The sequence below is a fragment of the Peromyscus eremicus genome, chromosome X, assembly GCF_949786415.1.
Source record: "Peromyscus eremicus chromosome X, PerEre_H2_v1, whole genome shotgun sequence".
NCBI lineage: Eukaryota > Metazoa > Chordata > Mammalia > Rodentia > Cricetidae > Peromyscus > Peromyscus eremicus.
In genome coordinates, this window is record NC_081439.1 from 92,920,355 (window position 1) to 93,064,533 (window position 144,179).

Sequence of the window (144,179 nt, forward strand, 5' to 3'; positions counted from 1 at the left end):
TTTCCAGAATTTTCTCAGCTTGTGGTTTCTTTATTGCCTCTATTTCAATTTCTAAGTCTTGAACTGTTTCCTTCACCTGTTTGTTTTTTCTTGGCTTCTTTGCTTTCTTTGAGGGATTTATTGATTTCTTCCAAATTTTTGTTTGTCTTTTCCTTCATTTTTAAGGGAAATTTTTATTTCCTCTTTAAGGGCCTCTATCATTCGTAAAGTTATATGTAAGGTCATTTTCTTCTATTTCATCTGCTTTGGGATGTTCAGGTCTTGCTGTTGTAGAACCACTAGTTTCTGGTGGTGCCATATTGCTCTTTGTGTTGTTGAATGCATTCTTATATTACCTTCTACCCATGTGGGTTTGGGGTAATTATAGGTACAGGTGTTGATTCTTCCTCCATGTGCAGGTGGCACATGTGCCTCTGGGGACTGCTTTTCCTCCAGTCAGTGCAGGTCCTACAGTCTGTTACTCTGGGGGCCTCTGATGTAGCAGGGGATGGTTTGAGGGGAAGCTGATGGATTCTGTGTGTTTAGGGGGCAGAGTGGAACTTGTGGGTTACAGGGTCCAATGGGTGGCTGGGGTGGTAGAGTGCATTCCTTTAATTTCAGGACTTGGGAGGCAGAGGCAGGTGGATCTCTGAGTTCAAGGCCAGCCTGATCTACAGTGTGAGTTCCAAGACAGACATGTCTGCACAGAGAAAGTCTGTTTCAAAAACTGAAAAAATTCTAAGTGAATCTAGGAATTATGAATATATAGTGGTCCTAGAGCCCTAATCTAGACACCTTTCCCAACAAGCAGAATATCTATGTTTCAGGTGTGTGGAATGCACTTTGCTGGATTAATTATTAATTCTTTTATCTAAACAGTTCTTATGAAGCACTTATTTTACATCAGCTATTATTCAAACAATAATTGGCAGCCTTTGCCATATGAGAAATGTTGCATAAGTTGGCCTTTTCCCCTTCCATTCCTGGAAATTATATAAGAGCAACATGAAAGATGAAAATGAAAGCTTCACAAACCATACATCTCTGCAGTGACAAGTCCGTGTTTCTATGTTAGTTACTATTCTTATTGCTGAGACAAAATACATGACCAGATGCAACTTAATAGAGGAAGAGTTCAGCTTAAAGTTTAAGGAGATACATTCCAGCAGATAGGGAAGACATTGAGGCAGAAGCAGGAGACTGAGTATTATATTGCATCCACTGGAAGGAGGCAAAATGTATATAGGAAGTGAGGTTGGGCTATACAACATCAAGACACACACCTGAGTGACCTAGCAAGACTCCACCTTCCCAACATTCCCAAATAGTGCAACCAGCTGGGGACCATGTGTTCAAACATAGGAACCTGTGGGTAACATTTCACATTCAAACCATAGCAATTTCCATTAGGAGTCTATAGAACTTTTTTTCTAGTTATGTTAAATAATATTTGTAGAAGGCCATTGATTTGAATTGAGCTTTTACACTGGTTCTCAGTGGACCAAAGCAAGATGGGATTGCTAAAGTCTTATAGCAGGAGACCAAAAGTGAGTCATTCATGTGAGCTTCTGACTAATCAGAAGAGATAATGACTAAATTATCTTAAGCAGACCAGGTTTAGCCAGCATAAGAACTCGCCTCTGCTTTACCCTTTACAAAGAAAGTAACTTTGCAAATAATCAGTCCACTTTCAATTCTGTGTTTCAGCTTTCTTCTGTTCTATTCTATCTCAGTACCTGCTGCCCACACTGCAGAGTGGGGTTCATTAATAAATTCTGACTCTGAAGGATACCTAATCTGGGGATTGTTCTTTGCTCAATCTGTCAAATTTATTTTGTGTAAAGTGCTTTAAATAAGATTATTAAGCAAGGAAGACTCTTGTCACAAATTTTCACTGGTGCTGCCTTTAAGTGGATATAGATTATGATACTCCAAACTGTCCAAAGATGGATAATTAAAATGGAACTGGCACAACACTGGATAAACATGTATTCTTTTTTATACATGAAACTGTGTGATAAAAACTCAAACAGTGCAAAGAATTTTGCCCCAGAATAAATAAATATTTTGTCCAAATATGCTTCCATAAAATTAGAAACAGGCAGAAGTAATCAGTTCTTTAAATCAAGAACACAAAGCAGAGATTAGTGCACTGTGTAAACAAATGATGGTTCAACAGTAAAGAGTGGATTTGAGCATTCACAACTCAAAAGAAATACACTGATTCTGGGTGTATTTGAAGATTATATTAATGAGATTTGCTGATACATTGAATATGAAGTATGTGGCTTCACTAAAATCCTGTATGGGTCCATAGTAATGAGTTCACATGGCTATGTATTTCTATAAAAATTTAAAAAAATAGCAAATCTTAGTCTACTGGCTTAAATGGTTGTGATTATTGACTTTATCCAATAACTGAGCTAAATCATTTCTTTTTCTCAATACAAGTCTTGGTGTGGTTACACAAATATTTCATAATGGAAGTGGGCTCCAGCTAATCACTTAAATGACTTAATACCAAAGACTTAGGCTTCCTAAGTTAGAGAAAATTCAGCTCTAAGATTGCAACATTCACTCTTACCTTAATTTCTGGACTGTCAGACTATTAGTCTACTCTACAGAGATACTAGATTTATCAGCCACAAATCATGAAAGTCAATTCCTTATGAAAGTCTCTTCTATACTATTGGTGAAATTATTAAGGCCACTCCACATAGTTAAAAGGGAGGTTTATTTTGTGGGGTAACTTACAAGTGAATGGATAGTTTAGAGTCTGGGAAAGGCGTGGCACAGTCCGGCAATGTTCTCTGGAGAACTCTGCTCAGTCTACCTCCAGCGTCCAGGGTCCAGGCACTAAGAGAGCCCACACATCTGGAACCGGTCTTCAGTGTCCTCTCTCAGCCCCGCCTTGTAGGCGTGACCATTACCGAAGCCTCAATGGGGATTGAAGCTTCCAGGTCAAAGCTGGAATGGCTACCCACTACACTATACCTTTTTCTTTCATGTCTGTTACCCAGAAGAGGGAAGTTGGATGGGACATATAATAAGTGGTATTTAATCAGTTTTATCTTTGTGATTTATGTAGTTTCTTGTCAGCCTTATGTATGTTATATAGATAAAGGAATTGATTCCCAACTTACCTCTGTTGCTGACTGCCCATAATACTCTGGTCAATGGCATAACCAGAGTTCTTATCACTATAGAAATGTATCTTATGGTACACAGCACTGAAAGCATATGGTACTAGAGGAATAAAAGTGGAATTATGTCCATGAAGAGAACAGATTGTGGATCAGTGAGCTGGTTCGGGAGAAACGGTACTTGTGTCGCAAGCCTGGAGATTTGAGTATAGCAGGGGTCTTAAAAGTTCTTATTAATAAAAATCAAACCTGAGGCCAATTATTGGGGTGAACTCTGGAAGATCAGAGAGACAGAACAAGCCACAGCTAACCTCACCTGGCCAACTTCTCAGCTGATCTTGTTTCCTCAGACTGGAAGCCTCTGTGTCCTCATATCTGAATGGCTCTCAGCTGAACTGTGCTGCTCAAAACCTAAAAGCTTAACCAGCCAAATGCTTAACCAGGCCAAATGCTTTGAGTTTCTGGTCTCCACGCCTTATATATCTTTCTGTTTTTGCCATCACTCCCTGGGATTAAAGGCTCACTTCTAGGGATTAAAGGCGTGTGTCACCATGCCTGGCTGTTTCCAATGTGGCCTTGAACTCACAGAGATCCAGAGAGATTTCTACCTCTGGAATGCTAGGATTAAAGGTGTGAGTGCCACCATTTTCTAGCCTTTGCATCTAGTGGCGGTTCTGTCTCTGATCCCAGATAAGTTTATTAGGGTGCACAATATTTTTGGGAACACAATACCACCACATGTGAGTTCTATCCCCTAAACTCACATGAGAGCAGAACAGAACTAACTCCTCAAATTTTCCTCTAACATGCACATGCATGCTTTAGAATACATGCTCATCCACACACCTCATGTACACACACACACACACACACACACACACACACACACACACTCACACACACACACACACACACACAATAACAATAAATTAAAATGTTAAAGAGGCTAGTTTTTAGAAACTTGTTTCAGTTACCCAGTGTGTAAAATTTAAATACAGGGAAGGGGTGTTAATGTATTGTTCCCAAAGAATTTCTTTGGTTACAAACATACTCAATAACACAATATATATAAGTATGAATTGTACTTATATTTATTTTTCATAGAAATAACATAAAATAGAAGTTATCAAGTTCCTTACATTGTTAAAATCCCAAATCTAAATTACTTTTACAAGCATGGAGAACATCTTTACATGAGTTTACAACATGCTTTTGTGTCTCAGCTATCAATAGGAATAATATATTTTAATCAATCATGCTAATAGAAAGACAAATTGTTGAGTCTCTCAATAGAAAGTGATTCCCTGGTATTGTCATACCACAGCAATATAAAGTAGCAAAAAAAATAGGATTAAATTCTGTGCTGGCTAATCTTGGTTTTCAACTTGACACACATAGGAAGAAAGAGCCTCAATTGAAGAAAATCCTTCATCCAATTGGCCTATGGGTGTGTCTATGTGGCATTGATGTAAGATGGCCCAGTCCACTGTGACCCATGTCATCCCTGGGCAGGTAGGCCTGGGCTGTACAAAAAAATGTATCCTAGCAAGTCAAGGGGAAAAAATCCAGTAAACAGTATACCCTCATGGTTTCTGCTTCAAGCTCCTGCTTTTTATTTCCTTGATGACAGATGGGAGAAACAGTGCTGTGTGGACAGAACTAGTAGAAAGAAATTGAAATTTAAAGGGTACATCTGCAGGTGTATGGAACACTTATAGTATATTCAGATTTGAGGATGTTTTTATGTGTGCCTCATAGTCAATTTTGGATCTGTGTGAAAGAATGTATGACCTCAGAATCAGTATTTAGTCTCATGGAATCATGTAGTGGAAGAGCCAGAAAGGACATTAGAGATCATAATCCAGTGACTTCATATTACAAAATGGTCACTGGCACTAAATGAGCTGGGCAAAATCACAAATGTGGTTGCAGTTGCCTCAAGGACTATAATCCATGTAAACTAATAACTAAAGTAACCAACAACATGCTCTGTTTGATAGTAGCAGTAAATCCAACTACTTAGAGTCATTGCTGTTGAGAAGTATGGGCAGCCATTTCCAAGGATAAATGAAGAAAATAAAATATCCACTTAAATAGCAAAGTATATTGTAGTTAACACTCAAATTGTATTTACTATTTAGTCATGTGAAATTAGGGGTCTATTGCATTGTGGGAGAACTTAAGAGAAGGGACTTAAGTAAAGTAAATAAAGTAAAATAAAGAACTTAAGTAAAATAAAATGCCAGGAAATCATTATGTTTCAAACTATGTGATGTCAGGAGTTACATCACTATTTTCTAGGGAGCTGCATAAAAATGAAAATTACAAAGTTTTACTTTAGAACTATAAGATCAGCATGTCTACGTGCAAAGCAAGGTAGTGGACACTCAATAAATGTCTGAGATGGTGTTTAAAATGCAGCTTTTGATTTCAGTCAATATTAATATTAATATTAATAAAAATGATGTGGGTGACTGTAGACAAGAATGGTGTGCTATGAAGCTAGATGAAAGGACATCATATAGATTATTGAGGGGACAGACATTTTTGCTCTAATTGCAACATTTCAATATATGTATATATATTTATGCCTATCAACTTACTTGTATAATTTTTATGTGTTTATGTATCAGTTAAAATTCAAACCAAAGAATTATATACTCTAAGTCAGCTTGGCTACAAACAAAGTCTGGTTGTAAGGCAAGATCCTGTGTCAAAACAAACAAACTACAACACTGTTTAAAAATCATATCAGAAAAATAAAATGATAATATAAAGAATATCATACAATTAATGGATTTGAACACAAGAAAAAGAATATACAATGTGTGAGAATGACTCTGATGGAATAAGAACCCAAAATTTCTTTATCCTTGTTCTAAATACACCTATTTTGAAACTTTGGGTAAATGCTTATGCTTTGGGAGGCCCTATTTATTTTTATTTATATTACAATGATAAGCTGCTATAAGATTTTTAAGCAAGAAATGGTATTATAAAAACTTTGTTGCTGAACAGTAACTAGAAAAGTGAAACAAGTCTGGGTGTGGCAGATCAGTAAATAGGTTATTGTAGTAGTCCAAAGAAAAAGGTTCTTAGAAGAATGGGAACTAAATTGATTTATTTTGAGCTTTACTTTGAATAGGATCAGTAACAGATTGGATACAGGTGATGAGGGAGAGAAGTTTGTCAAGGATGACTTGAGTATCTGATATGTGGTGGATAGTTGAAATTTTAGTGCGTATGAATATATTGACAGTTCAGGCAATTGAACCTGAAGTCCAGATCAGGTAGGTAATGGCTGGGAACTTGGAAATAAATGTAGGAAACTGGGGCCTTGAGGTCTCTCCAAAGTCAATGGACACATAGAAGAAGTATTCTCAACTAGAAAATGTGTGGTTGCCTAGAAGGTGTATGCTGGAAGACATGGTGTCCAGAGTGGAACAATGGTGATAGCCAGCTCTTGTTTGGCCATAAGCAGAGTGTGCTGAAGTGGAATTGATATGGAAGACTGCTGTGGGATGGTTTTTCTGTGCTCTGTGAATATATGTTGCTACCATTGGTTAATAAAGAAGTTGCTTTGACCTATGGCAAGACAGGAGACAACCAGGTGGGAAATCCAAGAGAGATACAGGAAGAAGAAAGGCAGGGTCAGAGGAGATGCTGCAAGCTGCTGCCTGGGAAGCAAGATGTAATGGAACTCAGGTAAAGCCACAAGACATGTGGTGATACATGGATAAATAGAAATGGGTTAATTTAAGATGAGTATGCTAGTTAGTAATAAGTCTGGGCCATGGACCAAACAGCTTGTAATTAATGTAAGCTGTGTGTTTATTTGGGACTGAATGGCTACAGGACACAGAAAAACTTTTGTCTACAGAAGTTAGTAGAGATGAAGAGGCCAAGGAGCTGACAGAATGCTGCTTAAATCATTTAGGAATGGAGATGTAATTGTCACCCAGGAACCAAGATCACCAGTCCACTTGTGATACTAACCAAATCAGTAGATAACAAACAAAAAATGCTCAACTGGATGACAGGAACATTATGATTGAAAGATAGCTTGATATCTGTATTAGGGAGCCTTTGAATAAAATATCCTGTATTTTGAAATATGGGTCATCAGAGAATGAACACCCATGTCTTTAAAATAATGTAAAGATTTACTTTTTTGTTTGTTTGCTTTTTTCAAGACAAGGTTTCTCTGTGTTGTTTTGGTACCTATCCTGGATCTCGCTCTGTAGACCAGGCTGGCCTCAAACTCACAGAGATCTGCCTGGCTCTGCCTCCCTAGTGCTGGGATTAAAGGCATGCACCACTGATGCCCAGCGAACATTGTCATTTTTATTCAGTGGTTTGTAAATTTTTGTTTCATGTATAAGGCATTAATTTTTTCATTGGTAAAAGTTTCTTTATGAGTATTATTTATGGGATAGTACTATGGTGTGTGGAATATGCTTCACAAGTAATACAAAGTGGATGAATAAGGGCCATTAGTGAAGTAAGCCTAGCCATGTGTTGGTAATTATCGATGCCCGGTAATGCATCCACAGAAGTGCCCTGACTATTCTATTTTTGCATTGGATTTTTTTTTTAGTTTTTTTAAAACAGGGTTTCTCTGTGTAGTTTTGGTGCTTGTCCTGGATCTCACTCTGTAGACCAGGCTGGCCTCGAACTCATAGGCGTGTGCACCACCGCCTGGCTGCACTGGATTTTTCTTAGTTAAAAAGTCAAAGAAGCTACTTCTTTATATATTTACTGCCACATCCATTATAGCTCCAGGGACAGACTCAAGTGGTGTGGAAATGGAATGAGGAAAAAACAAACACATCTGTCAGCAGCTGGGATCTCTGCTGGAGAAAGCTCAGTGAGTTCGAAGCTCAGCCTGTTCATTAAATAGAGTCAAACAGAGAAGAGGAATTATTGTATCTAGTACAGAAAAACAAGGAGGCAGGGTTTATGACATACAGCTTGATCAAGGAGACAAAATTACCTAACCTCACTAGGAGCAATCTATGTAGAGGGAGCAGTCTTTGGGCCATAGTCATCTGGGGGTGGCTATGGTGGACATTGTCTGCACACACTATCAACATCCACTCATGGACCAGAAAGGAAGGTTTTGCATTTCCCTGTGGATCTGAGGTTAGGGCCCTTGGCATGGCCATACCCATGCCAACAATACACATTAACTCAAGGCCTCATGCTCAGAACTCCCTCTGCCCCCCACATTTTAGTCTATTGCTTTGACTGTTATCTTTAATATTCTCTCTTGGCATGGCCCTCATACCATTTTCTCATAAGGTACACAGGAACTAATTATTTAATCCATGTATTTGGCAGAGACAGTACTTAAACACAGTACTACACTGTCTACCATATAATTGGGATTTTAAGTTTTTTTGCTCAGGGGATATTCAATTGTCATAACAATTTTCTAGGACCTTTATGTTTGGAAACAGTCATTTGACATACTTTGCTCATACTGATCCTTTCTCCTGGAATGTTTTCTTGGCCCCTGGTCTGTCTGGTTAATGCTTAGTTTCCCTCAAGTCATCCCAACAACCATTCCTTCCTTTCCACTAGGAATTTTATCACAATGAATTTCAACTATGTGTGCCCATGTTTGCATATGTGTGTAATTTCCCCTAATTTCCTAACATCATGGACTTAAAATTGTATGTTCTAGTTTTTTTTCCAAAATGCCAACATCAAATAAGTATGCACTCAGAAATTTACATATTCTTAACTCAGAGGTAACTGGTAAATGACAATATATGGGTAGCAAAATAGATGTTCTTTGTCATTTGGTGCATCTAAGAGCACTTGTGATATGCTATGCAATGTTGATGTTGAAAGGAACATTTTTTTTGGAGGTGATGAGGAGTAGGCCCTACCAATGAGGACTCTCCTCTCAAATATCAGGTGCTTACTAGTCAACGCAGAAAACATTCTAAGATTGAAGCATTTACATTATTTTTTTTTTCAAAGCAATCGAGCAAGCATATGAGCAAACAATCCAAACTTCTTGTAGGGGAAGATGGCAGAGGGAGTGGTGGGCAAAGGGATTTCTGATCTCAGTAGGCAATGCCTACCCCAAGGGGTGTGAGGACCTGGCAGACATCATATTGAGTAATCATACTATCTAGAAATGCTCCAACATATGTGATGTCATATGTTTTGAATGGGGCCTTGAATCACAACCTTTTACAAACCAGGAACAAGGTATTTCTGAAAGCTCTGGTTGGCAAAGCTTTGTAAGATGTGGTTCATTTATTACCACCTTTTTTGTGCTGAAAAAGACGGGTTTGTTTTCATCCATACAGTTTTCCAATAACTCACCATAAATATGGAGGGAATAAAGTCCCAACTCATATTTATAGGTGTATAAATTATGTCCCTGATCAATCTCATTTGTATCATCAATCAAAAGGAGGTCACTTCAAAGTACTTGTGGACCCTTTCTTCCTCAGTTAGGTTTCGAACTCACTAGTAAACATGAAGCACTGAGAAGACAGTGTAAAGGCAGCCTTATAATTTTTAGTGAGGACCCAACTCATGTGGTTTTTGCCCTTCTTGATTTATTTTTATTTATTATTTACATTCATATGTGACTATATGTTGTGATTAATCCACCTCCACTCCCTCCCTTCAACTCCTCCCATACCTTGCCACCACTTTTCCCTCCCTGTTTCATATGCTCCTGTTTAAACCCACTGACTCCTCTTGTGTTGGCAGTATGTGCATGGGTGTGACTTGCCTTTATAACAAGCACCCTCAACTAAAACTGATGAATTGGCACAACGAACAGTTACAAAAGGAATCCCAAAGTGCTTGTGTGGGATGCTTCTAAAATGTTAACCCCCAAATTAATTACCTGCTTTGCGTGATCATCATTCTATCCCTCAGAACCAGGAAACAAAAGGGTGTAAAGCTTTTTACTGTATATTGTACTTGTAAATGAAAAGACTGACTAGAGAATGCTGCCTGTTATGTTGTCTGAAGATTTTTTAATCACTTCCCATACTTTGAGCAAATGCAAATTCTGTTGCTGGTGCAAGACAGTTTCACTGTGTACTGAATTAAAAGTAATTACTAATATCACACAGAGCCTATATCCAGGAAACACATTTTCCACACAGTGCTGCATTTTCAAACAGCTAACTTTATTGTCAGTGAAAAGATAGGCACAAAGTGGATTTAACCTGCTTAACTTTATTTGATCTAGCTCTCTTGATTACAGAATAAGATCACAATCAGTAAGAGATCACATATATTAAACCAAAAGTAATTCTTCTCGAACCATCTGCCAACCCCATCTAGCCATTTTATTAAATGCATGCCATTGATAACAAAGGCAGTCAGAAGGAGATTTGAAAGTTTCTCGGAACCCACCCTTGCTACCAGAAGAAAATGTATATGCTTCCAATCCTTCCTGCTGTCAATGGTGGCACTTGGAAGAAGAATTTCTAAAGATTGTGGCAGGCAGCAATTGGTAACAATGAACCCATAGCCAATACCTTCCATTGAGAACATTTTCTGGAAGAAGGAAACACATTTTAAGTAACACACTCCATGTATGAATTAAGATAACAGATTGTACGGCTAACAGACATCAGCATTTATTAAGTTAGCACATACATCTATACTTTAAGCTGCCACGTTATTTAGATTCTTCATAAAAAGTAGCTTGGGAATCAGTTTGTTAGACCCACTCAACAGTGCAAAAGTAAGAAGACAACACAACAGGGATCTTGCTAGATTTCCTGTCACAGATTATGGCAGATGTTTCAAGTTTCTTCTGCCCCATCACGCTGCCGCTCAAAAGCAACACTGACATTCAAACCTTCATTAAGACAACAGTCACAGTATGTGACTTTCAAAGGAAGTTTAAGCTGATTATACTTCCCCAACTATGTTAACAGTTTCCTATCAAGTATAGTTCAATCAAATGAAATTTTGGTGGACATGGGACATTGCAGGTAACAAATGAATTTTAAGATCCTCATAGACCACCAGACAGTAACAGTCAAGACAACAAGTGCTCCCTCCTCTTCTGGGGTGCCAGGAAAATGCATACATTTTACTGTAGATAGGAGGAAGTCCAGGAAGAGGCTCCAAATGTTACATCCACACAGCTGTGAAGAGGGGGAGGGACTAATTTGAGTTTTATCCCATATAACCGAATTTTTAAACTGATAGCTAGTAGAAATTTTCTCAAAAGGTGGAATCTGTATGGTCCATAAACAGACTATATCAACATAGACTCCCTCCATCTCTTAGACATACAATGTTCTTCTAGCAAATTGCCTGCGACTAAAAACTGAACAGGACTGCCTCTAGTGTGGCAGGCCAGAGAGGTTCTGGAAAGTTCAAAATAGTACTTCAGCAAGGACTTCCTTCTTTCCCCAAACACATGATTCTACAGTAATGGTTGCCACACAGTGAGGAACATATCATATCTGTCACTTTCCAGAATGTGATTAGAATCATGGCTCCCAGAGTCAGCCCTAATCCTAGCAATGTGCTGTCGTCAGGAGAGGACAGGAAAGGTTTCTTTCATTTTCATTCATTTGCTTGGACAGAAAGTAGCTTTCCTGGTGCTTGCTGCTTGATTCTTCTACTGTCTGAAGGATTTTTCCTTGCAATAAAAATTGCTGTGAATGAGCATTATTAATGCTTTTAAATTTCTATTTGGCATTCACTGTTTAACTGAGGACCAATGTACTGGATAATCATTTTGTTATTAATAATGTGGAAAACTAGTTAAAAGTTGTAGTATTGCCTTCCCTCATTTACACACACACACACACACACACACACACACACACACACACACACACACAAATAAATCTGTTGGAAGGTAATTAGGAACTACACAAGAATACAGGTAAATATAGCACTCTTATACTCACAGAGGAATACATCAAATGACCCTAGACACCTGACTTTATAGTGAAAAACAGTTGAGTTGATTTCTTAGGGGTTCATTTCATGTAGCTCAGTGATTAAATGGGATGAGGAAGGGAACAGCTCCATACAAGGCACTCCAGCAGAGACAAGAATTCAGAAACTCAAACAATCTAGTCAAACCAAGAAGATTTTCATAAAGTAGGCATACCCTAGACTAGAAAAGATGCCTTTTCTTCAAAACAGGCTCTTCTTTTTATATATATAGATAATCATTTCCCAAAATGGGTATGTAATTTGCAGAGCAGATAGGTGTGCTGTGTGATCTTGAAAAAGTCACTGAACTTTTCCAAGTCTCAGATTCCTCATCACTAAAATGAGAAGGTAGAGCTACATTGCTAGATAAAGTTCCTTCCCATCACTGAAGCCCATGGCATAATATACAGGCTTCCATCTATCAATCTGATTTCTAACTTAACCTATCACTAAACCTCTACCCCCTTTTACCTAATAACCCCCCACCCCCCACGCCCCTTACCCTCCCTAGACCCCAGAAAACTGATCTTAATGATACTAGCTGCAGTTCTATCACCTTAATGAAGGGCAGAGACTAAGGACAAGGACCTGTGACAATGGACACCCTCTGTGTCCTTAGAGGCAGCCCTATGGCAAGGCTCCCTGTTTGGTCCCGCCCATGTATACATTCCCAGCTGCTTCCCAAAGGGATTCCAAGATGGAGTCACTGGCAGTGAGAAGAGGTAGTTGAGGAGACTGCTGCAATCAACCTCTCTCCTGACTGCAGCCTGGTACTTTGGACTTCTTATGTTATTTCCATGGAGGTGATGGTTGCATATGCCTTTAAAGACACATGCTAAGAATTTGCGAAAGCAAAAATGAAATATTTCAAAGTACTACCCAGAAATTCAACACATTCAACCTGTCAAAAAGATGTTTCCTCATTTTGCAAATTGTTGGCAAACAAAGACTGGTGAACCAGCCACTGAATCTGCATTGGGGAAGACTAAGTCAGTCAACTGGTCTAATGTAAGGTGACTGAGCCATGTTCTTGACTATACCCAGATGACTAAAGTCCACATGCAGCATCTCATGAAGCCCTCCATCAAGGCTTCTAACATCTAACCCCCAGGAGATGAGGAATTCATGCATCACTGTTCATTTACTCTCCTACCATCTGAAAGCAATATATTAATTATCCAAATGCATAAATTATTCCAGAGTATATATATGAATGTATGAACCTCCAGGAGGGAACCAGAAGAATCCACTTCCAAAGCACCATTGAAATGGAGATAAAGACCATCAATATGAGGGAGCAGGTAACTGGCAACTAGGAGAGAGAACTGGTGCCAGTACCCTTCTTAACTCCAATACTCTTCCTTTTCTCCAGCTTCCAAAGCTCCTAAAACATTTTCTTTTCTCAGCTCAAAGTAAGAACTCTCTGTGGCTGTTGTCTAGGCAGCTGCTAGACAAAGCAGCAAGTCTTCAAATTCTCTCTGGATTTCCACTTTTGACATACTTGTTACAAACTGCCTTCCACACATACTGTATTCTTCAATGAAAAAAAATGACCTCAAATTGGGAAATTTTAAAACAAATCAAATCAACAGACATTACTACCTATTAATAGTCCATGATTTGTATCAATCCCAACAATAAGCTTTAGAGCCCATCCTGCTTAACCTATCCTTTCGAGGTACTCCCTATGTATTTCAAAATAGACTGGAATTCTCATGGTATTAATTAAGCACTACAATAGTCCAATAAGAAGTCCCTTTAAAAAATCATCCCCACCTCCCAACCCCGTCATCACCCCAGATTAAACAAACAAAAGGAAAAAATGATTAAAAGAACTCTTGCTGATAACTTCAGCTCTTGATTATGCTGTTTAGATGAGATATTCCACCATCTCTGCATCAGGCTCTTGACCCAGGATCTGAATGGGTGCTTTTCTTTCCAGAGTACTGGAGTGGAAAAGAGGACCATCTAAAAGGAAATGGAAGGTTAGAAAAGACTTAGAGACAAAGTAAAAAAAAAAAGAACTTTTACCAAACAATGTTAAGAACCATCACAAAACTAATTTCTAAGTGTGACTTGCAACTAGGTATATCCTCATAATTTACTTTACTGGGAAAATGGCCACTCATGATCATTTCCATTTTAGTGAATGAGCATTTCCAGAAGCTCTTCTTTTTGCTCCTCTGACCAATCCCTATTAGATCATGAAACATTCAACTCTGTCAAAATGGCAGGCATCAACTAATTGATCTACACCTCAGAACCAAACCAGAAGATACCTGCTACAGAAAATTGGGATTACCTGGCTTGTCTGGGTTGCACATCAGATTTGGTGTGGACAAACGGCGTGGTCCAGAACTGGTACCTGGACTTGCAGAACCCTCAGCCTGAACCAAAGCAGGAGTTGGAGTCGGAGATGGAGTAGGAACTGCATTCGGAGCTGGAGCTGATGCTTGAGTCGGAGTCGGAGCAGAAGCCTGAGCCATTGCTGGAGCCGGAATCGGGGCTGGAGCTGGAACCGGAGCCGAAGCAGCTGGAGCAACCTGAACAGCAGTAGCGGCAGCAGCAGCAGCAGCAGTAGCAGTAGCAGTAGCAGCAGCAGCAGCAGCAGTAGCAGCAGGAGTAGCAGAAACAGTAGCAGAAGTAAGAGATGAAGCAGCTGGAATCTGGACAGCCGCAGCTGGAGAGACAGCAGCAGCTGGAGAGACAGCCGCAGCTGGAGAGACAGCCGCAGCTGGAGAGACAGCCGCAGCTGGAGAGACAGCCACAGCTGGAGAGACAGCAGCAGCTGGAGAGACAGCAGCAGCAAGAGCAGCAGCATTTGCTGGAGATGGGGCAGTGGCGGCAGCAGCAGCAGTTGGAGCAGCAGCAGCAGCAACAGCAACTGGAGCAGCAGCTACCATGATAGTGGTGTTGTTGGCAGCTGGGGCAGTGTTGGTGGCAGCAGTTGCAGTGATGGCAGCAGCAGTGGCAGCAGCAGCAACTGGAACAGCCACTGGAACAGAGACAGGAGTGACAGCTGCGGTTTTGGCTGGTTCCGATCCACGTTCGGTTTGGGTGCTGCAGTCTCGACTGCCTGTCTTCGAGTGAGCTGAGAGAAGGGGAGTAGATGGAGGCACAGGTGAAGGTGTGGATGGGACAGACTCAGCACGGTAGTCTCCACCCAGAAGAATGCCTACAGATGAAGCAAGGGATAAGAGAAAAGTAGGTGATTCCTATCTAGATACTGATTAACTATTCACCATTGTCAGCGTTCAGGAAAAGAAAACATTTGACATTTTTCTTTGAAAAGTATTTCTTTTGGCCTCTAGTGAACCTCTGGGATCCGACATCTCCCACCACAGCTAAAGGTTGATTTTGGACTTAGAGGATCCCTTCTCATCTTCATTATCCAATTCTCAACACAACATATTAAACCTGTAAGTGTCCTTGGGACCTGGTAGATTTTTTTCCCTATTAGTGATTATGGCAGACAAACTTGTCAGAGTTCTTTTCTGTTCCAGTAATATTAATACCCCACATTACCAGAGAGCTGAAAAGAAGCCCTGGCTATGGGAAACCTGTAGATGGGTATCCATGAGGGTGCTTTTAGTTGTACACCCTACAGTGCCAAACATGACAATGGCCCCCAGAATGTTTACTCTAACTAAAGGATACTGCAAGAGCCAGAGGACCAAGGAAGGCATGACGAACAACAAAATACTTGAAATATATATTTGTTTGCTTCCTCAGGATCAAAAATGTGTCTCAGTATCTATGGGACTCTGAGGCTTTAATTAGAGAGGATGAAATGGACAGGAATTGAGCAAAAAAGCACATTCTGTTCTCAGATCAGAACATTCTGGTAACAAAAGCTGCCACCTGACCCCATTAGCTTAAAGAGAACTTTGGGTCCTCTTTCTGTAGGGGAGGAAATAACACAGGAGTGCTATAACTTTGAGTTTTGCCTGAGATGAAGTCCATTTGGGTTTTGAACAAAATTCCCATGTAGCAAAAGCCAAATCAGAATTTTTTTTACATAAAATTCAAGTTATCTTCCTTCCCATCCCCAAAGACTTCAGGATTCTTATTTTTTTCAGGCTTTGGCCTCAGTTAACATTATCATCATGAAACTTCAGAGCTCTTGGGCATGCAGCTAGTTCTATCGGGGAGTGGGGGGTTGGGGTGGGGAGTAACCCCCAATTCTCCTTTCTAGAACCTGGACCATTGTCTCTTTTTCTTGCTATGTGTAACACGCCAAGACACGGTCTAAGCATGTCACCGTGCATGTCCCTTGTTGGCTTTTATTTTCCTTACCTAGGCTCCCCTTCCAGCTTTTGTCATCTCGCTTCTCCTCCATGATGGGGGTACCAGTCAGGGTAGACGAGTGGGCAAGCAAGCCTGAGCCAGCATTGGAAATGGACATCAGAGACTTGGCTGGCCTCATGGATGACAGCTGCTCTGTCTTGCTTGGCTCCTTTCTGGAGCGCTGCTGCAGCACTTTGATCATGGCATCCTTTTCAATAATCTGGGCATGGAGGGTCTTAATCCTAAAAGGCAACGAGAAAGCACACACAGAAACTTGGTTGTTACCTCTATATTCTCATCTCATTGCCTAAATGGATTTGCACTCCCATTATGTTTTCAATGAAGTGTTGGTCTAGTTAATTCTGAGTCAGAGGGAAGGGTCAATATGTTAGAGCTTTAAAGAAAAAAAATAATGCATCCTCTGGACTGCCAAGTAGATGCAAGAGAGCATCTAAGAACTTCTGCGGACACATCAGAAAATCAAAGTCAAATATAGGCAAACAGAAAGGCTATATATGAAAGAAGTCATTCTTTGCTGAAGGAACTCTTCCATAGTAACAGTAAGTTCAGTGAGAAGATGGAATCTTCTACTAATAAGACATGACCTCCAGGTAATAAGTAAATGACGCTGAGTCTAAAAAAGATATTGGGTGCTGTATTTCCCAGTGTGAACAGATGTTTTGTTGAGAAGTCGACTGTATTATAGAATTGAACTGTAGTGCTATGAAGAATGCCTCAGAGTACGAATATCAAAAACTCAGGTCTAGCAGAATGCAAATGGAAAACAATTACAAAATCCAGGAGAAAGCAATCCTACTTGGAGTTGTGTAGTTAGTAAGAATGTTCATTATAAAGGCCATCACATTGAACCTTAGATAACCTTAGACACATCCCATCAAACCTTAGGTAAACTTAGGCACATCACATCAAACCTGAAAAGTGGGGCGGGGGGGGCAGGCTACAAAATCAAGTTTATCACTTATGAATAAACTTTCTTGTCCTTCTCTATTGATCGAGATGGTCTCAATATCAACTTCTCAACCCATCTGGGTCCACATCCAGATTTTACCTTCCCTCCATGTCCAAGCAACGCTTGTTGGCCATCAGGATTTCTTCCTCTTCCTTCTGGATGCGGGCCTCTAAGGCTGTGTCATAGCTGGTGTTAGGAGAGTGGCTAATGACTGTTGTGTCTCTGAGGAGGAAAATGGGTAGTGATGATGATGAGCAGGCATCGAAATCAATAGATGTTATTCTCTATCCTAAGTCAATGGAGATTTTGCTGAAAGGTTTTAAACTAAAATTAATCTCAAGAAGAATGCTTGGTTTCTGAGTGATTTACTGGAAAGAGCTTTCAGCAAGTAAGATATCAGGATAGAAGATGCACTGGCATGGACGTGGCTGCCAAAGTCAGCAGGGATTTGGTAAGACGTGTATACACTGACTTCGCAGAATTGGTTAAGCATGTCTCCCCAAACCTTCTAACAGCTAGTCCCATTCAACATTTTAGGTCACTAAACAGCAAGAGCAATATGTACACTTTCCACTTTATTCTCCTAACAGTCACAAAGTGGAAAGATTAAAATTTGAAGGAAATCAGAGGATTGCGGACAGTTGAGTATCATTTACATATGAGGGCTAGAAACAAACAACAGACACAGAAACAGCTAAAAATCAGTTTGGGCACATGAACTAACAAAAAAGGCCTTTGATTCAGTGCTATTTGGTTCTTTATCTAATCTACATCGGAACCATTCTATCACTGAATGCATGAGCTTATACCAACTAAATGACTGTTCTCTTGCCAGAATCCCAGCTGTGCAAGGAGTCATCATGTTCCACCTGAAATTGTCTCAGGCCTTAACTCAACAAGGAGAAATGTGTGTATCGGAGAGAATGGCAGAGGCATGCGGGGGGGGGGGGGGGGGGGGAGACAAAAGACAGGGAAACAGAGATGAGGACTGAGGGAAAGAGATAGGTATTACGATTAAGGGAAGACACATAGAATTGCAAAGGTTACACAGGAAATCAGGACAACAGACTGGAGAAGGATGAACTGGCCCTGCTTCACTGTACTTCTTCCAGATCCTAGGCATATTATCTGCTGGAAGCTAGACAGCTATGTTCTCTTAGCACTGAGATTATGATGAGTACATGTTGGATGTAATATAACAGGGGGATGAACAGGTGGTAAGTTAACGTTAAGACTGGGGAAGTTTGGTAGGCCTCCACAAAAACCACTGCTGTTCCGATACCTATAGCTCATTTGCAAAGTTGACACCATTTACTGGAATTGGCAAGAGGTGGGAGGGATACAGTTGCTCTCATCATTTGCCAAATTCAAACTATTTTAGCATCCCAAAATTATGTATTCCTCCCGTGCAATAATCCACTTGTTCACAATCCTGCTGGGCTGTCTGAGAGGAAACAGCATTGGATAGTACTTGATATCAAGGCCTTTACTCCAGACAGCCCCAGGATCAAGTCTCAGCTTCCACAAACACTCCGCCACTTACAACCTTTCTGATCTCCAAAAGTCAGTTACCTGCTTTATGCTTACTCTTCCTCACAAGCAAAATGACAGGTGAAGTGGCAGTTCCTTCCACTTTATGTAAAATAAAATTATCCACATAAAAACATATACCACCAGGCACAGTAAAGGCGTTCAACAATGCTCTTTAACACTGAGAAGTGCATAGGTAGAAAGAGAATAACAAAAAGCGGGTATGACTTTAAGACATTCTACCCCTTGGTGTAATCCTGGAGGCCATTCCTGCCCTAACAGAGTGCCAAGGGAAACTGAAGGCTAGCCCTTGAGAGCCAAGCCTCTTGAAAAGTGCATGGTGTCTACAGACACTGGGGGCTTGAACGTACAGTTTGTCATTGGGGGAACTAGTGCTGGCCTACTGCCACTTTCATTGCATAAAAGACCAGTTTGGGTACACAGAGCCCTGCCAGCTAATTGATATGGACACTGTGAACTCCTCAGGAACGGAGCCTGAAAATGTGGGGCACTTTGTGAATTCCTCCAGGGCTGCCAGGACAGCCCTCAGCATCAATCTTCCTTGTAGAAGACCAGGGCTACGAAGCCCATGGCTTTGCAAATACAAGCTAGCACAGCATTTGCAGGAACAAGTTCCAGTGCTCTGACACTGCCCTCAAGAATATCGGGAGATCCTGGTTGCAGTCAGAAAACAGTGTGCAAAGCCCAAGACACATGCCCTGAACCTGATATACCATCATATCAAATTCTTAAATAAACACGTTTGTCAATATCCCCCAAATGATCTCTTCTTCTTTTCTCTGATAGTCCAAACTATAGTACTCTTGAGATTGTCACTCACAACTTCCTAATTAAAACGCCTTTTTTTTTTCCAGGACAGGGTTTCTCTGTATGTAGCCCTGGTTGTCCTGGAACTCGCTCTGTAGACCAGAGTGATCCACCTGCCTCTGCCTTCTGAGTACTGGGATTAAAAGTGTGGGCCACCACAGCCTAGCCCTATTTAAAATACCTAGTGGCCTTTTAAACTTCACCTTGACTAGTGTGGTGATTCATGCCTGTAATCCTAGCAGTCAGGAGGCTGAGACAGGACACTACAAGCTCAAGACCAGCTCTATACTGCAAGTTTTAGGCAAGGCAAGATCACATAGTAAGACTGTGTCTCAAAGGATCAAAAATAGTTTTTAAAAATCAATCAATCAATATGCTTCATCTTTTCCTATGGGTAGCACTCTGCTGCTTATTTAATACAAGAACTTCACCATAAATAAGTAGAACGTTGTGGGAGGCCAGAGAGGAGAAACACGTGGAAGTGATTAGTCGCTGGCTGCAGGAAACTTGCAAGGGAAGACAAAAGATAAATAATTAACCACTACAGGAATGAGTTTGGACTTTAGTCTAATAGGCACTGAAAATTACTAGAGCTTTTTGTGGGGCATGGAAGGACCTGTGCCAAGCTTTAGGACAAGAGCACTATCTGTTGCTGAAATGTGATGGATGGACCAGAAGAGAGAGGCACTTGAATCAAGAAGACCAGTTAGGAAGGTGATTGCCATAATCCCATGAGGTGATAATGAAAACACAAACCAGTAATGAAGGAAGGGAAATGGGAACCGGCTGTAGGGGGGAGATGTGATTGAACTTGGAGACCATGTGAAAGATAGCATTAGGGAGATGAAACAATAAATGAGAACTGTGTTTGTAATTCAAATCCTGGAATACTGTTTGCGGTCATAGGGAACCAAGGAGAGAATTTTTGGAAAGTGCTGATGCCTTTACATGTCAGAGCTATGGGAGTGAAGTTGTCTTGAGAACAGCCGTAAGACAAGATGCCATAAGTTGCTGGAGATTTTCAGTTTAACCCCAGAGATGTCAGAACTACTATTGCAGCATTTTTCTTATTTCAGAGAAGTCATGGTAGAAAACAAGGTAACCATAAGAGAATACAGACTAAGAGGCAGAGTATGGAAGCTGAGAGAGGCCATTAGGGGAAGAACAAAGAGCCATGTGTGGTATGTGTCTTCTTCCTGCCCTCTCTTACTTTACTTCCCCCTTTTCTGAATTCACATTTCCCAAAACAAAACTGAAACATTCCAAGTACAGTTAACAATCCAATTCAGTAAATCCAACCTAACAGACTACATGGTTGATGGGTTGTTATCATATTATCTTTTTGCTGCCCTTCAGGCATAAATTCACCGTTTATGAGCTCAAACTCAAAATCTCTATTGCCAAATCTGGTCTTCTGAGAATGAATAAGAACTTCTTGGTAGGGATTTCCATTCATCATATTAAGTACCTAGATTCTCTAGAGAAGCAGTAACTCAGAGCCTGAAGGCAGGAAATGATGGTGCAATTATTTATAATGCTTCCAGGTGCCTAAGTAATAAGCCTCAACTAATAATGCTTTATTGAACAGCTAATGATATCAAGTTCACCATCATTGAGCCACACCACATCTAGGGGACAGTTAAGGTGATAAAATGTTGATTTAAATTCTGGCTCTTGTGCCCTTCAGTATGGATTTATAGATGATATAATTCCTCTGTGCCTGAGAGTAGATGACAACACCTACTGGATAAGCAGTAAGTCCAAAGTTCTCAGAGGAGCACTGCCTGTTTTTGACGAACAAAGTAGATTTTCTAGTACCCTTTGGATAAAAATATTAAATGTCAAATACTATTTTATTTTATATAGGGTCTTGTATAGCCTAGGCTGGCTTTGAACTCACAGCCTTCCTCCCTGTCCCTCTTATGTACTGAGATAACAGGTCTGTGCCACTACCACCTCAAGTACTTATTTTAAATAAGAAAAAATTTAAGTAACTTTCTAGAGAAGCCAAAAGCCTTCACTATATTCTTTCTTTCCCCCCCTTTCCTTCCTTTTCACTGAACACAACTTACCTATGTGTACTACTGATCAGTATCACTGTCTACTCCCGGACACTTCTAGTCCCCTATTCCTGAAATCATTGTGTCAACAGCTTTCTCTTAAAAAATGATTGTCAGAATCAAAGTACTGCACAGGGTATAAATGGACTACCCTAGCATGCCTTCTAACGCAAGAAAATACATTTTTTACTCTTATGTTAAAATTTGTATTTTATTTTATCTAAAGGGCCCAAACTGGAAATAATCCAAATAGCCATCATCAGGTGGTTTGATAAATAATCTATGATACATCCATTGCATGGCACATTACACAGGAAGAAAAGGGGCTATTAATGCATACATTGACTGGAAAGGCTCAAAATAATTATGCTGAGCACCGAAGGAAAACAAGAAGTGTGAACACAATTCAACTCCTTTTATATTGACACTCTAGGAAAGAAGTTAGTCCTTTTATGACAAGAACTAGATGAGTCATTGTCTAGGGAGAAAGCATCAAGTTTAAGGGACTCAAGGTCACGTAAGGGCGTGTCTTCTATTTTTGTTTGGGTAGTAGCTCCACTGTTGTCTTCGTTTCCCCAAATTCATCAAATTGTACACTGGAAGAGGTTAATTTTTCCTGTGTTGCCTCATATTTTAACTGAAACAGTACTCTGTCATCGGTAACTACTGCTGATATCACTCAAACAAGCTGACTTAATTGTGACACATGGTGCTTACCTATGAGCTACCTGTCATAGACCTGTGAGGTTTAGAATATTTTAAATTGAGATGCTAATAGGAGACACGGATACCAGGCAGAGTGTTAAAATGTAGTGCTAATTAAATTTGGGGATGTAAGTTACACATTCAGAAACAAAATCTTTCCCTCCCTGCCTCCTTTCCTTCCTTGCTTCCTTCCTTCTTTACTCCCTCATTTTTCTTCTGTCCTTCCTTAATCCAATTCTGAGCACTCTCCATCTGCAGCCAGTATTCCAGGCATTTAAAAATTGCGTTGGATGAAAAAACATATATAGCTTTCCACCACGGAAAGGGGTCATGGGGCAGACTCTTCCTGTCTACCTTTAGGTTGGCTGGTGGGAGATTAACAAATGAAGAAGGAATGTGAAGAGATTTTGGAAGAGTAGACAGAAAAGCCTGTAAGTGAAGAAATAATATTTTCTGGCTGTTACTCCCCAAATTTGTCATCTAATGAAGAATGAAGAAAAGGAAACTACTCTCCATAGCAAAGGGTAATGATACTATTATCTTTGAAAATACAGCACCAAACCTTTAATAGAAGGAGCTGGAGGAATCATCTAGTCTAACTCACTTATGTTACAGGAGTTCCAGTATAATCTCTCTCTCATTCTCTCCTGTCGTCTGGATCAGTTTACAAACAGTCCAGATTTGGAATGTTTGCCTCTGGTAGAAGGTGTTCCTACTAGCTAGAAACACTGGGAACAGGCTGTGTTTTATCATACTAAATGATAATCGTACATATTTTGCCGAAAACAGTAATTACGTGAACACTTATTACTTGGTGATATAAAGCAATTCAATTTAAATCAAATGTAATTTATAGAAGTCAGCATATTTTGGACATAGATCTGTAAGGGAATTCTCTCACTACGTAGTGCTTTCTAGAGAGGAGAGGAGGAATGGGTGTTCTGTCTTTATATAAGGTGCCCTCATGCCAAGCACCTTTCTAGCTTTCCTGTACTTTGCCCTGGAGTCCACTCTGTGGTCAGCCTCAAGATACTGCCTTCAAACATTGTCTCATACCCCGCACCATCACGTGTTATATCATTCAAGGCATCTGCATAAAGCTGACAGTTACCCTGCATCTCTCTGGCTCACCATTACTAGATTTTCAGCATCAGTCTTTCACAAATGACTCTGAACAAATGCTGCACTTCTTTGGGAGCCTGGAGGTAATCTGACATGACATTCTGCTTCAGATCTGCCCCCAAGCCTTGTGACCATCTTCTGGCACAGCTGGAGTTTCCTTGGACACCATTATGACATTGGCTTTTACTGAGCATGCTTTTCTCAGGAAACAAAGCCAGGGAAGCTGTGAAGACCTCAGTCCATTAAGGATATAAGGTTATCTGGAGACAGGATGGTCACATGGAGGATGGAAAAAGTACTCCTGGAGAATCATGAGCAGGTTGAAAATGTGCCAGTCCATCTCTTACACTGATCCATTCCACAAACCTATCACTGCCCAATGTCTAGCAAGTGTGGGACTCTACTGATGTACCACATTTGGAAGAATGTAAAAAACACTGCTGTTTCTATTAACTTTCTGGATAGAAGCCTGTTTGGGGGCAGTATACTCTATACCACCTTCAATACTCAAGTCTATGTTCAGGTTCTGTCCATTATCACAACCTAAGTCATCACCTGACTATAACTGGGTTGTTTCTTTCCCAGCTAATAGTTATGAACAGCAGCAACATAGAAAAACTAGTGAAGAGTAATTGTTTCCTCTAAAAGCTAATAATTATTTTTTTTATAATATACAAAGAAGGTGCCCAAGAAACCAGAAATAACACTCTTCTTGCCTTTTCTTCTCTCTGGTACCAGGTAGAATGATACTACTTATATGTGATGAGCTCAGGAATACAGAGAATGTGGCCTTCAAATATAGACCTTCTCAAAGGGCAGTGATGGACTCATGTTCGGCACATACCCAGGAAGAGCCAGAACTATCAAATGGCAGCAGCTACTCCTGAGTGACATTTACTTTCTGGGTGGAATTTCTCTGCAGGGGATTTCACTTTGGTGCTGAGACTACACAGCATGCACATGTGGCTAATAGGGGGCAAGGTGTCCGAATATTTAGCTAAGCCCACCTGCAATGCCCCAGCTCACTCCTACGGCAAATTCAATTATGATTCCAAAAAGTCCACAGAGCAGAATTTTTGAAGTCCTTAAACCTCTGTCCCCAAAGCCATCTAGTCCATGTATAATCAGAAGAAAGAAATATATTTGAGGAGAACCTGGAGGCGGGGGCGGGGGAGTGCTAAAGGAGACTAAACACTGGGAAGTCTCTGAATGAACTACCGTACCTGGTTTTCTCAATCTCATCTATCAACTAGCAGCCCTCCTATCAACAACTTACCTCTGCGCAGCCACAGTTGCAGCGGCATCCAGAGCAAAATGTCTCATCACATTCTCTTCTAAATACTTCTGCTCCCACTTTGTCATATCTGCTTCCAGGGCCAGAATTCTCTCCTCCTTTTCCCGAAGGAGCTCCATCAGGGTAGCGGCACTGTATTCTGAAGCATTGGCGGGCTGAGAGTTGCCCTGGCGCTGTGGAGGGAGACACCAGGACCCTTCAAGTTAGTGAAAGAACAACTACAGTGCCCGAAGTCCACTTGAAGATCATTGATTATTTATTTATATCTATTTATTTAATATTGATGATTTTCTAAGACAGGATCTCACTCTGTAGCTTTGGCTGGTCTTGAACTCAGGAATCCCCTGACACAGTTCCCCTACCAAATCCAATTTGAGCTTTCATTTTATATGGAAGAGATTGCCCAAGGTATTCTGTTCATCTGTCTGTCTGCATAGTGGTAGAGGTTGAATCTAGATTCAGGCATGCTAGGCAAACACTCTACCACTGAGCCATATAGCTCCCGGTCTCAGGCTACTTGAGGTTCCTTTCTGAGTACTGTGAGGACTAGTAAAGGGTTCCATCACTGAGCTAATCCCAACCACAGCTCTTAGTTTGAATACTGATTCAAAACAAGGAAGACCTTAGATTTCCACAGGACTTGGGCTTGCAATATGAACCGCCCTTAACCACAAAAAGAATCTACCTTATCAAATTGCTATGTTGTTAAGAAATTAATGAAATAAAAACTGCAATCTTTGTTTGACAGTAAAGTCTATGCAAGAAATGGAAATTTTTTAAATCTATGATTTGCTTCCAAAACTATTCCTAATTTATGAGATTTTTGGTGAGTTATACAACATTTTGTGGGGGAGGGTCTTGATTTTTTTCCTCCTCTAAACCCAATAAATAGTATGACCAGAAGATTTCTAAAGACCACTTCCAGATGGATGTGGTGGTGTATACCTGCACAGACTGAGCTGGAGGACAGCCTGGAGGACTACATGAGACCTGGTCTCAAAATAAACAAAACAGAAAATCTGCCCAAGATCTCCAAACGTCTAAGAATCTCGGTTTGTAGCTGTTTCACTTCATATAGGGCCTTTTGTTCTCATTCCCGTGAAAAATCAAAGGTATAAGATACTATGATGATTCTGCTGGAATACAAAGCTAAGGCAATAGGTAGTCTTGGTGTTTAAACTGGCAAAGCCTTCTGCAGCAACATGGGGGAGACGGTGAAAATGTAAAAATGAGAAAGCATTTAAATGCCTTTAGTGTTTTTGCTAAACATCAACTAAAAAAATAAATAAATAAACACCCAGGAATAATGGTATTTCTTTTATTCCTTTCCTTCATTCCATACCTGGTAAGACTCAGGAAATAGATGAAACTCACGAGCCTCAAGAAGGAAGCAAACAGTATTTCCAAGGTTAAGGTACCTAACACAAGATTCCTAAGTTCCCTCCCTGAGGTTATATAAGCAGTAACAATTGCCGGGGAGGAAAAAAAAAAATCTGATTAATGGAGAAGCCTGCAAGTTGGGCAGGGACCTTTAGCAATTCAGCTGCAGTGAGTCATCACCAATGCTGGGGCAAGCTTTACAGCTGCATTTGAGTCACCTATACTTCTATAAGGAGCCCCTCGCCAGTATTTCTATAAGTAACCCTAATAGACAGAATGGTTCATCAAGATCCACTCGGGCAGAATCATTTCACTGCTCTATCATCTCTGCTCATCCCCAGGAAGCCAACACAGTACCTGCTGGATTCTTAGGGATTCCAGTTCCCTCTCCAAACGTGTCCGGAGTCGGTGCTCCAGCTGCTCGCGTTTCTCACAGGCTGCCTGGAGCTGCACTAGGGCCTGCTGCATCTTCTCCACCTTATCGACATACACTTGCTTCTTTTTCAGCTGGAAATCCAGGTTGGCAGATTTGCAAATGGAAAGAAAAAAATGGCAACAGGATCAGTTATGAAACCCCCAAATCCAGCCTTGTACTGAGATTTTCCTCCTGTTTCAAAAAGAATGAAACGTGAGATGGACCTTTGGGATGAGCAGCTGGTTGCCATGTATATCTCATACAAATAATGTCAACAACAACAACAAAGATAGGAGCCTCTCTTGAATCCTTCCTCCTTCCTAAAATCTATGTCTTCCCCAAGGCCACTCCCCTCAAAACAATACCTTGGAATGCAAGATTGTCAGTTTCCCTCTTATGATTGTCCTCACCTCTCTGTTCTTTACTCTAAATGAGAATGTCTAGGGGGGAAAGTATGCTTCATTTTAGTTCTCACAGTTGATGAATGATAAAAGGGTGGGAGTAGAAGAAAGAGAAAGGTTTCATTTGGTAAAGAAGCCTACCTCTTTAACTGTTTTTACATTGATTGTGTGTGTGTGTGTGTGTGTGTGTGTGTGTGTGTGTGTGTGTGTGTGACAGAGGGGGGGGGAGACACATGCTCATGCACACATATATGGTCACATGCTGCAATGGGCACATAGAAGTCAGAAGACAACTTGTGAGACTTGGTTCTCTCCTTCTGCCATTTGCTTTCCAGGAATCAAACTGAGGTTGTCAGGTTTGGTGGCAAGCCCTTTAGCTACTGAGCCATTTCACCAGCGCATGTCCCTTTAAAGAAGTACTGTCTCTTTTCCCAGGCTGGGGCTGGAGAAAGCAGCTACTAACAATATAAAGAGGCTAGAAATGTCTTTCTGAAAATTGTCCCTGGTTATGATCCAAAACAACCTACATTGGTTCACTTGGAAAACTTCTTCTGCTTCTCCAATTAGAGAACCATCATCCAAGTGATGGTTGAAATGCCTTTTGGTCTCCTCAGGACCATCAGTGTCTCACTTATTTATTTTTATTAAAAAACAACAAATTATTTGTGATTTTTATTTCCAAAGTTGGGGGTTGATGACTGTGGATTGTACACCCCTTACCTTTATTCTGGAGCCAAGGACCCCTAAATATTCAAATGAATCAATCTATAGCTCAGTGAATGATTGGTCAAACATGATTCTCCACATTCGCAAGTCTATAAGCCATATATCCAAGCAAAAGTTGAGGTAACTGGGAATAAGAATGTGAGTTCTGTGTATCCTTTTAACTTGCAAGCCAAATCCTGGCTCAGTAGCAATGAGTGAGGAAGTGACTGGAGAGCCTTAAATAATCTATTCATACTTCGACATCCAAGAAGATTGGAAAATAGGCAGGCAGCCTTACCATCTTGCTTGCAAAAGAATAGACTCTGCTTCTCACAATACTTGTACAGCATCAGCCAATGCTAGGAGATCAACTTGTACCCTCTTTCTAAAATAGAACTCCTCCCAAGTGAGGTACACCTGCCATTATCATTCCCCTCGAGGATAATCTTTACCACTAGGATTAAGAGTTAAAATATTATTGCTAACTTGTATTAAAAACTAAACTGAGGCATTTGACTGTGGGTAATTCCTAAGCCCTGAGTGACTTCAGTAGGTAGCTGCAATATAAGAAGTTGCTCATAGTACCAACATTGTCCACATAGCTTTGATGAAGCCAACAGGACCCATCAGAACTTCTCAGGACAGAAACCAGTTGTCTTCTTCATGGTAGTGAGTCAAAATCCCAATGCTGTTGGATTTTCATTTCAACAGCACTGCCGCTTACTAGTAGGGGAAACAATATTTGTTTCGAATCCTCCTCTATCCACATTAGACTTCCTGAGCTTTCTCCATGTGGTAGGAAACCTATCTTACACTTTCCTACCTCCAGACCGATGGCAACTCTTTTGGCCATGAGAAGGCAAACCTGTGAAACGGTTTCAATGTTTTGTTGACACTTCCTTTCAAGACAGACTTCATTCACTCTAGCACTGTAACCCAACAGTGGTAGCTTTAAGTCTAGATGTTTTGCTAGTTAAGAGCATTTCCTAGGGCATACAATAAACAAATAAATCATGATATTCTGCCTCTCATGAAGATTAAGCCTTTCTTTTCTGATTAGGACAAGCAAGACATTTGTTTCTGACTAGGACAAGTAAGACATTTAGGGCAGGGAAGTCCCTGCCTTGCTATTTGCTAAGATTTCGGTACTGGGAGAGAAGGAATCATTCTTTATCCTTCACCTTTGGGGTTCTATAATGTTCTAGAGCTATTTAGAGCTGAATGCATTTATTTGTGAATCACTCTGAAAACCCTAAGGGAGCAGTTCCATGTTAATGTAGAGAATGTGAACTATAATTACGAAGGCTTACAGCAGTTATACTTAAAGGCAATTAAACATAGACAGCATGCAGTTCTTGCCTTGATAGTGTAGTACAGCAGTGTAAGCTCTGAAACTGAAAAGCAAGCAATCCAATGTCATGCCAATCTTTCTACGTCCTGCCTTTCTCAAAAAGGAAAACTAAATATCCTATGACAAGCACTCCCAGAAAGAGGAGTCACTTAGCCAGCCCCCTGAATGAGAAAAACAACACGGGATGGGGACGTTCTCTGAGTTTGCTGAAAACAGGCACAGAGTTTAGACAAATTCTGCAGAACAAGTTAAGAAAATAATGACCATTATTGCTGTCATACCTGGCCTCTTTAAACGAAAGCTTATAGCTCACCCACAATCACAAGCACCTGGGAGGCACTTAACCCCAGGTATGTGACAATGGAAAGTGACAATTCTTGAATGCTGCCCATGCAGGGTTTTATGAGTGTAATTTGCAAACTCAGCCATCTTCTAAGCTACATACTCCATATTTTGTTGATCACCTCTAAGCACCACAATCCGTGTGCTTTAACTTCATTACTATCCTAGATTTTATATGCTTGACTTTTCCCGTCATCATGGTGAACTCCCTTATCTTCTTGGTCTCTCCTTTACAGTTATCTATGCTGTTAAGCTCCTCCAATTTTAGATTACTGATTGCAACAGTAGATCCCCAATTTTACCTCTCAAAGCCATTGGAAATAGTTCCGATTCTTTCTTATGTACACAACATATAGACAATAAAAATCTAATGTCCTAAGTTCTCATACTGCCTGAGTCCCTATCCTGGTGTTCTCACTTAAGAGCTATGCAACTTGCTTAAATCTCTAGGAACTTCAGTTTTGATTTCTCCCCTGAGCCTTTATTACTCATTACTCAATAACATAGACATGACAATAATGTGGTGTACCTCTGTAAGGGTCAAATGAGATACCACAGGAAGTGCTTAAAAGAGCATCCACTCTAAAATGTCCTTGGCAGTTTGTTTTGTTTTGTTTTTCTTCGTCTTTAGGAGAAAAAGTCATTGCCAAGTTAGACAGGTTCCAATGCTCTCACTCGTGAATGTTCTTTACAAATAATCTTAATGTGCTTCTCACTGTATTAGTGACCCTCAGGAAAATAACATCATTTCATAAAACATAACCAGGTAAACACTAGGCCTCAAATAGTCTATGCAAAGAAGGAGCTAAGTATAAATGTATAGAGCAAAGCTGCGTGTTGAAGATACAGTTAGAAGGAACCACTGAGTATCTACAATGACAATATTTTCTTGAAAATGCTATAGTTTGGGGGTGAGTGTGTCTACGTTATGACAACGAAATATTTTGCCTCTCAAAAAGGTCTTTAAATGAAGAAACAAAACACATTCTCACCTCTCTCTCCCCATCCCACTTACCTTCATAAATACACATGAAAATGTATATTTGACAGTGTATTGAAAGGTAAGGGAACAGAGCGGCAATGAAGAGACTTTTAGTTCTAGTCCTTGGTTGGCTATGAACGACAACTTCCCCATTCTCTGCCTCCAAGTCTCCTTTCGTTAGCAAACAAATGCGGGGCAATAAGAGGGGACATTCAGGAATTAGCAAAGCGAAATGGCCAATACTATGGCAAGCCCACAGAGAGGTGACAGCTGCTTTCCAGCCATTTATGACTGAGTACAGCAGTTGCAACCAACATTACATTGGGCTCAAAACTCAAAACCATTTACTATTTACTGTCAGCATGGTATTTTAGGAAAAACCAACAAACAGCAACAACAAAAACAAAACTCATCAATCTCTGAAGATTTTCAAAACTTCAAACTGCATTCCAGAGTTCTAATGTTTTGTAGAGACACTTAGAGAGCCACTCCCATGGACTGGTTGACTCACCTATCTCCTCCGTTGTATATGAATGTATTAGGACTCTACATAAAACAGAGCTTTGTCTGTCTGTGTACTCACAGCCCTTCTTGTTTCTGATGTTGTTTTTCCTAGAGAACTGGCTGTCTACCTTATACCACTCAATCATCTTGTTTGTTTGAGACGGAGTTTTTCTAAACTGCCCAAGCTAACCTCAAACTTCAGATCCTCCTGCCAGAATACTGGGATTACAGGGATACTCTACGCCACCTAACTTGACTTCTATCTTTTCATAAAACTGATACATCATTGTTATATAATAATATTTAGGGTTCTCATATACCCTTCAATGTTTCACCCCTCACTGCTTAGGAACTCCTTCTCCACAAGGACTTAAGAAGTTAAAAAAATCCACTGAACTAGACGGATAATTTATGATGACTTCTACAGGTCTTTAAACTCCCATAGTTCACAAACCCAGGAGTTCCCAAAATATTCAACAATGAGCAATATCTAAAAGTGCTAAATAAAATAAGATCTTAAATAGGGTCCTAGAATATTGTATAGTCGTAATCATGGAGGTTAAGAACTAAGTAAATGCTCTGTGTGTGTGTTTATGACAGATCACAAAAAAATGTGTACTTTTCATAGAATCCTAGATGATTTATTTTTTGATGTCTTTAGTGTTCAAGGAAATGATGAGTTTCCAAATCCACAAGAGTGGCTCAGGTCTTCATGTGGAAAATGAGTTTTCAAAACCACAGATTAGTCATTCTGAGTTTCTAGTCAAGCCCTGTACCCATGAGTTCCTAGAAGAAGCCAAGTAAATCCATCATTCCAACCTAAATCCCTCTGGTTTTCCAGTGAAAAGAAGAAATAATTCCATCCATTTAAGTTTTCTTAGCAAACACTAGTTCTCAAAACTTGTCGAAGATATTTCCCTTCCCTTCCCTTCCTCTAGCCCATATTCTCTCAATTTGTCTCCTTAACCCATTATTTCCCTTTGCATCATCTTTGATGAACCTTATTCTCACCCCATCCATGAACTACTGTATCCCAAAGGTTCAGTCTATGACATCTTCCATTTTTGTCTCTCTACCAATGTTTCTTAACTATTTGTTTGCTTGGCCAAGTCAGTATAAGGGTTTCAGATCATTCCTATTCAGGACAGATTTTCAAAGGAGAATCTTATCTAAGCATCATGATGCAGGTCTGTCAAGACTGAGGGTGGAGGACCAGGTGTTCAAGACCTACCTCGACTATATGAGTCTGTCACTCTCTCACTCTCTCTCAAAATACACACACACACACACACACAGATTCACAGACCCATAAAGGGAATCATTAAAAATCATAAGAAATTGGAGAAAGAACAGCAGGAAAGTAATCTGATAAGGAACAGGGCAAATCCTCTTGAGCTAAAGCAATCATCTTTTCCACTGCTCTTCTGTAAGAATTTGAACCCATTCCCAAGAATTTGGCAGATACCATAACCTCTTCTGACTCAGGAAAATCTGATCCCCACAAATGAATACCACGTGATGGCATCTCTTCCCTCCTTCCAACAACTGTGGGTGTCTTTCAAACTGATTTTTTTGGAAGAGAGCTATACACAAAATTAGTTTTAGAGCACCTCAAGCTATCCACTTGTCTCAGGCCTTCACAGGGAAGTTTCTTAATCCACCACTTTCCCCTTTCTTTACAGGGAGAGAAGAAGCAGGGCTAGCAGTATTGGCATTTTCTCTAGGTTTCTCTCTGACTTTCCTGCCTAATCAGTGCTTTAATAGTCTCATCTGAGGTTCCTAGAGGATAGAAAACATGTCTGTTGTTTTATTTATTTTCTTTGTCTTTTGTTACTTGGGTTCAAACCCAGGCCTTGCACATACCAGGCAAGTGCTCTTCCATTGAGTTACATCAACAGTTCTCTGTAAATATTTTCAAAGATTAAAAACACAAATGTGTAGGTAGAGGGAACAAATTATTTAATACTAGCTGAATGAACACTGACATATACAGGCACCCATTTTCTCAAAGACACTGAGGCTGATGCAGAACTAAATTCAGTGCCTTTTTTTATATCTGACTTGTCTCTTGCCTTCTATTGCCTACAAATAGTATTTTGTAAACATCAGATCCACAGTATATTTTCTCTGTACTTACCCTTCACACGTGACTTTTTATGTTGCTCTATGAGCTTTCGGTAGATTTAGTTGGATCTGATTTAGTTTTACCCAGTGACCCTGCTCTAAGTCAGGGTTCACACTGAAGCAATTTGGTAACACTAGCCTGGGATTAGCAAGCTGCCTCTGTCCTTTGCCAAAAAGTCTGTGGTCTGCTGGTAGATATTAAAAGACTGAAAGAGTAAAACACCACCTCTGGAAACTTGCTGCCTTGGGAATAAAGAAACCTACAAGGCTTCTACCTTGGGAATTTAAAAAACCATAGACATAAAGGAATGAGTAAAAGAAGTAAACTGTGAGGTCACCCATTTCCATTTGGTGTGTGGACAACATTTCATATTTTTTAAAGAAGACTAAAACAACCAACACTTACTACAAAGAAACTGCACTGTCATAGGCATAAGAAATTTCATCCTTTGATGAAGTGCCTTTCAAATAAATCGATAGTTCATCAGCAGAATACCCTGGGAAATGCCTGGGTGCATGTGTATCTTATCCTATTAACCCCCTAAGTGTATACATAATTCACACTCTTAGACTTCCACTCAAATGTGTAATGCATTTTAACTATTATATAAGCTTAAACTTCACCAATGGAGTCCAACTGGTTAAAACTTATTGGAGAGTATTAAACATATTAATGTTTATATATAAGACATCTTCCTCTACTACTGGGAAGGAGGAATCTGGTGTATTACTTGGTGGAGAGGTGATGTAGCAGAAATTATCTTTAGAACAAAACAAAACAAAAAGCCAAATACATTTAGTAGTGAGGGACATAAAGACTGACAAATGCGAGCTCTTAAGAATGCTGGTGGCAGGGGCATACAACCAGGTATAAGTACATTTGAGAAGTGGATGAGGGGGCAACGGGACTTTGAGAACTACATCTTGACAAGAGTGACAAGTCTAAATCATCACCAGCCACTTGAATGCCGAACGGGTTAACGCTCTGGCCCCTTCTTCCTCAAGCTGTATAGTATTCATTCTAGCCCCAATACATTCCGCTGGCTCGCTCTGCCAGTCCTCTCACCTGCTTCTTTATACACTCCTGTACACAGTGCTCACTACGCTCACCCTCAGCATCCTCCCGCTCTGATTTTGCCAAGTCCGTTTTTCCCACCATCCCTGAAACAATTACCCAAGCCACTGCTTCAACTCTGTATTCTCCTAATGTAGCAGCCGGCCAGAAGCCCAGGCTGCCTTGAGTCTTGTGAGAAGATATGCCAGACATCCATGGAAACTCCCCAGTGAGGTTAATTTAGAAAGGATGGGGAAGCTCTCCGTGAATGTGAGACTATTGCACTTGCTTTAGGACACAGAGCTCTTTTGACACATTTAATTAGTGTCCACGTCAATAGGACCCATGTGTCTCAAAAGATAAGGGTAAGGAGGTCAGGAATGCATCATTTACCTCATCTGGCTGTCTGCTACTCAGGCTGTAGACTGACTTTAAGGTCTGTATCACAGTGACTTGTCAGGGAAACAGATCTATTCATCCCTGCCCTAGCAAAATAGCTCTGTGGATGTCATGAGAGCATGGTTTAGAGAGGAATAAGCATTGAACTAGTAAGCAATTGAAAGTTATGGCTTTAGGAAAACAGGTCTTGCCTGAGGTGGCCCTTTTGTGGAATGCTTAGAAGGGTGACTGCAGAGACCTACAGGCAGGAGGCACAGTGGATTAGAAAAATGAAATGAATGTCAAGGAATGTACCTACACGAGGGCTTTCAAGAGGTGAAGGTGAAAAAGAACCCAAGAATCCTTGAGTCAATATACTTCTAATTTTCCCTGCCATCTTGACGCAATGAAAACTAATTACCCAAGTGACCCTGAACTTCAAAAGCTGAGAAAATCCTCCCCTCCCAAAACGCCTATTTTGAGAATGCTCTCGTAAATCTGATTTGCAAAATAGGCAAGAGAACTTTTCCCTGGAAAAAACTCCACATTTCATAAAAGCAGACATGAGCCATACAATGTACGTTTACACAGGGCCCAGGCAGGTCTTTTGGTGTATCTCTCTGCTTTCCAACATGGCCTTCCTTAAGCCATGTCCACCAAGCATAAGAAAACCTTATCTACGTCTCCCTCCCTCTCACTTTATGTTTTAAGACAAGGTCTCACTGTGTATGTCTGCCTGTCCTGGAACTCACTGTGTAGACTAAGCTGGCATTGGACTCACCAAAATCCACCTTCCTCTGCCTCCTAACTGCTGGGATCACAGGCATGTACTACCACACCCAGCACAAAAATCATGCATAAGACAGAAACAGTCACTGATTTTGTGAAGGGACTATACTAAAGACCCCATATCAAACAGTTACAGAGTTAGTGACTCCTAATATTCCATATTGAACAGGTTAATCCTGAATAACCAAGGCCTCCTAGGGAATCAGTCACATCAGGATGATGTGGCGAGGCTTCGAGGCTCTGTTGTTTTCCATGAAGTAACATTATGTTTCTAAGCTACTTCCTGAAGAAGTAACACATTATGTTGATTTTCTACAACTTGAAGTTAACACTTTCGCAGTCAGGCTAAAGGTTATCATGGATTACATGGTATTATCTCCTAGTAAAGTGAACCCATAACCTAACTTCAACCAGTTTTTAATGCCCAGAAAGAACAACAGAGGAAATCTGTAAGTCTGAAGATCTCCAGCAACTAGGGCCATTCTTAGTGAGAGGCAGAAAGCAGGCAATTGATGGAGGCAGGGAAGACATTTCATATACAACAGCCACAATGTCATTTCATTGCTAAAACTACAATTTTATTTTGTTTCGGTTCATAAGGCTTTCAACTTGTAAGATAATGAAGGTATTACTATTGTTTTCAGAAAGGGTTTCACTGTATAACTTAGGCTGGCCTTACATTTGCTATGTAGCCCAAGTGGCTTCCTACTAGAGATTGATGACAGTTATTATTTCTCTTAAAATAATTCAAATTTCAAAATAGAATTGAACAAGATTTGAATTTCTTAGTCAATTTACACTTCACATCTTTGTTGGAATATACTCATTCCCAAAAGTTCAAAACATTTAAGAGTTAATTTTACTCTAGTATAATCACAACCAACATCCAGGACTAATTAATTAATGACAGTACAGCAGCAAAGTTCTCTCTTTTTCAAAGGAACACAGTTCAGTGTTGCAATAGAGCAACTTCTACATGGATACTAATCAAATGCATATTTAAATCATATTTTTATAGTTCAGGGGCCCTTGTATTTGTCAAGGGATGGCTCCATCCACTCACACAAAGAGCTGACAAATTCAGCCACACCACATAATAACATTCTTTAAAACTAGTCTCTAAGCCACAACAAAGATCTTTAGCAATGCATTCTCCTGACATAAACTATAAACTCTCCCTGGGTCTTATTTTGTGTTAGACCTCTGAAGACTGCTTCCATCTCCAAACCAAATTGTCAAATTCAATAGCAAAATATGTGGCCATAAAGATGCATTTCTGATTTAAGACAAGGGACACGCTTGTCTTCCCATCAAGTATGGGAACAATAGGACCATTCCAATTTCAGTATCATCGGAGTACTTTAAAATATCTGGAATCATTCTATGATTCTTCAAAAATGAAGCTTTAAAGCTGGGTAAGAAGAGACTTAAGGCAGGGCTAGGTATTAGGGAGAACTTAGGGTACGAAAAACATGTATTAAATGAATGAGAGAATGGAAATTGCCTCCTTTGAGTGTAATGATTTCATATTATGGAGCAAAAGAAAGGAACATGCAGAGAAGGAAAACGAAATCAAAATCAACACACTCGTCAGCACACTTGTAACCAGAAGCAAAAGATGGCCCTCTCTGGTAGAAGCTTGTGGAAGCTGACTATTCAAAAGGATGAGAAGCCCATGAGTCCCCCAGCTCTCCTATTCTCAGGCTCGTGCTTCCTGAGGACACCTACCTCTTCTTCCAGCTTTACCACCTTTGCCTGGGCATTGCTCAATGCCTGGTCTCGGATTTCAATGTGTCGCCTTTGGTCTTCATTGGTAGAACGAGCAGTAGCCAGCTCTGCTTCTAGCTTCTCCTTTTCCCGCTGGCTTTCTTTATCTGTGAGGACATGGAATAACAATACTGTCATCCTGAAGCTGGGTCAAAGCCTTAAGTGAGCAAAACTAATAAGTCATATATATTACATGACAGCATACATGCTTCTAGCACATGGCTGAAAGAATAAAAATTTACAACATTTAGATTTTACCACTGGATCAACTACTAACTTGTTGGGTAAATAAGAAGTAATGGATAAGTACATATAAAATGTCATAAAAAAGAATTAAGTGCCAGGCAGTGGTGGCGCAAGCCTTTAATCCCAGCACTCGGGAGGCAGAGGCAGGCAGATCTCTGTGAGTTCGAGGCCAACTTGGGCTACAGAGTGAGTTCCAGGAAAGGTGCAATGCTACATAGAGAAACCCTTCCTCGGAAAACAAAAACAAAAAAATTAAGCACTACACAACAATAAACATACATGTATGCATACATCCACATACAGCACAGAGTAAGTTCATTTCCTCCGTTTTCTTTTTATAAAATGTTCTTATATTGGCAAAAGAGTAACTAAGCTGAGATCTAGGGAAAGCTCTCACAGAAGTGAAGTCCACAGGGCAAGCTTCTGTCCTCAAAGTGGGTGGACAGAGAATCACAATTTACCAAATTAGAATTTCGTGAGCAAAGACCATGGAAACCTGAAGCTGGTTAGGAAACCCTGCACGAGGATTGATTAATTGCTCGCAGCTCAGTATGTACAAATGTGAGTGCTAATTCCCGGGAGAGGTGCTCATACTGGAACACCCACATTTTTGGAAGTTTTGCCACCAGGTGTTCATCCAGGGTCTCCCTGGAGATCAGAAAAAGGAATCTCCTTGCGTTATCAGCAGCAGGAGGGGAAAGAAAGCATTTTGAAATGTACCAGAGCATTTTGTTCTTCTCAACACAGCATGCCCTGAGGAGAAACTGTTTAACCAGAACCTAACTTGCTGAAATATTTTGGATAATAACCAGTCTGGACGAAGGATGATAACGTCCATTTTAACATGTTCCAGGCTGGAAAACAAGAAATACCTGACTCTAGGCCCCTCTGATCACATTGCAGTAAACAGAGGTGGGGACTGAGTCACCTTTGTAAGGTTTATAGTCCAAAAGCCCAGACTCAATAAAACAAAAAAACCTAATCTTAGGGCTAGATACCCTAGATACCATTTCACTTGCCACACACCTTATGCTACATCAGAAAGGAGTATTATGCTCAGAACAATACAGGGCAAGTATTATTCAAAGGCTTGTCTACTGCAGTTCTTCTTAGCCACTATATAAATCCTGCTATTCAACAACAATAATCAAAATAGCAGAACTGTTTTTAAACTAAAAGACAAAATGCACAGTTTTGTAAAAGACACAGCCTGCATCAGAACCTGACCCAGGTAAGTTAAGGACGTTGGAATGGTCAGATATCTTTGAAATGCCTTTGATTGATATGCTTAAGTTTTTACTAAGAAAAAGTAGACAGCATGCAAAGACAGGAAAGGTATGTAAGTAGAAAGATGGACATTCTAAGAAAGGATAAAAACACTCCATCAATAAAAAGCACAGGTAACACTGACGTTTTCTTTAATCCATACTTGTTAAGAATTCAATGAGATAATTGTGATGTATTTAAATGAAAGAAACATAAAAAAGCACCAACAAAACTTAGTAAAGAGAATGACAATAACCATCACCAGGATTCAATGATGGAAAAGAATCATATCACTTCAAAATGTCTTTTATTAAGATGTGACTGATTCTTTTATATTAGTTTTTAAAATGTGAAGGCTAAGTCTCACCTGTAAGAGTAGCAATTTTGTTAAAGTACAGCTACAAGGGACCCTGACATATAAGTTATGTCTCATGTTTTTCCAGGTACTTCTGTTATCTAGGACAAACCTCATACCAGAAACTCAAAGAAATAGTTTAGATTTGGACCTTATCTTCATGATGCCACCTTGGCCTCATTTCTCACTGTGACATTACATACATCGATCTGAATAGATGTCCCTTGAAAAGCAGTGAACATTTGCTGAACACTCACTACTATCAGGCATTGTGCTGGCTGAATCCTTAGAACAAGGATATGAGCTATTACTCTTCACTGCTCTATTTGCATATGAGGAAACAGGACTTGGAGGGCAAGCATGACTAACTTGCACTAGCTCCCACAACTGGAAAATGAGGGGTGAATTCCATACTGAGGCTCAGCCCACGGCAGCCCCTTCTACTGTACCCAACTGCCTTCTGGGTGGAATTGTTTCTGTCTCTCTGGGGTTGCTGGAGTACACTTCCAGAGAAGGCTTTTCAAAAGCGCTTTCTTTTTTCCTGCTACAGTTCCCACCTCGCAGGCCCCTTTGGATGCCCAGAGGCAAAAGAAAGAAAGGGGTCATAAGGCATGCTCTCTTCCCCACGTAGTTTTAGAAGCACTGAGAGTGTTTCACTCTGCTGTTAGTGTCGTTTGGTTTAGTACATAAGTCCACTTTATAAACCCACGGCAGAGCTCTGCGAGCACCTGAAATAGCATTTCTTCACAGAGAGGAGTGCAAACAAGCAGAATCCATATGTTTTGTTTTACTCTGGGAGGCTGCCACCATCTTCCTGCCACTGAACTAGCTTCCAGGGTAACAGTGACACCATAAAAGCAACTTCACCATTTACCCCAGGTTCTGATGACACCGGAAAAACAACATTCCTTGCTCTTAGACGACTGACAAAGGACTGGGAGGCTCTGGGCAAAGAGGAAGAAAAACTGTTTGGAAGCCAGAGCACGACAGAGCAACCCAGGCAGGGAAGGGAATATTGTAAAGGGAGATCAAACAGACTTGTAAAAAGCTAACTGGAAACTGCACAGAATGACATGAAAGCGTCATTGGGAGGCCCAGCAAAAATAGAAGAGACTGACAAGTCCCCACCAAGCAGGACGGCAGTGGGAGCTGCACTGAGGGAGGCTGGGGCAGGGCGAAGCCAAGCTTAAGCGGCTGTATGAACAAGGATGCTTCATCTGTTCTCAACCCAATTTCTTCTCCCAGTGGACTCAATCTACTATGAAGTTTTTATTGCTGCTTTTATTATAGCAATTGGAAAGAATTAGGCATTGTCTAGCTGGGTGGAGTCCATTAGGGGCCGATAAAGAAGGGGATTAATTCATTGTTACAGTCCTAGGAGTATTTCCAGACAAAGGAAACACTATGAGGAAAGCATAACTCTGCTCAGCCCTGTACCCTCTAACTCTGCGAGCAGAACCATGAATTCAGGTCATAGCAGAGGCCCTTCCTTCTCTGGCTATCTTCACAATCTGTCAGTGTGGAATGATAAGTGTTGAATAGGGGAGTGCTGGTACAGGCTGGGGATTCCAAACATGAATCACTGGCCTGCATGTTCATCCCATCTACCAGAGCCAGTATATGGACTCACCTACAATAATCCTTTCATCGTTATTAAGGACAATATTCCCTACCAATGACAGGGCTCCTACTGGGCTTTTCTGACTTCGTACAGAGAACAGTCCTTTGCTGTGACTAGAGGTGGTGGCAGCAGCCTTCCTGGTATTGCACACAGTAACAGGAAAAAGATATTCCTTCTCTCCTGGTTCTTCTCAAAGGCTAGAGAGTCAGGCACCATTTTCATAAACGTTCCTTCCACCCGTAGCAACAGCATTTTCAGACCTGTTACTGCCCATGCATACATTCCCACCTGCCTGTGGACTTTCCAGACTTACTTTTGGCAAAGAGCTGAGAGATGGTTTTCCTGGTGTCCTCTGACCCCTCGTACTCCTTTTCTGCCAGCTGCTTGTTGGCAGACTCTAGACGTTCTGTGGAATATGAAGACACTCAAATCAACCGGGCCGTCCATACACACTTGTAAGCACATGCTGGCAAACGTCAGCATCTTTTTTGACAAACAGGACGGATGACATAGACCTGAGTTTGCAAATGTGAATCTCAAAACAATACAAGACCTTCTAAAGCAAGAGCCAGATGTAGGGACCCATGCTTTCATCCCCACTACTTGGGAGGGTAAAGCATGGGAATTCTGGAGTACGAGGCTAGCCTGAACTATGTAGAGAGACGGTGTTTCGAAAAACAAGCAAGCAAACAAACAAACTACCAAGTTTGGTCCACTTGTCCCTCACCTCTCAGATCTCTGTTGAAGTCATGCATCCTTCGAATCTCGCCCTCCAGCTTGTTCCTCATGGCTTTCTCCAGAGCCTCTCTTTTGGAAGATGACTTCACCAGATTCTCATACGCCTCTGAGACTCGCTGGATTTCTGTCTCCACCTTAACATTAAAAAGAAAGATGGTGTTGCCGCTAGGAGTTTAAGGGGACAGACAGTTTAGAACCATATATGTATGCCACACTTCAGTGGCATCTTTTTTCAGAGCTTACATATGGCCAGGAGGCAAGGGTAATACAGTTAAGAACTGGGTTTTTAAGAAAGACTCTCCAAGATCAACTGCAAGCTCAGAAAATGATTCAACTGCTTCATGGGATTTCCTTAGGACAAAAGCAAAGTGTGTATGTGTGTGTGTGTGTGTGTGTGTGTGTGTGTGCGCGCGCGCGCGTATGTGTGTGAGTCTGCATGTATTTCTGTTGGGGTGGAGTGGGGGTTGGGCAGTGTGATTTCTGCCTTCATGGAAAGGCAGTAAGATAAAACAGACTTCACAGGATTTTAATTTCTGAATTTTTTTCTGATTTTGAAAATATTAATAATACCGTATATTATATAGCAATAACTTTATTTTGAAGCCCTCAAAGGACTTCTGTGTGGTTCTCTCATTTTGTCCTGACATCTGCCCAGGTGATATAACTTGCCCCACGTTAGCAGAGAGAATAGTTAAATTTCCTTTCCCAAGTACAAATCAGCACCATATACAAATTAGCAGCAGGTATAACCCCTAACAACCCAAATGGTCAGCAGCATAATTCAATTCACATTCACCACTATTCAGTCAAGAGTCAGCTAGTTAACTGTGATGTGTGCAAACCTGAATGAGAACATCCACATTATCCTTGCCTTCAATATAATCAAGTCAGAGAATTTAGGGCAAGACACAGCTGTAAGGGAACAAGGAGCAAAAAGAAGTTATCCCTGGTTGGGGGAGGGGAGGAAAATCATTTCAGGGAGAGATGGCATTTAGAGTCAGATCCTGAAAGCTGGATTAGATTTCAATGGGCAGAGGTGAGGGGAAGGGTATTCTATTCTGAGTAAGCAAATGCATTCCCAGAATGACCAGGAGTCTAATTTGGCTGGACACTGTGTGGTAGCCACAGGAAAGCTAGAGGGATATGGCTGCGAAGATAACTGAAGTCAGGTCATAAAATGGCTTTAAATGCCAGGCATTTGGACTTTATCCTCTAATGACCAGCATCAGTGGGAAACTAGTACCGATTCTGAACTGAAATTCATGATTTGTGTTGTTTTATGACACTTCTCTGCAAATCTTGTAAAATGAGAAGAAAAGCCAAAGATTCTTGTCCAGAATTAGCCAGAATCAGGAAGAAAACAAGAAATTAGACTCCAGAGTTTTTCTGCGACCAGTACAGCTCCCATGCACGTGTACTAACCACAAAGATTATTTGCATATAATTTGTATAAGACAAATAAAGCCCATGGCCTATTAAGCAATTTTCAAATTAAGGCTGACTCCTGTAAGCCACTCTGCAATTTCTTCTCAGTTTTCCACTCTTCCTGAACAAAGCTCAGGGTGCTTTAGGGGGTGAAATAAACAGGCGCCCCAATTGAGGATGGGGGAGGAGCGGTGGGGTTACAATCAACTCCGAATCCAGCTGCCCCCATCTTCAGACTCCTGCTGGAGACAGGACGGCCTGCAAACAAATGAGGCTTACGCCACTGAAAAGAGCAGACTTGAAAGTGTTTTTCTCCTTGCAGATGGCACCAAGATAGCAGCACAGAAGGTGAAAACTGGTGAATGGCATTTAGAGACAAGATCTGCAGGGCCTGCGCCTGGTGAAGCTTTTGCATGAAATTCAAGTGCTGGAGAGGAGAAAATAAACATTTCCATTTGAAAGAGCAGGCTTGGTGTTGGTCTGCAAGAGGCAGCCAAGAGAAAGGGAGTGAGGCTTCCTACTTACCACCCAGAAGGGCGCACCTAGAAAGACAGTCCCTTTCTCCATGTGCACAGCCTGCTCCTGAAGGATCTGGTGCTAATCCTTCCCCTTCCCCCTTGGAGATACCGTCCTCTTGCACAAAGCAGTGCAATGGGGCCTTCTCAGAAAGGCCAGAGCCACTGACTTGGTGTGGGTGATGGATGGGGTGGAGCAGAGGGAGAGGGGCTGTGGGTTTCAGGGCTTGCTCATTCTACTTTCTGTCCTCAGGAGTCCCCAGTGTGTGCTTGCTCCAGTGCCCAGTGCGTGCTCATGGGCTCGCTCTCTCTCTCTCTCTCTCTCTCTCTCTCTCTCTCTCTCTCTCTCTCTCTCTCTCTCCCCTTCCTCTCTCTCTCCCTCCCTCCCTTCTTTCCGGTGCTACCGTCTGGTGTGTATGGTCTTTTCCCTACTTTCATTTTCTTCTTCTCCCCTTCCTGTTACCTTTTCTCTACCTCAGCACTGTCTTGAACTCTGCTTCTCCAGACACTCAAGCTGTGATGATCGTGATTTTTCTGACAGGCGTCTACACAAGGGCCAAACAATAAGCGAAATTCCTATTTTGTTCCCTGCACTAGTCACACAAGCCCGCTCGCAGTGTCACCAGGGATCCTTGACAAAGAAGATTTGAACTCAGTAACCAGCGATTATGTCAAAGATGAGGCCAGGGCGAGTGAAATTAAAAGTTAGAGGAGCTCCACTCAGCTAAACAGGGTTTCTAGTCAATGGACAAAATTCATGTGCAGCATTAATGCAATGTTAGAGAGGGGTGTTGCAAACTGGGAGGAAAGACAATATAAAATCAAGACAAAGCAATGAATAGCTCTCAATTCACCCTGATAGCCCTCAATTGGATTTGAAGACATTGAAAAAGGAGGCATCTTTTTCACTATATAACAAACACTTAACTATGGAAAAATAAGCTCTCTCCTCCTTTAGGTAAAAGATCTGGTGTTGGCAAATCCTTAGCTTCAGGCAGGCCCCTGAAATTCCCATTCTGCTTGTCTGCTAGAGACAGAGTCGCTGAACAACATAAGGCAAATGTCCTTCCCTCCCCACCTTCAGCCTCAACTTCTTGAACAGTTTGCAAGGAGATCATGCCACATGAGCTCCTCACGGTTAAAACCTACAAAGAAGCTGCCAAAGGCATAACTCTTGTCACTAATAGCCACTAAGGCAAGAGCTGAGCTTTGGGCCTCCAGGCACTAAAAGCTAAAGTCCCAGCTGCGGCAAACAGTGCCGGTGGGGGGAACAGGGAAGAATGGGAAATGGGGACACATACTTCTTTTTCTATTTCCTCTGCCTAGGGCTGTCACCTGTCACCCAGCTGTGGCGCTAAGCCTCTTTTGTGTGTCCCCCTCAACGCGCGCACGCGCACACGCGCAGACACACACACACACACACACACACACACACACACACACACACACACCCGCACCACAGAAAGAGAGCAGATGTTGAAGTGGATCTGTAGAGAAAGACCAAAGCAGTGTCAAAGCGCTGGTGTCAAAGAAGAATTAGGGAGAGAACTCCCACAAGGAAGAGAGCCCTGTCAGCCTTTTCCTGAACCGTACAAAATCTCAGCTGCTGGGATCTTTCGAGAAACTATGAACTATGGCTTCATATTTCTGATTCAAAATCATATGGGGAAAATACAAGCAAGACAAAAAGCCTTTAAATGCTGGCAGGTTTTCTATGAGCACAGGCCTTACTAATATTCTTTATGAAGAAGTATATCTGCTAACTTTTAGACTAGAACAATGAACCAAGTTTTCTTAAGGGTTATAGCGTCTGGGACATCTATAGTATTTTTCTATTAGTATAAATGTAAAATGGTACTTCTATTAAAGAAAAAGGGGGACAAAAGACAGTAGTGAGTGTGAATATGATGAAAGTACATGATATGCATGTGTGAAAATGTCATCATAAAGTCCACTGTTTTGTATCATTATGATAATAAAAAGAGAAAAAAGTTAGTTATCCTAGACCGACACAGCTTTTCTAAAGTTTGACCAACACCAGAAGAAGAATCTCAAAGATCTACCCATGCAAGATGGTAAACACGCACAGATGAAAGCTTTATATGGGTATTCAACAAGTCCCACTAGCAAGATCCAAAGAAATCTTTATGGACCCTCAAGGGAGCCCTACCTTCTGTAGTCTTGCCACTTTTTCATAACATCCATCCAACTCATGCCGCAGGTTCCGATTCTCGTCAGTGAGGATCTCAACCATCTGCTGGGCTCTAGAGACGATAGCAAAAGGGTCAGCTGGCATGGGCTGATAAGAAGCAGACTGCTGAGCCCGAGGCATAGCTGAGTAGGCTTCTCCTGGCTGCTGTGCCGGAGGAGGCAAGGCAGGCTGGGAGAGCCGGTGACTCTGATTAGGATGAAAATGCTGCTGCTGCCTTGGCAGGTGAGGAGCGTGGTCCCCTTGGTTTGAGACCAAGGCGTGTTGAGCAGAAGACAATCTAGTAGATTGTGGAGACTGCAGCAGGGCACCCCCGGATGTCAAGGAAGATGTTGGGCTGTGAGGCTGAGCATTCCTTGCTGACAAAGACAGCGAGATGTCCTGTGTTGTCCTGAAAAACACATAAAGCAAGCTCTGGTTCAGTTCACTCCCAAGGCACAAGTAAAACGACACAAGGAGATCCCCCCAAAACACAGGTAAAATGAGAAGCAAGCAGAATTAAATCCCCGTCAAAGAACTCTCGAGTTCACTCTTACCGAGACATTTTGTGACTGTCCAAGAGCTACTGCTCACTAGCTATGAATCCCCTTGGAGATGAAACCAGATAACCTCTGAGGTAAGTATGGAAATCTTAAGATGGCTATCTCCACATTCATTGCTCAGTCGTTTAAAATTCCTCTTGTACAATGTAATGCTCACGTCCTGACTGAAAACTGAACCTGTCTGAAAAACACTTTATGTATGCAAAGACTTCAGTTTAGGAAATATGTTTACTTGGTTACTTAAAACAGACGTTCAGTTGCCTTCCATCTTCCTATCTGTGACTACCTTTGATAATTCATACACTTAAGAATTACTCAGAGATATGAAGACATTTATTAAACTTAAACACCAAATAATTATTGTTCATTTCAGTTATCAATTTAATAATACATATTAAGGAGCAATATGGAGGCTTGGAGAAGTTATAGACAACCCTATTGTACTATTTATAATACACTAAATCACAAAATTTAGGAATTAGAAAAGCTTTAAAGAATTCTTTTCTTGGACAGGGTAAAACTAGAATCCAGATAAGGAAAGAGGGCTTGGGATGCAGTGCAGGGCTGAAACACAAGCCAAGTCCCATCCTGAGTGAAACAAACAGAAAGAGAGAGAAAGAGAAAGAGAGAGATTTGGGGAGAAGGAATTATGGTGTTAGTGGGAGTGTCCCACTCCCATCTTCTGGCTCCATTAATTTCTAAGCAGTGCTGTACAAATCCCCAACCTATTGCTTATAAAATGTTTCAGAAAGAAAATCTTGGTATATTGTTTAATGTGGCTTTCTGATTTTTGGTACCTAATTATTAGATACAAAATATTAATACCAAAGTACAAATGATTTATGCTTAACTATTAACTAAAACAACCCAAGTATATGGATGTGTCACACCCCACCATCACCACTAACAGGAAGTGTATATGTCTGTGTATACTGAAGGCAAAAAGGTAATTTACCATCCCCTAGCCCAGGCTGAACTCTGTCTGTTCCTGAATTTCTCCACTCAGGGAAGACAGATGGCTAAGAGCATGATTTAGATCCCAACAATGGGACTCCAGAGACTTTTGTTACTACTTACTAGCTCTGTGCAACCTTGTTCAAATTACTTAGTATAGAAGTTGGAGAGTTGGCTCAGTGGTTAAGAACACTGGCTGCTCTTTCAGAGGACCCAGGTTTGATGGTTTGATTCTGAGAACCCACATAACAGCCATGCTCCAAGAGATCTGATGCTGTCTTCTGGAGGGCATTAGGTATGCATGTAGAGCACAGACATACACGCAAGCAAATCATCCACACATATAAAATAAGTCCTTCTTAAAAAAATTATCTTACTGGGCATAATTGCATATGCCTTCAGTCCCAGCACTCACAAAGCAGAGGCAGGCAGATCTCTGTGAGTTCAAGAGAAGCCTGGTCTACATAGTGAGTTCCAAGATAGCAAGGGCCGCAAATGGACTGTAAAAATACTGGGATTGCCACATATTTTGACTCAATACAAAATATAGCTTTTTATCTACCAGTGAGATATGTTGGCCTTGTTAGTATCTTCCCAATGGAATACCCTGTTAATCTTTGTGCTAATTTGCATAAAATTCTTGATAGAAATTGGGCAAATGGCCAGAAGCAACTAACTTTTCACTAACAATTCAGACACTTTAACACATTTCTCTCTCACACACTCCAGTTACCAGCATCCCCAAGAGCTCCTCCCTGTATAGGCTGTTTACAACTACCAAATCATTCCAAATATTTGCTCATGGACACATCCAATGACCTTGATACTTACAAAAGTATTCTAACCTTTTCATACCCTGGGGTCTGACCTACCATCCCATACACGCCTCTAGCATACACACATTCTTCCAATTTTATGCACGTCACTGGAAATAATTGTTAAATATTCGAAATAATTGTCAAATATTCAAGAAATCAGGTAAACTACTTGGGCATAAAAGAGATGACACACTATTCAAGACTACAACTGGAAAACTGATGCCATATATATAACCTTTCTTTCCAAGAGCTCAAAACACTCAGTTGTTCTAAAGCCTGGGGTAGTTTATGAACTGGTTTCCATTCTGTGGACCTTCACTTTCTATACATGTAAAAACAATTATGCGTTCCCTTTCTAAGAGCTGTCTCAATTAATGTGTAATACAGAGGTAGAATGCTCTGTGATTTGGGAGGAGGGGGCCTTTGAATATCTTGAAGAGAAAGAGGGTCTTAAATTTCATATTCTCCAATCCTACTTCTAAAGTTCAAGGGAAAAACATCACAACACTATCTTTTGCCCTCATTCTCAGGATTTTGAAGTCCACTGCCTGGGAGGTATTCGCTCTAAAAGACTGAACACAGAGTTTCAAACTGGGTTTCCTCTCCACAGCTCCCCTGGGAGCTTATCAAGCAAAGGGGGCCTTTTGCTCAAACAAACTTAGGCATCTGCCTCCCTCCCTCCCTAAAGGGTAAATGGCCTGTCAAAGGCCCTGGACAGTGCACAGCTTCTCGGGGGTCTAGAAAAGGATCCTGCAAGGTTTCCGGAAGGTCTCTGGGGTCAGATAAGCCCAGGATGAAGATAAGCGAAAACAAAGCAGCTGCCCCTTGACTCCCCAGGCTACAAAAGGAAGCAGAGGGTTGGAAAAACCAAGGCAGTCCCCTTCACTGGCAGATCTACAAACAAGTAAAGGCTTGGGTCGTCGAAAAAGTAGAGAAACGCTCCAGGCAAAGGAATTCCATCTGAGTTTCAACATCTGCCTGCCACCAAAAGGCAGGGCGACATTAACACTGGAATAAGGTTCCCTCTGAGAACAGGGGGCTCAGGGAAGAAGACACAGGTTGAAGAGAACTCTGGCATATGTCAGAGGAAACCAAAAACACACTGAAGATTAAATAATAAAAGAAAGAGTAATGATAGCAATAAAGTGGCAGACGTGAAGGCAGTGCACTCTCCAGGTCCTTCTACCCCACAGCAGCTGGAAACACTCCCCACTGACATAACTGACTTCGAACAACAGGCCACCAGAGACAATAGAATCACATGATCCCATGGACACACATGATCCCATGGACAATCGGATCGGCCTCTCTGCCTCTTCTCCCCAATACTCTGCTCCTTCCTGAGACTCATGGGCTACTAGGTGCTCTGCAGAAGAGAGGACCTGGCTGTCTATGCAGGAGACCACTCACCAAAATTAGGCTCCTTCCCAAAGCTGCTTTGAGAGAGAGGATATATTCTCAAAGAGAACTTGTAAAGACAAAAAGGAAAAGTAAAATACACACACACACACACACACACACACACACACACACACTTAACAAACACAGACCTTTCCACCCTGCTACCTCCATGACTAGGGTCCCCATTCTCTTTGGTCACGTTCACATGCCCACACAGAGTACAAGTACTCCCCCCACCTTTCTCTCATCAGAGCAGATGTCACTAACAGCCTATAGTCAGCTTCTCACCAGTGAAATGGTGCCTCTCCCAGGCTCTGTCACAGTGAATGTGAGTCGTGGCGTAGCTTGTGAATAATTCCAGGCTGTTCCAATTGCACAAGTAGCTCTGTTCTGAACTACAGATTTAGGTCACCCTGAGATTCTGTTCAACAAGCATTTCAAGAAACCTCAGATCTGGGCATGATTTCAATAATTGAAAGGGGGTGGCTGCTATATAAACAGAAATGATTTCATTTTTTAAAAGCACTTGATCAGTGTGTAAACTCAAGATGCAAAACGGGGTTCAGTACTCAGAAAGACCAAGATTTAGACATTTAAAAATCCTTCCCATGGCTTGGCCTTCTTTCCCATCTGGAGTTCTGAACATTCAAGCTATTTATTTTTTTAAGTAGGGAGGAGGGCATGGCGATGATGAAGTAATCAAAGGATTGTTTATAACATTTTGTTCGTTTTAACAGCAAATCTCCAACATTTCACTGAATCTCTGAAGGCAAATGAAAGTGGTGTTTTCTTTTTAACAGCAGTTTGTTAAAAAAAAAAAAAACCCTTACGTTTTATCCTGATCTGTCATTTGTGGTTTCAGAATTAAGAACATAGGCTTTCTATTTTTTTTAAGTTTTTTTTTTCCTGTGAGCTGCAGCTACTTGGGAAGATATTCACAAGCCATACAGGAAATAAAGGAGGAAAACGTGTCAGCACTTAAAAGCAGTAGACTTCTGGAAGGTTGTTGGACTGCCTCTCTTTGCCAAGGATCTGTCGATAGGTGCCCGTCCTCCACACAGGGCATGCAAAAATGCTTTGAGACAGAATTTATCTGATGTATACCCAAACCTCCAATGGAATACCTCTAGCTTAGGCAACTTCGTTATTTGTCCAGCATATCAAGCACACTGTTCCTGTCCCATAGAGAAGCAACTGTTAGAGCATACCTGTGTGTTAAAGTACTGCTCAGGGGCTGGGGGTGGAGCTCAGTGGAAGGGCGCTTGCTTAGCATGCTGGAGGCCCTGGATTAGATGCCCAGCACGGCCAAAAACAAACAAACAAACAAAAAACAAAAACAAACGTAGGTCAGCATGGGCTTTGTTGTTTCAAGGGACATAAATAGAGTGAGATCCATAGATAATTTAGAAGGAAGGAGAAAAGATACATATCTTCCTATAAGATATATGCAGCTTAATTTCTCTGGTTGTTTAATCAGTATGGGAAGGAAAAACCCCTCTTTGTCTCATTATTTATTTAGGCAGATCAAAGAGCTTTTCCATCTAGCTTCAAACACTGTGGGAGTCATTTCAGATCACAAACAATACTGGTGACTGAGTTCTGAAAATAGCTTTCCTGGGAAGGCGGGCCATGTGCTGAGCTGGGGCTCCGGCTTCAGCTCCACACCCTAGCCAACACACTCTTCCACGAGGCAACTGATCAGACGTCCACCCATCCACAGGCCAGAAGGGAGGCAGTGCCTCAGATGCTTCCATACTGATGGGAAATCCAAAACAAAAGCCCTAGGCGTCCTTGACATTTTTCCTAGCTTGAATGGATTTCCACTAAGCTGTGCAATACAAGGGTGCAGGCCCTCCCTGGGTCTTCCATTTCACTGGGCAGTTGGGAACTGGCTTCTTGCAGTAGGTGAAAGCTGAATGGCCCTGTTCTGATCCCATTTCCTGTTCTGAGATGATTATCAAAAGTTAGGCTCCTGTCCTCTGAAAACTGCAGAGGAACTTGCAAAGGGTTAAGAAGTCACCCTGGGTTAAGGAGAAAAAAATCCTAAACCGGTAAGACAAGGGGAGGAGCCTAAAATGAATTGCCTCTGGATAAAAAAAAAAAAAATCAGGACCTGGAGGGGAGAAAAGAAATACCAGGAAATGCTAGGTAACTTCTCTTACCCCCACCCTACTCCACCCCAAGTGCCTTACCTCCTGAGTCACCAACTTCAAGCCAGGAGGTTCTTTCCCAAATGAATGAATGGATAAGAGGCAAAGAGGAAGATACCAATGAAATCACAGTCTTGGACTGTGAGCCACCTAGGGCTTCAATGCTTATGGACACCCATCATTACCTAACACTGGAAAGAGGCCAGGACGCCACGCATAACTGTTCCCATTGCTGTCATAGTTTAACCCTTCCCCTGCGCCATGGTCCTGAAAGTCTACCAAACAGTAATCATACAAATAATAAAAAAGAATTGTAGGATTGGGTAAATAATCCAAATGACAATGGGTGCTGAATGATTAAGAAATAGACTTAGGAAGAAGGAAACATACAACACAAGTGACAGAGTAGTTTTCCACCTGCATTTTAGCATCTGGAAGAACTTCTACAGAGATAATGTGAATTTAACCTAGATGCTTATAAACATGAAAGGCAGCTGCCTAACAAACTCTCTCCAGAAGAACCAAGAAGCGGCTTAGGCATTTCCTGAAGCAGGACCTGAAGTTCAAGGCAAGAAACGTTCTGAATAGGTACATGTATATAATTCTTCTTCCACCAACAATCATATCTCCCTGGCTGTTTAGTATTGAAAAGTATCACAATAATTGTCTGAGAAAGTGTATCTAGCAGGAAACAGATAGATTGGTTCACATATAAGAGTGATTTGTGAATTATGGAAGTGATAAGATTTTGCAGACTTATAAAAGTCCAAGATAATTTGCTTCTGCTTTTTAAGAAAGGCCTTAAGAACTCTGAAGATTAGAAACATTGACCCTTCTTCCAGAATCCTAGGAGGCAAGAGCAAATCAACACTAAAATAAAGCATTTCCCTTCTTTTCAGCCACTGGGCAGCTTGTTATTATTAAACACCTGCCCATTCCTTCCCTTTCCCAACAGGCAGCAGAAGAGGCTGGTTGGGGATGAGGCCAGGAAATGACAGAAAGGGAACTCTTACCTGGCTGCCCCGTACTCAGGGGGGTGCTGATACCTCATCAGTTGCCCCTCTGTTCTCCCTGGCTGGTTCAGGCGATGCTCACTATAGAAGTGCCCTGGCTCTTGGGACTTGCACACTACAGACTGAGATGGCATGCCCTTGAAAGGATATTCTGGCGGGGGGCCTCGGTGTTCCATGCCCTTCAGACTATGTTGGCTGGGAGGTGGCCCTTGAGCTTTGTAGAATTCACTGGAACTGGTGGGATTCTTGTAGAGGTCACTGGGTTGTGGTGGAGAGAGGGGAGCACTGGTAACAGGTGGATGGGCTTTAACTCCACTGGTGGCCAGTGACATCTGCATCAGTCTCTCACTCAGGGATCGGACATGCCCTTGCTTAAGATCTCTAAGTCCTTCATCTTGGTGCATCTTCCCAGGATTGAGTCGCTGAACTGATGGGCGTCCCTCGGTTCTCATCTTCTGGTTAGTAACTCCTGTGACATAGAAAGCAGCCCCAACACTAGCATGCTGTTGGCCCCTGAAGTATTGGGATTGGACCTTGGCTTCTTCATAGGTTGGGAGTTCCTCATTATTCTGCATTCGAGGGGACAGCTGCTTCTCCATGCTGATGTTTTCTGACTGGATTTCCTGGCCCTGGGGTTCTTGCCGAGCAGGGTGTGCCACGAGCTGCTGGTGGTGATCCTGGGGACTCAACACGTCACTCTGAGGGCCTGGGTTCCCACTGACAGTGGAGAATGGAGAGCTATTCCCTGTGGCTTGCTGGTGTATGGCAAGCAGATTACGATTCTCACTAGGATTGCCATAGCGAAGCTGCTCTTGAAGCAGACGTTGCAATACCGTAGTTCCTCCACTTGGTTGCTCTTCAGAATTTCTCATCTCTAGAGCTGGCGGTGCTTTGTGAAGAGAGAGAGAAATGGGGCACTTGGGCTGCCCTTGACCTGAGAAGGGGAAACAGGAAGCTTAACATCCAGCTGATGTATTAATCAGTCCTCTAAAGGGGAAGAAAATGTGTTTTTGAAGGGGAGGAATCCATTACAGAAACAAAACAGAGAATTGTATTCATAAATCATAGATTAATTCCATGCTTATTGTCTTTAGCAATGATATGTTGAGGAACATTTAGGCCAAAAAGTTGTTTCCTCTTTTACCATGATCTTAATTTCTAAAAGGAGTGGGCAAACAAGGGGCAGCCAAGCAGGGTGATCAGAGTGGGCAACTTTCGAAGACCTTACAAGGTTCATCTCTCTGTACTCCATTTAAGTTAAAAAATACAAGTCTTATGCTATGGAGGTGAAGACAGAGAAGTGGGCAAAGTTACCCCCTAAACAGGATTTATGAATCAGTTCAGCATGTGATAGAAGAAATAAAATGCAAAATAATAACTTAAACAAATAATGGGTAAAGAGAGCTTAGCTGGCACCAGGCATAAATGAACCCTGCCTCAATGTTATTTTTTCTCACATTGCCTATAACTCTGAAACATAATCTTAAAAAAAATCTTTTCAGTATCTATTTTGGTTCTTCCATGATTTAATAAGAAAATGGCTTTGAACAAGTATTACTGACACGTTTCTCTTTAGGCCATCCAAAGATAGACACAAAGATAGTTTGCTGTTAGGTAGGACAAGCAGGTAGGGGGAAGTACCTCTTCAATTTGAAATCTTCCTCTGGCAGCATTTAGAAACTGAAAAATCAAAGTCCATCCTTCTGAAACAAGTCTGATGACCATGTCCCTGACTACCTCCTTCAATTCTTCGAAAGAACTAATATGGATCTTGCAAAATAGATAGCAGCAGCACAAATTACAATTCACATCATAATCATACTACTGTATACAGGGTAACCTAACACAGTACTCTTTTTTTCATGACGTCTATTTTCTCATCTGAAAAATTGAATGGCAAGTCACATGCACCACCCCTTCTCTCCTGACACTCTATTGCACGTATCAATTTATCAGACACTCAAAGACTCTTTGGAAAGAATCTGTCATGCTAAATACTACAAGTAAACGACAATGCTAAACAATGAAATTTTCACTGCATAGATCTGAAAGAACTTGGTGTGAATGGACATATCACACACCAAGTCACTGTAAGGGTCTACCTACTGAGTGTTGGGTTTCCGAATGAAAATTCTACAGGCTACCTACCAGGTCTCTATCTCTATGATATTAAGTCACCTCCAAGCTCTCTGTAAATCCCTTTCCTTAGTGCTGCAGGACATCCAGACTGTGTACAGCAGATGGACATGCTCAGCCTCTGGCTTTTTTTATTTCTTGATGGTTATCACTACTTGCCTTCCAATTGTTCTAAGGAATAATCTGACCCAACAGTTTCTCTTCCAAAAGCATGTTTTATTATTTTTTATTTAGATAAGTAATTATCTTATTGATTTGTTTTGTAATATTAGAAATGAAACCCAGGGTCATAGGCATGCTAGGCAAGCATTCTACCTCTGAGCTACATTCCTAGGTCAAGAAGCTCTTTTTCTATCACATCCATATTTTGGGGGGAAGTGTAAGCTAACCACCAAAAGGCTAACTAACTTAGCCTTTTCTCTCCACTCCAGTGACATGCTTCGCTTCTTAGATTTGGACTCAAGACTCAAATGTAAAAACCTCTTCTGTTGCCTGAAATTGGACAGATGACTACCAAATTCTTTTCTTCTAGCAAAAAAAAAAGGGTGGAAACAAGAATGTTCGTAGTTAAAACAAATATCACTTCCAACCCTCTCCCGCAAGGCAGGAGAATGTGGACATTGAGCTGTCCCAGACCCCATACCTTCAAAGGTATGCCACCCCCTCCCATGCCACACCCGTCCATCCAGCACGCACACAGACATGCGCTCATGTGGGTCAGCACACAGAAATGCAGGTCCCACGTGCTGAAGCTCAAGCACAGGCACACACACGCACATATACGCATACCAATGGTTCATACCTATTTCTGCTTTCTTTTAGGCTTAAAGCCTTGATCAGGATAGGGAACTCTTGCTTATGAGCAGCTCCAGAAACCGCAGCAGCAGATTCCCTCTCCCCTAACACTCAGGTTCAGGGTAAGCGCCGGCAAGAGTCCAACCACTGGTCACTCTGAAATGTTCAGGAAGGGTAGGGAGGGAGAAATAAAAATGTCGTTTCTAAGTTGCCACCAAGAGCCGGCAGTTAACCAAACTACTCCTTCCAAGGGAAAGTCTTGTACCATGTTGCTTGGCTTTTAAATGAGGGGCAGAGTCTATCTCCACTAAGGCAGAAAGCAAACCCCACTGGCCAGCAGGTGTGTGCAAAAGGTCATTCCAGTCTCCAAGAGACAGAAAGGCTAAGATGTAACCCTGGAAAGGGCTGCCGTGTTCAAGTCTCACAGCCTTGGAAAGCCATGCCTATTGGAACCCTAGGCGGTGGTAAATAACCACAACCATTGTTACCTTGGGGACCAACATTCAGTTGATGTCAGTAGCAGGATAGATTCATAAGTTTAACTGACTTACAACCAAAAGGGAAGGCAGAAATCGTAAGTTATATCCGGGGTCAAAAAAAGACCACTAAATATCAAACTCCTGATTCTACTGCCTCAGTCTTGGATGGGCAGAAGAAAAACAAAACTTCAGCCAAGTCATTTAATATTTATTGAATATTGACCATTCCAGACATTTGCCAGCCTCGTGCTAGACACAATGAGTCATACAGAGATACACAAAACATAGATCCTGCTCTCGTGGAGCTTACAGTCTGATCAACAGCCCATCACCCTTGCAAAAATAGGAAAGCTGAACATCCTACCCAGTTCAAAACAGCAGCCCTTCTCCACGCAGCAGAATATGCCTCAGTTTGCCTTCTTAGCACTTCCTCTGACCCTGTATCTCAGCATGGATTCTATTCCATTTCAATTGGAGATGAGATACAAATATCCCACAGATATGGATTTGAGATCATCTTCATTCACAATTTCTGCTTTGAATCCCTCTAAAAAATCCCTCTGTGTCCAACCAATGCCATTGTAAAATGTAAGAGTTTGTGTTTAGGTAAGGTTGCACATGGACCACATCCTGGCTTAGCCATGACTCATTCATATCACTTTAAAGGAAAAAAAAAAAAAACCTTTAATCCACACCAGAGGCTCTGTGAGAAGCACGGCAATGCAGAAGAAACACATGAGCATCGTTGTATTTTGGGAGCTTTTCCAAAATTTTCAAGTTTAAAAAAATCCACAAAACCACACAGTGATTAATTTAACATTATTTCCTTGCAAGGTTGCCAAAAATAAACTGAGCAGATATAGAGTGAACAAACCCGGAAATTTGTCTTTCCATCTTGTTTTGGTCCAAAGTATAATCATGATCAAAAGGAAAACTGCCTCCAATCTGCAAGGTAATTATTTTAGGGTGTCTCCCCTCATTTCAAAGCAGAGAAACAAGTTTTAATTGGAATCAAAGTTAGACTGTGAATAGAACTATGGTAAATAACTACCATGCTTCTATTGTCCTATTCTGAAGAAAACAATTGTCTGTTTTTCAACCGAAACACTAGAAAAGGGCCCTAGGCTTTCAAATAGAAGCCCCTGGAGAGAAAGTGCCACAGGCTTCTCCAGAACTACTTAAATTCTTATGCTGACTGAGACTGGCTTTCTTCTGACACCCTGGTCTTCACTGGAGAAAACCTTACTTAGCCAAAATCTCTTTTCCCCTCAATTTTGTTCAAGTTTTTCCACATCTTTTTCAAAACCCAAATCACTTTAAAATACCAACTGGACACTGTGTTCACACACTTCCATGCCATGTCTTTTGGGTTTCCATTTAACAGGAAAGCAAATCAGCTCAGGAAAAAAACCAACCAACCAGCCAACAAAAAAACTATACAGAGTTCTCCCCAGCTTATGGCTCTTTTTTATAGACCTCCTGTCCATTGGCACGCTAAGGAAAAACATGACACTATTATTAAAGAGAAGATCCTTTGCCTCATGCACAAGAACTGAAATAGGATGAACTCTGCAACCTTTCATTTGCCCACACTTTTAATCATGCCACTGCCAGGGATCTGACATCATCTTCAATCAATAAAATAACCTTGTTGCTCTTGGACACACAGAGAACCTTTGACATTAGTGGACCAGAGAAGAAAGGAAAGACCTAGCTCTGTCTTTACAAGTGCAGTATCAATCTATGTATCCACCTCTTCTGTAACAAGGCAGCAAGGTGAAGCTAAATTCTTGCTCCATTTGCAGCCATTAACCTCTCCCCATATACCTGGAAGTTGAGCCAAACACATTAGTGAGAGCTCAAATGTTTTCCAAGCCAAGACCCAGCAAAATCAACATGACGAGGTGGCCAGAACAAACCATATTTTTGCCCTTCAAATAAATTTTGCAATAAGCCTGTGAGGTCTTCTTTCTTACCCTTCTACTTCCTCCTTCCATTCTGCCCTTTACTACACAAACAAGGATGGAAAACCTAGTCTAGAAAACCGGTTTCTCTGTTAAATTCGGATGAATCTGCTTCATACTTTATTTCCAGATAAGTGGAAAGCATCCAGGTCAAAATTTCTGTGACTATGTCTTTGTAACTAAAATATCACACACACACACACACACACACACACACACACACACACACACACACACCTTCATTAAAAGCAAGAAGCCTGGACTAGAGAGATGGCTCAGTGGTTAATAGCACTGAATGCTTTTCCAAAGGACCAGGGTTCAATTTCCAGCACCCACAGGGCAACTCACAACTGTAACTCCAGTTCCATGGTATTATACAACATCTCCTGGCCACCACAGGCACTGCATGCACATAATGCACAAATACATACAGGCTAAACACCCCTTCAAATAAATAAATCTAACAACAAAGCCAGGAAGCCCCAGGAGATTCACATATGATCTCAAGTTGGGCCACTTAATGGCCTGATCTCTCATAGACACTACCTTTCCCAAGAAACCTTGCAACACAAAGCACACATTCAGTTCTTTGCATAGGATATCACTGAGTTTCACAGGTAAAAGCACCACAGGCAAGGGCTCTCGAGTCTCACTTCTCAAGTTCAAATCCCAAATCAAGGTCTTCATTAATTGATCTCATCCATATTTTCTTTACCTCCATGTGTCTCTGTGACATCACCTACAAATTAGGATCAATGGTGTCCACATAACCTAAGATTGTTATTAAGATTAAGAGAAGTAGAGGTATTCCATATAAAGTATTAAGCATGAATCCTTACACACACAGTAAAGACTCAAAAAAAGTTAACTATTACTATACTTACGTCGATTTAGTGTTTTTTTCTAGAATGCTTTAAAAAATTTATGAAAGTTGTTTGATTTAAAGTCCCTATTTGCGGGCTGGAGAGATGGCTCAGAGGTTAAGAGCACTGACTGCTCTTCCAGAGGTCCTGAGTTCAATTCCCAGCACCCACATGGTGGCTCACAACCATCTGTAATGAGATCTGGTGCCCTCTTCTGGCCTGCAGTCACATATGCTGTACACGTAATAAATAAATAAATCTCAGTTATTGGTGCAGGGTTTCTTAAGCCATCAACGGCCAGACTCTTTGGAGATCACTTAATGGCCCACAGTCCTGTAACTTGCATACCAGATAGGCACTTGTTCTTGCTCAGGAAATTTGTAAGTGAAGAATGGGCACTGATTCTTTCCTATGTCATTCATTGCCTATATCATGTTGGAAAATTACTGTAAGGCCTTGAAATTTTCAGCTCTTACTGAGGATCATGTGAGAAATCTGTTTCTAAAACAATTAATTCATTTAAAAACTTATTACATTTTAATTTGTTTATTTTTTATTTATCAATCTATTTATTTATTTAGTCTGTGTGTGCGCGCGTGTGTGTGCACGCGCATTTATACACCAGTGTGTGGGCATGTACACCATGTTGTACATGTGAAGATCAGACTTCAACTTGCTGGAGTTATTTGTCTTCTTCTACCGTGCAGATCCCGGAGAAGGAACTCAAGTCTTCTCAGAGGCAGGTGCCTTAACCTCTGAGTAATCATGGCCAGACTAGAATTGGCCTTTTTTTTTTTTTTTATCCCACTTACACTTTCGTTTATCTTGCTCTGAAGCAACTGACCCAAACATATTAATGGGCAACAAAATTATGACGTAGACAGTGGAGGGGCCAGTGAAACCCAGTAGGGTGAATCCTGTCCCTGCCACTCTTTATCTTCTAATATACATTCATTTATAAAGAATCTCGCCACTTAATACCTCAGGAAAACTATAAGGGATCCGTAAAATCAGGATGAACATAAAAGGAAGATTTAAGAATCTACCTAAATACCCGCTGCCTTAACAATCTCCTCCCCACTATGGTATTGTTATTTACACATTATTTTTATAAACAACATAAACACAGCATGCAAATATTTATAATAATGAAGATAAATCACTTATAAATGCAGTACTTCAGCATTGTTAATATTTTTGAACGTTCTATTTAGACCTTTGCAAAGCAATGAAAAACACTTGTTTTTGTTTTTGGAGACAGGGTCTCACTGTGTATCCCAGACCAACCTGGAACTCACTATGTAGTCCATGCTGGCCTTAAACTTATGGCAATCATTCTACTCAGTTTACCCAGTGCTGGGATTACAAGTATGAACCATCACAACCAGCACAAAGAAATATTAATATACCCATAATATATAATAATACAAGCCTTTTACCTATGTTTTGGCATAGACATCATAACAAATATTGTAATGGTCATGTAAGAGTCCATTAAATGAGTGTATCAAGATGCACTTACCCATTTTCCAATTAAGATAGTCAAATGGTTTCCAATTTTGTGCTAGTCTAAATAATGTTATAAAAACATCTTTGTGATTTAACCCTTTGCCATATTTTTGAAAAATATATTTTCTTAATGCTATTAATAAAATCTTAATCCTAATAAATATTGTTTCTTAATGATACAATAAATATTGTTTCTTAATGATACAATCTCACAAGTGAAATTAATGGGTCAAGGAGCACAAATGTTTGTGACAATCCATTAAAAATAAATAAACAAAGAAAAAGTAGCAGAACATCAAAGCCCATGAAATCTTTCTTTCACTTAATAGAATGTTCTTCTGCCCCCGTTTCTCCACCAGGTCAGAGCAGGGCTCTGGGGACACTGAGAAACTAAAGCCAAGAGAAGCAGTGGAGGACCTCAGTGACTTTTGAAATGGCAGAGAGTGGAATGTGGGCTCCCCGAGGAATCTAGCTTGCATGCACTTGCCCCAAATTGCCACTTGGCCAAGAAGCTAATTAGTAAGAACATCAGATGGGTGAGAACAGGTTCATGGCCTGTAATGGCTTATATCATCTTTCATTTTTGCCCTTGGAAAGGTCTGACAGTCAGCTTGAAGACATTCAGTTCTAGTGACCCAGCCTGTTACTTTCTGAGAACAGAATTTTTTAGTTTTGAGATCCCAATCTTCAATGTATCCTAATGGGTGTGTTGCTATATAAAACTAAATGTATATGAGCAGGGCATCTCTGTGCATGCCTCTATTTGCAGCTTCAATGAAAGTAGCACCTTAAAGGGTGACCTGATTTAATAATATGAATAAATGCCACCTGTTTAAATGACCAATGTGTTATAGACACAAGATTATGCACATATTTGACCATTAAAAAACCACCTAGGTTTTAGGTTTTAGGTAGGGAAGGAAGGCAGCAGACCAGAGATGTCCCTGGCTTCACATGATGGGCGTTTCTTTTTTTCACTTCTTTTCCAGAACTCTCAGAGAAGTGTAGTTCAGGCACTCCTTCAAAGATTTTCACTAATCCCTCTCCATTTCTTGCCTGCCCTGAATTCTGCTCAGTATAGAAAAATGAGTTCTGTTCTCTTTATGTTCCCATGGTCCTTTGTATATAGCTCAATTTTAGCACTAATCACAGTGTATTATTCCCCAACATTTAGTGAGCATTTACTATAGCTAAAAGTGTTTAGATTTCACTTATACCAAGAAGACACTGGAGTAGAAAAAAAAATGACAAATAATCTGACCTGGGGAAACAAGAGGTCTCAGGAAAGGTGAGTCTAACCTAATAGTTTTATAGAACACAGAACTATGAACTATTATCTCTGACAATGCACAAAGAAAAAAATCTCTGAGCTGAGTAGAAGGTACTGAATTTGGGGACCAACATGATTTCAAAGACATACTGAAATATATCTTTGGAAGTCATTGGTGTATATTTCAGTGCTAAAAAGTCGTAAGAGAGAGCTGGACCACAGAATAAGAACAGAATTCACCAAGGCCAAAAGAATTATGGACCCTCGAAGAAAACAGTCATTTGAGGATCATGTACGTTGGAAACGTGAAACCAATTCCTCTGTTTACTCTCAGGTCACCTCCTCTGTATAAATTCAATCAAGCAGACCTTGCTTCAGGGATGTAAGTCCTCAGCAGTAATTCAGAGACATAAAAGAAGGTAATTCTAGTCATTTGTGCTTCTCAGTGTCCAGGAAGAAGTCACAGCAAGTTGGGCCAGAAATGGACAGGCAAGTGGCTCGAATATGAGATCTTGGAGGACGTGGGATGAGTGTATGCTATTTCTAGCCCAGTACCTAAACCAGTAACTCGTGTATTCAGTGTGCTCAATAAGTGCATAAAGAGTGAACAATAACTTTCCAAAGATTTTGATAGAAGCTACAACAGAAGAAAAGGTATAAAAGACATAGAATACTAACATTATTATTACCTTTAGTTTCTCAGCCTTCTTTCTAAAGAGTCACTGGTTCTTTCACTTCTGTTAGCCTTCTCAGCAGCTGTGGGTGGAAGTAAAGACAAATGTGACCAACTCCACTTTACAACGGGAGAAACCCAAGTCCCGAGCAGAGAGCTAATGTTAACTAACTGCATCAAGGTTTCACTGGTGCTCACCAGTAGGGTCAGGATCAGAAACCAAATCTTGAGTTCCTGCCCTATGTTCAGGTAAAAGAAAGACTTCTTGTCTGGTTTTGAACAAGACAGTTTACAACAGAAATTCTTTAATTACATTTTAATTTTAATTTAAAATAAGAGAAACTCATTCAAAGAGCCAAATCCCCTCAGCAGTCTAAGTAAGTTTGTTTCATCTACAATAAAGTATTAAGACATTTCCCCACGCGAACAGGACAACTGGCTCCATCTAACACTCGTGAGTGTTGTGCTGACATAATTCGAGTCCCCCATTTTGCCGTACAACTTGGGAAAGAAGCCCCATTTGCCTTCAGTCAGGGTTTTTTGTGTCTGAGTGGGGCTCAGGTGCCGACTGCAGGTGTGGCATCCAGCAGGTGCATGGATAAGAGCCAGTGTTTTATATCTTCATGCCAAAGAACCTGAGTCACTCTCCTCCTCAGACAGAGGCAGCCCCTCCTCCTGCTGCTGATCTGCGAGAACCGCAAAGTGTTGCCTTGTAGAACTGAATCTAGACCCTGCCTTCTCAAAGAAGGACTAGCGTAAGATCAGTTATGCCACACATCATGTAGCCTAAGCAACTGCCCCACTAACAGAAACTAATGCAGGCGTGGCCCGTGGGGAAGGCATCAGGGACTGTGTATAAAGAATGACCATCTCCTACAAGCTATGGAGGGAAGGGAGGCTCAAAGTAGACTTTATATTTGATCCCGCCATTAGAATATCTATACTTCTGCACATGGCCCTGAAATCTCAGAAGCCAATATTTATTTCCCTAATATAGAAACTATTAGGAAGCTTGTGCTTATGGTTAGCCCCACCCCAACCCTTCCCCTTCATGCTACCAAGGAAGAAGTGCTTAACCTGGTCACAGAAACAATCGGGTCAGAAAACTTACCACACTGCCCTACACAATCCTAATTGGCAGCCTCTGGCAAAAAGAATGCTCTAGAGGGTAAAGCCGGTCATCAGTATTTTTTTAGCTCCAAAAACTGTTTGCTTTAGAAAACAATCTGCTTCCTCTCTCTCTCTCTCTCTCTCTCTCTCTCTCTCTCTCTCTCTCTCTCTCTCTCTCTCTCTCTCTCCCTCCCTCTCTCCCTCCCTCCCTCCCTCCCTTTCTCTCTCTCTCTCTCTCTCTCTCTCTCTCTCTCTCTCTCTCTCTCTCTCTCCATCTCCTACCCCTGACATATGCATGGACTCAGGCAAACACACAAACACACACACACACACACACACACACACACACGTAGGGATAAACAGAAAAAGAGAGAAGAAAATCATAGAAGAAAAGAAGACAGACTATTACCTTAATAAATGATGTGTTATGATCCATTGTATTTCCCCAATTCACACAGAGAACTCCCATTAGTAAGTTGTGGTTCACAACTCATGAGCCACAAGGTAAAAGCAGATACTAAATTAAAATGGGATCACTGTATAAACGAGTAAAACACAGATCTGAACAGAAAGCCCAAAGGTAACAGAGGAATTCGATTTCTTCAAAATTGGCAGTCTAACTGATTTTCCTCATCTGCAATTTTTTTTTATCTTAATTCGCTATCACATGAGAGAGGATGTCACTAATTCAATGCAAATCAGCACATCTTGAAAACAACTAAAATGAGTAAAGGATGAGCTAATTAGCTTCCTAACAGCGAAGGTTTTAATTGAACGTTTCTCTAACAACCTTCATCAAAGTTTCCAGGACAACTTCATAAAAGATGTCAAACCTGGCCCATATTTGTATCACCTTAAAATAATTCTCAATATACAGAAACACAGAAAGCTGATTTCTCTTCAATGCTGTTAACACTCAGGCCACTACATTTTCTGATGTCAGCAATCCCCTTCCCACAAATATTCCAAGTATGCACCACCGTCATTCTCCTCTCAATTATGTGGTTTCTCTGCTCCTTTACTGATTGAGTCCAGGCCTCTCGGATAATGAGAAGCATGTGCTGGGAAAAAATGCTCTTAAAAATACATACATCAGTTTCATCTGCATCATAAAGTGGGGAGCTAATCACTTGTCCGTATCAAAAGTATCAAAATGTAAAGTTTACTATGGGATATTATAAGAAGGGAAAAGATCAGCATCAGTGTGTAAAGGTGACTAGTTATTGTAATCTAAAACAACACCAATAAATATAAGGGAGATACCCCCCAAAATCCACCCTTTCTAGCTTGGCCACATTTACATTTAATGTTATCTTAATGTTGCCTTTGGGGGTATTTAAGTTCTGACATACACATGGAAATGAGCCACGGATTGTAGAGCAAGCATAAATATTCCCCCATTAATAAAAACCAGCTGTGCACAAAACACTACAATAGCTGGGTTTCAGTTACTGGCTATCACCAGTATTTGTCACAGGCAAAGATCACTCAAAACTTTCTCCCTTAAAACCGACACATCAAACTTTGCTTTACTCAGTTTGAAGGTGCTTTCAAGAATTCACTGGTCACTAGGGTGCGTTCCAACTAATGTCTCTTTCTTAAACTATTTTCCTCATCCTGATAGTCACTACTGTCCCTCTATTTTACCTCAACCTATCACAGAGTATGAAAATGTTTAATTTTCTTAAACACTGAGAGGGTCAATAACACAAATGTAGGGTCAATCTTAATTATACTCAGTAAGGCTACAGGGCACCAAAGGGCGCTGTATGTATGCTCTAAAAGAGCAAAAGCTCATTAGACATGAACACCTGCTCAGGACCGTATACTAAGCCTGCTCTGCCATCACGCAAACACCTTTCATCCAATGACCTCAAAGCATGTGCCCAATATGAAGCATGCCTAAACACCCCTGTGAAGTATTAATATCCTCTCTTCCCAGAAGGGTAACTGAAGCTTAGAGCAGCTAATTCAGCTCCCCTTGGTCACATGGCAAGTCAGAGAGGGGCTGGGCAGAGAATCCCAAATCCTGGCATCAAGTCACACAGACTAATGCCATTGCAGGCAGCCACAGAAAGAGTGAAAGTAACTTCACAAATGTCAAGAGGTGGGGACAGAGAGAGAGGGATTGATTTGCATTAGGAACTATTACCAAGTAAATCCACCTGCATTTCTTCCCCCAGAAGCACAAAGTATGAAGCATGTGCCTGTACTTCACTTGGAACTTTCAACATGGATTTGACTTAGACTTCGCTGTTTATACATTGGCTGAAAAAAATTTTCATTCAACTTGTGAAGAGCCACTAGTTTACCAGGAATGAGTCTATCAAAAATCAGATATCACACACAGATTATATCTTATTTATTAAAAGATAATTAAAGGTCCATGAAACTTAAGTTTCTCTATGTACTGAAGGTCTCAAATAAAGTAACGCTTTGTGTGTGGACCACTCTACTGTACCTATATGTGGTGTGTTTAGTTGCCTACAAACTTCAGTTTTCTCGATTTTTTTCCCCAGTCTGAAAACATTATTTTTGAAGCTATCAAACAAGCATCATATCTGGGCCTTCCTGCTCCCCTTTCCTCGTTCTGGATCCTTCCCAGTCCACCCCCATTGATATTATCTTGAGATATCATGATGCAGCAATTTAAAACTAATTTCCACTGCTTTAGACAAGTAGACATTGGGTTCTGGTTTGGTTTTTCTTTAAGTGGAAGAGTGTAAACAAAGGGCAGAAGAATAGCATTAATGGGCTTGCTACATACACAGATGAACTATTTCTAAGTCCCAGAAAGTGTTTAGAGCTCACTTAAACCTATTTGTCCATCCGGGAATTCTGGGAACAAAATCAAAATGTATGAGATTCTTCACCTGTGCTCCCTCTGCTTCTTTTGTTTGTTTGCTTTTGTTGTTGTTGTTTTTCGAGACAGGCTTTCTCCGTGTAGTTTTGGTGACTGTCCTGGATCTCGCTCTGTAGACCAGGCTAGCCTTGAACCCACAGAGATCCGCCTGGCTCTGCCTCCAGAGTGCTGGGATTAAAGGCGTGTGCCACCACTGCCTGGCCTTAGAAAATGTTTATGGCTCCTTTTGCTTCTTTCTCCATTACTCTGCACCAGCTTACAAAGCTTTGTCTGTGACACACTCTTACCTAAAGGTAACATTACATACTCCTATGATCCAAACTATGGAAAATTCACATTAGCAGAGGGACCAGAGAAAAACTTAATGGGATTCTTGAAGTTTTGTCCAGAGTCTTGGGTTTATTATTTGATAACCGCTAAAATATAAAGCCCGTTCCTATAGATACATTATTACAGACTCATCCCCACCCCACCCCACCCCTCACCCACCCACACAGGATGAGTACAGGATTGTAGTGAAGCCTCAAAAGACAATCATGAACTTTTGAGAAATGACAGTCAAAAATCACCCTGTCCAATCCCCACAATGTACAGTGGAGGAGACTCTGCTGAAGCCCAGGTTCCTCTCCCCAAATGACTCACCTGGAAAGCCTGTCATAGACTCATATTTAAAATGGTACCCGTGGCTATTATTTGCAAAAACAACAAACAAACAAACAAAAAACAACGTTCTAGGTCCTTGGGCTAGTCAAATATAATAACTGGCAAGAAAATATTTTACCAAAATGAGGTGGAGAGTCTCATCCTTAGACATTCAAAATCTGAAAAGTTAGATTTGTTCCAGAAAGTAATGCTAACTGCTTCCTACAAGCATGTGTGGGCTGAGTCTAATGCGGCCAGCATTATTACAAGCCAGAATGATATAGACAATTAACTCCATACCGTATAACAAAAGGCTTCAAAAGCCCAATAATAGCTTCATTTAGTTCAGGCAATAATCAACACAGCAAATGCTAATGTAGTCCTTTATGCAATAAATATGGTCCTGAGAAAGCCCAGTTACATTGAGGTGTTTTTTTTTTCTTTTAACCTAGCAAGTCATAGTTTAAAGACACTTAACTAGGAAAGCTAGTTCTGTTCAAGGGAGCCTGTGTAGATGCTTTTATAAAGCAAATGACCTTCTACTTTCTTTCATTTTCTTTCTTTCTTTCTTTTTTTGTTCAGATTGTGTGTGGTGTATGTGGAAGGGGCAACTTCCTTAGAAAGGGTCAGAAACCCACCATGGAGGAGAGTAATGCGGTACCTCAGCCTGTTTAATACCCCCTTAGTTCCTGCAACTAAATTCTAACCTTTGACTTGGGGGTGGGAACCTAGATTTTTGGACCAAAGTCCACAAAAGGCAACAAGGAATGAAAAGTAATGCTAAAGACAACACATCATAGTAAAACACCAACAAAAATTCCTGGGGACAGGAAATCAATAGATCACAATTCTAAACAAATTGGTTCAGTCCCCAGCTAATTAACTTGTCACGCAGATCTCTAAACCCACTGAATCCATGGGAGAAGGAGGTGATGTAATAGGAGATTTGGAAACATTTACCATCCTAAAAGGCTAGGCCCGACCACACACACCTCTCTCCACCCCTTTCAGTGGGTTTAAGCTGGGCTTAATGGGTGCAAAGGACAATTTCTACCAGAGAGTCTTGAAGAATAGACTGTTCTCATGCATTCCAAATGTTCAGTCTCCATGGAGGAGGCTACCTGGCCACAAGCATTTCCCAAGAGGGACTATATCCTCTACTCCTCCTCACTGGTAACACTCCCTCTGTCCCAAACAAAACAAAACTGCAAACCATCCTGAGAACTTGGTGGTGGGGTGTGATTTTCTGGGATAAAGGAAAAGAAATGTTAAGAGGGGAGCAGGAGGGTGTGAGAAACTCCTCTTGTCTCCAAATGGAAAATAAGCCTAAAAAACTGGATCAAAAGAAGAAGGGAGTTGGGGGGAAGGGCTGCTTAATTACAAAGACACCCTTTTAAAGAAGGCACAGGCCCTGGGAGAGAGCTCTTCGGAGAGGCCCAGAAGCAGATGTACCCACTTAGAATGCTGGCACTCAATGGGACCTCAAAGTCAAAGTATCCATCCTTCGCTCTTCCTATTAGCATTCTGGAGTCTAGTTCATTCTATACAAATAGAGAATGAAGGAAAGTCGACCTCAGAAAACTCCTTGAGTTAGTCATTAGTCTAATAAACCTTAGTTCATAAATGAAAAAGTACACTTTAAGGTCCAAATCTCAATGTCAAATATGAATTGCTAAAAATCTCTTTTTAAACTACTTTTCATCCAGGAAAGGGATTTACGATGCCCATGTAAAACTTACTGTACATACAGGTGGAGTTACACGTTTACTTTGCACCTAGGCTGTGAATTAGAAAGAAGAAAAAAAAACTTTCAATTTTACAGAGACACAAACTTTTCCAAAGAAAGAAGTAACTAACTTAAAATGAAGTATGATGTAGCGCCAGAAAGTGTCTGTAAATGACACCAGGCGAACCCATACAGAATAGTTGGAACCTGAGTTATCGTCTGTAAATAGATGCCACTACTCTACAACCACCTGGCTATTAAAATGTCCCAGGGCAGTTTTAAAATTTCGTCTGGTCAGGCCAGCCGTTTCCTCCCAGCTGATCTGAAACATGATAGCCTTTAAAATTGTCACCGTGTAACATTGTAACATCCCTTCTCTACCTTCCTAACTTCTCACCCGACCCTCACCCCAGTTAAAAATCAACCAAAGAAAATTAGTTTAAAATATATGTAAATGATTTGTTCCCTAAAGAATAAGCAATAGATTGGGGACATCTCAGTAACAAGTCTTTCAACACAACCAGTCTCATAAGCTTGTGGGACTTGCCCAACCTAAGAGAGGTAGGAGATAGGTGACAATTTACCCCATGTCCAAAATGGCATTTCTAACTATTCTTAGCTACTGAATGAGGGTACTGAAAGGTCTGAGGAGGCTTCACAAAAGCTGACCCGAGAAAGAAAGTTTCACGTGGCCAAACCCAAGAAGACTTACATATCCTTAGCCCTTCATCCCTAGAGATTATGGTGATTAATTTTTTTTCTCTCTAAATGGGAAGAAAAGGATATAGTCATACAAGTTTTAAACTGTCTCCTGACATCGACTCTTCATGGAGGCAAGGGACATTAACAGAAAAGGCTTTCTCGAATCTTTCCCGTTCACCTTTCATTAATTTGTATTCAGTCCCTTGCTGAAAATTATTAGCATACTATTATTTATTAGTGGCAATCATCGGGGACTGCTCAGTCTATAAAATCTGTCATTTTCCCTACTCCTGTCCCGTTTCTTCATTTTCACCTATCTATGAAGATAATCTTGCTGTTGGTGAACTGAAGTGCCCAAGGCTCGGACCTTAAAACAAACACCTGCGTGATCTTGCAAAACTACTTATTAAACTCTTCAGATCTTACGAAGCAAATAACGGCTGAATCCGCTTCCCGAACCTCACCACCACCACCACCGCCACCACCACCACCACCACCACCACCACCACAGAAACACACATGCGTGCATAAAGCATGTAGCTATGTGGTACATTACTTCCACATTTTAAAACTTGAAGAATTCATGGCCCCGAGGTCAGGGAGGGTGAGCTCCCACCCCAAGCCTAAGCACTTAAAAGAAAGCTATCTAGCTATCTGAGATAAGGGGCAAGCCTGCAAGCAGGACTAAAGGCAGACCTCAGAGTCCCTAACTTAGTTAAGGTCTTTAGTTCCTTCAGTGACCGATTCAGTAGGGACCTACAAGAACCCGGGGAGGCAATAAAGGAGCGTCAGCCGTGGTACCTTCCAGCATCTTCTCCTAGAAGTAGAAGAGGAGTCCATACTTTTAAACTGTTTTAAACTTCTTGCACATCTCAGAAAACTCAAGGCCAACAGCAAAGAAAGTAGAACATACAGGCAATCCCCACAGGCACATATAAAAACCCACTCACAAATAAGGGCATGATCAAGTTCATAACACCACAGACTACTGCCCCAGTTCCCTGCAAAAAGTAACGACGTTTCTCCTACCCCCGAAGGCAATGAAGACAAGGTGACGACTCTCTCTGCTGGCTCAAGTGGGTTCCGTCCCGGGCCAGAGGCCGGGGATGGGTAGGGAGGAAGCCCCAGGTCCCGGCTACTCCCCACCTCGCTGCTCCCTCGGGTCTTTCCTTGGTCGCAGTGGACAGGCAAGCAGGATACCGGGCCGGAGGGTGGAGCAGCGGATAGTGGTAGGCGAGAAAGGCTGGAGGTGGTGGTGAGGGGGGGAAGGCAGTGAGAACTAAGAGAAGAGACGAAAGAGAACGGAGACGGAGGAGTAATTCAGGGGTCTACCAGCGAACGCAGCCGGAACGCTCCTCGGAAGGAAGGGGCGTGACTGCGATGAAGGCAGCTCCTGAGCAAAGGATGGGAGGTAGAAGAGGGGAGGAACGGGTGCCTTTTCTTCTGGCGGTGAGCAGCTAGGACCGCCCAGAAGGAGGGAGGTGGAAGAGGGAATGGGCAGGGCCGGGGGCGGGGCCAGCAGGGCGGGAGGCGGGCGGGAGGTCCGCATGAGCCCGGCGGGCAAAGGGGAGGAGGTGGCGCCCCAGGAGGAGAGACGGCCTTTGGGCGGGGAACTTTCAAACAATTGATCAGCTACGTTTGGGAGTCCAGGAGAGAGCCGGGATGACTCGCTGGCTCTCGTCCTCCCACGCACTGGACTCGACTTGGTGGCGGTAGTGCTGATAGTGTTTGCAGGAATTAAAGCGGGAGAAAGGCACGGGGTTTGTCTTTTTGTTTGTTTTCATTTTTTCCAAGACTTTAATCATCTACGGCGACAGCGCAGCAGAGTAGCGTGGGAGAGTCAGCGAAGCTCCCCGCCCCATCGCGGGAGGAAGGAAAAATCGTAGAAATGCAGAAAAAGCAGCACGGAACCAAAGCCAGCTTCACAAAATTGAAGGAGCAGCTCTCCTTCGTACTCCCCCATCCCCGCCCCACACCTCCCTGTTTCCTTTGACTAACTGGCAGCCCGCTCAAGTCAAAGTCCACAAGATCCCCCTCTTTACTTCCGTTACCCCTCCCCCCCAGCCTCAACCTCCTTACACCTTCCCCTGCCTCCTGCCCCAAATCTCCACCGGGGTCCTTGCCCCCTCCTAGAGGCCGGCCACTGGGGCACGAGGGGGTGGGTGGGGCTTGGAGGAAGCTCCGCCTCTTGGGCAAGCGGAGAGCCAGCCCTGAGTAGGTTCCACCCACCATTCTTTTGCATCTATTCATTGGCCAGTCACGCCTGCTATTGGTCTACGATTGGTCCTTTCAGTCGCCAATCTCATACTTTGATCCCACCCGCCCTCAAAATTAATAAAACTAAACAAGAGACTATTGTCTAGCTCTCTGTGCTCCCCTAGCCTCTGAGAATAGATAGACGAGACGGTTGACTTCTCAGTCTTGTGAAAGGGCGTTCGCCAACTGTGATATAACTTTTTATTTAAATCACTGTCCAACTCTCCGGGAATAGGTAACTTTTCCCTCTTAATTCATTAAACCAGGAAAGGGAAAGTACACGAAGTGTCAATGTGGTGCACACATTTCCTGGCTGCGGAAAATTCATATTGCTCGGAGAGTTGAGTACAACAACATCGTGGAACACGGGATGAGGGGTAGGGATCTACAATTTAACATCTGGGTAGAAGAAAACACAAAGAAGCAGTAAAGGGAAAATCTAAATAACAAGGAAGTTGAACCAAAGGAAGAATTCACTCTGGGATCTGGCACATATTACTTAGCTGTGTGATTTTTAAAGGACTAATTGTCTTATCTGTAAGAAAATCCTGTAAGGCATGTACTAGGTTCTTAGTGGTACAGATGTGAAAATAAAATGCAATATATGTTAAAAAAAAAAACTCTATAAATCACTCCACACTTATACGATTCACATGGTGGAGACTCCAGCTTATGTGTTTAAGCATTTATATCCAGGCTTGGAAGTTCTGTGGTTTTATTTTGAAAAGCCAACTCTTTTCCTATAGTTTTGAGGGTGGATATGAAGTTGGCTCCCTGCAGTTAGAATAATAAATTACCCCTCTTCTAACCAGGGTGGGTGAGATTTCTTTTGCAAACAGTTTGGCAGTTTCACCAGGACCTAAAGCTATTGTGGTGCTGATGCTGAAAAGGGAAATCATGCTGTGTATCACTAAAGTGAACTTGACAAACAGATATGAGGAAAGATTTTCCATGGAAACCACCATTCTCTATACATCTGTACTTCTTAGAAAACATTTGAGTTGGAAACAAATAAAAGTATAAAGGCTCCCATCCATTCAGAGCTGTTATAATGAAGTCATGCCAATGAAAGTGGGGCATCCAATTCCAGCCTACCCAACGGGAGCCTTGGGAGGTGCCATGGATCAAGGCAATCCAAAGAAGGTATGCTCAAAAGAAACACTGTTTCATGATAAAAGTGTCCTAATATCCCTCTGGGTATATGAAAGGTAGCAGGTGGGTGGCTTGCTGCAGAGTGTACAGCCTGTTCTGCTAGGAGCTGCTGATTCAGAGGCTGGCATTGTAGCGAAATGGATTCTGAGTAGGATTCACTCTGTGTGTGAAGAGAGGTTACTTGGGTGATTTTTTTTCATGGGGAAAGTAATGTTTTTTGCGTATTTAAAATATAGAATTGTCTAGTTTACGAGGCAGGGTTGTTCTGTATTTAGAAGCATGGACACAGGAACTAAAGTGATGTGACTATCTGGAGGGATTGCTACTAGTCATAACTATGAAAGGAAACTTGTTAACTCCACAATGCAATTAAAATGGAAAAAGCAAAACATGCACATAGAAAGATGAAAGTAAAATGAGAAGGGATGTGACCAGTGGTGAGTTTTGTTTTTTGTTTGTTTTGTTTTGTTTTTTTTTCTCTCTTACAGGTAGGGTCAGCACTCACAGCATACCTGGGATTTGTTTATTCAATGATGTATCTTCAATGGCCTTCCAGATCAGGAACACTACCTTCACCTCCACTTTGTTCTGAACTCAACCAAAACCTTTTCACTCAGTTTTTTTTTTTTTTTTTTTTTTTTTTTTTTTACTAAGAGGGCCCTTTCCAGTCTTGTGTCACCACAGAAAAATAAACTGCAGTAGCAAAAGCCTGTGAATTCAGTGTGACATGCTAGCTCCTACGCTTGAAGTTGCCTTCTAAAACATATCCAAGATGCCTTCCCCACAGCTATTGGAGCCTCTAAATGTAAACCTTGGATCCTGACTCACCAACAAATTGAAATTTTGCTGGTGAATCAGGAGATGTGTGAGTCATTTATGACTTAGCCTGGGGCAAACAATAGGTTTTTAGGTAAGTCTGTTTTCCCCCCTGGAGTCTTCCAAGTGTCTTAAGGTCTTGGGCGATCCTCCTCTCCCACCATGCAAGACTTCCTCTGTGTTTTTACCCTGCAAACCTTTCAGTTTGTTTAAACTGAGTTTGAATTTATAAAGCTCTGCATTGCCTGCTCTACTTAAAAGGGAAGGAGAGGGCAACATCAACAAACATAGACTGAAGTGCTATTAGGGACAAGGCTAAAAAAACAAAAAGGTACGAGACTTGGCTCCTGCCTTCCAGAAGATATACATAAAAAGACAACTAGCAAGTGTGTGCTAAGTGCTAAATGAGCGGTATTGAAGGTAAAAGCTGGGGACGTTAAGAGCAGGGAGTGACAACTAAGTTTCAGAGAGTGAGTTTATACAGCAAACTATGCCACACACATTTAACTAATCCCTACAGCATCCCTGTGTCTTCAAGACTTGCCTATAAAACATGGAAAGCCCTCTGGGGGATACCAGGAGAATTAGCCACTAGCTGTAAAACACCTGTGTAAAGACACTGGGTTACTGAAGTACTACACATTAAAAAGTGTCTTACTATATGGGGGTGGGGGGAAAGGGACATTTTCATCTGAGAACTAAAGATTCTTCATTCCATGCTATGTACCCAGTTTGACCTTTTTCATAAAATGAAATTCCTCCTTTAGTGCAGAAAAAGAAAACAGTCCATCAAAAATAAAGATCATCCTTGGAAATACTATACGAAATGAAGTTAGCCAGCCACAAAAGGGGAAATGTGTGGTTGTACTTATATGAAGGACCTACAAGGTGAAAATTCATAGAGAAAGCAAATAGAGGAGTAATAAAAGTGTGGTTGAGAAGATGGTGCTTTGTAGGAAGAGTTTCCATTTAGAAACTTGAAGAAGTTTGGAAAAGATAGTGCCGATGCGTGCACAATGTTTTAATTTTACATGGCCTTAAAATCAATACAATGATGTCCACTACCATGAATAGATGATGGGAGTCATGTAAAGGGGGCAGCTGTAACAGGACCATAGGTCACACAGACCCATCTTAGGACTTCTGTCTTTTCGAGAGAAATTAAAAGTCACATGTACCTCATGGAAAATTTCATTTCTAAAGTTTTGTCAACTAAGGATTGTCTTAATAAGAAGTCTGTCTTTCACATCTAAAGTTTTGTCTGACCTACAGGGCAAGCAGAAAGTAGAGTGAGGTGTATAGTCTGTCCTGTTCTTGAAAGAAAGACCATAAAAGCACAGTGCTTTGCATTGAGTGACGTTCTCCTCCACCCACCAAGTAACTGGGAGTGTGAAATGAGCACATCTTCCTCTAATTGCCTCGTGAACAACTACATCATTTCAACGCATTTAGGAACAAAAGCAGAAGCAAGCACATACACTAGAGGCAAGTAAATCCCACGGATTGTATTTATGTCATTACACACATTTCTGGCCCTTTTCCCCCTCAACTCCTGGAAGACAGCCTAGGACAAATTAAAAAAAATGCTGAAAATCTGCCTTCTCCAGGGCAGCCCGGTAAAGCTCGGGTTTCGAACATGCAGATGCCAGCTGACCAGAAAAGAGTAGCCTTGTCTGAACAGAACAGGAACCAAGCGCGCGCACACACACACACACACACACACACACACACACACACGCGCGCGCGCGCGCGCGCGCGCGCGCGCGCGCGCGCACGCACGCACACAATCCAGACTCAGGAAGTTTGAAGCCTGATCCATGTGTGGAAAACAGCTATGTGGGAATTCAGGAAACAACACCAGAACTCTGCTCCAGGGCCAAGACCTGCTCAGCATTGGAGAGCCAAGTTACTCCTGGGGTACTTGTGAGCCTCAGGATTTTGGAAGTAAATCAAATGTAGAGAAATATAACTGCCTGCAAGTCTATTCCCCAAATACCTCCTAGGGTCCTGTTTGACTAACCTGGGTTCACCTCTTTATGATTTATGCAGGGCTTCACTTCAGTTTAACTAAATACCACATCTCCTTCAGCAGTTTGAATTTCTGCAAAAGTCCAGGCTGCCCCATACCTCGAAGTAGGATTTGTTTGTAAATTCCTAGATTATGTGGACCAAGAGGGATGTGTGGAGTATGAAGAGCACACATTAAAGCCTGTACTGTAAAAGGTGGTAGGCTGTGTGTGGTGGGGTGTTATTTGAGTTAGTGATTAAAAAAAAAATCTGTGAACCCAAGTCAGAAGTAAGTCAAACAGCTGAGCCAGTAAGCTTGTTAAATGTACCGAGTTAACAGGAAGTTCACCCTCTGACATTACCCTTCGCAAATAAACTCTTGATTGATTCTGCATTCTGTTTCTGTAGTTAACAGAGGGTGTGAGACTTGTTATCCCAGTTGGAGGGGAAGAAGGCTATGGCTGGAATAGAGATTTATCTCCCCTGGCTTGCTGCTTTACTTTTGAAACTCCAGGGAAGGCAGGTCAGTGGCACTCCAGTGTGATTTAAGACAGGTCCGTCTTGCAGGCCCCACTCAGCCTTCCTTTCAGGTCTACCACTGTCCTGTGAAATTCACACAGGAAGCCCATTGTTAAAATGTAAATGCCTAACCTAGGAAGGGTTAAAGAGTAAGCCATAATTGTGAGCTCCGGTGGAAAGGGCATAGAGACTTTCTCTAGTCACCCAAACCTGAATTCCAACACAGAGCCACAGTTTAATGAGGAGGTAAATTACTTAATCATCATGGACTTCAACTTCCTTACCTATAAAATCAAGGCACATTCTCTGCCATAAGGGGTTGTTATGAGGATTTAGTGAAATGAGGTCCTGTCATGAAGCCTGGCAGAGCAAAGTCACTTAACTCTCCTACATTCATTCCAGGAGGCATGGCAGATTTGGTCAGGAGCATCTAGGGAATAAGAGCTTCTGCTATAAGCCTTGCCTCATTCACTGTTCTCTTTTAGTCCTGATCATCAGAGTAAGTGGATGTTTCAACATCCCAAAGATGTCATTTCCTTTGTCTTTGTTAGGCTCTTCACTATCTATGTGACTACGGGAAAGTTTTGGGTCCTCATTTCTTCAATTCTGAAATATGACTACCAGGTTGGGGAGATGGCTCCATCGTGAGAACACCTCCATGTTGAGCAAGTGTTAGCAACTGAGTTTGGACTCCTCTCCTTAAACCTATGTGAAACTAGGTATGGTGAGTGCATCTGTAATCCCAGCACTCTTCTAGTGAGATGAAAGAAAATACATTCGGTTCTCATACACATAACACACACACACACACACACACACACACACACACACACACACACGATAAAAATAAAATAAAATGAGCTGAGGTGATGCCACATACCTTTAATCCTAGAATTCAGGAAGCAGAGAATGTGGATTGATATGAGTTCAAGACCAACTTGGTCTAAAAATACAATTCCAGGACATCCAAGACTCTACAGTCAGAACTTGTCTCATACAAACAAACATAACCAAACCAAATACAATAAAATATGGATGCCAGTACTGATTTGAGAGGATGGTGGCAAGGATAAAATGACATGTATATGAAAATATTAGTTCATACTGCTGTTTGTAATAATGTGAACAGCCAGCTATCCAGAGTGCTTGTGCTGTATGTATGTATGTATGTATGTGTCATCTACTCATCTCTTTCTCTCTCCTCTCCCTTTCTCTTCATGAGACAGGTTCTGGCTTTGTAGCCCAAGTTAGTCTGGACTATGCTATATAGGCCATGCTGGCCTCAAACTCATGTTCTGCCTTATCCTCTGAGTGCTGTGAACTGAGGTATGTGCCACCAAGCCTGTCTTAGAGTTTTCTGTCTCTACCGAGGAGTTTTAAATCTAAAGCAGGGAATAGTTTTACTCAAAGTGTTGAAACTTGTTAAGCAGATGCCAACTCTAAGTTACTAGATTCCTAATTTGGCTAAAAAATTTAAGGTGATGCTGGAGTACCTGTACAAATTTCATATCTAAATGTTAGGCCTCATCTCCACAAGCTTCACAGTGTGTTGCTAGGACCTAAGTGCAAAGATGGAGTCTTGGGAGTAATAGGTGTTTCTGGCATATTAGAACACTTTTACTGTGAATAAACTGGGAGTAGGTGGTTCAGGGGGGCAACTGAATAAAATGGAAGAAACAAAGAGATTTTCAATCATCAAAACTAGATTAAGATCCACATATCCAACTGGCTGTGTGAAATTAGATCAATGTAATCTTTTAAGTTTCAATTTGCTAGCTTACTGGTTGGACAAATGTTTACTGAACATGCACTGTGCACTACACACGGTTATGAGCCTTTAGGATGTTTGGTGGGCACAACAACAAAATCTCTGTCTTTATGGAGCTTGCATCTTGAAGGGATGTTGGAGTGGAAGGTAGGTATGTGAGGACTTGTAAGTAGGTATTCATGATTTTTTATAATACAGTGAGTACTAGAATAGCCATATTCATAATAACAGTATTAGTATATATTTATATTTAATTTTATTTATTTATTTTACTTGGATGTAAGTCTGCACATATGAATGCCTGGTACTCATATAGGCCAGAAAAGGATATTGAATTCTTTGAAACTCTAGTTACAGACAGTTCCGAACTATGTGAGTGCTGGGAGTTGAACCCAGTTCCTCTAGAGCAGCAGCCAGTGTTCTTAACCACGGAGGAGCCATCTCTCTAGCCCCAGTATTACTATAATTTAATGGCGTAATAATTACCTGGCTAAAACTCAAGCAAATCCAGGAGTAAATGGCTAAAACCAAGCACTTGAGATTCTTGTAATATGTTCCATTCCATCCTGACTATCTGTATATTTGTTTGTTCCTACTGTGGTTTCCTCCTTAGCAACTACGTGCATGATAAAAATGTAGCTCAGGGTGGTCCTGAGCAATAGGTTTCACCTTTGTTCGGATGAACTTTCCTCACACCGTTTCTAGGATCAGAGAGCATGAATGTGGACTCTTGACATTCCAAACAACTCCTCTTGTCATGTTGTTAGCCAGGTGACAGTGACCCACCAAACATTCTCACCAGCATCGTGCCCCACCCCGCTAGGTTTCAAGATTCTATATATTCTTTTAAATGTGTATTTATATGATGTATGTGTCATTTGTGGAAGCCAGAGGACAACGTGGTGGAGTGGATTTTCTCTTTCCACCTTTATATGATGTCAGGTGATAAAACTCGGGTTGCCAGGCTTCTGTTGCAAGCAACTTTACCGGATCCACCATCTCACCAGGTCTAACCCTCTACTCGCTAGTCTCTTTTCCAGCAGAGGTTGAGAGAGAGAAATGTAGTTCCTAATTCCTCGTGGTTCACTATTTCTAGTTTGATTGTTTCGAATGGCGAGTTTTGCCTCCCTACAGAACAATAGAACCGTGACTGATGTTTCACGTGTGGCCTGCGCTATCATGTCGCCAGCATTTCTTTGGGCTTTAGATAAAGGTATCCAGAGAGCTAGAGCTGAGTGAGCAGCACGGGGCCTACCTTGCTTCCCTTTTCCATTGTCCTTCAAGTTCCTATCTCTATCAGATTACTTATCACATTGCTTTGGGACAATCTTTTTTTTTTTTTTTGCGTAGCTAGCTCAACGGCAGGTTCCCCTGAGGTGCTGACAATGTGTGGTTACTGGCTGTGTCGGCTATACCTGGAACATGTTATAGGTATTGTATACTGAATAGTAAGGAAAGGTTTGGGGGGGATATAGGAATTGCTTCATGACACCATTTTTGCTTTGTTGTGTTGTAGCGGAGTAATTTATAACCCTATTTTGCATTTAAATCAGATTTGAAGCAAGGACTCTTCCAATTCCTCTAGAGTGCTCTCTGCCTGAGATAAACGCCTCAAAGCTGTCCCGACTCCATCTTTGCCGTTTTCCCTGGTTGTCCTCAACAGTTTTGTAAATCTCAGGTCCCTGTCTCCTTGAAACACTGACGTTGGATTCAGAACTGTTTCAGTGTAAAAGTCCGTTCCACGTACAGTTCTCTGAAATGCTTGTTTTTCCTGACTTTACCACCCGTCTTGTCTAGTTGGTCGGTTGTATTTCACCCATTCAACTCCCAGCTGGGTCACTTCTTCCAAGCGTCTTCTTCTTCCTTTTTATTTATTTAGTTTTTTTAAGACAGGATATCGCTGTGTAGCCCTAGCTGTCCTGGAACCTGCTCTGTAGACCAGGCTGGCCTCGAACTCAGAGATCTGCCTGCCTCTGCCTTCCCAGTACTGGGATTAAAGGCATGCGCCACCACTGCGGGACTCCCAAGCTTGTACTTCTTTGCCAGCCATTTGCTTCCCTAGGGAAAAGCAGTTTTAGTTATGTTATTTGCAATCTGGGGAGATGTTGTTTATCACATACAAAGTTACATTTAGAGAGAAACTGGTTTGGGTGTTATATTGTACAGCAGGGTAATTGTAGTTAACAGTAATGCATCATTTATTTCAAAATTTCTAGAAGATTTTTAATGTGCTTACCACAAAGAAATGGTAAGTGTATGAGGTGATGGCTGTGTTTAACAGCCGGATTTGATTATTAAACAATGTGAACACATGTGGAAAAAAATCACATTATAGCCCATAAATATGTACAATTAGGATGTCAATTAAAAAACAAAACTAAAGATGGGGTGGTTGTGCACACCTGTGATCCTGGAACAAAGAAGGTACAGAAGAAAAAAAAGGGGGGGTGTTGGGGATTTAGCTCAGTGGTAGAGCGCTTGCCTAACAAGTGCAAGGCCCTGGGTTCTGTCCTCAGCTTCGGAGGAGGAAAAAAAAAAAAAAAAAAAAAGAAGGTTCAGAAGGAGAATCCGGAGTTGAGGGCTATCCTGGCCTTCATTAGCAAGATCTTACCTCAAAAAAACAAAACAAAGCAAACTGAACTGAGAGAGAAGAAATCGGGGACACAGAGACAGAGACAGAGGAGGGCAGAGAAAAAGAGACTGGACTCTGGTGATGTTGCTTACATAAGCTGTGCAGACTTAAGCAAGTAGCTTAACTCTTCTGAGCCCTTTTTTTTTTCTGGAAAAAAACCTGAGAAAATCACTGTCATGTCTTGGTATGGTACTGTCTTGTTGTGAGCTTCAGATCAAACAACAGTTAAGAAAACACCTTGAAAAATGAACTCAATGGTTATTTTCAGGACACCTGTGGTTAGTGTGGTTACCACCCACGCCGCCCCTTGCCCCCCTCCCAGTTAGGCTCCAAGAATTGATCCTGTCTTAAACCCCCTAGCCTTGTGCTATTGCTGGGTGGGGGAAAGCATTGTTCTTCGTATCTTGACAAGTTGATCTTGGCTTAAGACTTGTTGCCCTCAGGTCTTTTCAGTCAGCATCTGGGGGAGCCCCTCCTTTGCATTCTCAAAGGCTTATTATCAAGTGCCGTTCCATGCTGTGTTGCTTCTACCTTCCTAGCCTGCTTTGTCGTCCCAGGGAAAAGTGGTTCTTGTGGGGGGAAGGGAAAGGGCACATTGCCAACCTCTCCATCCTCGGCACCAGAACTCCCAGGGTCCCCAGACTCCAATTTCTCAGGCATAATTTCTGTACATTCACCAAGGTTTACCTTATGAGGTATTTTAGATGGATACCAGGCAGGTAAGTTACATTTTGCAGAGATTTCACTTATTCCCAAAGCTCTGCCTCCAATGCTTGGTAATTACAGTACAAAACCCAGAACTTTCTCTGCCTTTGTGGAAAAAAAAAACCCCTCAGCATTTGCCTTCCCTTGACCCCAGCTTCCAGACTGCGCTTGGGTCTGTGCTCAAGGCTCCCGTGGGAATTCTCCAGCTTGAATTTGACCAGATGCTCAGTGTCCTGTTTAAATCACACTCACCAGTGTTTTTTTTTTCTTTTTTTTTTTCTCTTCACTTTGTATAGCTTTTGCACAGACCCTTAGATTTACTCAACATGTTCCCTCTCCAAATAGTTCTCTCTGGTGGGTAGGGCCACAGTATGTCTTTTTCTCCTTCTGAATCCTGTCTGTTTTTACCCTACACTCTAATGCCATTTTTGCCTTTTTAACCATAGCTGTTCAATAAGAATTCTTAATACAATAAGTTGAAATTGAATCAAGGTTTAAACAAGAGTGATTGTCTTGAACAAGGATAGTCCTAAGATTGTTTCTCAGTGGATGTTTTTTGGGCAACTCCATTCCAGATTGTTTAATTTAGTTCACGTTTTAAAAATCTGGATGAAATGAACACTAAATCATGACAGAGATTACTGAAAAGAAGTTCACAAGGTCTAAAGTATTTAGTATGTGGCTCTTTCCAGAGAAAGTATTCCTTAACGTCTTCAAAGTGTTTTGAAGTGGTTGTGACCCTGTAACCTTTTCTTCCAAGGTTACAGGAAATTTCTGACTTATCACCCCCATTTTACTGTGTCATCTATCCTTTCCACTCACTTGCTAAGTCTGTCCATGGAGAGTTTAAAAGATTTCTGTTCCATGCTGCCCTGAACTCACGTTTCATTTCTTTCCCAGGGAATAAAACTAACTTCCTTTGCAAAGACCAGCTCCCTGCCGCCCTCCCTCCCTCCCTCCCTCGCTGCATCTAATTAATGTCCCTTTGGCTTCGGTGGACACTTTACAAAATGAGGGCTCCTTGCTCATGTTCACAGAGTCTCAAAAAAATGCTCAGGGTAATTTGAAGACAGAGCAGATGTTAAATACAGGGAAATTTTTGCAGACAGCTAAACCACAGATACACTTAAAATCCCCTTGCAAACGAAGACTAACTCTGGTTCACCCACAAGGTGATTTATTTCCATAGCTCTTTGGAAGAAAGCAGGATCAGTTTCCTAGGGCTCAGCTTACTCAGCAGAAGGGCTAATCTCTGTTAAAATGTATTTTGGCTGAATCCAATCTTGCTCTCATTGGTTTTCCTTGTGTACTACCTTCAGTTACCAAGCATAGCCACACCTCACAAATGCCACCCAACTCTAAAGAGCATTAGCCCTTAGTCTAAACATAAATACTGAAGGACTAGTAAATACTTAACATGAGATGGTGCCAGGAAGTCTCAACTTGGACCCAGTGTCCAGAACCACTGATGTCACTAGTGAGACAAAATGCTTAGATAAACTACACAGGGGGCTCACTGAAACAATTCAGATGACTGAATCGCTTCCATTGTATATCATCTCTCTTGATCATCACATATCATCTTTACACTCATTTTTATTACAAATACGTGGGCACTGGAACTCTGTTTCCCAAAGTAGGAAAACAATTGGAAATAGCTCTATGAACTCTGATTAGCAACAAGGATACACAGTAGGCATACACCATGTTCAGTAAAGAGTTTGTGAATGGGTGGTTAGCTCACAGACTCTGTTTATGTTCAGAATATGGTATCACCAAGTGTGCTGCTTTAGCATACTGAGGCTGGGAATCTGCAGAAGCTGAGTCTCAGTCTCTCTCTCTCTCTCTCTCTCTCTCTCTCTCTCTCTCTCTCTCTCTCCTCTCCCTTTTCTTCCATCTTTCTGCCTTCCAGTTTTCTTGACCTCTCTTTCTCCTCAAAGTGAATCATGAAAACTTCAATTCTTCTTTCCCAACAGAACCACAGGAAAACTACAGCCCTCTTTCTCCAAAGCAAGATATAAAATCTAGAAAGGTCATGTTCTCCTTTCTTCCATATTCACAAGGAAAAATGGCTACCTAAAAAAACAAAGAAAAATCCAAGTAGACAGGCCTTGCTGGGTTTCCCCTCAGTCTATCTCTAGGACATATTTCCTTATTGTCCGGTCTCATTTCTACATAAATATCCATCCTTCACCGAATCTGAGCATCAAAGAATTTTCTTTAGGTCCTTGGATCTTTATCACTGAAAAACCTGCCCACGTAAATTCTGGCTCAATGAATTGGTCATGTCTTTCCCTTGTTAATTTGTGGTGTAGCTGTCAGCTGTATTGCTTATGATGAGTGAGGAAATTTTCATACTTTTCTGCCTCTATAAATAATAACAGTCATTATTAAAGCTCTGTTGTAAAAGTGGCTGGCTCTTTTGCACTACAAGAAAGTAGACTGGCTTAATTGTAACAGGCAGTGTCTATGTAAGTGTGCAAAGTTGAGTTTGGTTATGTAAGGTTAGAAGAAATTATTGAGGAACTTGAATGCTATCCACAGCAACTGGAACTTGTTCCTTAGGAAGTTTTGGAGGCCATCCAGTATCCTTGGTGCATACATGGTATTTAGCTAGGGAACAAGACTGACAAGTACCAAGCCTGATTTTCTTAGATTTTTTTAACTACCATGTGAGGAATACCTTAACAGTAGTGTTTATCGCAATTTGCAAATGATACCATGCACCTGTGCTCAGTTAAGAGCAGTTAGACTAGGCTACGAGGGCACACTCTATGAAAATGTTTCAAGAATACTTGAAAGTTATTTTCATAGTCTTGAGCATTTAGAAGCCCAAGATACATATATGACAGAGTCTCATGTATTCCAGCCTGGCCTCAAACTTGCTTCGTAGCCAAAAATGATCTTGAATTTCAGATCCCCCTACCTGAGATTGGGGGCTGAGATTACAGTTGTGCAGCACCACACATGTTTTATGCAGAGCTGGAGTCGACTTCAGAGTTCCATGCATGCTAAGCAACCACTCTAAGACTGAACTACATCTTCAACCCAGAAGCCAAGGATGTTTTATTGTCTCGAAAACCAATAAGGAACACTGTGAGTAGCAATGCCAAAAAATAATACCATGTCCTCAATTTCTTTTAAGAACCATGTATCAAATGACCCGCTGGAACAATAGAATGGATTACATCATTATCATATGCCTTTGCCTACATCTTCTATCACTGTGAATGATATCACCATTGATCTAATTGCCTAATTACCCAAGCCAGAATCACAACAGATCTATAAAACTCCCTGCGTCTTTCACTACTCATTTTCAATCAGTCATGCAAATAGCTCGTTACTATTCCATGCCCAGTGTCACTGTTTCAGTTTCAGGCTCTCATTCCCCCTGATTTTCACTGCTTTATGATTTTCTCCAATCCCATCCTCTAGCCCATCACTCACATCATTGAATGCAAGATATACTTTATAAATGCACAAATGTCATCTTTACACCATATAAGTAGAAAGGTTCTTGAATCCAGGTTTTATGTGACACCTGGGGCAGGGATGTAGTAGAGTAGTAGCTTAATATGTACACACCCCAGAGTTTGACCCCTAGAACAAAAAGAATATAAAAAGTTTCAAGTTACATAGGAGCACTCAGTTATGAAGACCCAAAGGTCTCAGGAAATCTTTTTTGTTGTTGTTGTTGTTCAATTAAGAGTAGGCATATGTAAACGTGAGTGGACAAAATAATATGAACAAATGCTTTTAGACCGAGAGAAAAGGGAAGGAGACTTTCTTTTTGAAGAGGAATTCTAATTTCCACAACCCATCTTGAAGGATGGAAATCCTGCTCTCTGTAACTCACTTTGGGGGATAAATGATGAGAGAAATGGGGCAAATGGTGAGACTTGGTTTCTAGGGTTCGTTGAATCTCTTTTAATGGTAGTATTCAGTGTGCCAAGATGCCACACTTCAGGAATATTATTTCTTGAGTTCTACCACCATTCTATTTCTAAGTGGTCTGTGGTCCTCCATATTCCTTTCAGGACAGAGCCCAAACTTGACTGACAGGCCTTGTATCCAGATTATTTCATTCTTCTCCTTACCTCGTGCCCTGTGCTCTGTTGACATAGAGCAGGGTCTGTTCCTATCCTGGAACATACTGTGGTCTCTCTATCTCCCCTTCCCCCTTTTCTTTTCCCTACTTGTAATTTCAGACAGCTTAGCCATTACCTCGTTGTGAAGCCTTTCTTTGATCTTCCTGGCACAGGCTAGATGCTCCTCAATGCCCCCATGGTATCCTGACCACACTTGGAATATAAAGCTAACCATTTCCAACTATAATGTAATGGCCTGTGTGCTGCTGGACAGTTTAATGTCAACTTGACACACCTTAAAGTCTGAGAGGAAGGAACCTGCTCTCAGAGGAGAAAACCTCAATTAAGAAAATGCCTCCATAATATCCAGCTGCAGGGCATTAGCTCCTGCCTCCAGGTCCTTGCCCTGCTTGAGTTCCTGTCTTGGCCTCCTTTGATGATGGTATGGAAATGTAAGCCAAATAAACCCTTTCTACCCTAATTGCTTCGGTCATGGTGTTTCATCACAGCAATAGTAACCCTAACTAAGACAGCCTGTCTGGAGACCCAAGCTAGTGGGAGCCCATGGACACTGGACTGACAGCTGGGGAGCCTGCATGGGACCACACTAGGTCCTCTGAATGAGGGTGACAGTTGTGCAGCTTGATCTGTTTGTGGGTCCCCTGGCAGTGGGACCAGGATGCATTCCTAGTGCAAGAACTCGGCCCCAACTTGGTAAGCCAGCCTGTGTCGACTACACAAGGGAGAACTTACCCACTATGAGAAATGGGTGGGGGCGGGATGGAGAGAGGTGGGGGGAGCGGGAGAAGGGGAGAGAGGGGGAACAGTGGGCAGTATATAAAATGAAAAAAAACTTTAAATAAGTAAACCTTAAAAAAAAATAAGACAGCCTGTCTAGCCTTATCTCTTACAATGAGTTCTTCGGGGGAAATGGCATGTGTCTTTTTTTCTGTGACTAATGTCTATGTACAGTATATCCTTCAAAGTCTGTGTAATAGGAATATGTGGATGAATAATTTGAACATGTTTACGGTGACACATGAGAGGCTAATATCATATTCCCTTGTGGAGTGTGAGTTCATAGGTACAGAAAAGGAAAGCATGAAGTTTTCAGATGATCTAAAATATGGAAATCTCAGAGTGTGGGACTTTAGGGATGTTATGAGCAAAGAGAAATTGCCTGATGTCCCTACAGAAACATCTCATTGTTAGATAGGGCAAGATCTGGCAACACGGAGATTTCCTTTCTGACAGAGAAATAATACAACTGAATGAAACAGCCAACTTCTTGGGAAACTTAAGGATAACAGGATGCACAGAGTGAACAGAAGGCTACTGCTTTGGGAGGGAAAACAGACATTTGAAAGGAAATAGATCTCCAGACTTTCATTTACAAGGAAGTATCAGAGTGAGAGCACCGCCAGCATCTCCTTCTCTCCAATCCTCATGAGTTTTATTCCTTAGTACTGGGTATAACAACCTGGAAGATAGTCTGGGTCTGGCCATGCAGTGAGGCAGTGACTACCTGATATGTTTCTATGAGAATAGAGTTTAAGTTCTTAGGGGACATGGCCATGCTATGCAGTAGTCACCCCTTATGCATGGTTCTGTTTTCCATGGCTTTAGCTCCACAAGGCCAATCACAGTAAGAAAACAATAGAGTTTTCAATAAATAAAACTTAAATCTGATAATCTGGCTCACACTGTAATACCAACATTTGAGAGGCAAAGGCAAGAGGATCACTATATCTTTGAAGTCAGTGTGGAAAATTTAGTGAGTTGCAGGTCAGCATAAAGCATAAAATGAGATCCTAATAGATAAAAACAAAATTTTGAGCTTTAAATTGTATGATTTTGAGTAGCATAAGAAAGTTTCACATTGTCCTTATTGCCCAGGACATGAATCATCCCTTTAGCCAATATACCCAGGCTGTAAATACTACCCATTTATAAGTAACTTAATAATTCTGGTTGTCATATCATCTATGCTTGTATTTAAGTAGTTTCCATTTTGCTTAACAAAGGCCTCCAAATGCAGAAGTAGTGGTGCTAGAGATTTTATTGTAGTACATTGTTATAATTGTTCTATTTGTTATTAAGTATCATTGTTAAATTCTTACTTAGTATATTAGTGACTTTTCTTATTGCTTTGACCAAATACATGACAGAAATAACTTAAGGGAGGAAATATTTATTTTGGCTTACAGTTCAATGGGCACAGTCCACCATAGTGGAGAAGGCAGAGTACCTGGGGCTCCTCCATCCATAGCTGTGGGAAGGTGAGTTAGAAAGCAGGAAGCATTTATAAGTTTGCAGTCTCACCAGCAATGGAGGAGTGTTCCCCTTGCTCCACATCCTCTCCAGCATGAGTTGTTGCTTGTGTTTTTTTATCTTAGCCATTCTCACAGGTGTAAGATGGTATCTCAGAATCATTTTGATTTGCATTTCCCTGATGGCTAAGGATGTTGTACATCTCTTTAAGTGTTTCTTGGCCATTTGATATTCTTCTGTTGAAAATTCTGTTTAAATCTGTATCCCATTTTTAATTGGATTAATTGGTTTGTTGATATCTAGTTTCTTGAGTTCTTTATATATTTTGGAAATCAGCCCTTTGTCAGACATGGGGAGGGTGAAGATCTTTTCCCATTTTGTAGACTGCCATTTTGTCCTATTGACAGCGTCTTTAATACATGGGGAGGTGCTTAGTCTTTTGTTGATACTCATGGGAGACCAGCCCTTTCCTAAACAGAAATGGAGGAGGAGAAACTGCAGCCAGGATGTAAAATAAATTTATTTTAAAAAAGAATAAGAGGAAAAAAGAAATAAAAGCAGAAAGCAAAGCATGGGTCAGAACCAAAATTGGGTATATCCTTCTAGTAATCTTGATACCTTTCCCACTTGACCCCCACCAAAAGTCTCATCTTCTAGGTAGCCCACAGTCTCAAAGGCTGCATAGCCTCCCTTCAAAATCAGTACCACTAGATGAGGACTAGTTATATAAAACATGGGCCTATGGGGCACACATTACTGTAGATGTAACCAACCGTCTTATTAAATAAGAAACACAGAGCCGATTCAGAGAAGAAAGCCAAGAGGTCAGAGCTAAGAGCCTCACCCTTCCTGATTCAGCGATCCTCTTCAGCCAAGAGAGCTCTCCAAAAAGGACCTACTTCCTGTGTGTATGTCTTTATATAGTCCAGCTGTCTGCCTTCTCATTGGTTGTAAACCCAAACACGTGACTGCCTCATCACTGCCTGTATGTACCGCCCTCCAGGTCCTTAAAGGTGTGCGCCACCGCCGCCATGCACTTGCTATGGCTCTAATAGCTCTGACCCCCAGGCAACTTTATTTATTAATATACAATTAAAATCACATTTCAGTACAAGTAAAATACCACCACACATTACATGTAAACCATAGTATTATGCCTAATTTATAAATTAAACTTTATGATAGTTATATGGGCATAGGAGAAAATCAAGAACATGTAGGGTTTGACATTATCATTGCATGAACATGTTGTATGTTGATTTTAGAATGTAATAAGGGAGTGTTAATGTACTTACTTCTGTATCATTCTATAAGAGTCTGAATGACCCTTGCATGTAGGAGGCATTCTTTCCATCTAGAACACATCGAATCAGACAGTGTGGTATTAAAGACAGATTATCAAACCGGGAAATAGAGAAGTATGAAAAATTTGACATCTTGCTGCTGTCTGCCCATGGACAAGTTATTACCATTCTTTGACTCTCTGTTTCCTTCTATTTACAATTAGAATGCCAATATGTTCTTCAGGGGTTGCTATAAACCACATTAAAGAAAATATGTGACACATTAAGCAAAGAGTACATGCTCAACATATGTCAGTTGGAACCAAGGAAATGAACATGAAAGAACTCACAACATCTACCCCAAAGGATTCACCCACTGCATGCCAGTTAGTCACTCAGGTTAAATTCTAGTTAGTGTTAAGGGCTTATTATTACTATTACTACTACTACTACTACTATTACTATTATTTTACTTACCAACTACAGTTTCCCCTCCCTCCACTCCTCCCTGTTTCTGCCTCACCCCCCTTCTCCTCCAGATCCACTCCTCCTGCTGTTTCCCTTCAGAAAAGAGCAGGCCTCCCAAGGATACCAACTTAACATAGCATAACAAGTTACAATCAGACTAGGCACAAATCTTTATATTAAGGCTGGATGTGGCAACCCAATAGGAGCAAAAGGGTCTCAAGACTAGGCAAAAGAGTCAGAGACACCCCCTACTCCCACTGTTAGGGATCCCACAAGAAAGCTCAGGGAATCTCATGGAAAAGGGGGAGGAAAGAGTATATGAGCCAGAGGAGTTGAAGACACCACAAGAACATGGCCCATAGAATCAACTAAGCAGAGCTCATAGGGGCTCATTGATACTGAAGTGATAGCAGGGACCTTGCATGGGACTGTACTAGGTCCTCTGTATATATGCTATGGTTGTGTTAAGGGCTTTTTGATCTCAGAGACTTCTCCAACTGCTGGTTAAGCATAGTGATACATGTGTACAATGCTAGGGGTGCTGAGCCAGGACTTCTACAAGTACACTGCCAACTCACGCTAGGTAGGAAGTTCTAGACCAGCCTATATTACTTAGTGAGACACTGGTGCAAAACACAAAATAGAACAAAAAAGCAAAGAGGGCATGGTGCCACACACGTATCTGCTATTTCAAGGGGTCATACTTCAAGGTCATATACTTTTTATTAGTTAGTACTCCCAAGCTAAATTTTCATACTAATGAAAGCAAGAATGTGACAAGAATCAGAGAGCAAAGTACCTTACAGTGATAGGAAGAGGAGAAAAGGCAGAACATAACAGAAAATGAGGTCTTGGACTGGGAATAGAGCACAGTGGTAGAGCTCCTGCTTAGCATATTCAAGGCCCTGGGTTTCATCCTCAAAGCCACACACAAAAAATAATTCTCTGTAATCATGAATATGGGAATGAAATAAAAACAATTAGATCCTATTTTGTAATTTGCTAAGGTCTTTACCACGTGGCAGCAAGGATCTAAAGCATAAGACCTAGTTTCTGTTACTAAGGTTGATTGTACGTGCGTTCCTGGAGATCAAAATTGGGACCTCCCATATGCTAGGCAAGTGCTTTACCATTGAACTATGTTCCAAGTCCTGAGATTAACATTTAATTGGCCTTACATGTGCATCACACACACACACACACACACACACACACACACACACACACACACACTCACACACACACCACACCAGACCATAAACCATGAGGTGAATGCTTTATATTGTGACATAAAATAAAATGTGCATTTTATTAAATTCTGGGAATGAAACAGTGCCACGGTGTGGTTCCTGTACTGAGTTTCACAAAGCATATGTGGAGCTCTTCATTTTAGAGCAGAGGAGATGTTATTGAAAATATGAATTAATTTACCAGGAAACACAAAGATAGGGAAGAAAATGAAAGCTGTCCATCTTTGTCATCTCAGATAGAGAAGGAGATGAATGAATGACATTTCTGGATAAATGTGAAATAGTCAGAAATACCAGGTGAAATCAGGCCTTTAGGATATCTATACATTCTACATATATGAACTAGTAAAAAATATAGATGGAGTTGGAAAGTCAGTGGTTGGGAAAAAGAATCTGTAGATCCTTAGGAATTTCCTATCTCATTATAGAAAACTGAATCCTGCTTGGGAGGAAGAAAAGGGCCCGTTTTGTCTTGGAATTTCCTCAGGGTCTAGAATAGTGTATGGCTATTAGTCGTTCACTTAATGTCTTATGCAAAGCCCAAACAGTTTTTTCATTTTCTAGACGTGCTGTAACAAAAGAACAGACTATCTGGTTTAAAATAATCAAAAGATACTATCTCACAGTTTTTCAGGCCAGAAGTTCAAACGCCAGCTGCTGTCAGGACCAGGCTTGCACTGGAGCTTCTAGAAGAGAACTCTTCCTTGAATTTTCCAGCTTCTGGTAGCCCCAGGTGTTCTTTGACTTGTGGTACCATTACTCCATCTGCCTGTATTATCCCATGACCATCTGCCTTCCGGATGTCTCCGTCTCCATATGGTTTTCTCCCCTTTGGAGTTCTGTCATATCATCTAAGAAGTACAGCAGCCATATTTAGGTGAGGGGATCACTGCAATGACTTCATCTTGAGTTAATGACCTGAAAGTTCCTATTTCCAAATGAGTTAATATCACAGGTACTGGGATTTAATGCTTCAACATATCTTTGTAAGGAACACAATTCAACCCACATCAGGACCCAAATAATAGCATCTCCAGATTCCCAAGTTGGCAGAACAGAGACTTTGTCTAGACCTAGCTTCAAGCTTGGTGTTTACCATGGTGGTGCTCTTACTCAATCTCACTTACTTTATTTTTCTGAGAAAGATCTCTGTACAGTTGATCTTTTAAGTCATGTTTCCAAACTTTTAATCCACTTGTTCACTTGTGTGCCCACTACCCTTCTGTAAGGCTTGTTTATGTTTTTAAATGTTCCCTTTAAATTTTTTTCAAGGTGACTATGTTTTCTACTTTATAAATCTTTGAGTAAGGAAAAGTAGGGCTCTTGAGGAAGCAGGAAGGACTCCCAAGCTGATGGAGGGCAGGGAGAAATTTTTAGCCCTACCCCCTTGATTTACAAGGCTCAGCTAGTAGATATGCACTGCCTGAGATCCAGCTATTTTTCATCTCACTAGTTTCTCTAGGGTGCGATCAGCATCCCTCCTTCCACAAAGTCAAAATCTAACTATGGCTTCATCTGAGCCTCTCTCTGGTTCCAGATTACTGAGTGATAAGAGAGGATTAGAGCAATGTTTCTTCTCTACCTGGGCTCCATACTGACTGAAATCCACACATTGTAGAATGTCTGTTGGGCTTCTGTTAGTTTACTGTAATTCTAAACTTGACCACTAAGTCGGTGACTTGTAAAAATGGAGATGCTTTTCTCCCACAGGATTGAACACCAAAATCCAAAGCAAGGTTCTAGCGGAGTCAAGGTCTCTCAGGGAGCATTTATGTTCCTTGCCTCTTCCAGCTTGTGGTGGCTGCCAGCATTTCTTGATCTGTAGCTTTATCAGTTCCATCTCGGCCTCTTCCTTCATTGCCTCCTCCATGTCTGCTTTAACTATGTGATTAAGGACACTTGCTGCTTGCTTTAGAACCCACCTGGAAAAACCAAGACGATCTCCTCATTTTAAGATTCAGAATTGATGACATCTGTGAAGGCTTTTTTTCCCCAGTTACATCATGTTCACAGATTCTGGTGATTATGCTGTGAATACACCTTTTGGGAAGCCATTATTCAATCCATTACAGTGTTGTTTTTCTTGGGGAGGTTCCATTAATTTTGCCAGATTCTCAAGATTCTGTAAATCAAAGAAAAATTTGAAATTATCTCTAAGTGCCTTCATTTAAAAAATTATTTTATTTATTTATTTATTTATTTATTTATTTATTTATTTATTTATTTATTTATTTATTTGTTTGTTCATTCAAGGGAGAGTTGTATGAATGCCTCAGTACTCCTGTGGATTTGCCATAGCCAAAGATACTCCTGGAGTAACATTTAAAAAACATTGCTAATATCTATGTAGTGATTCCTTTAAATGTTTGTGAAACACACAATTAAAATATTAATAGAAATAGCTGAATTTAATCCACCTCAAAATGTTATGTGAGGCTTTCTTTGATTAGCATTCATTGAAATATTTAGGGACTGAATGTTTTCAGCATGCTTTGTACTGTGTAGCTCGACAAGAAATAGAAATGGCCCAGACAATCAGTCTATATCACGGGCCTGCCAGAGTGCAAACCTCACTGTGCTTCTCAGAAGAATTTAAAGTTTTCAACTTACAGTGTAGTACGACCTGAGACACTCTGCAGGTTTCTGAATCAGCTCATTATTTGTTTAGTGCCCTACCATTTGTTTGACATTATGTAGACACAAGGCTCTATTGAATGAGGGGAGTGTGTTAGCTGGTAGGTCATAACTGGGGGCTTGGAATTACAATCCAAACAACCTGTCACACATTTCAGTCACACGTAGCAGCAATATAATTCTGTTGCTTTGGAAATAGTTAAAAGCTAATTTTACAATAAGAAGACAAGCTATTGAAAACAGAGAGGGGTGGGGTTGTTGTGTGATTGACAGACTGTCATTAGTACTTGACAGATGGCCATGATTGTTTTTCTAACAGGAAAATGGGTGATTCTTAAAAGCAATTTTAGATTCCTTTTTACATTTTTTTAAAAGAAAGACTCTCTCATCAGCCTTTCTGTGTAGTGTCAGTGAATGAACTGTTTCCTCTAAAGTCCTGCACACTGCCTTGCAACCTTCAATGGCAGAGCAATATATCACAAACATTTGGATGTGGAAAGGGAAATAGGCAGAAATAATCATTTAGGTCAGATGGGATTTTCAATGCATCTGTTTATACAGCATGGGTCCTAGAGAAGACGGTTGCATTTTAGGGAATATTTTACCCTGATGATGAACTGTAAGACAGTGAGTCACTTTCATAGTCTGACATTTCACTGTAAAAGTACTTGAGAGCAGGTGCATCACTTTCACAGTCTGCTTATATCCTGAAGCAAGTCAGAGGTACCTTGTATGATAAAACATAGGATGTATTGGATGATGGGCTCTTTGTGGGACTACCTTAAAATGGAAACTTGCATTTTTCAACTTGTTATAGAATTTAGTGCAGTCACGATAATGGGCCGTTTGGGCACTAGAGAATGGGAATGACATAATCTAATTAAAATGCCTATGGTATTACATCTACACAATGCCATAGTCACTTTTTCTACAATCAAAACTATTCACTTTCATGCATTACTATATTACCATTAAGGTTCACAGATTTGATTTTTTTCCCCAACTCAGAAACAAGTTTCCCATATAAACAATGTTATAAATTTTAAGCCTATCTGCAAGCCAGAGTACCTATGACTACTTTATCCATAATATGCTTAAAGTATGGCACAATAACATTTACACACACACACACACACACACACACACACACACACACACACAACTCAGTTTTGCATACGAGAAAACTATTACCATTTTTTCTTTCCTGTGTGATTTTCCCCACAGCTGTGCCATACTCCGACCTCCCATCCTTTTTCAGGCAAGCCTAGTCAAAACTATCACTCTGCTCTCAGAGTTAGAAGTGAGCTCTTCCATGTGTGTAAGGGAACAAGAAGTCAGGCTTTTAAGGCATTAGAGGCTGGCAACGCCTTGTCTTGTCTTTTCCACCCTTGGATATCGGTCTGAGTTTTGCCAAGACAACACAGAACTTCATTTTTGTTGTTGTTGTCATGTTCTGCCTTTTTGAGGTAGAGTCTTGTTTGAGAGCCCAGGGTGGCCTTGAACTCATGATCCTCCTTCTTCTGTCTACTCAGGGCGAGGATTATAGGTATGTGCTACATGCCAGCAATGCAGAGCTTCTTTAAGGCTTTTTATTGATGGCACTGGTGGAAATACAGGTATAAAAACCTCTCTGGTCTATGCTACACTTTCTATATGTTCATTTACTCCCTCAAAGTACAGGCGTAAATCCAGTTACTAGGTAGCTGGACTGTGCTCTGAACTTTTTCTTTTTTCCACAAACAAGAATGAGCCCTTCAGGTCCTTTCAGTCTACCGAAGGATTCAACCATATAAACAAACCTTTGCAATGTGACATGGTACCTACAGTGATGGAGTGCTTTAACCACATAGAGAAGGAGGACAAAAGAGTCAGTGTTCTGCTTAGTCAAAAAGCTCCTCAGAGCAGACACTAAAGCCTGATTATGAAGGATGAGCTGCTCAGAAGGCAGACCAGGGACTATGAGAAGACATTTTAGGCTGAGACAAGAATAATGAAATATCACATTCAGAAAAATAAGAGCTATTTGGTGTGGCTTGATAGAGGCTCAAAATAGGGCAGTGTGAAAAGGTGAGGTTAGATAAGGGGTTTAGGTAAAGAGCCTTGCATGTCATGGTAGAAGACAGGTTTATCCTGTCGTTTTTAGGGAGAAATGTTGTGCTTAGATTCGCCATGTTAGTTTCATTTGGAAAATAGATTGAATGGGAGGAGAGTGAAGAGAAAGTTCCTCAATAAAAGGATAAGAGAAAGAAATATAATTTACTAAAATATGCTTCGCCATTTTTAGCTATTTCTAAATGTACAATTCAGTAATCTTGCACACAGCCGTTGTTGCACAATCCATTTCCAGAAGGCTTTTCATCTTACAAAGGTAAGACTCTGTACCCATTAAACATTAACTTCCCACTTCCTCCTCCTCACATTCCCTGACAACCACCATTCTACTTCCCGTTTCTGTGAATATTCTGTCTACCTCGTGAAAGTGGAATCATTTATTTATGGCTGACTTATTTAGTTGTTTTTAATTTTTATATTAAAAGTAATTCATGCTTATAGATTAACAGTATCAAATAACACTCAAATGTGTAATATGGAAAGTGAAATCACAGAATGGATGGTAGATTTGTGAAAGATATTTCAGTTTATTAACATAATTGATTTCATTGCCTACTAATCCTTTGTTATATAATCACTGACGATTAGTTAATGTCATGAAGAGTGAGACCTGGGAAGGTGCACCTGAATGAATGAGCAAACAGGAGTCTACTACAGGACACTAGATGTCTAATCTTTGGCTCAGAATAAGGCAGTGGGATGCTTTAGCTATGTGACTCCAAAGTTCACAGACTTTCCTTGATCATACTCTTTCATGATGAGTACATGCTTATCAAGCTTTCTTTGAGGTAACTGAAGAAGTTTTGAGCTAAATGTAGTAGAGCACACCTTTAATCCCAGAACTTAGGAGGCAGAGGCACATAGATCTCTGTGAATTTCAGGGCAATCAGGGCTACATAGACAGGCCTTGTCTAAAAAGGAAAAAACAAGATGCTAGAAGCATCTGACAGTGGCTTGATCCTCAAGTATGTATTGGTGGTACACTTATTCCTAAAGACAGCATTACACAGCACCCCCCCCCCCATCTTCAGGCTCTTGCATTCTTCCTGCCTCCTCTTCTGAGATGCTCCCTGAGTTTTAATTGGTTTATGTGTGCATGGGGAGGATGTAATCTTAGGTTTGCACCACTATGCCTGATTTTATGTGGTGCTAGGGATTGAACCCAGGGCTTTGTGAAAGTACCATGCCAACTGATCTCCATCCCCAACCTGTAATCATTATATTTCACAAAAAGGCTTACCTCAATTCCAAATCAATAATTCCAAAATCTTTAAGACTATACACAAGACCAGCATTTCCATTTCTGTTTCTCAGTTCTGTCCCACAGTTCCATAACTATCACTGAGGCGTCAGTGTTTTCACTGGCCAGCATTGAGTAATACGTATTATCGATGACTCCCTAAACTTTGTTTCAGCTTTCCTTAGTGTCTGACAGAGACACAAATTGATACAAATTTGGAAGAAAAATGAGGAGAAAACTACCTTTCAGACTGAACAGACACAGTGACATTAGTTGTTGTATGAACTATTCCTGGGTAGATGTGAACAGGTCTCAGATATGGAACCTACAACAGACCAAAGAAATTATTACACCCAAGTATAGCTTAGCAAACTAATAAGTTCAATTGGAATTACTTACAAGAGGATGGATGAAGAGTTATCAACATAATGGGGGCAATTTATGGGTGATCACCTACCCCACTAAAAACAAGTCCTCCTACAAGAAACACTATCCTTAAAGAGTAGTGGGTCTCCATAAGCCTCCCCTTCCATGATGGACCATTAGTGGGCCCAATATCGTGCACATCTGCAGGTATTCATTGCTGCTAAGAAGTGGTCAATGGCCATGTCGTGCCCGGAGGTCAGCATTCCACTACACTAAGTCAGAAACTTTATGCTTTGTAATAGCCCTGAAGCTTCTTACTCATTTATGAAAATTGTATTTCATTAGAAAAAATGGGAACAGCATGATATTTTGAATGTACTTGGACAATAATGCAATTAAAAAAATATTTTCACTCCATTGAATAGAACATCACATTCTGTACAGATTTGCGGCAGCATCAATTCAATGAAGAGCTCTAAAAATACCCATTCAACCTTTTGACCATCAGATTTCTCATCTTATAAGTAATTCAGATTTTATCTACACAGGATCACACCATGCTCACAAAAATATATTGAACATTACCCTGCCTTTTTAGGTTTCATGGATATTACCAACAGTAAAAATGAAACTTATTATATAATGGCAAGACTACAAACCTTAGAATTAGATGTTAAGTATGCTTAAATTTCTTCTGCAAATTACCATTTGTCACATCTTAGAAATTTATTTAAAATAAAGTACTGATATCTATCTAAATAGAGCTATTTTTAACAATACATATAAAGTACCCAAATAATACACTGTGCATATCATGACAATGATAGAATCATTGGCTGAATATTTTATATATGCTAATTATTTTAAGAACTTGATATACATTACATAATTTGATATATTCAAAACTGTTTTGTATACAGACCTTCCTAATTCTGGATTTGATCACAGAAATCGGGGCTACACTGTCATCCTTGAAATTGGATTATCTCCAAATAGGAGCTATAAATATGCAATGTTGGGAAAATGGTTTTCTTCCTACTTTTCCTTTACTTCTATCTTAGTTATGGTTTCTATTGCCGTGAAGAGACACCATGACCATGGCAACTCTTATAAAGGAAAACATTTAATTGGGGCTGGCTTATAGATTTCAGAGGTTTAGTGCATTATCCTCATGGTGGGAAGCATGGTAGCATGCAGGCAGACATGGTGCTGGAGAAGGAGTTGAGAGTTCTACATCTTGATCGGTGGGCAAAAGGAAGAGAGAGTGATAAGCACTTCTGCACGTGCTTAGCTTGAGCTGCAGAAACTTTAAAGCTCAGCCCCAGTGACACGCTTCCTCCAACAAGGCCACACCTCCTAATAGTGTCACTCCCTATGAGTCTGTGGGAGCCATTTTTATTCAAACCATGGTATCTATTAACCCCCAAATTTGTGACTTATCTCCTGGATTAGGAAGGTTTACCTGTGACACTTTACTTATTCATTTCTACATTTTTGAGCAATGACTGCTTTTCCAGACCTGCCATGGCATATCATAGTCATTAGTCATTATATATCTAACAAGAACAATTTATTTTACATTGACTGTTCTTCACTTTTGAATCTCACAGTCTCAACCTTCATTGTAGATGATTTGATGACAAAGATTCTAACAGTATCAAATCCCTTCAGCAAGTGATATTCTGAAGTAAACTTAGTTCTAGGTGATGCTAAATCCATGAAGAATATCTCAGTAGATATCTGGTTTTTTTTTTTTTTTTTGTTTTGTTTTTTTGTTTTTTGAGACAGGGTTTCTCTGTGTAGCTTTGCGCCTTTCCTGGAATTCGCTTTGTAGACCAGGCTGGCCTCGAACTCACAGAGATTCACCTGCCTCTGCCTCCCGAGTGCTGGGATTAAAGGCGTGCGCCACCACCGCCCGGCCTCAGTAGATATCTGAAACTAAATATTTTCACTGTGAAAATTATATTACAACACAAATTTATGGACCCTGCAGTTGATGATGTCTTGGTTTTCCTTTGGGGACTTGTAGTCAGAAGTTTTTCTGTGTCCCTCCCGCCCTGCAGTTGCTCGGACAAGTAAACGCACAGAGGCTGATATTATTTACAAACTGTATGGCCTAGTGGCTCAGGCTTCTCACTAGCTAGCTCTTATAACTTAAATTAACCAATTTCTATTAATCTCTGTTTTGCCACATGTTCTGTGGCTTACTGGTCTGCTGGCATGTTGTTCTTGGGTGGCAGACTGGCATCTCTACTCTGCCTCTCTTTTCTCCTTTCCCTATCTTTCTTGGATCTTCTTGCTTGGCCCCATCCTTCCCTGCCATAGGCCAATGCAGCTTTATTTATTAACCAGTGGCAGTAACACATATTTACAGTGTACAGAAGGACATCCCACTTACTGTACTTCATCTTTTCAAATTGTGTGAGTCTAACAAGGCTCATCACAAAGGTCTACCTTACATGCTACAAGAATGTACTTCTCACCCAGGTCCTTCTAAAAATGGAACTCTGTTTCTCTAACAACCTAGATAGTTCTGGACTAAGTCATTTGGCAAATCTTAGCAAGAACACAATCTTTCTTTGAAAATACTGATATTGAGTTAAAGGAAACAACCTTGCTTATTAGGACATAAATATAGATGAATAAAGGAAGCCATAAGTAGTTATCATTTCTTCCACAGGGAAGAACTATCTTAGTTGAGGGCAATTATCTCAGGAAATAGAATAATGGTGAAAGGAGGATAGTACAATTCAGATCTATCTTGGACTACCTACTTAAATGAAGCACTTTCCCATTTATCTCCAAGAGAACTTGATTTGGATTTCTGCCAATTTCAAACAGGCTTTCCATAACTGCCACTGTTTAACTGGTTACTTTCAATGTGATTGCCTGGTTCTCTCCTTGACTCCAGTAGGTTTTGTGTTCCAGCAACTTTTCTTCCTTTTGTGTAAGCAGGACAATACATATGTCTTTTTATTGTATACTACCAGTGGGTATTAATCTAGACCCCAAATGACAGTGGGATAGAAAGTTTTGAAACAATCCAGTGAGAAAATGGGTCTTCAACACCAGGGTAATTAGAAGGAAAGCAGATGAAGTTTATAATAAATCAGTAGGGCAGCCTAATAGGAGATATAACAGTAGGGACATCCAGAGGTGAATGGAATGATATATACAAAGTAAGAATAAAAAGATGAAGTTGAGAATAATTTACAATAAAAAAATAGATTTTGAAGTCTCTCTAGCTAGTCTAGTTATGACTAGTCAACGATAACTTTATGAGTGGCTATATATAGTTAGTTAGTTACTGTTTTAGTTTCTTTTCCTCTTGCTGTGTTAAATACCTTGACAAAAACAAGGGAGAAAGGATTTATTGAGCTCACAGTTCCAGGTTACAGTTTATCATGGCAGAGAAATCTTGATAGGTAGCTTGATGGAGCTGGTCACATTATATTCGTAATCAGGATCAGAGTACAATTAATTGAATGCATGCTAGTGCTTAACATGTCTTACCATTATGTATAATCCAAAATTCTTTCCACAGTCAAGACAACTCTACTAATATCAAATAATGCAGCCAAGAAAATCCCTCACAGACATTCTCAGAGCCTAAAGTTAATTTAGGCCATCCTTCGTAGGTGTGCCCATAGACTTGACTCCTAGTTTTTGAGTTCACAAGGAATACTAAGCATCAAAATCATAGTAATTCAAATAAATAAACAAATAAGGAGATAGATAGATAAATAAATTAATTAATAAACAAATAAGACTTTAGTATTTCATGGAATGTATGATTGTGATCAGTGATGCATACTCATTTTGTTTTAGTTTTGTTGTTAGCTAGCTCTCAGTTAACTACATAAACTCTTTATCCATCTCTAGCTTTCTGTAGTTCTCACTTGCTATTTGTATGGACCCTCCAAAAGACTCAAGTGTTGATGACTTGGTTCCCAATGCATGAGCACTCAGAGGTGGGTTTCTGGGGAAGTGATTGAATTATGAATATTCTAACTACATTGATGGTGGGTTCAAAATTTGATGATATTCTTTGGAGGCTGCAGAATCAGAATGTTGTTCCTAGTCAAAAGATGTAGTTCTCTGGGGCTTGCCCTCGGAAGTAAGTATAGTCCTTGTCTGGGGTTTCTTCTTCTCTCACTCACTTTTCCTTGGGTAGTGTCAATTGAGAAAATGTTCTTCTCTGTCTTTGTACCACAGTGTTATGCTTTACTATGACCACAAAACAATACAGCCTGCCAATCATATAGACTGAGACCTCTGAAACCATGAGCCAAAATAAATCTTTTCCCTTTTCAAATAGTTCGTCTCAAGAAGTGAGACTAAACAACTAGGTAGCATATTATTCCAACAGGAGATAAATAAAATTTCAAAAGAATAAATATTTTCATATTTTAATTCACTCTGGTTATCCTAGTTATCTCTACTTAACAAAATAGAAAATCCTATTTATCAATAGTTAATCAAAAAAGAAGTGAAATCCTAGAGTTGAAATAAAAGTATCATGAGGTGAGTGTGTTAGCATATACCTGCAATCCTACCACTTAGGAGGAGGATGTAGGAAGATGAATGTGTTCAAGGTCAGCCTTAGCTACCTAGCAAGTGAGAGGCCAGCCTAGGCTACATGAAATCCTGTCTTTTACACACACACACACACACACACACACACACACACACACACACACACACACATTCATACACCCACACAAGCACAAAAAAGTCCCATCAAAAATCATTATGAACCTCTTCACTTATTGTTATTATTCTATTATGTGTTAGCAGCTTACTGATTACCTTGATCCTACATTATTGTACATTTTTAATAATCACAATCCTAAAATAAAATGCTACATTTGAAATGAGTTTTAAAGTTTATTGCTTGGCTTATTGTCTATAGTCAACAAGTCATCTAGTGATCAGTTGTTGCCTCTAGTTATTAGTAATTGCTCAACAAGAAACAGCTGAACTACATGTGTCTTCATGTTGCTTTCCATAAGTGCATCTATAGGACTAGTTGTTCCTATCTTAGTTGCAGTATCTGAGCAGAAGTGATGTGTCTCTTCTTGGTTGAGGGAGGTAAGAATGGGTGTGGTTCATCCAGAGCTTCTCTTTCCTCTGTATAATGGTCTTGGACTCCATGTGTTGAAAGCAATGACACTCTAACGTAAAAGGAATTTGGCTTACTAATGACTGGATCCTCTGCCTAATGCTTGACTACATTGGACAATGACTTGAATGAAAAAAAAATGTTTACTGTTTGAAGACACTGAAGTATTGAGGGCTTTTTAAAAACAGCATTTAGTTTATCTTGACAAAAAACACCCTGTCATGGAATATAACATACTTTATTGTTTATTGCATGTTTTATTTCTGTCTCCTACGTTTGATTCTGAGTTCTTTGAGCTCAAGTTTAGGGTTAATTTATTCATTAGTTTATTCCTACTACAGTAATCACATGACAATTACCATAATGGATAGTTTTGAGTGACTATTAAATATGTGTGTTCTGGCAGGCTCCTGCTGACTGTCTCACCAATAAGGAACACACTTTGCTAAAGAGACTCCAATTCTTTGCCCATGGAGGTTGCTCATTTGCCTCTCTTTTTAGTTTTGATTGTAGGTAAGGAAATGAGGTCAATACTGATTTTTATTTTTGCTAAGTGATGAAGTTCAAAGGTCAACCATGGCTCACACACAAGAAATCAGAAGACTCCTATTCACATTTTAAGTTGCTTCTAAGTAGTCAAAACAATTGTTCTAAAAACCTGAATTTCTCCTGCAGAGTCCATAGATGTCAGTATAACATAGAATAAATATATTGCAAACTACCTACATGAGATATAAAGTTTTCATACCAAGGATATTTTGAAATTCATATATATATATATATATATGTGTGTGTGTGTGTGTGTGTGTGTGTGTGTGTGTGTGTTTGCATGTATGCACATATATTCATATGCATGTGTATATAATACACACATGGCTCGTTGCATAGCAGTTTGATTAGTCATTCTGGATGAAAATTCAAATAAATATAGTTAGCCAAACTAGCATTTGGCAAAAGACAACAAAATAAAACCTGTTTATTCAAGAGAATTTTTACTTTAGTAGACCAAGCAGTCATATGTACAAATGAGCTCAATATTTTTTAAAAATGAATGTTTATAGTTATAAGGAAAACTAGAATTTCATTGGTGTGTAACACATGTTTTTAACTTAGATAGGTATTTTATAAGTTGATATAAAGGAGAAATTTCAGTGTTGGGTGGAAACATTTTTTGTTAAGTCTTAAAGAAGTCATCAAAAATTTTCTGAGTAATTTCTAGAACACTCAGGCTATGCCACTTCCTGAAGGGGTTTGTTCAGTTCGAAAGGAAACTGGATCCAACACAAAGTAAACCCAGGGAGTTATCTCAGGGACTACTTGGTGCCAAATAACCATTTGACTTTTGTTTTTAATTTTTCGACTTTTTTTTTTTTTTTGCTTTGAGGCAACCACAAGCCACTGAGCTACTCTGCTGTAATCTAATGCATGGGGGATACCTGTTTACACTGCTGTTCACATATTCCTATAACAGCTCTTCTAAGGAGAAAGTACAGGGTGACAAGCAGCTATTGTTCTTCTCAGAGACAATGCAGTAAGGTTGCAATTTTCAAAATGAAAGATTTTCGTTATAATTGCACATGTGACACATTCCTTAATCCACTTACACAGAATACATTCCCAATTACCTCTTGGAGTCAAAAGGGGACAATTAGGTCCATATTCAGATGCTAATAAGCATTGCATTATTTAAACCTGTTTTTCTCTTCAAACCAGGACAATTAGAACTGAGCAGTGGCAATGGAAACATATAAAAGTAGCAATTACCTTTTTCGAGTTCAGCTTTTCACATAAACACATTTCACCTAGCAGCTTTAGCAGGTATTTTTCAAGAGTTAAGATTTGCTGAATGAATGTTTCTCCCCATAGAAATAGCCCTTGCAATACAAGGTATTCAGTTACCTTAAAAACATACTTAGAGAATGTAAATTTTTGCTAAAAATGCTTCAAGTCCCCCCCCCCCCCCGTTGCTTTTTAGACTGCCTATGTGGATTGTGCCTTAAACCTCCACTTCATCTTTCTTTTCCTTTGAAACAATTCAGCAGGAAGGGGATCAGAAGGTAGACTTGTGTTCTTGCTAATTGGTGTTTGTTGTCAGACTACACAGAGGCTGGAGAACATGGCTGCTTTAGATCTTCGGATGCATTCCTAACTGATACTGCAGAATATTGCTGCTTTGAGATTTCTCACAGCTACACAGTAGCAGTAGCAGGCTATTTTTCCAACATTTTTTGGGCGAGAGCTGGCTATTGACAAATAGAAGAGCCATAACATAATTGCTCTCCGACTTACTTGAGTGGAAGGTTCCCTTTCCTTTTGTTCTGCTTCATATTCTGTTTTCAGACATCACCTTGCCCTGTTATCTGGGCTAACCTCAAACTACTGGGTCCAAATCACACAACTGTCTCAGCCTCTCAGGTAGCTAGGGCTGCACACATGGGCCATGAAGCCTCACTTGAGGAGAAGATTTGGGTTTTCCAAACATATCAGGAAGCAGTAATAAAATTGAAGCAAGTTACCCAGTAGTTTTTGTGGTCTTATGTAACATTGCACATTGTTTATGTGGCAAACAATATTGTCAATGTTAGCTTATTGTTGAACACGACATCTCACATCCCCGGCATGCCAGTTTCACTAAAGTAACCTGAGTCTCTATTTCTTCTGAACATTTAACTGTAAAGACTAGTCAGCATAAAGATAAGGATTCTTCCCTCTGCCTAAGATTTTCCTCACATTGGGCTGAGTTGTGAGTTCTTCAGTTAGTCTCCATTACTTCTTTTTTATCTAATGCAAAAGGGAATTTTTTTTTTTTTGGTTTTTTGAGACAGGGTTTCTCTGTGTAGCTTTGCGCCTTTCCTGGAGCTCACTTGGTAGCCCAGGCTGGCCTCGAACTCACAGAGATCCGCCTGGCTCTGCCTCCCGAGTGCTGGGATTAAAGGCGTGCGCCACCACCGCCTGGCAAAAGGGAATTGGGTTTTATGCATGCCAATTGACAGTACAACCTCGGGTAAGCCAGTTAGCATTTCTATGCCTGAAATTTTGCATCTGATAATTGCCTGTATTGATAAACATTTGTTCTACAGAATTGGTGTGATTGTCAAATGAGATAATGGTTGTAAGAAGGCTCTCTGAACTGGAAGGGCTCTACAATTGCAGTCCATTAATAACCGTAATAATCTGTTTAAAATGGATATGGCTTTTGTTTCTATGACTGTCTTTTTGCCTTAGAAGCTAGACATTTGCCCTTTAAAAGGTCAGAGATTCTGAATCACTAGTCTATCTGCCTGTCCTGTGTTTATGAGAGTATTCCAAGGCAAACTGCCGTTTAGCAAATTGCACAAACTGAAACCTTCGGTTCAAACTGAAATTAAGCTGAAAGGTATGTTCTACTCTGAGGCATTTGAAGTGTGTTGAAAGTTCTCTCATCATGAGACAGGATAACACTGTCAGAGAAATACACATACAGGTCAGGCTCCATAGTGTCATAGAAACAAGCTCAACAAAGAAACAACCATAGTGTTTGAATCTAACGAGTAATGCAAGCAGACGGGAACCAACTACTTTTCATCTGTGCTTTTCTTTCTGACACAGGCTTTGATGTGTCTTGAATTTGTGAAGTTTGTAATAAAACTCGATAGGAAAGAAACCCTTTTAGAGGTAGGCATAGTGACTTGTGTCTGTCCTGCTACTCGGGAGATTAGGGTGGAAGATCTGTTGAGCCTATGAGTTCAAGACCCGTCTAACCAACATAATGAGGCAGATAAAACCAAAGAAATCCCTTTTAATCAATGAACTAGTGAACCACATACATACAAAAAAATTGTAATTTCCAAAAGCTCAGTGTACAATATATTGTTAGGTCTACGTGAAAACACTGCTTGGGGAAACTGACTGTACTGCTGATCTAAACGCAAGAATTTCGTAAGTGCAGGACTTTACTGCCTTGGGCAATATGTATCTGTGTGAGTCAGCTGCAACAGGAATGAATGATCTCCGTCACTTGGGGATTCATTCCAGAAGGTTATGAATTTTACTCTTTGCATTCTTTGTCTTAATAATATAGCCCAAATATTTGCATGTTATTGTAAATAATTATAAGACAAACTTATTTATAAATGTAAGTAGAAAGAAAAAGGAAGGAAGGAAGGAAGGAAGGAAGGGAGGGAGGGAGGGAGGGAGGGAGGAAGGAAGGAAGGAAGGAAGGAAGGAAAGAAGGAAAGAATGAATGTTTCTTCAAGCCAAATAGAAGTAATGATTTCAAGTCATTTACGAAAGCAGAAGGGAAACCCGGAAAGCCCGCGTGGAAAGAGTATGAGTGAGGCCCTGGTGGAACACATAGAGGTAGGAGATCTCTGGAGAGGCCTTAGTGGCTTCAGCATTTTCCCTTGCAGACACTTTCAAAAGAGACATTTTATGACTGCAGCGACCTTGAAAGACAAGCTTGCAGCTCAGCTCCACACCTGTTACAGTGGCAGTCTTTAGAAGTTCGCTCCTATCAGGCATCTGGCCAGCTTGAAAGAATTTTAATCAGGAAGAGGTTTATGAGGTAACAGTGCCTGGACTCTGGCCTCTCTGAAGCCCTTTTCATACTGAGCACGAGGTTGTTCCGTCAATCAGTTGCTTATCAGGCCTATCTTAATTAGACCTGGGAAATCAGTATGCAAAGCAAATTGTCCTTAAGCAGTTAGTACACTGCCTCAGAGAGGGTACACTCTCTTCATTTTTCTGAAAAGACATTTTCTTCATCTTGAGAGTCACAGCTGGAGTAGAACTAAAACCTACCACCAGCCAGAAAGCTTCCTGCTGGGTACATTTTCCTAGCTTTCAGCATAATTATGCAAATCCATCTCTGACATTAGAGAAAGGCCAATGACAATGTCAAGCAAATGTTATCCACTTTTCACTTAGTCCCATTTTAGATATTCATAGCGCTGGTGTTCAAGCGCTGCAGTTTATGAGGAATCATTTAAGTGTGGGAGGGAAGGGCAGCTGAGTTCCTGCTCCTGGAGTAGCTGTTTAATTAACAGGGGAAAACCATCCACACAGAGGCCTCTCCACTTCGAGATCCTTTAATGGCAATGCTGCCTTTCGATTATTTGGCATTAGTATAGCCTCCATAGGTCGTTTCCACGACACTGACTACTGTTATCGCTGCTTTGCTGGAATTCCGCTGTATCTAAGCATAAAACAGAAACACCTGAAGCCAGCCTTTTACTCTTGTCTGTCTGTTTTGGAGAGCTCTAGACAACACAAGCAAGAGTGGTCTGGGAAACCACGAACATTTGAAGGCTTTTCAGGCAAAATAAAATAGGCACAGAACTCTGTCTACCTCCTGGATTAAGAGGCTATGGAAATTGATTTGATTTGTAAACATCGTAAACAAGAAACAACCATACTGTTATCTAAAACGGCATTACCATCTTGCCTGTAAGTTACTTGAGGCCTGCTGTAAATGACTTGTCTTCATTCTGTAAGTGAATCAATGGCAGAGTAAGGAAAACCTAGATTTCTTTGACATTGGATTCACCTTTCCTACGGTACATTTTAATATATAGAGAGGACATTGGAGGACTACAGACAGTCTTCCACGGAGGCATTTTGGCCTCTTTATGACACAAAACTGAGACATTTACAAAATCTTTTGGGGAGGGTCAGAAGCAGAAAAGCCTTGACATTCCAAACTCAGTAAGCTTAGGTGTTTGATCAGAAACAATGGTGACTGCGAAGAAGAAATGACCCAGAAAATGATGTTTTCTAGCAGTCTGACTACTGGAGAGAATTCCTACATTCCAGAAAAGATGAACAGGCTTTGAGGGACTTTGATGCTATCACTGATATAGGTTTCTCTGGTTGGGCAAGCTGGACTCCATAATAGGTCTGGCAGCCCTGGAATTCAGGAAGTCTGGAAAATATGCACAGTTCATTAAGAAACATATTTTTGAGGCTCAGTGATAGAGTGTTTGCCTGGTATGCACAATGTCCTGGATTCCATATCCAGACTGGCAAAAAAAGATAAAAATACATTATGTGTTTTTAGGCTTTATCATAGAGTATCTTGGGAAATACCCAGAGTTTTAAAGGGTCCTGGATAAAGGTCAAAGAGGGTGAGCCAAGAAGAGCGAAAGGAGAAATGAAATCAATATGAAAGAGCAAGACAGAAAAATGTACAATGTAAAGGCAAGATTTTTCTAAAAGCAGAGGCATAGATTCGATTTTCACTGATGAGATAACAGCAGAAAAATCAGAAGAGTAGAATATTGTAGATATGAGAGAAGGTGCTAACGAAAGGACAGAGCATAAACATAAAATTGGACTAAGCTCTGACGAGCATTTCAAGAAACAGCATCTCCGGGTCTCAGGAACAACAACCAAACAAAAAAACAAAAGCTGAAAGGAAAAAATCTGGTGTAAGAATCAATAAAGTAGAAACAGGATGCTTCTCTTCTGATAAGGTTGTAGATTCCTGAGATGGTAGTTGTTAAATACTGGCTGTTTGTGTCTCTCTAGAATTCATATGTTGAAAATTTAACTTCCAGTGTGTTGGCATTAGAGGGTTGGTGTTTTCGTAGTAATTTGTTCATGGATTTAGAGGTATTTATGACATTATTGGTACCCTTGTAAGGAGAAATATAGACACTTACATGCTTTGTGTTGTGTTCTACATTATGAGGATACAATGAGGAAAACAGCCCATGTTCAGGCCTTTCATCATTCACCAGAACTTAACCATGCTGGTACTTTTTTGTTTTGTTTTGTTTTGTTTTGGTGAGAGGAATGGAACCCAGGCAAGTGCTCTACTATTCAACCATATACCCAGGTTGAAGCTGGAACTTGAATATTGGACTTCCAGCCTCCAACACTGTGAAAAGGAAATTCTTCTTGTTGAAAACACCCAGTCTTTGGTATTCTGCTAAGAGAGCAGTGAGAAAAGCTCCAGTCAAAGAAAGCACTCCATGTTTTTGCAACCAATTGCATACCCAACACTTAGCACAGTGAGTAGCATATAGTAGGGGTTAATGTTTCTTAGTGAATGAATGATCAAAATATGTTTTCTTTTAAGGAACTTTTCATCTGAATTTGGCAGGTGGCCACAGGGACAGGAGAAAAAAAGAAGATACATAGAATAAGAAGAAAATGACAGAGGGGTTTGGGGTGATGCTTAAGGAAAGCCTGAATGGAAACCTAAATGATATAATTAGTTTGTTATTTTGCTGAAGGCAAAAAAAAAAAATTGCTGTGATGTCTCTTTGTGGGCATCCTTTGACATTTGGAGTGTCGCTGATTTGATTTGTCATCATTGTACATGATAGATGAATCAAGGTATGTTTGTTCGCCCTGATCTATTCCCTGAGGCTTTTGTTGGTACAGAAGGGGTGTGTGACACACATAGATTGGATAAAACTCAATGTGTTTCTTCTCTTGTTCCTATGAGAAAAAAGGCTCATGTCTTCATGTTTTTTGTTAGGCTCATGTGTCACTACTTGCATTGACACAGAGAAGAAAGACTTAATGCCCTTATGATCAAAGGGTACAAGTACAGACAGTGATTACCGTGCCAAAGTAGTTATTGGCCATGGAAATTCAAAAGCACCAACAGAGTATTCATGAAAGAGTTTCCAACTCTTCAATTGTTTGTTTCTCTGTCTTTATGACAAATTGCAGATTGAGCTTACATTTAGTTTTGTAAGAAGAATTTAAACAGATGTGTAGTATACAAATGAGTGCATGGATGAACTAACAGTAAGTAACCTTGTTCAATAAAGGAAGTATTTAGATAGCTTACCTAGGACCCATTAAAAAAGACAAGGGCCATAATTTTCCATCTCCCATCAAGTTTTCATAACTCTAGCCATTGGAGCATCATGGCCTTGACATTTAACAAAACAGACTAATGGAAAATGAATCATTATGGGGCATTAACTTTTGAAGCATTCACATTTCTGTGATTTTGATTACTGGTCATTAATATTTCTACCTTATATGTTTGAATTTAAAGCCTTTCTCCCTCATTTACCTTCTATTGATTTCATATAGATAACTATTTAGCTATTTTTTTTTTAGTGTTTCAGTTTTCTATTTTGTAAAATTTTGGTAATGATATCCATTCCATTAGGTTATCATGGAATATCTATGATATTAAACCTTTGAGATTTTATAATAATGGCAGGCTATAGTACACAATGAATAGTTTCATTATTATTTAAATTTTTGAAGATAGATGGAAGTCTGAAGAGATATTGTTTTGTTTATACTGACAGTAGTCTAATTTTTAAAATATATGTATATATTCCCCAATGCACTTTCAGCTCTAATATTTCTCCTTCCACTTTATACCGTGTATTCTATTATACTCCCCCGTCCCGTTCCTTACAACTTCTTTTTTCCTTCTTAATGCACCCCTTTTGTATTTTCTGGCTTCTATACATAATCACTCCCTCATAAATGCACATACATAAAAATTAGAAGCTAGAATTTGCTACATGTAGTTGTCTTTCTGATCCTTAATACAGTATTTTCCAGTTCCATCCATTTTCCTGCAAATTTCTTTTTTAGGGTTAGATAAAATTCTGTTGTGTACATATATGTACTACATTTTTATTATCTATTCATCTGTTAATGGACATCTAAACTGATTCCACTTCCTAGTTTGTGACTAGAGCAGAAATGAACATGGATGTGCAAGTATCTCTTTGGTAAGCTATGGTGTCCTTTGGACAGATGCCCTGAAGTGGTAAAATCATGTAACAATTCTATGTAATTTTTATTAAAGAACAACTCCACATTGATTTCCATGGTGGCTGCAGATGCTTATACTCCCACCAACAATCACATGATTGTCAGCATTTGTTGCCATTTCTTTTTAAATTTGTATTTATTTCTTTTTAGACAAGTTACTACCAGGCATGGCTAAGAAACCATTGCTAGTTTTCAGACGTGCTATTCTTTTTTTGAGACAGTATCTTATCATGTAGCTCTGGATGGCTTGGGCCTCATATATAGACCAAATTGGCCTCAGACTCACAAGTGTTGTGATCAAAGCCATCCACTTCTTATTATTTCGTAACAAATCAGAAATGATACCTGAAAGTATAGATTTCTTTTTCTTTATAAAAATGAACCCCTTCAAGCATTCTTTAATTAAATTTCCAGTACATTTAGTTATGTATTCATGTGGGGAGAGGCACACGTCATAGTGTGGAGGTCTGAGGACCATGTGCAGGACTCAAGTTTCTCCTTTTTCCATGTGAGTCCTTAGGATTAAACTCTGCCCTCAGTCACTGAATCATATCTCCAGCCATTTATTTTCCTGATGGTAGCCATTCTGACTGGGATGAGATGAGTCTGGTTTTGATAGCCTAAATTTACTGGAGTGGTAACACATACTATGAAACTATCCAGTTTTAGCTTTTGCTCTTAAAATTTAAAATGAGATGTAGTATTTGCACATCTTTATAAGGTACACTACCATAATTTAGTAAATTTATATAATGTCTAAAAACCCAAATTGTCTAACAAACTGTGTTCATCAGCTTTCCCTTGCTATGACAGAATGTCTTAGAGAAATCATGGTCCTTTGATACCATCACTATGGACCTGTGGTGAAGCCGAGCATCATGATGGGAGGGATATGGCAGAGGAAAACTTCTCACTTTATAGCATCCAGGAAGCAGGGAAGGGGCAAGGGAGATGGTAAGGAAGAGGAAAGGAGAGAGGAAAGGTGCGTCAGGAACAAAATAAATCCTTCAAATACATACTCCAATGACCTACTACCTTCAGCTAGGATACACCTCTAGAATGATATACAGTGTGAGCTTATCAGTGGTTCAGTTCATTGACAATATTAGTGTTCTCCTGATCAAATCAGCTATTAATGGTGTGAAAAGGTTGAGAATATGCTTTTCAACAAGTTAGCGTTTAGGAACATTTTATATCTACTTCATATTATAAACATTTTCTTGTACTCAAACATCAATCACTTTTACACATTAGGACTTGCTTGCTGTTATGCATTCTTTATTGATCATTTTGAAATATGTTAATAGTTATTTTAAGCAATTGCTCTGTTGTGCTATAGGAAAAAAAATACCAGAACTGATTCTTCTTAGGTGTTTTGTGCCTTTTACAAGCAATTTGTTTCAAATGTGTGTTGGCCTTTTAGGACAGTCATTGAATTGTAGAGTGAAGAAAATTGAGGAAAAATGCAGGCTAAAATCATAGGGCCACTTTAGGGAGACTTCAGAAAGGAAAAAAAAATACCATGAGTCTGAATCTTAGAGAAAAATCACATTATAGAGTTAGAAAAAATAGCCAGACGGGAAGGGCCATATAGATAAGACCAGACAAAATGGATTGGAGAGGCTCTTTTTAGAAGATTTTAGTAACTCCACCTTTTAAATACTTCTACAGAGAAATCAAGGATGACTAGGTTGAGAAGTCTTTTTGGCAAAGATTTAGTTTTATCAATATGTGCATTCACATTCTCAGCACATAATCCAGCTCATGGGAAGTAATCAATATATATTTGCTAATGAGTAAATGAATATGGCATCAGAAGGTCTAGAAAGATGGCTCAGTGTTGATCTTAGAGAAGTTAGTAAGATAAGAGAAATTAAAACAGCATTTGTTTGGGACCTAGTAATATTTAGGAGTCTGGTATTTCAATGTCAAATAGAATCTCTAGGTATATTTGATTTCATTTAGTCATCAAAGCAGCAATACTTATCTAGCTCCAGCATTCTATTCACACACCTTTCCTCTGACATTAGAGAAAATTTGCCTTGCTTATTACAAAGTGGAACCTTTAGTGATTCCTGGAGTAGCAGTCTAGACTTGACATTACACAGTAGTGTACACAGGTATGGGAGTAGGCTAATGGGCAAAAAAGAGTTAACTGAATCTAAGCTGATCTAGAGTATGTGATGAATGTCAAAGTCTGAAAACTCTTTGCTGGAGACAAAGTCAGCCTTCTGTAGCCTGTGTACTTTTGCCTTCTCTCCTTTTTCACCTTTAAAAAATAACGTTATTGATATTTCATGTCATTGACACCTTGATTTCTGAAAAATCACAATTCCACACCCTAATGTCTATTTTCTTCTTACCCCCAAATAATATGACATCGTATATCAACACATATTAAAAATATTTAACAACTAGAACAAAATGGTCACCAAAAGTCAAAGGCAAGATCACAAACCCTGAAAAATTTGAAGACTATAACTGCATATCAACTGAATTAAAGCCCTGACTATGATATCTTCATTGTATCAGTCTCAAAGCATTTTCCACACATTGCAAAAATCCTTAATTTATTCTTTTATTTTCCAGCAATCAATACTATTATAAAGTACACTGTACTGCAGACTATGTAAAGTAGTAGTTATACATAAAGACCTATTACCTAAAGGGATTTAAAATATAGACTTAGAATTAAATGAGATTCAGGAACTACCTGCAATTTCCTATCTAGAAAGATAAACACTGTGTGCTGATAATGAAGTCTGAGCCTGACAATTTGGACAATCATAAAAATGAGAAACATTTGGGTTTTCTTTGTTTAAGATCAGTAGAAGGATTTTTGGTCTATTTTATTTCCTTTGTTTTAGAGCTTCAAAGAACTGAGCCGAACACCCTGAACTAAAAAGACAAAATATCTTCTGCTTCATCAAAAAAAAAAAGCAATTTATACAACCTCTGTATTTGTTCACTGATTTCCAGTACCATTATTTTGAATTTTTGTGAATGCTTTAACAATTGGTAAGCAGCTGAAATGACAGATAGTAGAGGAGACAAGATGAGACTGATATTCAAGGTGATCATTCAGTAGATTTTGTATCCTCATGATTCCCAACAGTCCAGGAACCCTTCGTGTTGGGGGGAAGTGGCTCCAACCAGACTGGGGCTGAATATCTAAACATGATTGAAAGGTGTGGGAGTTAGTGCTCTGTAGGACATGAGCTTGATAAATGATAGTTCTCTTTAATGTGAGGCACAATAAACAGATATTCCTCTTAGGATTTTATTTTCACAGAAAAGTAAAAAAGAGGCACAGTTCTAATACTCCTTGCTTCAAATCCAGGATGTCTTTTCCATAGATGAAACATGTACATAAATATCAGATATTAGGAAACCCTGTGGAAGAGATCATTTAAATAATGTTCTGTTGTCATAAGGGCTTTGAATAGTGTTGAAAATTTATAACTTTCTAGGTACCCATCTGTTGTGGAATATTAGTTGAAGACATTCATTTATGCTGTGGAATATTTGTTTAATGGTGCAAAGATATGCCAAATTCTTTTATGTTGTATTTATTTAGCTCTGTGAAGCTGTGCTGCTTTGCCTGTCTAAAACACCTGATGGTCTAGTAAAAAGCTGAACAGCCAATAGCTAGGCAGGAGAAAGGATAAGCAAGGCTGGCAGGCAGGGGGAATAAACAGAAAAAGAAATTTGTGAAGAGAGGATCGAGGAATGAGAAAAGAAGGAGAGGAGAACCCCAGGAGCCAACCACCCAGCTACACAGCAAGTCACAGAGTAAGAAGGAAGGTATATATATATATATATATATATATATATATATATATATATATATATATATATATACCCAGAGACAAAAAAGATAGACGGGATAATTTAAGAAAAGCTGGCTAGAAACAAGCCAAGCTAAAGCTGGGCATTCATAAGTAAGAATAAGACTCCGTGTATTTATTTGGGAGCGCTGCCCCCCCCAAGAGTAAAGAGTTAAAAACAACCAACTACACCCATCTGTCTATAAATCATCTCAAAATACCAGTTTCATATGGCAGGTAAATAGTTCGTTGCTCACTAAATGATGCTGTAGCAACAAAGTATATGTAGCTAGATTGAGAGGATGCAGAAGTATAGTAGAGTGGGTAGCAATAATCTTTTTCCTTGAAAGCAAACAAAATTGAGAACTGATACTTAGTTATTTACAGTGGAGATTGAACCTAGGGCTATAGCCATACCAGGCAAGCACTCTTCTAATGAGGTATATCTTGAAATCAGGAACTAGTATTTTAGTAGAATGTTCTATGTAGACACCTATACACAAAAAACCCTACATATTTAATGAAGGAAGTTGTCAAGTGTTTGTTGAAGGCAGAAACAATTTTGATCATTGTTTCTTTTTAATCATTAAATTATCTTCCTCTTTAGAGTGTATCAATGATGGATAAAAATATGTGAATTGTTTTTGTCTACTTTCCCTTTTGTGTAGGCACTATTTGCTAATGATAAGCCCTCTAAGGTCTGGTCGTAATAGTGGATTAGTTATAATCAAGTCTGCTGAATGCAAAAGGAAGGTAATTGATCAGGCTTCTTGTGGTGATATTGTATTCCCCAATATATTGTGCACCCTAATAAACTTATCTAGGGTCAGAGAACAGAACAGCCACTAGATAGACATAGAAGCCAGAAAATGGTGGCACACACACCTTTAATCCTATCACTTGGGAGGCAGAGATCCATCCGGATCTCTGTGAATTCAAGGCCACACTGGAAACCTCCAGGCATGATGACATACACCTTTAATCACAGGAAGTGATAGCAGGAAGCAGAAAAATATATAAGGCGTAAGGACCAGGAACTAGAGGCTTTTAAGCTTTTAGGCTTTTTAGCAGCTGCTCAGTAGAGACACTTTTGGTTGAGGACTCAGAGGCTTCCAGTCTGAGGAAACAGGATCAGCAGAGGAATTGGCGAGGTGAGGTTGGCTGTGGCTTGTTCTGCTTCTCTGAACTTTCAGCATACACCCCAATATCTGGCTCTGGGTTTTTAATTAATAAGACAATTTAGAAATTTGTGTTACAGCTTCTTCTGTTGTTTAGATCATGCCTTTGTAATCTTATCAATAAAGGAAACTATACTTGTAGATGTAAATGTATTCCCAGTATTCAGCTACTCGACTATTTTGAATTTTGATCATGATCGCTCCTCAAAGGAAGAAACTCTTAAGGAAATGTGACAATCAGCATGTTTAGCCTGCTGATAGAAAAGTTATTTCTGACATTTCATAAGAATACTACAGTAGGTTTCTTTTTGTGCTGGTGTTGTGTGTAACCATAATAATTAAAGAGGAAGATATGGATTTGTGAGAGAGTAGAGGAGAAGAAAGGTGAGGTGGCAAGGGGAGGTTGGAAATGAGGTTAATACAGTATCCAGGTATAAAATCTGTCCCCAAATAAAAATATTTAAACAAAATAGATAGTAAATTAATCAGAAACTTTAAATAAACAGTTGTTAGCCAGACATCATGGTCACACCTGTAATCCTAGACTTAGAAACCTGAGGCAGGAGGATCAGGACTACATGAAACTTTGTGTTAAAAAAGAAAACAAATGAATAAGCAAAGCTATATTTGGAAATGTAGTTAATTGAAAAGAAGAAAAATAGTGAAATCATTTCAAAATAGTTAATACTTAGCAATAATATTAATAATGAATCATAACAAATAGTTTAGCATATTGAGACTGCACATATTTGTAAAAACATGACTGTCTTAAGATAAAAACTACATGATAAACTTTAGAATGTTTCCAATATAGATCATATGCACAATGTTATTTTTTTTGAGACAGTGTCTCATTATGTATCCCTGGTTGGCCTAGAATTCATTATGTAGACCAGACTAGCCTCTAAGCTACAGAGATCCATCTGATTTTGCTTACAGAGTGCTAGGATTAAACACATGCACCACTGTGCCTGACCTCTAATATTAATCCTAACTAACAAATTATGTACTTTAGTCCCAGATGTAATTACCTTAGTCTGAGGCCACTGATTCCATCTTCATATGTTGTGGCATCCACAAAGTGCTCATAGTGACTACATCTTGTCTCAACATACCTACAAGCTTCCCTTTCTGTGAAGAACAAGTAAATCCCGTTTGAGTTCTTTGTACTTTCCTAGCCTGAAAAATAAATGTGGCTAAGGGATTCAAAGTAATTTAATTTTTTGTGTGTACAACAACTAATGGTTAAGTACTATGCCAAGGACCACATCTGGAACGGGAGATAAAAGGAGTAGCTTGCTACCCTGCTTATTTGGCAAGTGTGACTGTCTAGAATATGTGTAAACTGTAGTAAATAAAGAAGCCTCCAAGTGAATCTGTTCTTTTCAAAAATAACTGTGAAAATGCAATGTGTTTGACAAATTCTTCAAGCAGAATAAAGAAATTGTTCTATTTGATTGGTAATAACATACACAAGTCAATTAAAATCATAAAAATGATATAATATTCCAATTTTCAATTGCTAGAAACTAAAAATTAAGAAAATAAATTTTAAAATTAACCAATACTGGGTCAATATTCTCAGACCAAAATATTTAAAGAGATGAAAATGTCAAGGACTTTATGAATTTTTCCAAAAAACTACTCTTACTCTCTAGGTTCAGATAGTTTCTTCCTTCTGCTGTGTCTATCCTGGTTTAGTTCTTGCTCATTTTCTCCTCAGTTTCTTTTTGAGGTACGAAGGGATGAATGCAAGACTTCATGCCTACTTCCTGAGCTACTGAATGATTCCAAAAATTTCTATTTCCCTTTCCTGGTGCTTTTTTTCCCATTATGTTGTCTGACAGTATCAAAAGTCAGCCATGAGATAGCCAACATAGATACCCAGCAAGCAAGAAGTCCCTATTTGAGTAGGGACTAATTTTAAAGCAGTTCACTAGCAAATGATTTGTGTTGTGTGCCATTTGTTTCACTTCACATTGTCTTAATGTCTGCCATGTGGGTAATGGACACTTGGATAATGACCACAAGCCAAAAACAAAACAAAACAAAACAACAACAACAAAAAGATCCAACAGGTCCTGAATACAAATGTGTTTTGTATCATTTCATTACATTGTTAAAATAAAGTATTTATCTTAATTAAGCCTTGAGTAACAGTTTTCATTGTGAGAATAGTTTAAATGGTTAAACTCAGTCTCCCCTAGGTGATTGTGAGCATCTTATAGCAGCATATTATTATGATATGGAGGCATGCTTCAAGGCAACACTCAGCTTATAAGTTGTCATCCTCTTGTCCAAAATTGCCTATAATAATGTATCTAAACTATATCTTTTGTTGTTCTGATTTCCCCTAAATGTTAATAATTCTTCTAAGAGGAAAATGAAACTTTATGCTCAAATTTAATTCATATCAGAGCAAAAAACAAACAAGAAAACAAAACAAAACAAAACAAAAAACCAAATAGTAGGATCATTACAGAAAAGAGCAGAAAGTCTCTCAAAAATACTAAAAGTCAAGTGTACAGATAATTCCATTTTTGAGTGTGCATTCAACAGAATTGAAATCAGGACGTCAAAGACATATTAGTAAGCTCATGTACACGCCATCATTATCTACGCTAGCTAAGAGGAGGAAGGAAGGGTCTGTTTACTGCCACATGGATAAGAAACTATCCCATTGAAATAGTTTTTCAGCCTTAAAAAATTCTGTTATATGTTGCATGTTTGTGAGTCTAGAAGACACAATGCTAAAGGAAACAAGTTAGACATAAAAGACAAACATTGGCCAGAGACGTGGCTCAACATGTAGTCGCACTTCCTGCAAAAGTCTATGAACCCGAGTTCTATCTCCAGACCCCACATAAAGTTGGCCTATGTCATGGCACACATGAACCTATGTTTTCAGGCAATAGTAATAAAAGACATAATCATTTAGAAAATAAATATTGCGTGAGGAATCCAAACTAGTCTAACACTTAGACTGAATAGAGGAATGGCTGCCAGAGGCTAAGAGATCAAATGGAGATTTACTGTAGGTCAGTGTACAGATTTTCAGTCAGGCAAGACGCCAAAGTTCTAGACATCTATTGTACAAGGATACAAGGTTATAGTGAATATTATGCGATATTTAAATGGGATAAAATGATAAATTTATGTGTTTATACTGACAAAACCAAGCTAATTTTGAAATGTTGTGTACAAAAGGTTTTCTCATTTACCTTGAATATTTGCATATTATTAGCTTTGAGAATCACTCTATTAAGAAAACTTATTTATCTTTCTTTAGCTCACCATTTTTCATCTTCATTTGTCCACAGAATTCTTAGGACTATTAATGTAGTATGCTTACTAACATTCATAGGGACATCAGTGATACATGAATTAGAGTTAAAGAAATGCTATTTATGGAGATTATCCCTGTCATCACCACAGAGTATGGAGAAGAAATTATTTGCAAGCTTAGATAATAGATCCAGTTTGGGATATAATGCACTGAAGAAAGCAGATGCTGAAAGAGCCTCACCACTTTTAGTTTTTTGGCCATTAATAAAAATTCATTGCATCAGTAAATGGAAAGAAAGCAAGGGCTGTGGAAATACATTGGATAAAATTTATACTCCTAAGCCTGGCTGATTCTCTTGGGTTGCTTTCAAAAACAGTTTAGAACTTGCTATCCAGAGATACAATTTAGAACATTTGAAGACCAGTCATGTTTGAGATCTGTTTTAAAAGTTTCAGTTCTCAATTATCACAAACAGAGCCAGACGTGATGGTGCATGCCTTTAAACCCAGCACTCAGGAAGCAGAGGCAGGTGGATTTTTGTGAGTTCGAGGCCAGCCTGGTCTACAGAGTGAGTTCCAGGCCAGGCCAGGGCTACACAGAGAAACCCTGTTTTGAAACACACACACACACACACACACACACACACACACACACACACACACACATCACGTACAGAAAGTTTGAGAATTATTTGATTTTTATATTAGCTCCAATATGAGAAAATGATGGCAAAGATTATGGATGAATCAGGATAACAAAAGGTAAAGATGACTTGGTCTGGAACAAAGGACAGAGCTTTCGGCTAAGGTTTCATGACTGGGTTGGAAGTAAGCTTGGGAGTAACTCAATCCATTATTAGCGGGGCTGGAAATGATCCTTGCATAGTGGCATTGCAGTATAATTTATTTCTGTTGGGAATACACTGTCTATATGTGAGTTTACACTAGGAAAACGTCAGGGAATTAAGATAGAAAAACAAAACTAAGAAGAATAAAAATATGTATGTGAGAGAATATAGTATAAGATAACTTTAGTTTACAAACTCTTGGTGAATCAACATGAACTCATACCTTACCATATATATATATATGTGTATGTATGTAGGCAAATCACAGCAAAACCAATAAAATTAATGTGGTTGATTTCAAAGGTCAAACCCAAATGGGCTGTCACAACCTAGAGTTTTGTGATAGTATATACCCAACATGAGCAAGGTCCTGGAATACCAGTCCTCTTATACTCCTTGACTCATACTTGAAATTCATCCCAAAGGATTCTAGTTTATCCTAAGCATAAGATCCAATTAAGCTCCCAGGTGCTTCAGATAGAATGTTAGGTTTCAGATACAAACCCTGTTGTTTATGTCAGTTTAGTTGCTTTGTATTTCCTGAGGTTTAGAATGTGAGATGCTCTCCATGCCTACCACATAGGATTGCACAGATGAATTAAGAGACTGCTTGTAATGCACTGTTACAACCACTTTGCCTATTTAAAGTAGTAAGCAGTATTGCCAGCATCAAACATCAGTATCTTATAGCAGATATGCTTCTGACTCTTCTCTGACCCAGGATTGCTTGGAAGAAAAGCATGAAAGAGTGCAATAGAAGTAGAACTTGGAGTTAGACAATAGTGAAGGACAAATTTCACTGAGGACTTACTTTTTTTTTCTGGAATTATACTATAGTCTTGAAGTTTTTTGTAGTTTCAATAAGTCTCATTAAAAATGAAGTTTATTTTACTACATCTATATATCACTTTGAATTTCTTATAATTTCCTTACTTGATTGCATTGAGGGTAAAAATGACCTTGCTATGCTGATTTTAATTTTTGTGTAAGTAATGGCTCCTAATGAATTATCATCTTTCTCTTTCAGTGGAAGCTAATATAGGTGAGATCTCATAAATGCAAAGGAATAGTTAGAACTCATTTTTCCAAGAAACTGCTATCAAAAGATAAGTCATTACTTAACACTGAACAGGTTTTGTTCTAATAACAGACACATTTATTGTCAAGAAGAAAAGCCACCAGTGTGGAGCATTGGGGCCTAAGTGTCTAACCAGTCACTCACCAGGCTGAGTCAGTCACGTGACAAATAACGACCTCTTTCAAATGAAAGAAGTGCAGGGAACTCTAGAAATCTTTCTGACTGATGCGTACATTCAAAAAAGTTTTGGTTTTATTCACTCTTTTGTGAACGTGTGTGTGTGTGTGTGTGTGTGTGTGTGTGTGTGTGTGTGTATGTGTTGTGTAGGTATACATGTACCACAATGCATGGGACCAAGCACTTTTACCTGCTGAGTTCCTAACCTTATTAATGTATTTTATATACAAATTGTATGCTTGAAATACTCGAATTCCCTGTGGCAAATTCTCTGTTTCATTTTGTCATGACTGTAGAATTAGAGAGGAGAAGGAGGGTTAAGGTAAATGAAAAACTGTCTCAAGAGATAGCTTCAACCTTCCTTTGTCTACCTGTGACCTATATTAGTGTGTACTACTTCCCAACAGACACATTCCTTTTTCTTGATCCTTATCAGTCCAAATATGTCTCATGCTGTCTTGACCACGTTTTTGCTTTTTATCAAGTCATTTCAAAACTATATATTGAATACTTGTTTTGTCCTACAATATGTATAAGGAACTAAAGTGGTAGTGAATAATATAAACACATCCTGGCTTGAAGTTCTCAACCTCATCTTCTCTATGTTTATAAATGCTTACCATCCTTCAAGTCCCAGCTCCAAGGCATCCTATTTGATATCCCTCTCCCCTATAAGAACTTCCCTCTTATTTTCCCTTCAGTTTTCAGTTATCAGAAAACAATTAACTTACTACAGCTAGGCATTACTTCTTAACACCAACATATTATGCTAAATATATACTTTTATATATAGATCAGGATCTAGAATTGAACAGATATGACTTGGAACCCCACCTCCTTTTTATGTGTCTGATTTAGAACAAGTCTTTTATTCTGTCTGAGCTGGAGTATCTCAACTAACTATGATTTAGTTAATTAAACTTACTGAAAATAGTAGCACTGACTTCATAGTGTTCAAAGCATTGTATACACACACACACACACACACACACACACACACACACACATCCCTTAGAACCTATTATGGATCACAATATGTATGCCTAAATGTTTGGTTTTATTGTGGTTACTTATTAATATAAATTTTATTGAAATCATCTTATGACATGAAAATATCAGGGATGATTATTCTTACATTGCATTTAAAGAAAGGGATACATAGAGTCCAACTTACTCCCTTCAGTCTCCCAGGAGGTTAATGAAAGGGCCACAATCAGATGATAAGCTTCTAGTACACAGTATAAAGAGTTGAAGTTATAGTAAGGAACTGATTCCTTTGTCTAGAGTAGACTTTCATTAAAATTTGTGTGATCTTCCTGACTTCTTGACTGGTTCCTGCCGACATAATTAAATTGATTAGTTACAGCTCTTTTGATAAAATAACTAAATTCCAACACTATTTTTTTGTTAACATGTGATGTGCACTACAAACATTACTGGCACATTGTCCATTCCTCACCACATCTTTTCAAGTCAGGCTTAGGAAAACTGGAGCTCACACATGGATTGAGACTTTTTTGGTTTCCTTTACCATGTAAAGCCCAGTAAGAGAGCAAAGCCTAATACATGGCAGGTCCTCCATGGAACCTTACAAAATGATCAGAGTATTTTCTAAATTCTGAATTACTGACAATGCTATGTCCTCTATTTATTTGCCTTGGTTTGTGTAAAAATATCATCAACCTGCCTGATTTTTATAATCATGTAGCTTACTTAATATGCATCATATTCTAAAGACAGAACATAAGATTGAACTAGCTTGGCCGGGTTTGAGTTTCCCTATGATGAGTCTGAAATGTGGACACGTTTTCATTTCATACAAGGTTGGACTTTAACGTTAGTCTCCACAAATCACTTCCTGCACTGAGAGGTAATTTTCTAAGAGAGTAGCAAAGCCCAGTCCTTCAGGGCAAACTCAGCTAATTTTTTGTAGTTTCTTTACAAATGAAACATTTAGGGAAGTTTCCCATTTTTCTTAAATCAAGAGCGGCAGAAATAGTGTATTGAAGAGTAAGTGAGCAGGAAAAGATGACAGTCTTTAGCACTGAGCAATGTGTAGTCATGATCATTGTTATTCTACCCATATATCATGTTATGGTATTTGTATAGCATAGTATTTTCCTATATCCATATTCCTAAGAAAGGGCTTATTCTTAGTTCTTTAGACTTTATCATAAACATAAATTTATTCATTTTAAAAATGCAATTCTTTGCTATTTCCTTTACTGTTTCCTTTCTATCCAGGACTCACAAAAATCCTGAGGCATCAGAGATGAGTGAGGCATAGTCACTGCCCTCAAGGAATTCAGAGCCTGTGGGGGTAGACAAGGGCAAGCAGATGAATTATTAAGTAACATAGTTGCATGTTATTACTAAGATGGAAGCCAAATGCTGTGGGAGTCCAGTTCTTTCTCTCAAGAGTATCTGATTTATCATCTTTATCTCTGATTCGGAAAGGGAATGCAAAGTCCTCATTAAATGATTTCAAGCTTCAGAGAACAGGCCAGAAAGAGATTTTTGGCAAAGGTTGCTTTGCCACTGTTACGGAAATAATATCAAGAGGCTGCCTATGCCATCTTTGTACAAGGCCAGTCTTGTTAATATTGCAGGTCTTCTAAAAGAATTAACAGCAAAATATGTAACTCAAAAGGAAGTATTCCCATGAATTAGCATCCCTATACATAGTAGATGGTCATTGGGAACATCTGTGGAGAGGCCGATAGCTCAATATGGAGGTTGACCTATGTTTTGAGACTGCTTTCTAAAACAATCATCTTGCCCAGTAGGGCAAGTATAATGGAAACTAAGTGTCTAAAGGAAAAGAAAACAGTTTCTATAGGCACTCAAAACCCAAGAAGTTGCTGACTTTTTCCCACTACAAACGAAGTCATTCTGAAGTCGTGATTTTCCACATTTGTAGACGAGAAAAGCATGACTAAGGTGCAGCCAGTTTCTGTTGAACCGCAGAAAAGCCTCTTGGCTTAGGAAGTCTCATGCTTGTCCTACATAACAATCAAAACATGTGAACATTGGAGAGGCACATGTTGATGACACACATACCTGTAAGCCCAGTCCCGGGGAGGCTGAGGCAGGAAGATCACAAGTTCAAACCTAGGCTGGACTATATAGCCAAACCTTATCTAAAAACAACAAGAAGTTAGCAACGTTGTCTATTAACAAAATAACTGTTAAGTAACACAAATGATCTCTAATGCATAAGAAAATGTGCAAAGGAATTGTGAATTGTTTACCAATGTGCTTCTTGAATGCTAGAGTTGTTTTCTCATGAATGTCAATATCATGTATGGAAAAAGACTTTACAACCCCATCAATAGTTCAAAAATAGTTGGAAGCAGTAATGTACAGTGGATTAGAACCCTATTTATTTTAAGCTACTTATACATATGTTAAAAATTTGGGGACTCTCCACTCTATCTAAATAAGAAGTATAAAACTAAGAAAAAATAAAAGAATCAACAACTTTTTAGCTCCATTATAAAATTGAAGTCACAGGAAAAATTGCTGCCCCTCAAATTGGAGAGGCAGAAGGTGGATGCAAGGAATTGAAATTCCCCAAATTTAAAACTTTTTGTTTCCACATGGAGAGTTAAAGTCTTCATGGGTAGCATTCACAGCAGGTACCTGCTTAGACTTTTTAATTTTTTTTTTTCTCCCACAAAGCCAAATCATGTTGAGACAGTGAAGATCAAAGGAAGTTCCTTGATGTTCTCATCAGATGGAGAGGAAAATAATCATGGTAAAATATGCAGGAACATTGAGTTCTTATAGCAAAGCTCAACTTCAGGGGAAACAACATAATCTTAAAACCTAAGCCAGGGAAAAGGCTTAGTTAAGCATCAGGTAAGTGAAGCTCAACATGTAGAGGAAGGAGAATTCATATTTTTACCTCCGATAAAGGGTGAGAAAGAAGCACTGGAGAATGGAGAAACACCTGAGCAGCTCACAAGGTAGAGGCACAAGATCCTTAATGGATGCAGTCAAATCCTAGGCCTACAATAATTCTCCTTTCCCAATTTTATCACCATGACATTGGAAAGCTCTTTATAGCAGCACCATTTATCTAGTATATCATGATTGCCTTTCAACAAAAATAAAAGACAAATAAGAAAGTCAAAAGACATAGTTGAAGTGTAGCAAGCACTAGAAACACACATAGATAAGGCAGTATTTTAGAGTCACCAGACTATGAATTTAAAATAGCTTTAATTTATGTTTTAAAGTGCCCTGGATCTCTATGTTGCTCAAGACTGTTCTTGAAATCACAATCCTTCATTCACTTCTCAAGTGCTGGGATTAAAGGTAGGTACCACCAAGACAAGAAAAATAGTTACAATTCATTTACACATAGCTCCGATAGACAAAGTAGCCTACGCGTAAGCAAAGATGTGCCGTGTTAGTATAGAGATAGAAACCTTAAGAAAGAGTGAGAATGAGAGAGGTACAAACCAAAAACTAAATGAAGAACGCTTTTTCAGGCTTCTTAATAATGCAAACTGGACAGAGCTAACACAAGAGCTGCAAGTTTAAGGATATCACAACAGAAATATCCCAAACTTGAAAATAAAGGGAGAGTGACTGAAAAGGAAAATAGAGTATTAAAGAGCAAGAGACTAATATATACATATTGGAAGTATGAGAAAGAAAAGAACATAAGAGACATTTGTAATAATAATGGCAGAAATTTTTCCAAATTAATATAAAACACTAAACCACAGATGAAGGAAGTTCAAAGAGCATTAAATATGATGAATACAAAATTTATTCAAAATAATAGCAAAATATATTCAAATGCATATGGTCATACTTATAGAGATATGTATAAATATCTTTACATATTTATATTTACACCTCTGGTATGAGTGAAGGTAATGATACAAAGGATGAGAAGAAGGAGGAAGGGACTAGGATTGTTTTATTATTATAAGGTTGTCACACTGCCCATACAAATTTATTACTCACTAAAAAGTGGATAAGATGAACGGATGGCTGAAAGGAGAAAAAAAAATGGAAACTTAAAACGATGCATCAAAATCTAGAAGACAGAAGGTGAACAATACAAGCTATAACCTGTAAAAGCACCTATAATACAATATGATAAACATTAATCCAACTTCATCAGTAACAGCAAGATAATATACTGATTGGGAAACCATTTGAAAAGATTTTTCAGAAAAATAAACACTTGACACATACAACAAATGGATTAAAAACTGAGCCTTGTAATCCGTGAGTGTCTGTATAGCTCATTGGTGGACTATTGGAGTACTATGTACAAAGACAAGGTTGAGTCTTCAGCACCAGAACAAAGATGGGAGTCAAGGACCTTAACTGCCCCTCATGAAGGAAAACATATACATAATATCATGAGAAGTTGTTGCCTGTCATATAGAATTCATAAATTATAAACTAAAACTAAAAGAACATTGAAATACCACACACAACTTTTGGAATTCCAGACTCTGTAACACTGACAATATCAAATATTGATTACATTTTTGAGCGGTAGGAGCTGCCTCATTTAGTGCAGGTGGGTGTGCAAAATGGTAATCAGTTTGGAAGACACTTGGATAGTTTGTTATAAGATTAAACATTTCTTACCATGAAATCTAGCAGTGGTGACTCCAGTGTTTACCTAAATGAGTTTCAAGCGTGTGTTCCTACTAAAACCTGTACATTGACTTTTAAAAAGCTGTATTTATTAATACTCATTTGGCAGCAAACAAGATGTCATTCAATTGGTGGATAAAAATAACATATTCAAATAATAAAAGTCAAGGTAGCAGGAACCTGAAGCACTTAGTTACATTCATTTGTAAGGGGTACAGAGAGAATGAATGCACACATGCTTGAAACACCTTCTCCATTCTTACACAGTCTAGGACTCAAACCTAGGAAATAGTGTCGCCTACTATGTGCTGTTTGCCCACACCAATTAGCACAGTCAAGACACCCTCAACCAGACATGCTCAGGTTTTCTGTGACCACAAAGAAGAGAGAAGCTATATATAACCAAGTTTTCTTTCTAGTTATGGCCTTTGTAGTTTTTTTTTTTTTTACTCACAACTAGACTGTTTAAACAATACTCTATAGCTATCATCTGTTGAAAGTCTCCAGTATGAACTTCATGAAGTCCTATCTATTCTTGTGTTATCAGTCTTCAATTCACATAGTTTACTCATCCCTTTTCCTTGATATCCTTTTCTTACTTACCTTCCACATTGCTGCTATGCTTGCTATAATTATCTTTAAAAAATAAAGTTCAGAAAGTATTCTTTAACACTTTTATATTTATGGAGAAATTGTGTAGATGGTACAGACAATTTCCATTTGCTTAATTTCTTCTCATTTTAATAGTTTACAATGTATGGTTCATTTGTTAAAAGTGATAAAATGATATTAATAGATTTTAACTAATTCAGATTTTTTTCATTTTACCCAATGCTTGTTTTCATTCTGGGATTTTATATAGGATGCCACATTGAAATTTGTCATGTATCCTTAGGCTCCACTTGGCTGTGGCAAGTTAGTTGTCTTTTTATTTATTTCTTTTTTTTCATGTAGTTCTATTTAGAAGGAAGTCCTTCAATATAGCACAAGCCAAATGTGAGGAACAAGTAGTAAGTGGTACTGTAACTTCTTTTTGCACATACATAACATATGTGGAATTATTTGATACTGGGTTCTTGACTCCTATTTATTTATTGTTATTTACTTATATCAGTTTAGAATCATGGGCATTATTCTATTTTTGGAGTTATGTTTTGTTTTAAATGCGCCAACCACTAGTTCATGTCTTGGAAACTTGGTCCTTAGGGTGGTGATTTTCTGTGATCTTGTGGACCGTTAGAGGTGGTACCTCGTGGGAAGTCCTTAAGCTATTAAGGATGTTGTCTTCAGAGATTAAGGTAGTTCTCATGGAACTCTTTGCTCAGCCTCTCAAAGGAATTATTACAAAAGCCTTGGCTTTGCTCCACTCAATCTCCCCAGTCTCTTCCTCTGGCTTCTTGTTTTGAGAAATTATCTCTTCCTTCCAGATATGCTCCCAACATTGCTTTTTACCATGAGGTGACACAGCCCGAGGAAGCTTTTTCCTGAACTCTGCTTAATGCTTTTTAGACTTTTGGTCTCCCAAACCATGAGCTAAAGAAACAATTCTTCAAAAATTAGCCTGTGTTGCCTGTGAGATGGCTCACCTCTAAAGTGCTTGCCCCATGTGCCTGACAACCTGAGTTGGACGCACACAAAGGAGGACCAAGAGAACTGACCCCCAAAAGATGTCCTCTCACTTCTGCATGAGATGGGAATGGGGGGCGGGCTGGGGGGGGGGAAAGTGAGGGGGGCGGGAGGGGGGAGAACAAGGGAATACATGGCTGATATGTAGAATTGAATTGTATTGCAAAATAAAAATTAAAAAAAAGAAATGTATATGATGATTAGAAGAATTTGTCTATGTATTTCTACGAATGAAAACCACTCTAAGGCTAGTGCTATAGCTCAGTGATAGAGCATTTGTTTAGCATATGTGAGGCCATAGGTTCAATTTTGGTACTGACCCCACCCCTCAAAAGCATAATTCATATGGTAATGTAATATAATACTTGTATTTTTTTTACTAGAATTCTAATCTTGGCCATTAAGATCTCTGTTAGTATAATCCATTTGACATATCCCATCAGTGTGTGTGTGCGTGTGTGTGTGTGTGTGTGTGTGTGTGTGTGTGTGCTAACACTACCTTCTTTTCTAGAGTCACCAGGGTTATTTTGTCAGGTTGTTGTGTCCTAGAATCAACCACTTTTTTAGTGCTTGCTGCTTTTCTTTGTTTAGGAGGTTGGGCTTTTAAGATTCAAGGTCTAGGTACTGATTATGTTCTGTGAGTATTATTATTTCTAATTTTTCTGTTTCTTCCCTCAAAATTTGAGTTTCTTAATCTCTGCATTAGTGATATCTTAAGTCAGAGTTTTGCTGTTGGAGGGAACTGTCCTGTGCAATGTGTGTTGTTTAGCAACACTCCTAGCTTCTACCCACTAGGTGCTAGTAGTAACTTCTGCCAATTGTGACGAGTAACAATGTCTCTGGAAATTTCTAAATGTTCCTTGGGAGGCAAAAAATCACTTGCAGTTGATAATGACTACATTAGTTATTTTTCCCCAATATTACACATTCTATCCCAGGTTTGTTTCTTTTCCTATTGTTAATAGTCTTGAGCAAACCTAGTCATCCTCTTTATTTTAATTATTTTTCCTGAATTTTCTTTCAGATTCATTTTTGTATCTTTGATTTCTTCCCCAAGAGAAGACAGATAAATCCCCACTTTCCTGCTTTATAGTCAGTCCACTAGGTACTTCCAATTCAATGTATTTAAAGTATATTCCATATAGATATAGAAAAGAATTGCACTCTTATCAAAGACCTTACAGAATAAGAATTGACAAGTCAAACAGATGCCTTGGCTTACTACAGTGTCAGAGTTGTCACAAGGAGAAAATCTAGTTTAGCTTTTCAGAGGCAGGGTTGGAAAACTATACCCCTAAAAGAATCCAACCCACTCACTGTTTTCTTTCACTTAATAACAGTTTTTGTACTTTGTGCATGTGTGCATGTGGTGTGTGTGTGTGTGTGTGTGTGTGTGTGTGTGTGTGTTTGTGTGTGTGTGTGTGTGTGTGTGTGTGAGAGAGAGAGAGAGAGAGAGAGAGAGAGAGAGAGAGAGAGAGAGAGAGAGAGAGAGAGAGATTCATTTACTCATGCATGAACATTTGGAAAACAGAGGATAATGTCAAGTGTCTTTTTCTACTGGTCTCTTCCTCCTTATTATTACTGCTTTTTCTGTGGTGCTAGGAATTGAACATAGGACCTGACACATGCTAGGCAAGCACTCTCATTAAGCTATACTCCCAGGGTCTCTGGAAATACACAGCATACAGCAAACAATCTAGAAACAGGGTCTTTCCCGGAGCTCACTGTTTCTGCTGGACTGGCTGGCCAGGGAGCCTTTGGGATTATCCATCAGCCTCTGTCCGTCTTTCAACCCGCACACTCTGTGCTGAGATTACAGGAGCTTGCTGACACGACTGACTTTCTAATATGTGTTGGAGATATGAACTCAGCTTTTTATGCTTGATATATTGAGCCATCTCCTCAGCCTGAGTTTTGCACATTTAATGTATAAAAAACGTTTAAAGAATATATCAGGACACATGAAAATTAGGTAATAGGCAATGTTCTGTGATATTAATAAAGTTCGATACTGACACATTCACGCTCATTTGTTTACATGTTACTGTGGTTTGCTTTCATGTCACATTTTTAAAGGCCTATAAAACCTAAAACACTTGTATGTGTTCATTTTGTAGAAAGTTTTCTGGCTCCTGGATGAGAGCATGGCCATTACTCACACACAACAATCAGAAAGTGACCTCGTGTTGTTTCCTTGCTCGAAGTCTACTGTGACACCATAACAGGCCCTACTGGTAGCTACGTGTGCTGTAGATTGTGCTGCAATCTAGAAGACCTAGGACTAGGGGCCCAGTACCTTTGGTAGCACATAGTAAACAAGCTGGAATGTTGCTTCAGGATCAAACAGTGGCAGCTATGAGCTAGTCACACTTAATCTACTCCATTGTATTTGTGATTGGCAACTAAAGCAAAGTCCAGAGTGAGGGGATGATTAGGAGTCGCAGTTTGATGTATTGGACAATGACCTGCAGGGACACTGGACCTCATGGCAGATACTCCTCAACTCCCATTGTTTTCCTTTTATTCCCAGTCCCTATAACTTTTGCCTCAGTTTTCATGGCAGACAATGACTTTCTTCACCCTCTCAGCTAGCAATTCTGGAAAATTATTATTTATCATAGGTCCTTCCATCTTTCTAATACCTAATCCATCACTAAGTCTGTTTTTACATTCAACAACTCTCGTGTGCTATAATTTGGGTCTGTGATAAGCTCCCAAAGCACAAATATTAAAAGCCTTGTTACCCAGAGAGGCACTGCTGGGAGATAGTGAAACCTTCAAATGGTAAAGAGTTATGGGAGGTCTCTAAGTCATTGGGGACATGCCCCTCAGAAGGCAATGTGAGATGATCTGTTTCCTCTTTCTGTCTCCTGGCATCCTCATAAGACTCTGCTTCACCATGTGCTTCAACCATTGTTCCCAACTGTTCACAAACTAGAACCTCTCAAATGGATCCAAATTAAACCTTTTCTTCTCGTAAATTGATTCTCTCAGTTATTTTGCTATACTGCTAGAAACCTGACTAACATACACATTAATCTCACATTCTGATGCATTTCTATCACTGTAATCCACTACAGCCCACCTCAATTATTGCAAAACTCCCCTGAGTAGGTTTTCAGTTGAATCTATGCGTATTGTAGCTCATGCTTCTTATCACAATCATGCAGATCACTCAATAAGTAAAGTAGGTCAGGTATCACTAGGTAAAAATGGTTTTAATGGCATATTATTGTTGTGTTTCTCTTGAAAGAAAGAGATACAGCTAGAAATTAAATCCCATTTTTCTATTATTTACTACGATTTAGCAGTAATCAGAGTAACATGTGATATGTGCCAGAGGCCATGCTAAGTGATTGAAATGTACACTATAGGAGTCCTTGTAATCTTTCAAGCCAAACTCATTATTTTATCTATTTTTTTTTTTACATGAAACTAATTAAAGGTAGAGATACAGATAGGGAATGTAAAGCTAAGTCTGGAACCCAGGACTCTTTTAAGTCTTCATTATGCTTTTTAAGATGAATGTTGGAATTACTTGGATAAATGGAAAACCGGGATAGATACTGGGAATGAATAAAAGCACTGCCATTTTTCTTTTACTCTAGGCTTAGGCTGCATTCCACAAGAACAGGACGGCTCCTAGGTGTCAGCTGAAGCAGCAAAGCTAAGGAACTGAGCGAAGTTGAATGTAGGAAACCTCAGGTTTGTTTTTCTACCATAGCCTGGGTGATTTATAAAGATGAAAGATTTCTTTCCCACATTTCTGGAGGGAGGGAGGGAAGGAGGGACGCAGTCAACATATGGCATCTGTTTACAACTGCTGTCTGCTTCAGGGACAGTACCTTTGTACTCGCCCAGCACTAGGAGATAGAAGGCAAAACTCTTTTAATGAGCACTCACCAAACCTCCTGCTCTGCTCAAGGAGGTTCTGCAATGACAAGAAACATTTCATAGCTTATACAAGGCATGCTCCATTGTCATAATCTTGTCTTCGTGACGATCTTTGGGTGGGCTTTTTATCCCTGCCCCCAAAGAGATTTTCCCTGCAGCTAAGCTAAAATAGCAGCGTCTTAGTTAAAACAGTTTTATCTTTAGCAAATAAGACTTGCTACCTAAAGGGGTATTTGTGGTGGTCACTTCTCAGAGAAGCATAAACATGCCTTTTTCAGAAAAGAAAAAGGGATAATCACGCTTATAAAAACAAAAGTCAACAGTTTAGTTTTAGCTTTGTTGTCTCAGAGTCCCCCATTCTGCTTTCTTATTCCTCTGTAACCTAATATTTCCCAAGCTTGCTAAGCATATTTAATTAATGCTAAGCCTTGCTGTTTTCCCTGTCTCTTTCACCTTAATGCTGAGAAGTGTGGACAAGAAGACCCTGTTATCACATGGCAAAAGGTAGGACAAAACAGGGAACCAACTGCCTCATCAAGCCCTCTTATAAAGGCACCTAACCTACAGGTACCTAAGGAGTGATTAGTAGGCCTTCATGGCCTATTCATCTAGCCGAAGACCATCACTGAAAATGGAGAGAATACATTCAGATCAGAGCATGCCTCCTCTTGCTTCATCAGCATTCCAGTCCTCACTCACAAAATACACCCATCCCATCCCAGTAGCTCCAGTCTTAGCAGTCCCAAACCAACTTATCTCAATCAGATGTGAGTGAAACTCAAGGATTAATGTTTTCTAAGGCCACTTTCCTTCAAGTTCTAAGCCTATGAAGTCAAACAAGTTATGATCTTTGAAAACATGATGATGGGACAGTCATGAAATAGACATTTCTATTTTAAATGGAAGAAACAGAATAAACAAGTAACAGGCCCCATTTAAGTCCAAAGCCCAGCAAGACAAACAACATTAAATCTGGAGGCTTAACTATAATCCCTTTTGGCTCCAAGTCCTGCTTTCCAGACACTGGGTTGGGGGTTGAGTCCCAAAGGCCTCAGACAGCTCTGCCCCTGTGGCTTGGAGGTAGAAACCGTGTTGTAGCTATCAGGCATTGAAGTCACATGCCTACACCACACCCAGGCTCTTTCAAATGCCCTTTATCTGTCACTTAGTTGACTTGGGAAAAGGTCTGCTTCTCAAGAGACCTTAGTAAGGACTCTCTGTGGTGATAAGACACACAATTCTGCTGGCTATTGTCCTAATGAGGGCCTTCTCTCAGCTCCACTCCTGTGGCAGCTCTCTGCTTGGCCCGGAAGGCTCTGTAAAACATTCTTTGCAGGCAGCCATTTTTTGACAGCTGTTACATTGTGCACCCCGGTAAACACCACATGGACACCACCAAAATCCACAGCCAGTATTCTCCAAAGCAGGAGCCCGAACTGCATTGGGACCCACGTGACTCACATATAGGTTGGATAAGGAGACTTGTACTGAAATTCAGGAAGCAAAGACCTGAGTTAGCCCTGAGCAGTGAAGCCACCCACACAACCCAGCCCATTTCTTCTGGAAGCACTGGCCTTCTCTTCAAAACCTTTTTGCTTTTAGGACCCTATCGCCCTGAACTTGAGATTGCTGTGGAGGTCTAAAGATCTCCAAAATGTCTTGTAAACACTCCTATATTTTCAATATAGAGTTTCTGCCTTCTTTATAGTCATATTAATTTCTTTATCAAATAGCAACATAATTAAACCCTTGGTTTTCTCTTCTCCTAACCATACTTTTTCTTTCTTCAGCCATGAGGGAGAAAGGGGAGACAGGTCTTATCATGTATTCCAAGCTGTGCTCTAACTCATGGTCCTTGCACAAGGCCTCCTGATCGCTGGGATTGCAGGTGTGTGCCAGGATGAGCCACTGCTTTTTTATTCTTTCATGCCTGTCCAAGATTTCTTATCAAATCTTGCAGGACTTTTGGCTCACTTCTTCAATTCCAGTACTTGGGTGATGGAAGCATGGGGATCAGAAGTTCAGGGCTAGGGCTAACAACTTGAACCTAACACACACGCGCGCGCACACACACACACACACACACACACACGCACACGCACACGCACATGCACTAAAGGTACAAAACAGGAGCTAGAGAGATGGTTCAGGTATTAAGACCAGGTATTGCCCTCTGAAGAACTTCCAGAACCCACATCAGTAGGTTCACAACTACCTGCAACTCCGTCTCCTGGGAGACCTGCTGCTTCTGACCTGTGTGAGCACCTGCACATGTAGGCACAGGCGTGCATACACAACCACTCATAATTAAAAATAAAACAAATCTACAAAACAATTAATTTTTAATCTGATGCTTCTCTTTTCAGTATAAATCCCATCCTTAAAGCATTTCTTTGTTCTCATATTTTCCTGTAAGTAGTTAAGAGCAGCCACATAGAATACGGAATATATAGTTGTTTAAGAATTTCTCTGCTAAATATCAATTTAGGCATTCTTAAGCTCTGTTCCCCACAAAATCGTAGCCCATAGCTATAATTCTAGCCACTTTTTTTGTGCCAGTTTACAAGCAAAAATAGCCCTTCCTCCAGTTTCTAATGCCTTGTTCCTCATTTGCATATAAAACTTCATTAAAGTAACCTTCACTGAGAAGCAAACTTTCCTCATAGTTTTTTACTTTCTCTGAAAATTAATTCTCCACCCTCATCAATCTTGGGAGACATCTCCTAAAGACCATACCTCTTAATAATACTATTGCATTGGGTTAATTTTCAATATGAATTTTGAATGAACAAAAACATTCAGACCAAAGCAACCTGGAAGAAAGGAAAGTTGTGCTTCAGTCCAGTGGACAGAGACAAGGGCTTTTGCATTTCTTGCCTCAGTTAGGTTTTAACAGCTAGAGGTTAAGAAGCACTCTATATGTATGCTCTCCTTTGTGTACTTTTAAAACTTTTGGTGAAGTCTGTTCTAAAATGTTTATCTTAAGTCCAATACAATGAAAAATGAATGTAGAGTGTAACTCTTTCCTCGGAGACTTTGGAGCTGAAAGTGTGGTCCTGGGACCAGAGGAGGCTACATTGTCTTGGATCTTGTTAAAAATTCCAGTTTTCATGTCCTAGCACAATAATCTGAAATTCTGTGTGCGGAACCAAACTGACTCTTTACCCACAAGAAATCCAGGTGATTTTTTTGGTGCCCACTAAGTTTGGGAACAACTGATCTGAGATAGCCTCTTTATTTCTCCTCTGCTAAAGTCTGGAAATCACTAATTTAAAATGTTAGCTAACATTTGCAATAGCTCATACAAGGTAGATGGTGTTAAATTTGGTTTATAGGATTGGTACAATTATGTAAAGTGTACAGATAAGGCCAACTTCAAGCAGAAAACTTAAGAATTTAAGTACCATTGGCTTTTCTTCAAAGAATATTTCTATTACTGACTTTTGCTACATATGTGTAAAAAGATATCAGTTGTGTCATATAAAAGCAAATTGCAGAAAATCTGTATAGTTTGATCATATTAAATAGCAAAAATCACAACCCTTTTATTGATGTGTGTTTTCATATGCAAGAAACACATAGGAGAAAATCATTCTTAATGGTGGCTACTTGGAACTAATAGAGTTAGATGTGGCAGGCACAGCAGTATCCCTTATTCATGAGTTAACTTTATGACATTTTTGTTAGACATGGTCAAATATGGTTGAACAACATTAAACAGGTGTGTGTGTGTGGCTGGAGGGTTGGTTCTGCAGTTAAGAGCATGTATTACTCTTCCAGAGTATATGAGTTTCATTCCCCAACCCCACATCTGGTAGCTTACAACTGCCAGGAACTCCAGCTCCAGGGAACCCAATGTCTCTGCTCTCTGCAGTCACCTACACACACATATACACATGAATGAAAATAAAAAATAAATCAGCAAGCCGGGCAGTGGTGGCACACGCCTTTAATCCCAGCACTCGGGAGGCAGAGCCAGGCGGATCTCTGTGAGTTCGAGGCCAGCCTGGGCTACCAAGTGAGTTCCAGGAAAGGCACAAAGCTACACAGAGAAACCCTGTCTCGAAAAACCAAAAAAAAAAAAAAAAAAAAAAAAGAAAAGAAAAGAAAATCTTTAAAAATGAATGGAACAGTAAAGAAATACTTCATGATTTTTAAAATGTACAATCTTCTGGATACAACAATGAACTCTAATATTATACTCCTCTTTTTTTGCATAGGATGTGAATTGTCTGGCATATCAGTGCCCATTACCCATCTTTTAGTCACTTAGTAGCTGTCTCAAATATAGGACCCACTGTTACAATATTGCAGAGCTTGGGTTCAAGTATACCTTGTTTTTATAATAGTAGCCACATAGCACAAAAGTACTGATGTATGTATAAAAGAGAAGCCATAAAGTATTTTCTTTAAGTGAAAAGATGAAGTTCTCAATTTAAGGGAAATAGTCACATGCTGAAGTTGCTAGAGTCCTCAGTAGTAATGAATAGGGGAAACCAGACAATATATGTTGGATCCTATGCTATCTTTTGATTCAGTCATTCATGAGTGGGTGGATGGGTGGGGCTTCTTCTGTATATATCTGTTGTGGAATATTATTTTAACTAGGTAAAGATGTGTAGCATTTGTTTATGCTGCAGATTATTACTTAAACTGTGCAAAGGTGTGTTACATTTGTACTGCATTTGTTTATAATGTGTAAGGCTGTGTGTTTAATTACATAATGATGTGGTGCTTCTGTTTCATGTTACATGTCTAAGGCACCTGATTGGCCTAATAAAAAGCTGAATGGCCAATAGCTAGACAGGAGAGGAATATTCAGGGCTGCCAGGCAGAGAGAATGAATAGGAGAAGAAATCTAGGCTCAAGAAGAGATGGAAGAATGAGAAAAGGAGGAGAGAATGAGGGGCAAGAAGCCAGGCAACAGCCAGCCAGTAAGACATGAGAAGTAGTGAAAGTAAGATATGCAGAAGGAAAGAAAAGTAAAAATCTCCAAGACAAAAGTTGGATAAAGAGAAATGGGTTAATTTAAAAGAGCTAGCCAGAAATGAGCCTAAGCTAGGCCGAGCATTCAAATAATAATAAGTCTCCATGCCATGATTTGGGAGCTGGTTGGTGGTCCAAAAGAAAAATCCTGGTACATATATCTTCTGTAGATAAGGAGAGACTATTGAATTTTCAAATTTTGCTTTTTGGACTTTCCTATTTTTTAATTTGTCACAATATATATTACTACTACTGCTATTATTTTTTCATTATTCGAGATAAAACACAGGTTTTCTAGCATGTCATGCAAGTGTTATGCCATGAAATTACATTTAAACTCTTCTTTACCTCTTTTCAGAAATGATTCCATTGGCTAACTTTGAACTTGCTCTGGATGCCTTGAAATTGCTGTCTTCCTGACTCAGTCTTCCTAGTAGATAGGATAGCAAGTCTGTGCTACCAGGCCTGGCTATAAAATTCTAGTGAAAAGGTAATGCCTACACAGTAAACATTTTGAATATTACAAAGAGGAAATAATTTCAGTACAGACCTTGAATTTTTTATTTGGATATTTAAAAATATTTATTTCATATACAGAGTCAGATAATTCTTTTATTTGTTTACTTATTTACTTATTTATTTATTTATTTAGTGTGTGTGTGTGTGTGTGTGTGAGAGAGAGAGAGAGAGAGAGAGAGAGAGAGAGAGAGAGAGAGAGAGAGAGAGAGAGAGAGGATGCAGCTGGGCCACAGCATTCATAGAGAGGTCAGAGAACAACTTGAGGGAGTTTATTCTCTCTTAGATCCTAAGCATCAAACTTAGCTTGCTAGGCGTGGAAGCAAGCACCATTACCCACTGAGGTATCCTACCTTCTGCTGGCTCTGAGTTTTGTTTGCTAGTTATTTGTCTATTTTTTGAGAGTCTCTCATTGTATAGGCCAGGTTGGCCTACCTAGAGTTCATTGAATAACTCAGGCTGCTCTCAAACTCATGGCAATTGTACATCAGCCTTCCAAATACTGATTATAGACACAAGTATACCAAGCCCAGATGAGAGAAAGGTTCTAAACCCAAAATATGTTCTAGAAATGTGAATAAAATCTTTCTACATGGAAGGAAAGGGGAGGGATAAATCTGCTTTATTTTTTAAAGCAGATATTTGACTAGATACGTAACCCACACAAAATGAAATATTAACTACGTAGGCTCCCTCTTTCTTCATTAGGCTCAATTGTTAGTCACCTTAAATAAAGATTGTTATTTCTTTCAGTAGTCAAGTAAACCATTTTTGATTTTTAACTACGATAATTCCAGCCACTGAAAAGCTCTGGCTCTTGCTAGCTCCACAGCATCCGGCCAGTGGCAGGCAGTTTTTAATCTTACCTAACAATTATTAATGGCCAAACACCAAACACTATCTCTCTCTATTCTGTGTTTTTCAAAAGCTGTTAACTAGTCTCGGATCCTCTTTTTGGAAACAAGTCCCTTTCTTAATGCTACTAAATAGATTTGGAGAACAGTGGTAAATCTTTGCCAAATTTTCTCTTTAAATTTTATTTTATTTACTTTTTTAGAATGTGTATGAGCACTTTGCCTGCAAACTATGTACTCTCAGAGGTCAGAAGAGGGAGTTGGATTTCCTGTAGCTGGAATTATGGATGGTTGTGAGCTTTCCTGTGGATGCTGGTTGCTGAACCTGGGTCCTCTGCAAGAACAAGTGTTCTTAAACAATGAAACATCTCTCCAGCCCATCTTTGCTTATTATTCATTAATAGTCAGGGCAAAAAAAAAACCCTTTTGATTCTTTTACTGTTGTGTTTATTTTCTTCCTAAATGTCAAGCTCCTGATCAATGAAATGTTCCTTGTACAACCAAGTTACCAATTCATTCACTTTAACTGCTTTTCTGCACGAATGACTCTATCCATAGAAAAATGTTCATTACCATACTGTTTCAAGCTGAATATTTTACAGTCTGCTATATTCTTCTCCAGCTCGGCTGTTAATGCAGATCCCTTTTCAAAATTGATTGACCTGTCCCCTCAAAATGATTTAAGATTTTTTAAATATGACAGGCCAGTTTTGTTTAAAGAGGAATGCACTTCTTTCTTCTGTCACACATGTGCTAAATTGGAAAAGATATGGAGAAGATTCCAAGAACAGGAATGGCACGACAATTTACAAAGAGGACCATATATTCTTTAGTTCATTCTAGGATGAAAAATGTCTTTGTTAAATCAATCAGATGGCATCGTAGGGAGTGGTAAAATGCTAGAGGTATAGCCCCATGAAAATCCAGAACAAGATAAAAAGACCTGCTAACACCATTAAAATTGAATTTTTTATTACATAGGCACTACAACAAAGTAGGAAACAGATATACTGGAGATTAGGAGACATGATTAATATCTACAAATGGAATGATTTCCTAACTCAGGAGAATTTCAGTGAAATACATTCATAATGAGAGTGTAAAAGATTACCTGTTTTCATAAACATTTCCATAACCAGCTAGAGAACACAGTGGAGAACTCATTTATTATGATACAATAAAAGACAAAATATTTCGTGTTTATTCCTTTTAAATATTTTTGGAGACTTACTTTAATTTTAATTGTGTCTATGTGTCTGCGCATGGTTATGTGAGCATGAGTGAAGATGCTTGCAGAGGCCAGAAAAGTGCCTTGTGTCTTTCAGAGCTAATTTTTTTTTAGAAATGGTTTTTCGAGACAGGGTTTCTCTCTGTAGCTTTGTGCCTTTCCTGGAACTTACTTTGGAGACCAGGCTGGCCTTGAACTCACAGAGATCTGTCTGCCTCTGCCTCCCGAGTGCTGGGATTAAAGGTGTGTGCCACCAACGCCCTAGAGCTAAAGTTACAGGCAGTTGTGAGCTACTTAAAATGAGTACCGGGAACTTGAATTCATCTCTTCTGCAAGGGCAGTATACACTTGTAAGTGCTGAGCTTTCTCTCCAGCCTCCTAAAATAGTTTTAATAGAATCTCCAAAATAAGGACTTGGAGAAAGGGGAAGATCAGTGATAAGGTGCATATTTAGCATGTGAAAGGCCATGGGTTCAAACCTCAACACCAAAAATCAAAGAAGAAAATAGCAGATATTATTTTCATATCTTGAGCAAATAATTTAAAACTCTACCCTAAAGATGATACAGCAAAGAACAGTAAAATTTTCCAGGACAAAAGGTTAATTTTGCAAACTTGCTCTAACAAATGATAAAAACTGGTTCAAAACTACAGTTATTAAAACAGTAAGTTAATAGCACATGAATGAAAAAAATGCAGAGCATTCCAGAGGTCCCTAGAGCTTTATATATTTCCCAATAAGTTAGGGAAAGTTCCATTTGGGTCCTGCTTTAACATAATGACAAAAAGATCTGAGTTGTGGAACCTCTGCTTTTCCTGCTAAATTCCTGGATTCTTTTGAATGGAAGCTTTCCCACATCCTCTGCAGCCCAGAAGCTCCTAGAAAAATTAGTAGATGTTGTTTTCCTCAGTCAAGAATTAATGTTTCTTTCTCCTTCTTTAGTGGCCATATATACAGCATGTGCTGATTTGCTTGTTTTGGCAGATGGCCAGCAGAATTTAGAAAGTATAATCTCTGGACTTTCTTTTTGTCAGAGTTAGGTTAAAATAGATACCTTACCAGTCAAGATTCTATTTCCTTAAAGTAGTGCTTTCAGATAGTTTGCCTTTTAATGTAGCATCATGATCATCTTTTTTGTTTATTTACATTACCATATTTATTTTTATAAGGCAAAACTGCAGACAATATAACAATTCCAATTATTGACATATTGTGACCATTCTATACAGAAAGAACATAACAGACTTTGTCCTCCAGATTCTTCCAGTCGTCCCCACTTCAATCTGAGCCTTTCCAGTCAGAGCTCAAGTCTCTGTTTTAACATACCAACTGTTTTCCTCAGGGATCACTTCTCATGTTTCCATCAGTTTTTCCAGGATAGAATTATGGCTTTAAATGGAAACCAGGTGAACAGAAAATAGGCATAATCCACTTCCTGTCTAATGTGGAGGTGATCAAGTGTGGCGAGAAGTCCTTCATCATCTACTGGTACCATATTTTGATTTCCAAATACTTGGCTGAATTCAATTGTCTTGAAAGCTTTCAGTGATTCTGTCCCTGGATAGGATCTACCGAACAAGAACCTGTAGAAATCTGTTTGGTGCTGAAAATGGATGAAGGAATATGAACCCGATCTTAGGTGTTGTTTTTGTTTTTTGAGACAAGATTTCTTTGTGTAACAGGTTTTGCCTGTGCTGGAACTCACTCTTTAGAGCTGGCTGACATTGAATTCACAGAGAGCTACCTGTCTCTGTCTCCCAATTACTGGGATTGAAGGTGTGTGCTGCCACCCCCGGAATCATGCTGGTCTTTCACGAGGCTTCTCTTAGAAACAAAGGAGACCGAATTCCCTGTAGATCACTTGTATTACCCTATAACATATGTGAATCCAACTGATCTTCTTTCCCATTCTCCTTCAGAAACATTGTAAAGTTGAAAGCAGAGCCTTCTATATGTCAGGTAAGTGCTCTACTACAACTGTACCCCAACCTTATATATTCTTTTCTGAAGCTTCACTTATAATATGTCAAATTATAGCTGTATTTGAGCATATATAGGAATATTATCCTCAACCAGGAAAAACTGCACCAGAAATATTTGAAAAACACACTGATCAGATTTATTTTTATTAATCAAAGGTATAAATAAATATTTGGTGAGAATACCAATCTAATATTTGTTCCTCTCAAAAACATTTTAGAACTGTCTTCAAAGTTACAATGATGCATTAAAACAGGCCCTTCTTTTTGACTATTTTTTTCTGATCTCCTCTATTTAAACACAACTATATGTTTTGATAATAAATTTCCTACTTGTCATTTTTAAGTGTGTCAGTAATATAGTCATTTTCTACTCTCCTGAAGCCTTAGTAGAAAGACAAATATTAGAAAGCTAAATGGTCAAGTAAACTTATGACTGAAAATGGAAGAAACTTTGCATACAGTAAGAAAAGAACGGCACGAGCCTGATATGGAAGTGTTGGGTGGAAAAGTGTTCTGAAAGGAAAAAAAAAACATTCTCTTTAAAGATACCAGGTAAGCTCAAATAGCTGCAAGTTTAGTATGATTAAAGACTGAGAAGAGAGTTTGGTCATTACCTTAAACTGAAATGGTTATAGCAGGGAAGGAGCAGATTACACAGGAGCTTGAAATCTGTGTAAAATGTATGGCACAAATGAAGGAAAAGTTCCTTTAGGACAATGGGTGGAGTATATTGTGATAAAATTAGTTTTCATTGAATAATTTGGCTTGAGTGTGAACAGCATAGGGAGGGAGATCAGTGAGAATGGATTTGGACTCTAGTCAGCTATAATTTCTAAGAAGTAAGAAGCACACCCAAGTAGTCAAATAAATTCTTGAAAGGCAAGTTTGATCTCAAAATATACTAGCCAATCTAGTCATATTATACCCCTATTGTGGTGGTTTGAATGACAATAACCCCCATAGAATCATATAGTTGAATGTTTGGTTCCTGGTTGGTTGGACTGTTTGGGAAAGAATAGAGCATGTGGTTCTGTTGGAGAACATATGTCCCTAGGGGTGAGCTTTGAAGTTTCAGAAGCCCACACCATTCCTGGGTAGATCTGTCTTTTGGATCATATGTAAGCTTTCAGCTAGTGTTCTAATACTAGGTCTGCCTGCCTATTGCCATGCTCTCTGCCGTGATATCCATGGTCTCTAACTCTCTGAAACTGTAAGCAATCCTCCAGTAAACTCTTTCTTCTATAGGTTGAGTTGATCATGGTGTTTTGTCACAGGAATAGAAAATTAATAAAGAAATTTGTCAATTTAAACAATTATTTATGTATGTATTTTTATAATTTTATACAAGCTATTCAGCTGTGTTTCTTTATTCTTGCTTGAGAAATGTGTTAAATGTAATAATATTCTGACAAAAGTTGAATGTATTAACTACTCAGCTTCTTTGAAGGTTAAGTCTTCACATTACTTATATATTGGTTATTCATACTTGTGACTAAGTAATGTGGGGTACCATAACTTCTTTCCAATTTACTCTTGATTAAGTTCCTCAGAGTCTATTAAAGAAAAGAATGGATATATGTGTTGAAAAGTAGTTTGTATGAAATCTAACTAATACGAACTAATGCACTCTCTGGCTCTCTTTTAGCAATCCAGTTAGCTTTGTGTTAACTCATTACATAGAATAGGCAAATACTTAGGCAAGAAGAGAATGTTTTATTTAAAATTATTTGATTTAGTGGTGATATAAATAATTTGGGGTATCAAAATAGGATAATGTGCTTAGCTCAGCAGGTAAAGGTACTTGTTGCCAAATCTGACAACCTGAGTTTGATTCCCAGGACCCACATGGTGGAAGGAGAGAACTAAGTCTTCAAGTTGTTCTCTGACCTCCTCTTGGGTGCAATGGCAAGTGCATGCACACACATACACACACACACACACACACACACACACACACACACACTAAATAAGCAAAAACATTTTCTAATGATGGCGATGGCTTATAGGATATTGTCTCCTGTAGTTACAAAGAAGTCAGCATATCTGGCAACCTGGAATGTCTTGACTACCCAATAGGCTAATGGCTTGCCAGTCATCTCTGTTCTGAGAACAAGCTGAAGGCAAACAGAATTTAGGAAGTAGTCCTGAAGAGAGCTCAGGGCCCTCAAAAGGAACAGGTAAAAAGCCAAGGGATCAAACATACCTAAAATATGAAGAAAAAAAAATTCATCGAGTTGCTAAATAGGGCCTAGTGAACTGAACAACCATGGAAGAAAAGAATCACAATAATAGGGTCAAAGACCTCTGAGATCCGTGAAATTGGTAACTGGAAGGTCAATAATTAGTAGGTAGCTTCTAGGTGAAGAATTAGCCTTCCGTTTGAAGCACGCCAACTACTGAGAAAGGGCTGAGTAAGGTTGGACTTAAAAGTTAAGACATCTGCCAAATGGAGACCTAAGACAATAGAGGGTCAGGGGAGGGTAAATCAGAAGACTGACACATGACCAGAAAGGACTCTGGCTATCTTTAAACGGCATCACCTCAGCTGAGTTGAAAGTCTGAGTTTAAAGATGCTTTTGTTTTCCTAGAAAGCACGAGAGGAAGGAAA

At 39.8% G+C, this 144,179-nt stretch overlaps 1 protein-coding gene and 1 long non-coding RNA gene across 6 annotated transcripts; both read right to left on the bottom strand.

Annotated features, from left to right (window-relative positions):
- Positions 1-10,264: 10,264 nt before the first annotated feature.
- On the bottom strand, positions 10,265-70,490 carry Amot (angiomotin). 5 transcript variants are annotated; one of them, XM_059250086.1, is made up of 15 exons: positions 70,185-70,490; positions 62,012-62,078; positions 55,245-55,393; positions 52,307-53,240; positions 50,352-50,426; positions 45,390-45,819; positions 41,269-41,413; positions 40,855-40,947; positions 37,015-37,160; positions 26,599-26,748; positions 24,844-25,034; positions 17,422-17,544; positions 16,362-16,594; positions 14,368-15,240; positions 10,265-14,033 (listed from the first exon to the last, which is right to left on the bottom strand). In XM_059250086.1, exons 4-15 carry the CDS (start codon positions 53,176-53,178, stop codon positions 13,936-13,938), a joined length of 3,429 nt encoding a protein of 1,142 aa, XP_059106069.1. In that variant the 5' UTR covers positions 53,179-53,240; positions 55,245-55,393; positions 62,012-62,078; positions 70,185-70,490; the 3' UTR covers positions 10,265-13,935. The 5 variants fall into 5 exon arrangements, with proteins under 5 accessions (XP_059106069.1, XP_059106068.1, XP_059106071.1 ...); XM_059250085.1 differs by having other exon boundaries at positions 70,068-70,490; XM_059250088.1 differs by lacking the exon at positions 55,245-55,393.
- An 18,576-nt stretch (positions 70,491-89,066) lies between these two features.
- On the bottom strand, positions 89,067-96,843 carry LOC131899523 (uncharacterized). The gene is made up of 3 exons (XR_009376094.1): positions 96,700-96,843; positions 96,485-96,567; positions 89,067-92,378 (listed from the first exon to the last, which is right to left on the bottom strand). It is a non-coding gene; the product is annotated as an uncharacterized LOC131899523 (long non-coding RNA).
- Positions 96,844-144,179: the final 47,336 nt, after the last annotated feature.

What these genes read in the sequence shown, in the direction of transcription:
- Amot (XM_059250088.1), bottom strand. Translation starts at nt 53,178, where the DNA reads ATGAGAAATTCTGAAGAGCAACCAAGTGGAGGAACTACGGTATTGCAA. An exon ending in CCTGAGTACGGGGCAGCCAG is followed by an intron (nt 50,427 to 52,306) that starts GTAAGAGTTCCC and finishes CATCTAATCCAG; the next exon opens with GGCCTCCAGCATGCTAAGCA. An exon ending in TGCTTGGACATGGAGGGAAG is followed by an intron (nt 16,595 to 17,421) that starts GTAAAATCTGGA and finishes GTTGCCTTTTAG; the next exon opens with GATTAAGACCCTCCATGCCC.